Source organism: Myxine glutinosa, chromosome 4, assembly GCF_964187855.1.
Source record: "Myxine glutinosa chromosome 4, kmMyxGlut1.1, whole genome shotgun sequence".
NCBI lineage: Eukaryota > Metazoa > Chordata > Myxini > Myxiniformes > Myxinidae > Myxine > Myxine glutinosa.
In genome coordinates this window covers 52,035,536-52,179,714 of record NC_136264.1, presented here as the reverse complement: position 1 = coordinate 52,179,714, position 144,179 = coordinate 52,035,536, and the positions used below count along the sequence as shown (strand labels likewise).

The window sequence follows — 144,179 nt, the reverse complement described above, 5'->3', positions numbered from 1 at the left end:
TTTTTACGTGGCGTCCCGACCGTGCCGTCCCATTACTGCCGTAATGTCGAATCCTATAAAAAATTGAAATTTGTGCAGCCCGACTTCACGATAGCCGGACTGCGGGCTGTAGGTATCAAACTTTTCAATCAGCGTTTTCCCGTCGCAAAGATGTCCGTGTTCAAGCCAAAAAAGATCAATGCTGCACCTGTATAGCTGGTGAAAAGCTGAAGTTCATCTCAAACATCGGTCATCGGTCTGAACATCAGGCAACACTGACGCTGAACGGAAGCGGAAACACCGGAAGTGAAGCTGACCTGATAACGAGGCACTTCCGGCCGCGCCCAACATGGTGGATACGAACAGAAAATACGTGAATCTTTCCATAATGAGTTTCAAGTTTGTGAGAGGTTTAACGCCTAATGATTTGGTGAAATTATGTTTTAAACACATATGCTAAAATCACATTATGCTAAAATAATTTATTATATAATAAATGATTTTAACATGTGATTAAAACATAATATCTTTGCATCAATATATTTAGGACAATTCATATATTTAGAACAATTCATAGGTATCAATGAGATACAAATGCAACATTTCAGAACCATATTTTTGGTAAAGGTTAACATATTTTTCTTAATAGTCAAATCTGACTATTGTATATAAATATGCACATAACTTTATCAAATATGTATAGTTTGGCATGATATTTGCAGGACATCTTACTGGTATCACTGGAGTAAAATATACCAAACTACACAAACATACCCACAGTAAAAGTCAAGATAAGTCGCGTGATTTGAAAATTAACAGAGTTCAGCTTTGAGATTTTTTGTACATTTTTGTGACTGATCTGTATATAACTTTATCAATTCGTTATGGAATGGCCTAATACTTCTTGGACACTTTACTGGTATTGCTGCGATGATATATGTCAAATTTCAGAACCACAGCTTCAGTACAACTGAAGTTATCAGACATTTTCTAAGTTATACATTTTCTATTTGTCCGGCCATTTTGTTTTTGGTATAAAAAAATTAAAAAGGCCCAAATCAATGGGCATCCACCTGAAATATGTTCAGTATGGGTCATATTAACTAGCTGACATGGATGCCTGCTCCTAACATTCCGTACCCCCTGAAGTGGAATTTGAACATTTTTCCACCAGTCTAATGTGACCGTTGATCCCATAAATTTAATTCTTAATACATCAGGTCGTAGATGAGATATATGAAGTTTCAGATTTTTCTGATAAGGATTTTGATTCAACCAATTATGGCTAGAATACCACTTCACCGATCACGTCATTATTATTACCCTATATACCCCAAGGGGAGTTGATGACATATGCCAAATTCCAATTTTTTTCGTTCAGTGGTTTCGGAGAAAAGGATGTCCAATTTTTTTCTTTAATCCAATATGGCTGCCATAACATGTGACCTACGACATCAGAGTTATCAATGAAATATTCTCCATGTGGAGTTAATTTGATGCTTTACCATAATGATTCTTAAATATACGATTACTATGTTGATAATCACAGTAATGAGTGGTACACATCAATGAGAGCTGTGATATATTCCTTCCTTTTCCTACGCAGTCCTTGTGCTCAATAGAAATGCCGCAAGATAAACACAAGCAGCTGCTGGCAGACGAGCACAGCCCTGCCCGATTCCGAGTCATTGGCTCGCTGTCCAACTTCCCGGAGTTTGCCAAGCACTTCAACTGCTCTCCGGGCTCCAAGATGAACCCTGTAAACAAGTGCTACCTTTGGTGAAGGGCTATCAATGTGCTACTTGTTAATTGTACTCGTGCCACAGGCCTTCATTCTGCTCAACATTGTGTGTAGAATGTAATACTTTAGGCTAAAGAGGTTACCTGCCCTTTGTTCTTGGCTCTGCTGGTTGTATGGCCTTAAAGCCTCAATTTGGTCTCTGGGTTGGCATCCAGATTCCTTCTTTTCTTTTTTAAATTTACTTTCTTCTAATTTTTTCTCCTTCATTTGTTTAGGTTTGTGCTCGAAACGTTTGTAAATTACAATGTTGCTTGCTGACAGCAATACCAATGAGAAATTACCAGCACAACATGATTACTGTTTATTAATTTATTTTACAAATCGAGAATTTGACTGCATTTGGATACCTAACGGGTGGACCCCTAGAGACCCCCGAGACCCCTAGAGCATTCAAAAAGTTTGACATCCCAATAGTCGATACTCAGTCTCTAGATACAATACTTCAAGATATATCAACGTTTTATTAAAAATATATAATATGATACAAAATTTTTTTGTCACTTATGGATATTTATACAGTACTGGAAATTGGAAAAATCCTTGCTACATCTTGGGACCATTGTATCTTTTTCATATAAAATTTTCATCAGCCCTCGTATGAATACTCATTGGTATGGAATTGAAAGGACCAGGAATCCTATTTGCAGGCAGTCTGGTGGGGTTACATGTAATACCTTTGTGCACCTGCAACATTTTTGAGTGAACATATCTTATGGAGTCAGTTTTTCTTCTTTTTTTACTTTATTCACTTATGGGTTGTCACTAGCGTTGCTTGTAGGCAAGATTTGGTGTCCATCCCAAGTTGGCCAGAGAATGTACTTTTCGATGACTTTCACGGATGCTTTGTTTTTGTTTCCTGTATGATGGCACACCTTCATACTGTTTCTTCATGCTGTATTTCACACCTTCATGTTGCTTCCACCTCCTCTGTCTTCTTTTCCCATCCGTTCATTCCCATGCTTGTATCCAGCTGTGGACCCATTGCCCCACTATCAGTTTGCTCCCTTTTTTACTCTCTGGCACCTCCTTCCACAAGCTTCAATCTTGTATTAACTAAAACGTCAGGGATGAGGTCTCAGTTGCGCTCTTGTTAAATCAATAGTTTCATGTTCAGTAAATGATTGCTAAAGCATAATAAAGTGCCCAAGAGTATTTGGAATGTGACGTTAACAATCTCTTTGAAATAAATGAGCATCACCGCTGCATAAGCGTGTAACCGGAGATCCCAACTTCCACCCTTCCTCTAAATATGAAATATGCATTGGCCTTCGATTTCATCTTGATTGAACTATATGTAATTTATTTGCAGGTGCAGGGATTATTGATGCCTTTACTTTGTTTATTCTGTGTGTACACTGGGATGGATTTCTTGCTCGGAATTTAAGAATCGTGCAGACTTTTTCTTATTCCAAGTGTAGCAGCAAGCCTAGTTTGGGAAAGTCTACAAGTTTTATTATTATTTACAATAATTAGATGAAAGGTATGAATTGCTGTTGCTTTGATGTCAGCGTGGACACCTGAACTATTTTTTTTTTTTTTGATCAGGATGCTGGCACACCTTATTTCCTTGTTTTATTATTTTTCATCAGTGAGTTAAGACTTTCAAAGGAGCTTGCACTACATCACATAGAAACCTACTGGGTTGATGTGTTGAGAGTTCCCATCTGAGCTCTCAACCCAGGTTAAAATCCTATGTACCATATGTGTGTGTCCATTGCTTAATTTTCATTTTTCTCCACAAGGTCGAGACTCATGGAGGAGCAAGTTATATCTGGCAGTGAGACAAACATCAAGGGAATGAATGAACAGTAAAATAGGAAAAGAAGGATGAGAGGAAACACTGAAACTAGCAAGTAATATGGTTGGGTTAGGAAAGGGTAATGGGGGTAATAGAGATCATGGAACATAATTGGGGATGATAAGAGATGGCAGTGCATTACTTTCTTTGAATTCATGGAGGGAAGAGTGAGACAGAACATCCTCTGAGAGGTGGTTCCATAGCAAGGAATAAAAGAGTAAAGGTGTCCTTGAGTAGATAGGGAGGTTTGGAGGACTGGGAGCGCAGAGGCCGCAACTTCGGAGAATAGACGGTATAAAACAGAGCGACCCCCGACCGACCTGCAATGTGAAAGCAATAGACCTTGTGCTCCATTGTCATCATGGAAGATTGCAATAATGAATTTTCTTATAACTCGAAGTAGATTACACTGATATTTTGGAGTGCACATATCTTTTGGAGTCGGTTTTTCTTCTTCTTTTACTTTATTCACTTATGGGTGTCTACCGTCTACCACAGTTGTCCCCACTTATGGGTGTCTACGAATGCCTTCACCATGTATGTGATTTATGTACAAGCTCCTCCATGAAAGATGTAAACAAAGAATGGATGGCTATATGATTTCTTTGCTGTTTTTCAAATTCTACAGATAATTTTGTAGAATCTTGTGCTTTGTTTGGTATTTAAACTACACTCCAACTTGTACTCACTGCTTCGTGTTGGATATTCATCCTACGGTGAGATGCAACCAACGAGTATAAGTAGTTCTTGTTAAATATTGTGTCGAGAGATTCATTATCCTCCAGGTAGCGGTGTAAAAAGTAACGTCTTCATTTTATAGAATCGCAGAAGTAATAAGGTAATTGCTTTTTAATTTTAACAATGTTAATAACCAGGCTTGGGCACTGCACTTCTGGCCAATCCAGCTCCAAACTTTCACCATTTTGGCATCTTTTGTGGGTTTTTTGTGTTGTCGTGTGTGCACTCCTGCCCATTAGCTTGGCATTGTTTTTGTAAACAGGGTGAGTTGTTTTGGGGCTGTTATAAGTTTGTGAGCAGACCGAGAAGCAGTTTTTTATTGTTTATAAACTTGTGAAGAGAAGCCTTGAAAATGTGCATACAAGGGGTTGGCAGAGAAGTTTCTTAACTAACGTTTTAATTTGATAAGCGGTCAAATTTATCTTAAGTATTGAAAAATAATGACACTTTAACCTCTCCCCCACTGTTCTTTCTCAATACTTTCCCCACTTCCTCTTCCCATCTCCCCTCCATTTGCATTTTAAAAATTTACAGCTATGGTCTCTTAAGTTACCCTCTCATTTTTCTTTTACATATTAAACTCTGTTCACAACGCAACATGTATAATCAATCTAACCCTAATCTATCAAAATATACCCGAGTTTAGCATGAGATGTTTGGAGGAGAAATTGCAGGACAGCTGACGGATACCTGGGTGAAAGAAGAGTTGAAGTGGGAAATGTGACATGGAAACGTTTTGCACCTGGCGAATTGAAAATGGCAATATATAAATTTCACATGATCAAAAGCATAAAGAAGATTCAATGGATTCTACATTCCGTAAGTTTACCCTGAAATCAGTTCACTGGAATTTCTTCTCCGATTGGCAAACTAAAGGAAGAATAAACCCCAAAACAAATAAAGGAAGAACAAACCCCAAAGTTGACCCCTTATCAGATTAAAATGTGAGTTAAGAAACTTCTCTGCCAGCCCCTTGTATGCACATGCACCAGGTGGATGTGACGATTGTTTAATAATGTACTTCTAAGTATGCTACTTTAATGTGTGTAAACTTTTGGGATGCCGTCACATCTTGTATAAATTGCACGTCCAAAGAGTCTGTTTTGAAGTGCACTTAACTTTACTGAAAACGTTGTTTTTTGTAAAAAAAAAATTAATTAATTAATTATTATGAACCTGTGAAAGTTTAGTTAACTTGTAAGTAAAAAGTAAATTGTAATGTAACATTTATTCTTCATTGATCTGTAATTTTTTTCTTTTACACGGTTTCTAGTTTGTCTTCACTATTGCATGTCTGCATAAAGAATACAAATTGACAGCACCGTCTCACTCTGTTAAAAGTCATTTCTACTGGAAGAGCTAAACTCGGGTTGACTGGGAATGCCATGTTGTGGTTTTCTTCCAATGTTGACTCATCTTTGTATACATTGATATGAAATTCATAGTGGAGCATGTACATTAATCACATCGATGACACAAACAATAGACAAATATGTTTTCTACATGGGATTTGAACCTTGGTTCCATACATCATAAGCCAAGGGTTAAATGGGAACCCTCGCAGACCAACTTTCAAGGATCTGTGGCTTGCAGTTGCTTTCCTCGCTCTTCATTGGAATAATGCTCATCACGTGTAGTCAGTCTCACAACCTGTGTAGTGGAAATGAATGAATAATGTACTGGACAATTAGACTGGTTCAATTTCCAGCAAATGTGATTGCATGAGGCATTTTTGAGGAAAAGCAAACAAATAGGTTTTTCTTAAAGGGAATTTTGTGCTGAATATGAATATCTTGTTTGTGTTTCCCAAAATTGCCTAATTAGGTCATTAATTAAGGTCAAAGGTCAATAAGTGCAAAATTCAAGTTTTCACAGAAATTGTTTTATTTTTAATATTCAATACAGTGGCGAAAAAGATTTTCCAATATCTATCATATTAAGCCATACATTGCATGTCAAAGATTTGAATTTAATGGAAAATGTGAAAGAAAATTTCACTTCTATGGAGAATATCTCCGTAACGGTTGACCTTTCTACGGAGTGCCATGTCAGTCGATTTCCCTTTGATGTTTCATGTCAAAATGCACCAGTGAAAAGAATATATGGCATAGCATCATTGTCTAGGTTCAGGAGAATGAGACTTTGTTGTTTGTTTTGCGAAATTTGCATAATTAGCCACCAATTAGGGTCAAGGGTTAATTGGTACAAAATGCGAATTTTTATGAAATTTTCGTAAGGTCCTATTTGACGTCCCGTAGATGAATTTACAAGAATTTTCTACATATCATTCAAATGAAATGTCATATTATGTGCCGAATATTCAAATTAAATGAAAAATATGATAGGAATTCTTGATTCTATCGCCAATATCTCAATAACGGTTCAATTGCCAATATCTCAATAACAGTTCAATTTTGGTCGCATGGATTTGTCTTTTTTCCAACGTAGGCCACCAAAACTGATTTTGGTTTCCTCTCTATATATGACAACAATATATCTAACAATATATTAGAAAGGAATATGTCACCTTTTTTATATTTCTATATTTTATATTTATATTTCACCCCCTTAAACCAACACTGATGAAGTGTCAAATAACCGTATTGTGGCAATATCCTAGCATTGGCGTTATTTAGTCTTGTTTTTGCATGTTACAGTCTCCGAGTCACTGCATTTGCATGCGTCCGTACACTTCAAATCCCATTTCTTGCACGAACACCTATCGCTGGTGCAACCCTTGGTACAGCCACACTGTACAATGTCCTTGCATGCTTTTGGGATAGGGGGTAAAGATGTGAGCACCGGTGAGAGAAGACCATCAGCCAGCTTCCATCCAGCAGAGTCCATTGGGGAAGGAATTACTGGGTTTGGATTGCACGCTTCTCTCCATATGAAGCTCTGGTAATTTGCACGCTGTATATGGTGATGTGCAGCATCACTGGATGGTGGCATTGATTCTGGTGCCTGACATTTACTGAACAGCGAACATATCACATGTTCTTGTGATATCACATCTCACGAGATGATATATCATCACATTACTGAACATTTACTGAACTCACAGTTCAGTTCCCACAACTCACAGTTCAGAACTCACAGTTACTGTTCCCTCACTCACTCACATTTACTGAACAGCTTTACTGAACAGCGAACATATCACATGTTCTTGTGATATCACATCACTTGTGATATCACTCACAGTTCAGTTCCCACAGTTCCCACAACTCACAGTTCAGAACTCACAGTTACTGTTCCCTCACTCACTCACATTTACTGAACAGCTTTACTGAACAGCGAACATATCACATGTTCTTGTGATATCACATCTCACGAGATGATATATCATCTCACGTTCTTGTGATATCACATCTCATGTGATATCACATGATATCACTTGTGATATCACATCTCACGAACATATCACATGTCCCTATCACATGTACCACAATTCTTACCATGAACAGCGAACAGCGAACTTCTCACATTTTCCATTAAATTCAAATCTTTGACATACGATATATGGCTTAATATGATAGATACTCGATAAACTTTTTCGCCACTGTATTGGATATTAAAAATAAAATAATTTCTGTGAAAACTTGAATTTTGCACTTATTGACCTTTGACCTTAATTAATGACCTAATTAGGCAATTTTGGGAAACACAAACAAGATATTCATATTCAGCACGAAAATCCCTTTCAGAAAAACCTATTTGTTTGCTTTTCCTCAAAAATGCCTCATGCAGCTTAAATAAGCACATTTTTGAATTTCTTGCCTAGACTAAATGGCAGCTGATGATTTTTGGGTGGAATTATCTTTGGGAAGGTTAATTAGTCATTATGCATTGTCAGTAACTGTGTTCTTTAATTTTTTTCAGGAATGAGTTTGCACTAAACCATTATTTTGAGGTGATTTTTTTTGTATGCCATTGAGTTTCTGAAATCAAAATAAAGTCAATATTACTGCATTTTTGTCTCTGAGGCCTGGATATCATTTAGACAACATGGTGATGTAACATGAATGAAATGTTTTTTGTTTTTTTTATAGATACGTGTTGAATATTCATTCCAGATGCATCCATTTTATCATTCAATCTACGTGTTGAATATTCATTCTAGATGCATCCATTGTATCATTCAATCTACGTGTTGAATATTCTTTCTAGATGCATCCATTTTATCATTCAATTTACGTGTTGAATATTCATTCTACATGCATCCATTTTATCATTCAATCTACATGTTGAATATTCATTCTAGATGCATCCATTTTATCATTTAATCTACATTTGGAATATTCATTCTAGATGCATCCATTTTATCATTCAATCTACATGTTGAATATTCATTCTAGATGCATCCATTTTATCATTTAATCTACATTTGGAATATTCATTCTAGATGCATCCATTTTATCATTCAATCTACTTGTTGAATATTCATTCTCGATGCATCCATTTTATCATTCAATCTACATGTTGAATATTCATTCTAGATGCATCCATTTTATCATTTAATCTACATTTGGAATATTCATTCTAGATGCATCCATTTTATCATTCAATCTACGTGTTGAATATTCATTCTAGATGCATCCATTTTATCATTCAATCTACTTGTTGAATATTCATTCTCGATGCATCCATTTTATCATTCAATCTACGTGTTGAATATTCATTATATATGCATCCATTTTATCATTCAATCTACATGTTGAATATTCATTCTCGATGCATCCATTTTATCATTCAATCTACATGTTGAATATTCATTCCAGATGCACCATTTTATCATTCAATCTATGTGTTGAATATTCATTCTCGATGCATCCATTTTATCATTCAATCTACATGTTGAATATTCATTCTCGATGCATCCATTTTATCATTCAATCTACATGTTGAATATTCATTCTAGATGCATCCATTTTATCATTCAATCTACATGTTGAATATTCATTCTAGATGCATCCATTTTATCATTCAATCTACGTGTTGAATATTCATTCTAGATGCATCCATTTTATCATTCAATCTACTTGTTGAATATTCATTCTCGATGCATCCATTTTATCATTCAATCTACATGTTGAATATTCATTCTAGATGCATCCATTTTATCATTCAATCTACGTGTTGAATATTCATTCTAGATGCATCCATTTTATCATTCAATCTACGTGTTGAATATTCATTCTAGATGCATCCATTTTATCATTCAATCTACTTGTTGAATATTCATTCTCGATGCATCCATTTTATCATTCAATCTACGTGTTGAATATTCATTATATATGCATCCATTTTATCATTCAATCTACATGTTGAATATTCATTCTCGATGCATCCATTTTATCATTCAATCTACATGTTGAATATTCATTCCAGATGCACCATTTTATCATTCAATCTACGTGTTGAATATTCATTCTCGATGCATCCATTTTATCATTCAATCTACATGTTGAATATTCATTCTCGATGCATCCATTTTATCATTCAATCTACATGTTGAATATTCATTCTAGATGCATCCATTTTATCATTCAATCTACATGTTGAATATTCATTCTAGATGCATCCATTTTATCATTCAATCTACTTGTTGAATATTCATTCTCGATGCATCCATTTTATCATTCAATCTACGTGTTGAATATTCATTATATATGCATCCATTTTATCATTCAATCTACATGTTGAATATTCATTCTCGATGCATCCATTTTATCATTCAATCTACATGTTGAATATTCATTCTAGATGCACCATTTTATCATTCAATCTATGTGTTGAATATTCATTCTAGATGCATCCATTTTATCATTCAATCTACGTGTTGAATATTCATTCTAGATGCATCCATTTTATCATTTAATCTACATGTTGAATGTTCATTATATATGCATCCATTTTATCATTCAATCTTCTCCATGACCATCGATGTGTATGTATCAAAACCCATCCATTTATTTTGGGCAATTATATACTTCATTTTTCCATCAAATTTTTTTTTTGGTCATTTAACTTGCCATTCAAATCTGCTTTGATTAATTTGTGAATGAATCCTTCCTCAAGATCAGGTAATTCGTTCGTTATGCTGATACACCTGGGTTGTAATGTGCATCTTTACTGCCATTTCTTCTTTATTCCATTGCCTCATATGTTGTACACCGCTCCTTTACTATGCCATCTCCAGACGCTGCATGACGTCATCGCCGGGCACTGAAGGGGGCCCGGCGATGACGCCCTCTGAAAGGGAGTACTCAGTTTTCACTCAGGTTTCTTGCTGGCTTGCAAGTACAGTACTTTGTCAAAAAGAATGGTTTTTTTTGTTTTTTGATTAATTAATTAATTGATTAGTTACTTAATTATTATCGATTAATTAAGTACTTATAGGGGATGGCAACATAGAGAGTAACCCAGTTTTAGGATCGGCAGAGAAGATGGCTGAGAGGGAGGTTGAGGAAGCGATGGAGGAAATGAGGAGTGGGGAGGCGGGGGCCGACGGGAGTTGTGGGGGATGTGTTGAGGGCGGCGGGGGGTTGGGGTGTGGGGAGAGTGGCGGAGATCTGTAGTCTGGCGGTGGGGGTGGGCCGCATTCCGGTGGATTGGGGGCTGGGTGCCCTCGTCCCTCTATGCAGGGGGAAGGGTGACCCTCTGGAGTGTGGCTCGTACCGAGCGATGGGGTTGTTGGAGCATGGAATGAGGGTGTTGGAGGGGAGGATGGGGAGGAGGGTGAGGATCGACGAAGTGCAGTTTGGATTTGTGCCGGGGGGAGGAGCGACAGACGTGCTTTTTGTTGTGGGGCGGTTGCAGGGGGAGTGCACGGAGGGGAGGAAGAGGTTGTTTATTGGGTTTGTTGATCTGGAGAAAGCATTCGATAGGGTTCCACGCAAAGTATTGACATGGGCGATGAGGGGGTTGGGAGTGGAGGGGTGGTTGATCGGAGTGGTGATGGCGGGTGCGGGGGAACGCGCGCGGCTGTAGGGAGGAGGGACGGGAACAGTGGTGGGTTTGGGGTGGGGGTGCATCGGGGGTCGGTGCTGAGTCCACTACTGTTTGTGGCTGTGGTGGAGGTGCTGGCTCGGAGCGTGGAGGAGGGTTTGCCGTGGAAGTTGTTGTGTGCGGATGGTCTGGTGTTGATTGCGGAGAGTGTGGATGGACTGAAGGAGGGGATGGACCGGTGGGGGGAATGTGTGGAGACGGAGGATCTGGGGGGTGAATATCGGAGGGACGAGGGTGATGGCAAGTGGTGGAGCGTGTGGTGGGGTGGAAGGAGCTGGGGGGTGGCCCTGTGCTGTGTGCGGGGGGGGGGGGGGGTGGTGTCAGAGTGGACTCCATTCGATGTGCAGTGTGCGCTGAGTGGGTTCATCAAGAATGTGATGGTCTGGGAGGGTCATTGACCAGTGTGTCAGCTGCATTCGGGTGTGGGGTGTGCACGGAGGGGGCTGCGGATGGAGGGGGTGTTGAGTTGGATCTTGGAGACGGTGTGGGGCTGGAGGGTGTGAAGGCATTTTGCTGCCTCGGGGACATGCTGGGTGGAGAGGGTGGATCGGGCTCGGCGGCGGTTGCTGGAGTGGGGTGTGCATGGAGGAAGTTTCGGGAGCTGGTTGGCGTGCTGGTGGTGGGGGGGGGGTGTCGTTGGGACTGGGGGGGGGGGGTGTGCTGCATGTGTGAGAAGTGTTGTGGTTTGTGGGAGCGAGACGTGGGTGGTGAACGTGGAGCAGCGGCGAGGGTTGGAGGGGGTGGGGGTGCGGGTGGTTCGATGGATGTGCGGAGTGTCGTTGGGGGAGAGGAAGACGGATGGTGAATTGCGAGGAATGATGGGAATAGAGCCTGTGATTGATGCTGTGGGGAGGGGCAGGTTGGGATGGTTTGGTCGTGTGTTGAGGAGGGATGGGAGTGACTGGTTGAGGAGAATGATGGGGGTGAATGTGGAGGGGGGTGGAGGGCGGGGGGGACCGAGAAAGACTTGGCTAGGGATGGTGGAGGAAGAGGTGCGAGCAAGGGGGTTGACGGGGAGGGATGCAGAAGATAGGGCAGGATGGAGGGGATTGTCATGGGGACCACAAGGCTAACCCCCGCTCTAGCAGGGAAAATTGCCTTAAAATGCATGTTGTTGTTGTTGTTGTTGTAAGTACATATTTATTTTCTTTTCTCTTCTGGGCATTATCTCAGGCACCTTTTGAGTTAGGAAGCTGATATTTGGACACGACAATGACCAAGTGATTTGGCTGTAAATGGTATTTTTGATTTATTGATTAATCAATTAATCGATTAATTATTTAATTATTAGATTCATGACTTAATTAATTGTTTTTTTAAGTTACAGATTTAGATGAAATACTGGTGATTGAGGTATGCTATTAGCCAATTGATTAAAAAATTATTTTACGATCACTATTTATTGATTTTAATTACACAATTAATCAATCAATTTATTGTACACCTCTCCCTCCCAATACAATCTCTATGTGCTGCATGGCGGCATCGAAGGTGCACTGGAGTATATTTATTTATTTGGCATGGAGGCGGTGTACTTTGAATGTATCTGTTCTTGTTTTTGCTTGTTTTCTAAATTTCCCCTTGTGTTTCTACTGTTGTTTTTGTTATTTTTATATAAGCCAGTAAAGATTTGTGGTCTCCGTGCACTTGCATTCAATGTCCTTTGAATGCAAGTGATTCATTCCTCAAGTTTCAAAATAACTACTGTGATCCTGCTGAAGAAGCTTATAAAGGCCGAATCAGTGCAGGCTAAGACTAGTATTGATTCATGTGGCCCTTGCATACTCTGCCTTTTTAGTTGGTGGTCCGTGGTGAGGCCCTGTGGCCGGTCACCCTTTTATGCAAATCATTTGTGTCGGAAAACATTTCCCTTTAAATTTATATCCTATTGTTCATTCATGATCATAATTTCTGGCTTTTCACGTGTCATGTATTGCCTTTCCCATAACCAAGCTCTTTACTCTCACCCATCAACCAAAATGAATAATGGTCATTCTTAGGCTAACATCCTAAACATCTAACTTCTATTGTGAAGCCATCCCAGTGTTTGCCAAAAAACTTTCGATTTCCTTCTCCGAATGTGAAGGAAGGGGTGCCGGGGTGACTCAACTAGCAGTCGGTTTATAGTAAATGTTGTCTTACAGGGAAGAGTTTGCGTCTCCAATTTTACTTTGAAACATCCTATGAATTACCCCACACTAAAATCCATAAAATCCTTTAATAAAAATAAGAGATTATTTAAGGTGGATATAAATCTTTCACATGTAGCATTATACAGACTTGGCATTTAATATGGAATTTTTTTTTTTTCTTGACTTGGGTTTACTTTCTTAACTCAGTGTATCAATCTGGTGAGTTTATTTTACCCTTCGGTGATGTCTTTGTTGAAAGAACCATGTCACTGATTGTCTTTCGCAGCAAGAAGTCAATAACAGGATTATATCACAGGTGGCATGACAAAATGTAAGGACAGGTACATTTGACGATTGGCTTCACAATCGGGTATATAAGGGTTGTTGCGTTCTGTATTAGTGGAAAACAACTGCTGCACGTCTACAAAAGTTATTGCCGCTTCCTCTGGAGATGGTCTGTCAACTTGACAATGCTGTTTGTCATGGAGTGGTGGCTTTACGAAATTCTGGCATGAAACAGCGTGCTATTGCTCGGCAGTATGGCATCACTCAAGGTCAGGTGTCAAAGATCCTGAAACGAAATGCTCAGAGGGGTGTCCCTACTCCAATACCGAGGCCAGGACATCCACACAGAACCACAAGGAGAGATGATCGCCAGCTGCACCGGTTAGTCTGCAATGGCCGTACCAAGTCAGCTAATCGGCTTAGGGCTGAGTGGCAGCAACTGACAAATGTGCCTGTATCCAGAAGGCTAGTCAACCAACGACTGGTTCAAGCAGGCTATCGTGCCAGGCGTCCCCTGAGAAAGCCACGCCTGACCAGACAACACAGCCAGCGCCGATTGCAGTGGGCCAGAGAGCACCGTCAATGGCAGCCAGGACACTGGAATCACGTGACCTTCAGTGACGAGTCTAGATTTCTGGTCTATCGACAAGATGGCCGCGTCAGAGTGCGCAGACAAGTGCACGAAGCCCACAATGAAGATTGTATAGTGCCAAGAGTCCAAGCTGGAGGTGGTGGGGTGACCGTTTGGGTTGCTTTTCATGCAGGGGGCAAAACTGACCTGGTTGTTCTGAATGGAAACCTGAACCAGTTCAAGTACAGGGTCATTCTGGAAGAAACATTGCTTCCATTTGCTCGTACAGCCTTTCGAGGAAACTTTGTCTTCCAAGATGACAATGCACGGCCTCATCGTGCTCGCATGATCCAACACTTTCTTGCTGACCGTGGTGTAGAGCATATGGAGTGGCCTGCCATGTCCCCGGATATGAATCCGATAGAGAACTTGTGGGCAGAATTAACGCGTCAAATCGACAACTTGGACCACCAGCCGACCTCTGTGCGTGAATTGCAGCAGACTATTGTCACTGCATGGGAAGCGATTCCTGTCCAAACCTTGGCAAATCTCGTGAACAGCATGCCTCGACGTGTACGTGATCTCCTGAATGCTCGTGGGGGTTACACGAAGTACTGAACTGTAATTTTACTGTCCGTAATCCCAGTCATAATTTAGCATTTGTTTTTGTTGAAAAAATTTTTGGCTAATGTGCAAAATAAAGAGTTACTTCTGGAAAACGTACAGAAGTTTAACACAGTACTGTCCGTGAATTGAGTTCGATATCAGTTTACATCACTTTCAAGGATCAATTTATTTGCTTCGAAATGTCAAATGTGGTTTTTGTTTCTTTTAAAGGTCACATTAACAAAATCTAGAATAATTTCAACATAATTCCAATGAACTTTTGGTTCTAAGTCATCTTGAAAAGTAAGTTCACCCCCACAAAAAAAATATTCCATATTAAATGCCAAGTCTGTATATACCTATCAAGGCAAATAATCATGTTAGATGCATTATACATTTTAATAACAGCATGTATTACATAGGTTTGAATGGGAGTGTAGCTGTAAACCTTTAATCAATGATACAACAATATTTGATACAACAATGATACAACAATATATACAACATAGTTTGTTTACAAGCTTACTTTTACACACATTTTTACCCCTGAATCATATGTAAAGACACAACGGGAACTATCTTTCCTTTTGACGGCAAATAAATAGGGGCAATAACCCTGGGCACTCAGCTGGTAAAATAAGCAGTATACTACACCAACTAAATGTATTGTTGCGGTTTTGAGTTTTTGCAATAAAAGGTTAATTTCCCCCTCATAGTTAGTCACATTACAACATGTAGCCTCGTTTAAGCTCAGTTATGTCTTAGTAAGTGTAAGCATAGACCTTTCCTATGTGTAGTTTTGCGTTGAGTAGAATAATGAGAGTTAGGTCCTTCCAATGCTTTGTGCTGCCTCGATGCTTTGGCTTTGGCGCGAAATGCCACGAGGCATGCCTGGACAAGTCGAGGCAGGCCGAAGGAAGGCGGAGGAGGAGCCGACAGTAAGCGCGAGCCGCCAATCAGGGCTCGAGGGGAGTGGCTTACGACTGTGTAAAGGCGTGGTTTGGAACATTCGATGCGGGCTAAGGGCGTGGCAATAAAACTTTTTGCGCAAAGCCCCCACCTCAGTTATGGGGAGAGGCGCTTGAGAGTTGAACAAGTTCTGAGGAGAGGTGCGTTGAAACAAGTCCTAAGTTCTGAGGAAAGAGGCGCTTGAACAAGTTTGGGGAGGACCTGCGCTGTGTGATGAGCTTGAGTAGCTTTGAGGGAAGAGGAGCTTGAACAGTTGAACGCTCAGTTGAGCTTGAGGCAGAGCCTCTCTATTGAGATACGCAAGTGAAAGCGCGCCGTTGATTAATCGCACTGTGAGAAACCACCGAGCCGGGCGAGAGACGCGCATATTCGCCAGCCTGCCTTTGTTCGCGATACGAGCCGCAAGGATCCCTCCCGCCTGCCTGCTTGCCTTCATCGAGGGACGTGCTGTGACCGCGGAGGGCCACGCCGGCGAGCTGCTCCTGAACAACGGAGCCGGCGCGTTCAGCGCATGAACATTTCCTTTCTTCATTTCCCCCTGTGTGTGTGAACGGGCCCGTGTCTGGGGAATAAGCTAAGACTGTATAAGAACTGCCCTGTGTCTCTGCTTCTACCAATCATTGTAAATAATAATTATTAAACGTGTTATTTCTTTGATTCGACCGTTTCGTCCTTTCCATCTATTGACTAAGCGTGGTACGAATTATCGCTGTAATCGGGTTCCAATACCAGGTAACTGCACGGACCACGTGGTACGCCATCCGCTCGGACGTACTCAAATTACGCGTGGTTCATGCGAGACTTGATCCCCGCTTCCGCGGCAGCATGAGTACTTATGTACGTTTGAACATCGTCCCGAAACCCTGTCTCGCGTCTGACCGGAAGTGGCGACTCAAGTCTCTCGGTTGCGACGACCCAAAAAGAACAAGGGGCTTAATCTCTCCTTGGTAAGTGCACAAGGGTCGCGCGGAAACCGTAACATTTGGTGTCAGGAGTAGGATTGGACCTGGGGTGCGCTTCACGCACTTGAAATTACGAGCGACCAAAATTTAGTATTTAAGATCCAAATTATATTCGTACCATGGCTAGCCAAGGCGGTCGAATGCCGGTGGGGGTAGAAATAGAGGAAGAATTAATGACCCAGGACTCACAAGAGGGACAGTTGGTAATGGAGGAAGCTGAAGAGCGTGCGGTAGCTGGCGAATAAAATGGCGGCACCTCACATGTGGCGGTGGCAGCCGGGCCCGCTGTGCAGACCGGGCTCGACATTGGGTCATACCTGGCCCAAATTATGAAGGAAATGAAAGAAATGAGGGACGAAGCAAGGTGTAATGGGGACAAAACCACCAAGGAAATAAAAGAAATGGGGGAGAAATCAAGAAGGGAAATGAAGGACGAAATTCGGGGACTAAATGATAACATGAATAAAATAAATGAAAGAATGGACACCCGAGGGGAGACGTTAAAAAAGATGAGGGAGGAATCCAGGTGTGATATGGAAAAATTGGGGGAGGATATTGGGCGCAGGTTGAGCGAGGAGGTCACAGTGGCGCGCGACGAGGTGACGCAGTGTGAGGAACGCGTGGGGAGCGAGCTTGGGCAAGGCACGGCCAGGTTGACCAGGGATATGAAAATCGCGGCGCGGAGTGTAGAAAAGCCGACGGTCACCAAATTGGGTGAAAAAATGTTATGGGCATCAGCGGTCGTCGAAGAAATAATTGGAATTAAAGCAATAATTGAAATTGAAGAGACGGTAGACACAGAAAATAAATCGCGTGAGAAATAAATGGAGCCTGAACAAAGTCTGTATTCGCACCGTGATGCCGTGCTTGCTAACCCCAATGAAGGTTTACAGGTTCTGGCGAAGAAGCTGGGGAAGGAGGACCCCGAGGTGAGAAATAATGGCGCGAATGTGTTTGGCGCGAACGGGTTTTTGGCGCGCTTGGGACAGAGACGAAACCTGGGCGGTCGCGGAAGGTCCATTGTGCGGTGTACGAGGGCGACTGGCACGAAGTATGAGAGAGAGAGTGTGCCGAGGCGTGAGCGAGAAGAGTGTGTAACGAAAAAGTGTGCGCCAGGGTGTGCGATGGTTTGGTGTGTAACAGGAGAGTGCACACCCATGGGTGTTACAGACTGTGTGCGGGAAGAGTGTGTAATGGAGTTTGTGAAAGGTGCGAGTGCGCCTGGGTAGTGTGCACCAGAGAGTACGAGTACAGAGTACGACGGAGAATACACACCAGACTGTGTGCGGGAAAAGTGTGTGATGAAGTGTGTGAAAGGCGTGAGTGCGCCTAGGTGTGCAGGTACGAGTACGGAGTGCGAGGGAGAATGCACATCAGACTGTGTGCGGAAAGAATGTGCAGTAACGGAGTGTATGGGAGGTGCGGGGATGCCTGGGTGTGCGAGTGCGTCGCGAGTAGTGAGGACGCGGCTCATGCATCGACACAGACCGGGGGGGGGGGGGTAGCGCGTAGGGGAACGGGTAGCGTACATGAGCCCCCGGTGAGTTGTGTGCAGCAGGGACCGGTGGGGATCGGTGCCGCGGCCGTTTCACAAGGACCAACGTGCACGGTTCGTGCCAGCTCCCGCACTGTATGGTTGGTGCCGTGCCGTGGCCGCAAAGGCGACCGGCGAGGTTCAAGGGGAGGTAGGAGATTTCGGAGCCGCGCACCCTAGCGGGTGCGGTGCTCCGACCGTGGGCGGTTGGACCATCGTGCGTAGGACCGCGAGGCCCCACGCAGGGATGGGGCCCTGCACCTTGGCCCATCCATACCTCCCCATTTGGATCAAAAATGCCGGACGGACCCAACATACAGGAGACAAACCACCCGAACGGATCGCTCGGCCCTTCGAGGCCGAGCCATGACAGCGCATTTCCACACGAAGAGGCTCAAGTATAGCGGACGGATGAGTGTAGTGTACCATACGTGGAGGAATGGTAGTGTTACCATTCCTCACACGGCCGGGGCCCATGAGCATTAGTTTAGTGGGATGGCCGTGATGCGTGATAGGCACATGGGGGTGCCAGCAATGGTTACCTCCATGGGGCACCGAAGCTAGCCGAGGGAGGGCTAGGATAATGATAGGGAATTAGCAGACTGTAGGGACATGAGAATTAAGTAGTGACACTGTACCTATAGTGAGGACGTAGGTAGTTTAGATGGTTGTTAATGACGAAGGGAGTGCATAGTGTAATGGGATGACGAGGAAGCACGAGTGTTAGGGGAAAACCAGTTACCTAGGTGATGCTGTGTGAGTGAGAAATTGTGTGTTAAGACAAATGGAGTTGTGTTGAGGTGTATGGAAAAAGGTGTGTGAGCACAAAAGGTGTGTGAGACAAAAGGTGTGTGAGATAAATGGTGTGCGAATAAGTGGTGTGGAATGCTTGGTGCGAAGGAGTGAATGGGGGGAGATGGAACCCATTCACGGATGCCCGGGGTGGGTAGTGTAAAGCCAGGTAGAGGGCATAGGCAAAATTTGTATGGATATTGACACTTGTGGTGCAGGCAGTAGCAAGTAGTGCTTTGTAGGGTGCGTGAGACTGTGGAATGGCTGGGCGTGTGGCTTAATTGGTGCGTGTGGTTATTGGGGCACTCTGCCACTGGTAGTTTGTCGGCCAGGTGAGGCCGCAGGTAGGCTCTGGGAGCCAGTTAGGGTAGTTGTGAGTGGGGCCCGAGGATCCAAGGGAAGGACCCGGGTTGCCCAATGCCAAGGTGGGCATCAGGGGGTAAAGTGCCAGGAGGGGCCTTCCCCAGTTAGGGTAGTTGTGAGTGGGGCCCGAGGATCCCAGGAGAGGATCCGGGTTGCCCAATGCCAAGGTGGGCATCAGGGGGTAAAGTGCCAGGAGGGGCCTTCCCCAGTTTAGGTAGTCGCAGGAGCAGGTAAGCTCGGGTGGCGACTTCAGTGGTGGAGGTGCGCAGGTAGTTGCACCTGCTAGTAGAGCCACACGACCCAGCCCCGAAATTGTGCAAGAGCACAGTATGAAAATTCGTTGGGAGTGAGACCCAAATTTCAAGGGCACCGCAGAGTGGACAATGGGAATTCGGGTTTTTAGAACCACATAGTTTAAAGAGGCCAATTGGCAGGGTACGACCCCGGGTAGTTGAAATGAGTAAATGTCAGTAGTGTAGTTAGGATGAGAAATCCGTTTGCACCATCCACAGCCAGTCATCAAGGAGGACGAAGCTCCACACCAAGGCTCTGTGAAACTGTTTGAGTAGTGAGACGCATCATGACGTAATGAGACATTGTGTTTGTTCCATTCCTTCCTTCCTGGGAGGGATTGGGAGACGAATTTGGAGTAGAGGGGGATATGGGAGACAAGACGTCGGGACGAATTGTCAATACAAGGAGGGCTAGGGTAGTGTAAGCCGACGGTGGGGGGTACGGATGGCCAGGGACGGCCAGGGACGAGTCTGCTCTGCTCGCTCTTCCGCGCCCCTCGTGCTGCATTACCTTGTTTTGCTGTGTGCCGTTGCACCCTTTCCTCTTTGCTGGTCGTGCTGTCTCTCCCCCCACCCCAGGACCATTTTGGAGGTGGAACTGTGCAGCACCATCGACCTGTGCAGCATTCCCTGCTGCACCTTGCTACATCTGTGCAGCATTTGCTGCCATATCCTTTTGTTATAACTTTGCTGCACATGTGCCGCACTTTGCTGCCACAAACACTTTGCTGCACCACACACACTATGGACCACAAGTCTTGTGGCCTTGCACCTCTGCTGTGCAGCACCTCCCTGCAGCATCACCTTGCATCTTCGGACCACTTGTTTTGAGTGGCATGAATGTCACGCAGTCGGACCACATGAGGTTGGCCCTGCTTGGCAAAGAAATATAACAAACGCATTTTTTTTTGTGCATTTTTATTATGGTGTGCTAGGGATGAGAAGATTTGTAAGGTAGATAGCCCTGAAGATCAGGAATGGCCTGTATGCTGGTCCGGGGGCTAGCCGGTTTGATAGGCACACAGAAGAAGCAAGAAGCAAGCAGCAAGTGTTATGAATTTTTGAGTGTGTTTTTGTGATTTTGCTGTGCTTTCTCTCCCCTCCAATCTTCTCTTTCAAAAAAGGACAGGTCCTGGGTCATAGAATTGTAAATAAATTAAGTTTTCTGTGCTTGTAAATATAAAATGCTTCCCATTGATGTGTTTCTACTATGTGTTTAGTTGTGTAAATATAAAACACAACTACTATGTGTTTAGTTTGACAAATTCCGCAATTCGGTTAGTTGTGAGCGTGATTCTGTTAGATAGCTACTCAACGCAATAGGAGGGGGACATATTTAGTGTTTTAAAACTGTCGCATACACAGGTTAGAGTAAATGTTAGGGGGAACCACACCTATATGTCACATGTAAAAGTAAGGTTAATTTTGCATGTCATTCTCAAAACCGGTCGTCTCGTTTGTTGGTTTTGACTCGGGGACGAGTCTGACGAGGGAGAGGGGTAGTGTTGTGGTTGTTGAGTTTTTGCAATAAAAGGTTAATTTCCCCCTCATAGTTAGTCACACTACAACATGTAGCCTCGTTTAAGCTCAGTTATGTCTTAGTAAGTGTAAGCATAGACCTTTCCTATGTGTAGTTTTGTGTTGAGTAGAATAATGAGAGTTAGGTCCTTCCAATGCTTTATGCTGCCTCGATGCTTTGGCTTTGGTGCGAAATGCCACGAGGCAGGCCTGGACAAGTCGAGGCAGCCCGAAGGAAGGTGGAGGAGGAGCCAACAGTATGCGCGAGCCGCCAATCAGGGCTCGAGGGGAGTGGCTAACGGCTTTGGCAAAGGCGTGGTTTTGAACATTCGATGCGGGCTAAGGACGTGGCAATAAAACTTTTTGCGCAAAGCCCCCACCTCAGTTATGGGGAGAGGCGCTTGAGAGTTGAACAAGTTCTGAGGAGAGGTGCGTTGAAACAAGTCCTAAGTTCTGAGGAGAGAGGCGCTTGAACAAGTTTGGGGAGGACCTGCGCTGGGTGATGAGCTTGAGTAGCTTTGAGGGAAGAGGCGCTTGAACAGTTGAACGCTCGGTTTAGCTTGAGCAGATCCTCTCTATTGAGTTACGCGAGTGAAAGCGCGCCGTTGATTAATCGCACTGTGAAAAACTGCCGAGCTGGGCGAGAGACGCGCATATTCGCCAGCCTGCCTTTGTTCGAGATACGTGCCACAAGGATCCCTCCCGCCTGCCTGCTTGCCTTCATCGAGGGACGTGCTGTGACCGCGGAGGGCCACGCCGGCGAGCTGCTCCTGAACAACGGAGCTGGCGCGCTCAGCGCATGAACATTTCCTTTCTTCATTTCCCCCTATGAGTGTGAACGGGCCCATGTCTGGGGAATAAGCTAAGACTGTATAAGAACTGCCCTGTGTCTCTGCTTCTACCAATCATTGTAAATAATAATTATTAAACGTGTTATTTCTTTGATTCAACCGTTTCGTCCTTTCCATCTATTGACTAAGTGTGATACGAATTATCGCTCTAATCGGGTTCCAATACCAGGTAACTGCACGGACCACGTAGTACGCCATCCACTCGGACGTACTCAAATTACGTGTGGTTCATGCGAGACTTGATCCCCGCTTTCCGCGGCAGCGTGAGTACTTAGGTACGTGCGAACATCGTCCCGAAACCCTGTCTCGCGTCCGACCGGAAGTGGCGTCTCAAGTCTCTCGGTTGCGACGACCCAAAAAGAACAATGGGCTCAAACTCCCCTTGGTAAGGGCAGGAGGGTCGCGTGGAAACCGTAACAGTATTTTAAACAGTATCATGGTATTTTAAACTAATTTCAATGGTTGGTCGACGACAGGGCAGGATGTAGCATCACACTAATGTATTAATGTAATCCCAAGACTTTAAACAAAAAAATACATATTTTGGGGGGTCAAACATGGATCGACGTTGACTCCCCATAGACCCCCTTAGACCCTGATTTTCGTATTGCCGTGAACAAACTTTGGTACATCATGGGTAATGAAGGTTGTGGTCAAGTTTCATCCAAATAGTACATTACAAATAACAGTACATTACGAAATAGTACATTACATTACAAAAATAGTACATTACAAATAACAGTACATTACGAAATAGTACATTACATTACAAAAATAGTACATTTTAGGAGTTGCGGATGACGAGAAGACGAGGCCATTTCGTAGGTGTTCGAAGCCCCTTTATTCCAACAGAAATCCTCTGCACTGTAATCGCGAACGGAACTCATACAGCTTTTTATAGTGCCAAAACCCTCTTCGGAGGGCTTGGCTTCAACAACCGCACGTACGTCACGCCCACACAATCAAAAGCCCGTGCCCGTGGATTATGTCCCAATAAGGTAACGCGTGGCTTCAACAACCGCGCGCACGTCATGCTCACACAATCAAAAGCCCGTGCCCGTGGATTATGTCCCAATAAGGTAACCGCCACATGCGCCCCCCTTCCCCCCCCCCCCCCCCCCCCCCAGAATGCACTCACACGGGCTGAAATGACTGATGATCCGAGCAGGGGCTGCGAGCAGCCTGGCGGTGGGTGGGCCAACCGTGGACTTACCCGACGGGGGATGGCCGCGCCGCGTGGTTGAGTCAACCGAGGGGCTGGTCAAGGCCTCGGGGGAGGGTGCTGAGGTTCCTCGCGGGCCTCCCGAGGTTTTAGAGTAGTAGTAGTAGTTGCGCGAGTTCCAGCTTTCTAGACGCGAGCTGTAGCTGTAGTTGTAGAGTTTTCATGAGTTGTAGTATGTAGTTGCACGAAGGTGACTAGCAGCCGTGCTGCCCGGGTCAGTGCGCGCGAAGATGACGAGCAGCCGTGCCGCCCGGGTCACTACGCGTGAAGGTGACGAGCAGTGCTCGTTGGAGAAGGCTCACCGCTCTGGTCGCAGAGGAGGTGCTTGGCCGTAGTGTGCGCGAAGGCTACGAGCAGCAGCACACGTTGGAGAAGGCTCACCACTCTGGTCGCAGAGGAGGTGATTGGCCATAGTGCACGCGAAGGCTATGAGCAGCAGCGCACGTTGGAGAAGGCTCACCACTCTGGTCGCAGAGGAGGTGCTTGGCCGTAGTGCGCGCGAAGGCTCCGAGCAGCAGCGCATGTTGGAGAAGGCTCACCACTCTGGTCGCAGAGGAGGTGCTTGGCCGTAGTGCGCGCGAAGGCTATGAGCAGCAGTACTCGGCCTGTGTGCGCGAAGGGTACGAGCAGCTGCGCACGTTGGAGAAGGCGCACCACTCTGGTCGCAGAGGAGGTGCTTGGCCGTAGTGCGCCCGAAGGCTACGAGCAGTAGTACTCGGCCTGTGTGCGCGAAGGGTACGAGCAGCAGTGCGCGCGAAGGTGACGAAGCAGCCGTGCCGCCAACGTCAGTGCACGCGCAGGAGACGAGCAGCAGTGCCACCAATGTCTCGTACTTGCGTCCCTTCGGAGGATCCTGTAGAAGGCTCACCACTCTGGTCGCAGAGGAGGAGCCCAGCGCAGTGTGCGCGAAAGGTACGAGCAGCAGTGCGCGCAAAGGTGACAAAGCAGCCGTGCCGCCAACGTCAGTGCGCGCGCAGGAGACGAGCAGCAGTGCCACCCACGTCTCGTAACTGCGTTCCTTCGGAGGATCCTGGAGCAGGCTCGCCCCTCTGGTTGCAGAGGAGCCGAGCGCAGTGCGCGCAAACCAAATGGCTGCCCGTCGTTCCCAAAACTCCGGCAGTTTGATCGAAACTGCGTTTGTCATGTTCATTTGAAACCCCCGAATACGTTTGGGAGCAGCCGGGGTCACCAATGTAGGTGTCGCCATGCTCGTTGGAAGCCCCCGAAAACGTTCGCAAAACTCTGGCAGGTCGATCGAAACTGCGCTTGCTATGTTTGTTGGAAGCCCCCAAATCCATTCGGGAGCAGCCAGGGTCACCAGTTTAGGTGGCTTCCCTGGCCAGGGCACGCTTGCCGTGTTCGTTTGAAGCCCCCGAAAACGTTCAGGAGCAGCTGGGGTCACCAGTTTAGGTGGCTTCCCTGGCCAGGGCGCGCTTGCCGTGTTCGTTTGCAGCCCCCGAAAACGTTCGGGGTCACCAGTTTAGGAGTTGCGGATGACAAGAAGACGAGGCCATTTCATGGGTGTTCAAAGCCCCTTTATTCCGACAGAAATCCTCTGCACTGTAATCGCGAACGGAACTCATACAGCTTTTTATAGTGCCAAAACCCTCTTCGGAGGGCGTGGCTTCAACAACCGCGCGTACGTCACGCCCACACAATCAAAAGCCCGTACCCATGGATTATGTCCCAATAAGGTAACGCGTGGCTTCAACAACCACGCGCACGTCACGCCCACACAATCAAAAGCCCGTGCCCGTAGATTATGTCCCAATAAGGTAACCGCCACAACATTACGAAATAGTACAAATAGTGCGTGTACATTCAAAGGAAAACGCAAATTTCTATTTTGGGGCTAACCCCGAATGGGATTATTTAGGGTGACAGAGTGCTTGGGAATGGAATTATTTGGAGTAGAAGAGTGCTTGGGAATGGGATTATTTGGGGAAAAAGACTGCTTGGGAATGTGATTATTTGGGGTGGAAGAGTGCTTGAGAATGGGATTATTTGTGGTGGAAGAGTGCTTGGGAATGGGATTATTTGTGGTGGAAGAGTGCTTGAGAATGGGATTATTTGGGGAAGAAGAGTGCTTGGGAATGGGATTATTTGTGGTGGAAGAGTGCTTGAGAATTTTATTATTTGGGGAAGAAGAGTGCTTGGGAATGGGATTATTTGGGGTGGAAGAGTGCTTGGGAATATTATTATTTGGGGTAGAAGAGTGCTTGGGAATGGGATTATTTGAGGTAGAAGAGTACTTGGGAATAGGATTATTTGGGGTGGAAGAGTGCTTGGGAATGGGATTATTTGGGGTAACAGAGTGCTTGGGAATGGAATTATTTGGAGTAGAAGAGTGCTTGGGAATAGGATTATTTGGGGGTAGCAGAGTGCTTAGGAATGTGATTATTTCTGGAAGAATACTGCTTGGGAATGTGATTATTTCTGGAAGAATACTGCTTGGGAATGTGATTATTTCTGGAAGAATACTGCTTGGGAATGTGATTATTTCTGGAAGAATACTGCTTGGGAATGTGATTATTTCTGGAAGAATACTGCTTGGGAATGGGATTATTTGGGGTGAAAGAGCACTTGAAATTGCATTATTTGAGGAAGAAGACTGCTTGAGAATACGTTTATTTGGGGTAGAAGAGTGCTTGGGAAAGGGATTATTTGGAGGAAGAAGACTGCTTGGGAATGGGATTATTTGGGGTGGAAGAGTGTTTGAGAATGGGATTATTTGGGGTGGAAGAGTGCTTGAGAATGGGATTATTTGGGGTATGGAGTACTTGTGAATGGGATTATTTGGGGTAGAAGAGTGCTTGGGAATGGGATTATTTGGGGAAGAAGACTGCTTGGGAATGCGATTATTTGGGGTGGAAGAGTGCTTGGGAATGGGATTATTTGGGGGAAGAAGACTGCTTGGGAATGGGATTATTTGGGGTGGAAGGGTGCTTGGGAATGGGATTATTTGGGGTGGAAGGGTGCTTGGGAATGGAATTATTTGGGGTTGAAGAAAGAGTGCTTGGGAATGGAATTATTTGGAGTGGAAGAGTGCTTGGAAATATGATTATTTGGGGTGGAAGAGTGCTTGGGAATGGAATTATTTGGGGTGGAAGAGTGCTTGGGAATGGAATTATTTGGGCTGGAAGAGTGCTTGAAAATGGGATTATTTGGAGTGGAAGAGTGCTTGGAAATATGATTATTTGGGGTGGAAGAGTGCTTGGGAATGGAATTATTTGGGGTGGAAGAGTGCTTGGGAATGGAATTATTTGGAGTGGAAGAGTGCTTGGAAATATGATTATTTGGGGTGGAAGAGTGCTTGGGAATAGGATTATTTGGGGTAGAAGAGTGCTTGGGAATGGGATTATTTGGGGTGGAAGAGTGCTTGGGAATGTGATTATTTCTGGAAGAATACTGCTTGGGAATGGGATTATTTGGGGGTGGAAGAGTGCTTGGGAATGTGATTATTTCTGGAAGAATACTGCTTGGGAATGGGATTATTTGGGGGTGGAAGAGCACTTGAAATGGGATTATTTGAGGAAGAAGACTGCTTGAGAATGGGATTATTTTGGGTGGAAGAGTGCTTGAGAATGGGATTATTTGGGGTAGAGGAGTGCTTGGGAAAGGGATTATTTGGGGAAGAAGACTGCTTGGGAATGGGATTATTTGGGGTGGAAGAGTGCTTGAGAATGGGATTATTTCTGGAAGAATACTTCTTGAGAATGGGATTATTTGGGGAAGGGAGTACTTGGGAATGGGATTATTTGGGGTAGAAGAGTGCTTGGGAATGGGATTATTTGGGGAAGAAGACTGCTTGGGAATGGGATTATTTGGGGTGGAAGAGTGCATGAGAATGGGATTATTTGGGGTAGAGGAGTGCTTGGGAAAGGGATTATTTGGGGAAGAAGACTGCTTGGGAATGGGATTATTTGGGGTGGAAGAGTGCTTGAGAATGGGATTATTTCTGGAAGAATACTTCTTGAGAATGGGATTATTTGGGGAAGGGAGTACTTGGGAATGGGATTATTTGGGGTAGAAGAGTGCTTGGGAATGGGATTATTTGGGGAAGAAGACTGCTTGGGAATGGGATTATTTGGGGTGGAAGAGTGCATGAGAATGGGATTATTTGGGGTAAGGAGGACTTGGGAATGGGATTATTTGGGGTAGAAGAGTGCTTGTGAATGGGATTATTTGGGGAAAAAGACTGCTTGGGAATGGGATTATTTGGGGTGGAAAAGTGCTTGAGAATGGGATTATTTGTGGTGGAAGAGTGCTTGGGAATGGGATTATTTGTGGTGGAAGAGTGCTTGAGAATGGGATTATTTGGGGTAGAAGAGTGCTTTGGAATGGGATTATTTGGGGTAGAAGAGTGCTTGGGAATGGGATTATTTGGGGTAGAAGAGTGCTTGAGAATGGGATTATTTGGGGAAGAAGAGTGCTTGGGAATGGGATTATTTGGGGTCGAAGAGTGCTTGGGAATGGGATTATTTGCGCTGGAAGAGTGCTTGAGAATGGGATTATTTCTGGAAGAATACTTCTTGAGAATGGGATTATTTGGGGTAGAAGAGTGCTTGGGAATGGGATTATTTGGGGTAGAAGAGTGCTTGGAAATGGGATTATTTAGGCTGGAAGAGTGCTTGAAAATGGGATTACTGTATTTGGGGAAGAAGAGTGCTTGGGAATGGGATTATTTAGGCTGGAAGAGTGCTTGGGAATGGGATTATTTGGGGTAGAAGAGTGCTTGGGAATGGGATTATTTGGGGTAGAAGAGTGCTTGGGAATGGGATTATTTAGGCTGGAAGACTGCTTGAAAATGGGATTACTGTATTTGGGGAAGAAGAGTGCTTGGGAATGGGATTATTTGGGCTGGAAGAGTGCTTGGGAATGGGATTATTTGGGCTGGAAGAGTGCTTGGGAATGGGATTATTTGGGCTGGAAGAGTGCTTGAAAATGGGATTACTGTATTTGGGGAAGAAGAGTGCTTGGAAATGGGATTATTTGGGCTGGAAGAGTGCTTGGGAATGGGATTATTTGGGGAAGAAGAGTGCTCGGGAATGGGATTACTGTATTTGGGGAAGAAGAGTGCTTGGGAATGGGATTATTTGGGGTAGAAGAGTACTTGGGAATGGGATTATTTGGGGTAGAAGAGTGCTTGGGAATGGGATTATTTAGGCTGGAAGACTGCTTGAAAATGGGGTTTACTGTATTTGGGGAAGAAGAGTGCTTGGGAATGGGATTATTTGGGCTGGAAGAGTGCTTGGGAATGGGATTATTTGGGCTGGAAGAGTGCTTGGGAATGGGATTATTTGGGCTGGAAGAGTGCTTGAAAATGGGATTACTGTATTTGGGGAAGAAGAGTGCTTGGGAATGGGATTATTTGGGGAAGAAGCCTGCTTGGGAATGGGATTATTTGGGAAAGAAGCCTGCTTGGGAATGGGATTATTTGGGGTAGAAGAGTGCTTGGGAATGGGATTATTTGGGGTGGAAGAGTGTTTGAGAATGGGATTATTTGGGGTGGAAGAGTGCTTGAGAATGGGATTATTTGGGGTGGAAGAGTGCTTGAGAATGGGATTATTTGGGGTGGAAGAGTGCTTGAGAATGGGATTATTTGGGGTAGGGAGTACTTTTGAATGGGATTATTTGGGGGTAGAAGAGTGCTTGTGAATGGGATTATTTGGGGTAGAAGAGTGCTTGGGAATGGGATTATTTAGGCTGGAAGAGTGCTTGAAAATGGGATTACTGTATTTGGGGAAGAAGAGTGCTTGGGAATGGGATTCTTTGGGCTGGAAGAGTGCTTGGGAATGGGATTATTTGGGGGTAGAAGAGTGCTTGGGAATGGCATTACTGTATTTGGGGAAGAAGAGTGCTTGGGAATGGGATTATTTGGGCTGGAAGAGTGCTTGGGAATGGGATTATTTGGGCTGGAAGAGTGCTTGGGAATGGGATTATTTGGCCTGGAAGAGTGCTTGGGAATGGGATTATTTGGGCTGGAAGAGTGCTTGGGAATGGGATTATTTGGGCTGGAAGAGTGCTTGAAAATGGGATTACTGTATTTGGGGAAGAAGAGTGCTTGGGAATAGGATTATTTGGGCTGGAAGAGTGCTTGGGAATGGGATTATTTGGCCTGGAAGAGTGCTTGGGAATGGGATTATTTGGGCTGGAAGAGTGCTTGAAAATGGGATTATTTGGGCTGGAAGAGTGCTTGGGAATGGGATTATTTGGGCTGGAAGAGTGCTTGGGAATGGGATTATTTGGGCTGGAAGAGTGCTTGGGAATGGGATTATTTGGGCTGGAAGAGTGCTTGAAAATGGGATTACTGTATTTGGGGAAGAAGACTGCTTGGGAATGGGATTATTTGGGGAAGAAGACTGCTTGGGAATGGGATTATTTGGGGAAGAAGCCTGCTTGGGAATGGGATTATTTTGGGAAGAGATGTGTGGATGGAGGATGACCCTGGAGAAGTTGGTTCTACAGGTGAGAGAAACGAGGTCCAAATGAGTGGAGGTGAGCAGTGAGCCTGGATTTTGATTTCAACAAGAGGATTACTTGCAGACAATGGGAAACCTACATAAACATGGCAGGGACAAGAGAGGACAAAAAAATAACAAGCGAGGGAAGGAGTATGATATGCAGTACTTAGATATCCTGGTTCCTGGATATGCTTCGATAAAATATTAGATATGCGAGGGAAGGGACGACCCGCATAGTGAAGGCGTGCTCCACAATGCAGCACACGTGCTTGCGCTGCACCAACTGCATTACAATTTTACACCAAGAAAGAGCAATCAGAGATTGCGAACCTTCGCCAGGATGTATTCTCAGTGGTTTTTAAGGCTTTTGTGTTAAAACAAATATGGCGGCCGAACCACGTGACCGATGGCGTCATCATTTTATTTTATTTTTTCAATAAGTCGACATACGAACTCCAACCCAAACTCGCGACAAATCGGCCTCTGTTGTACGTCCACACTATTTCAGGCAGGAGGGCCGGCTCAATGGGCAGCTTCCTGTTTCATTTAAACGTTAAAAAAAAAAATCGAACCCGCTGTGCCACTGTGAGACAGACCTCAGTGTTCAGCGCTCCACGCTCGGTACAATCCCGTGCCGTGAGCCGGGCCAACGCGCACACTGTTATAATCCCGCGCCGTGAGCCGGGTTATAAATCCGTGCCGTGAGCCGGGCCAACGCGTGCTGGGTTATCATCCCGTGCCGTGAGCCGGGCCAACGCGCACACTGTTATAATCCCGCGCCGTGAGCCGGGTTATAAATCCGTGCCGTGAGCCGGGCCAACGCGTGCTGGGTTATCATCCCGTGCCGTGAGCCGGGCCAACGCGCGCACTGTTATAATCCCGTGTCGTGAGCCGGGCCAACGCGCGCTGGTTATCATCCAGTGCCGTGAGGCGGGCCAACGCGCGCTGGTATCATTCAGTGCCGTGAGCCGGGCTAACGCGCGCACTGTTATTAAATCCCGTGCCGTGAGCCGGGCCAACGCGCGCTGGTTATCATCCAGTACCGTGAGGCGGGCCAACGCGCGCATTGTTATAATCCCGTGCCATGAGCCGGGCCAACGCGCGCTGGTTATCATCCAGTACCGTGAGGCGGGCCAACGCGTGCTGGGTTATCATCCCGTGCCGTGAGCCGGGCCAACGCGCGCACTGTTATAATCCCGTGTCGTGAGCCGGGCCAACGCGCGCTGGTTATCATCCAGTGCCGTGAGGCGGGCCAACGCGCGCTGGTTATCATCCAGTACCGTGAGGCGGGCCAACGCGCGCATTGTTATAATCCCGTGCCATGAGCCGGGCCAACGCGCGCTGGTTATCATCCAGTACCGTGAGGCGGGCCAACGCGCGCATTGTTATAATCCCGTGCCATGAGCCGGGCCAACGCGCGCTGGTTATCATCCAGTACCGTGAGCCGGGCCAACGCGTGCTGGTTATCATCCAGTACCGTGAGGCGGGCCAACGCGCGCATTGTTATAATCCCGTGCCATGAGCCGGGCCAACGCGCACTGTTATAATCCAGTGCCGTGAGCCGGGCCAACGCGCACTGTTATAATCCAGTGCCGTGAGCCGGGCTAACGCGCGCACTGTTATAATCCCGCGCCGTGAGCTGGGCCAACGCGAGCTGGGTTATTAATCCGTGCCGTGAGCCGGGCCAACGCGCGCACTGTTTGAATCCGTGCCGTGAGCCGGGCCAACACGCGCAACGTTATAATCCGTGCCGTGAGCCGGGCCAACGCGCAATGGATTGTCATCCCGTGCCGTGAGCCGGGCCAACGCGCGCACTGAATTAAAAATTCACAAGTAGGGGCCGCTACTTCCGATAGACAACAGGTCGTGAAACTGAACAGATTTCGAGTTTTATTTGGAGCCTTCTGCAGACAGCACGGTGGTCCCCCTCGGGTTTCGTATGACTATGAGGAAGTAAACACGGAAACGAAAGACGGACTCGGCCGCCAACTGCGACACCATGTCTCTGTTCAGCCATCACTGGAAGCTCTTCGGCCAAAGAAACGACGACATGGACCAGCCGCTCACGGACTCCGACGAGACACCTGTCATGGAGGAGGTGCTTAGCAGCGACAATGAAGATTATCAGGTGAGGTGCGAAGTCTTCCGGTCTTTTTGCCTGAGCTCCACTCTCATCTGCTAAACCTTCTCCTTCCTTGGAGGTTTTCAGTGAGGATAACAATTTGCGGCTCCATGCGGTCCTCTTCGGCACGTTTCCCCATTACTTACCTATCCGGGGACCCCGTGGGATTTCCAGATACCGAGAGCACGTTTTCAATTCTGGCAAACAAACGTGAAATTTACGTCATTTAAAAGTGTTGTAGATTATTTATATTTGTTGTCTTTATATTGTTGCGGATCTCCAAAGGTCGGCCTTCCCCTTATCAAGGGGGGATTAATCCCCTTGTCCTTTATCTGACCGACGCGATCCCGGGGGCTATAATAACGTCCTTCCCGGGCAGCGTTAAATAGGGTTGTTGGTCGAATTAGTCCTATTACCTAAGTACTAACGCTGACCGGAAACGAGGAAATAACTCCCGCCCGAATCACGGATATCAGGTGGACACGCCAAGCGAAGCGAGCCGCTATTCGGGCCGTTAACAGGTACTAAACCCGATTCGAGCGGTTCTTAATCGTGCCACGCTTACCCAATTGAGGAAAAGACTGATACGGTCGAATTGAGAGGAAACCAGGAAGAACAAGGAATTTATTACACTTTGTACAAATAAGAAGAGGAAGGAAAAGAAAGAATGTACAATGAAGAGGAAGAAGCAGATACACAGGGCAGCCTTAATAACAGTCTTAACTTATTCCCTGGACACGGGCCCGTTCACTCTCAGATTCACTCACACGGGGTTTGTGGATGGTGGTGTTGAGGGTCCAAGGGTCCACAGCTCGTCCGGTCCCCGACTCGTACCGTGCAGATGGTGGAAGACGGCCGGCAGCTCTCCCCGTGGCGTAGGCGCGACGCGGACAATTATATATCGGGGGATCGGTACGTGGCGATTATATATCGTACATAATACTTGTACTGGCGCCTTTATACGTGCTCCCGGTATTGTTATGATCGATCCAAGCGCCTTTCACCAACGTCCTTCTCACGCTGCAGTCCTCTGCAATGCACGCCGCGCGCCAGTCCTTTGTAAGGCTTGTCACCGCGCGGCGCGCATCTCTCTCTCTCTCGTAACTCTCACACGAACCAAGCCTCAACTCAAACTCTGTTCAACGAGCGCTTCTCCCCTCATAACTCAACCCTGTTCAGTCCTCCCCTTATAACTCGAGCTCAATCAATCCCATTGCGTCCGTCCTCATAACTGAGGTGGGGGCCTCGCGCGAAGGGGTTATATTACCACGCCCAGCGAACCCTCTGGAATGTCCAGCCACACCCTGTCAGGCGATGTCGCCTCAGCCCTGGTTGGCTGGTGAGGGCTTACTGGCTCCGCCTTGATGCCTGCTTGACGTGGCCACACCCCCACCCTTGCGCTCCGCCCCCTTTTCGGGCCTTACCTCGTGGCTTTTGGGCTGGTTCGAGCGAGCAACTGGCAGCTAACGCTACCGGCCCAACGCATAACAAACTGCGAGGGCGATGGAGTACAGACAGGGCAACGCTTAATGGCATCGCTTGGAGGGAGGCTGCAAAATGGACGAATGGGGCCTACTCTTATTTGTTTTACACAACGCAGATGCAACTATTGGGAATGGCCTTATCCTAAACACATACTAAGAAATAACTACTGTCCTAAGGTGACCTACGTGTTGCATATGGCCTATCTATGGGGTGCAACCTTTAACCTTTAATGATGTTACCTGTGTGGGTTCTCAAAACCGCAACACTGCACCCCTCCTTTCGCCAGGCTCATCCCCGAGCCGACCCACATAGCAGTGAGGACGGCCGGCTTCGATACCTGGGTCAGGACTACCTTTTAAATTAGTGTGACACTTAGGTGTGGTTACCCTCTACTTTTAACCTACTACCCTGAGTGCGACCGTTTTAAACACGAGATATGTCCCACCTGCTGCGTTGTGTACTGCTTAACTGACTCACGCCCACAATTAACCGAAATCCGGAATTATTTTCAAACTACACATAAAACCGGTGGGGAACATGTTATTTACAAGACACTAACTAATTATTTACAAAGCTACAACCCAGGACCTGTCTTTTGTGGTAGAAAGAAGGATGTTTGAGAAGAGGAAACACCAAATGCAATGCACTGCACCAATACACCATACACCCATATGCACCAAAAATAAACAAAATGCACAAAAAGCACCATCACCAAAAATGCACAAAAACATTCCAAAATCCTGGGTGACGCCTTGTGCTTGACTGCTGGGCCGTTGTATCTTCTTGCTTCTGGCTTCATGGATCTTCGGTGTGCCATCGTTAAAGTTTACCATCTTTTTGTCCGGGCACACCAAAGATTAATTAATAAAAAAGGGCACAAATCATGTCCGCTTTTTATTTGGCCAGCAGGGCCAGCGTAGGTGGTCCGACTGCTTGGCATGTGCGCCACTTAAAACAGTGGTCCGCAAGCAAGATGCTGCTGGCAGCAATGGTCTGCTCCAGCAAAGGTGCCAGGCCACAGAACGTGTGGTCCATATGGTGTACCGGTGCAGGCAGCAGGCAGCAGGCAGCAGGGTGCAGTGCAAGAGTGCAGCCGCACAACTCAGGGCACCTGCACACTCCCCTCAACCAAACGACCATGGGTCCATGATTGGGGAGGAAGACAAAGCAGAGGTTAGCGGGGGCAAGGGCGCAAGGGTACACGTCATAACAAGGCAATGCGACATGAGGGGCGCGGGAGAGCGAGCGGAGAAAGCTCGTCCCTACTCGTATGAAACCCCCCATGTCGCCTACTCTACCCTTGCCCATCCCCGTATTTACACAATTTACAAATTCGTCTCTACCATCTCGTCTCCCATATCTTCCTCTAATCCAAATTCGTCCCCAATCCCTCCCAAGAAGGAAGGGATGGAATTACATACAATGTCTCACCCATGTCATGATGCGTCTTTCATTCCAAATCATTTGCAAAACCCGGTGTGGAGTCCTATCACCTCGGTGAGTGGATGTGGATGGTGCGAAGAGATTCTGATCCTAACTATCCTTCTAATTGACATTAACTCTTTACTCTACTCGGGGTCTTGCCCTGCCAATCCAATTGGCCTCTTTACACTATGTGGTTCTAAAAACCAATTCCCATTGACCATCCTGTGGTGCCTCCCAATTTGGGGTCTCACTCCCACATTTTTTCCATACTGTGCCTTCGCACAATTTCGGGGCTGGGTCGTGTGGCTCTACCAGCAGGTCTACCTACCTGCGCACCTCCGCCACTGAAGTCGCCACCCGAGCTTGCCTAGCTCCTGCGACTACCCTAACTTGGGGAAGGCCCTCCTGGCTCTCTCACCCCACTAATGCCCCCTCTGGCATTGGGCTACCCAGGTCTTCTCCTCGGATCCTCGGGCCCCGCTGAACTCTACTTGAACTGAACACTACCTGGCTCCCAGAGCCTACCTGCGGCCTCACCTGGCCGGCAGTCTACCAGTGGCGGAGTGCTCATTTAACCATACTCACTAACAGGCTCACACGCCCAGCCATTCCACTAACTTTTGCACCCCCTCAAAGCACTTCTTTACTACTACACGCACCACAGATGTCAATATCCAACAAATTTACCTACTCCCTCTGCCTAACTTTAAACTACCCTCCCCGGGTATTCGTGAAGGGGTCCATCTTCCCCCATCCACTCCTTCGCACCATGCACTCCACACCACTCATTCCACACTACTCACTCCACACACCATTTACTCCACACCATTTATTCCACACCACTCAGTATGCTCACTTGCACCCCATGCAAGCCAATCACTCAATACACTTACACTTGCCCACCATACTCTACTCATACACTTTCACACACACACACATCATTCTCGAGCATTGCCTCATTTGGTCACAGTCACCACCAAGAATCTCATTCACAATGCCCCTTTTGCGCCTAAAGCGCATCCTCAAGCTCACACACACAGCATAATCTAACACTCTACTCCCCTCGAATACTAGTGCTTTCCCTGTCATCCCTCTACACGAAGCACATCCCTCGTCATTATCATCCAACTAATCTCCCTACGTCCCCACTACTTGTACAATGTCTCTACTTAAATCTCAAGTCTCTTAAAGTCACTTCTAAATCCCTATCAATTATCCTAGCCCGCCCTGGCTAGTTCATACTGCCAAACCCCATAAATCTACTGCTCCTCTCCCCAACGGAGGGATGGTAGAGCTACCATCCCTCTACACCGGCTACCATCACCAACACTATCGCTATTCCAGTCCACTACTCTCGAGCCTCTCGGTGCGCCGTAATACATTTTCGTCACAGCTCGGCTTCGAAAAACCGAGCAATGCATACTGGTGGTCTGTCTCCTGTTAGTTGGGTCCGTCCGGCATTTTCGATTCTGGGGAGGAGGCATACTCGGACCGAGGTTCCAGGCGCCATCTCTGTGCGGAGCCTTTCGGTCTCCGCCACGATGACCCAACCTCCCCCGGTCGGAACACCGCGCCCGCCAGGGGGCGAAGGTCCGACCTCGCCGACCTCCCCCGGAATCATGCCGATCGCCTTGCCCGCGAAGGCGTGGCACCGACCATACAGGGCGGGGCCCGGCACGAATCGTGCATGGCGCTCCTTGCGAGAGCGCCGCAGCAATGATCCCCGCCGGTCCCCGCAGCACAGAAAGTGCACCACGCCCCGAGAGCTCGCGTCGGCTATCCGTCGGCCTGAATGCTGCCCCGGTCTGTGTCGATGCTTGGATCGCATTCTCACATCCACACGCGACCCCTTCTACCCTCACAAAACGCGGCGCTCCAACGCCTCCCATACATCCCACACATTTCGTTAATTCTGCCACCGCACGCTCTTGTGCACACTCTTTCGTTCCACACTCAGGTGCACACCACTCAGGCGCACTCATTCCTTCCACACACTCCATTACGCACTCCTCTCGTGCACATTCTTGCGCACACTCCTCCGTTACGTACTCCGTAACACTCACGGGCATGCACTCTTGCATACACCCACTCACCCGCTCCGGTGTGCATCCCCGCACACTCCAACATGCCCTGGTGTGCATCCTCGCACACTCTCTTCACCCATCTCACACTCCGTGTCACACTCCTCACACATACACTCTGTTGTGCACTCACTCTCACTTCCACACTCTGTATCACACTCGCGCTTCGGCGCACACCTTTTCCTCACACGCGCGTCATTTCCTTTCACACAGCGCACCACGGACCTTCCACAAGCGCCCGGGTGATGTCGGGATCCCAAGCGCGCGAAAAATCCTTTCGCGCCAAACACTTTCGTGCCAAACCTTTTCGCTCCATACACAGCCCGACTCACCTTTGGGATTCTTCTCTCCTGCACCAACTGCAAACTCTTTATTTGGTTAGGAAGTACGGCATCATGATGCGAACACAGACTTTGCACAATTTCCAGCTTTTCCTCCGATTTGATTTCTCCTTCTGCCGTCTCCTTAACCCCGACTTTAACTATTTATTTTATTTCAATTTCTTTTTCCTCGACGACCGCCGGTGCTAATAAAATAAAATTTTCTAATTCAGCGGCCGTCGGGTTTTCCACACTCAGTGTTGCGATTTCTATACCAGTCCACATGACTGTGCCTTGCTCAGCCTCGCTTTCCCCGCGTTCCTCAAGCCGCGCTACCCCGTCGCATACCAATGTACCTTTCCCGCTCGACCTGCGGTCTATGTTCTCCCCATATTTTTTTAAATGTGGTTTCCCAATTGCTCCCCCATTCTGTTTTCCATTCGCTCCCTATCGGCCCTCATTTCTCCCATCTCCTTACTCAATCCCCCAATTTGGCTTCCCACTCGCTCACCCTGAGCCTTCATTTCTTCCATTAGATTAGCCATTTTGTCAATACTGTCATTCTCTTTTTTAATTTCCGCCATGAATTGCGCCATGAAGGCTTGCATGTCGACCACCACCATTTGCGCAGCGGGCGCGGCCCTCGTCGCCATGTGCGAGGCGCCGCCATTTTGTTCGCCTGCAACCCCTACTGCTGCACCCTCTTCAATTTCCTCTTCCATTTCTCCCAATTGTCCCAATTCTTCCCGGGGGTCCTTTATTAATTCTAACTCCTCCTCATTTATTTCTACCCCCACCGGCATCTGACCGCCTTGGCTATCCATGGCACGATTTAATTTAGGTGTTAATAAAATTTTGGCCGCTCGTAATTTGGAGTGCGTTAGGCGCACTTCGGGTCCAATTCCACTCCCCGACACTAATTGTTGCGGCCAATATGCACAATTGGTGTCCAAAATTTGGTCTAAAAAAATTTCTACCCAGGTTCCAAATCCCCACTCCTGACTACCAATTGTTGCGGATCTCCAAACGTCGGCCTTCCCCTTATCAAGGGGGGATTAATCCCCTTGTCCTTTATCTGACGACGCGATCCCGGGAGCTATAACGTCCTTCCCGGGCAGCATTAAATAGGGTTGTTGGTCAAATTAGTCCTATTACCTAAGTACTAACGCTGACCGGAAACGAGGAAATAACTCCCACCCGAATCACAGATATCAGGTGGAAACGCCGAGCGAAGCGAGCCGCGATTCGGGCCGTTAACAGGTACTAAACCCGATTGGAGCGGTTCTTAATCGTGCCACGCTTACCCAATTGAGGAAAAGACTGATACGGTCGAATTGAGAGGAAACCAGGAAGAACAAGGAATTTATTACACTTTGTACAAATAAGAAGAGGAAGGAAAAGAAAGAATGTACAATGAAGAGGAAGAAGCAGATACACAGGGCAGCCTTAATAACAGTCTTAACTTATTCCCTGGACACGGGCCCGTTCACTCTCAGACTCACTCACACGGGGTTTCTAGATGGTGGTGTTGAGGGTCCAAGGGTCCACAGCTCGTCCGGTCCCCGACTCGTACCGTGCAGATGGTGGAAGACGGCCGGCAGCTCTCCCCGTGGCGTAGGCGCGACGCGGACAATTATATATCGGGGGATCGGTACGTGGCGATTATATATCGTACGTAATACTTGTACTGGCACCTTTATACGCGCTCCCGGTATTGTTATGATCGATCCAAGCACCTTTCACCAACGTCCTTCTCACGCTGCAGTCCTCTGCAATGCGCGCTCTGCGCCAGTCCTTTGTAAGGCTTGTCACCGCGCGTCTCTCTCTCTCTCTCGTAACTCACATGAACCAAGCCTCAACTCAAACTCTGTTCAACGAGCGCTTCTCCCCTCATAACAACTCTGTTCAGTCCTCCCCTCATAACTCGAGCTCAATCAATCCCGTTGCATCCATCCTCATAACTGAGGTGGGGGCCTCGTGCGAAGGGGTTATATTACCACGCCCAGCGAACCCTCTGGAATGTCCAGCCACACCCTGTCAGGCGATGTCGCCTCAGCCCTGGTTGGCTGGTGCGGGCTTACCGGCTCCGCCTTGATGGCTGCTTGACGTGGCCACACCCCCACCCTTGCGCTCCGCCGCCTTTTCGGGCCTTACCTCGTGGCTTTTGGGCTGGTTCGAGCGAGCCACTGGCAGCTAACGCTGCCGGCCCAACGCGTAACAAACTGCGATGGCGATGGAGTACAGACAGGGCAGCGCTTAATGGCGTCGCTTGGAGGGAGGCTGCAAAATGGACGAACGGGGCCTACTCTTATTTGTTTTACACAACGCAGATGCAACTATTGGGAATGGCCTTATCCTAAACACATACTAAGAAATAACTACCGTCCTAAGGTGACCTACGTGTTGCATATGGCTTATCTATGGGGTGCAACCTTTAACCTTTTATGATGTTACCTGTGTGGGTTCTCAAACCCGCAACAATATATTTCTCGAGATTTTGAGAAAGAGGAATCCTTACCGAGAAGGATAAATAGCAAAACAGCTGATTACCTCCATCACCGAAACTGGTACAAGGTTATGTTTTCACCCTTGTTTATCTAACTGTGAGCAGGATAACTCAAAAAGTTCTGTATGGATTTTGACAAAATTTGATGGACATGTTGGGTGTGTGCCAATGACGAATTGATTCGATTTTGGTGAAGATCCGAATCCTGATATTAGAATTTTCTAATTACCAACGCTATCGAAATTGGAATGGAGGTTATGTTTTCACTCTGTCTCTCTGTCTGTCTGTCTGTGAGCAGGATATCTCAACAAGTTTTGGATGGATTTGGACAAAATTTGATGGACATGTTGGGTGTGTGCCAATGACGAATTGATTCGATTTTGGTGAAGATGCGAATCCTGATATTAGAATTTTCTAATTACCAACGCCATCGAAATTGGAATGGAGGTTATGGTTTCACTATGTCTATCTGTCTGTCTGTCTGTGAGCAGGATATCTCAAAAAGTTCTGGATGGATTTGGACAAAATTTGATGGACATGTTGGGTGTGTGCCAATAACGAATTGATTCGATTTTGGTGAAGATCCGAATCCGGATCCAGATATTATAATTTTCTAATTACCTACGCTAGATTTGGACAAAATTTGGTTTGGTGTATACGAAGGCCGAAATGGTTAGATTTGGGGGAAGATCCCGATATGGATACTAGGATTTTAAAAAGTGGTTCTTCACAATTGAGAGATAGGTCCAAAACGTTGTGGACGAGTTATGTCAAAACTTTGTGGATCAGTTGGTCAGGTAACAAGAACAACCAGATTCGATTTTTGTTCATCTCCAAATCCAGATCTGGTCTTTATCAGTGGGATACAAAACAAACTGTTCAGCCTGGAGGAGCTGTACTCTTTACTGTGTCATTGTAATTAATAAAATAGCTCAAGGAAGAGGCAATTTATTTGTGTTGGCTGAAACAAATCAAAAATGTTGTACTTTTTTCATCACCTTTCACTCATTACATTATCATGGTGTTTACTGTCAATACATTTCAATCTCGTGAATTTTTTATTGTAAAAATCTATTTCATTCAAATTATATTTTCTAAAAATGATTGTTAATCATTCCGATGAAAAAAAGGAACCTCGTTACTAAGGGGTCTGGTAGGACACCCAGAAACACTGGATTTAATCTACAACTACAACAACTACCTTACGAGGAAGTTTATTTATGAAGTTATATATATATATATATTGTTACGGTTTCCGCGCGACCCTCCTGCCCTTACCAAGGGGAGATTAAGCCCCTTGTCCTCTTTGGGTCGTCGCAACCGTGAGACTTGAGTCGCCCCTCCCGGGCAGACGCAGGGTAGGGTTCCGGGACAATTCTCGCACGTACCGAAGTACCTACGCCACCGTGGAAGCGGGGATCAAGCCTCGCACGAACCATGTGTAATTTCAGTACGTCCGAGCGGATGACGTACCATGTGGTCCATGCAGTTACCTGGTATTGGAACCCGATTAGAGCGATAATTCGTACCACGCTAAGTCAATGATGGAAAAACACAAAAGCGGTAGAATCAAAGGAAGAACACGTTTAATTATTATTTACACTGTTATGTACAATGGTTCGGTAGAAAAGAGAGAGACACAGGGCAGGCACTTAAACAGTCTTAGCTTATCCCCAGACACGGGCCCGTTCACAATCACAGGGAGGAGATGAAGGAAGGATGGTGTTCACGCGCTGAACACGCCGGCTTGGTCGTTCAGGAACAGCTTCGCCTTGCGTGGCCCTCCCCGGTCACAGCACGTCCCTCGATGAAGGCAAGCAGGCGGCGGGAGGGATCCTTGCAGTGCGTCTCTCGAACAAAGGCAGAGCAGGCAGGCGGGAAAATATACGCGTCTCTCGCACGGCTCGGTGGTTCCTCACAGCACTATTAATCAGCGGCGCGCTTTCACTCGCGTAACTCAACAGAGGGTTTTCCTCAAGCTCAACCGAGCATTCAAACTTGTTCAAGCGCCTCTCCCTTCGAAACTCGTTTGGCTTCTTTCAGCGCACCTCTCCTCAGAACTGGTTCAACTCTCAAGCGCCTCTCCCATAACTTGTTCACTCTCAAGCGCCTCTCCCATAACTTGTTCAACACTCACAAGCGCCTCTCCCATAACTGATTCAACACTCACAAGCGCCTCTCCCATAACTTGTTCACTCTCAAGCGCCTGTCCCCATAACTTGTTCAACACTCACAAGCGCCTCCCATAACTGGGGTGGGGGCTTTGCGCAAAGGGTTTTATTGCCACGCCCTTAGTACGCATCGAATGTTCTAACCACGCCTTTTGACGCAGTGCTAAGCCACTCCCTTCGAGCCCTGATTGGCGGCTCGTGCTTACCGTCGGCTTCTCCTCCGCCTTCCTTCGGCCTGCCTCAACCTATCAGGCCTGCCTCATGTTAATTTGCACCAAAAACGACAGTATCGAGGCGGCATAAGCAATGGAAGGACCTAACTCATTATTCTACTCAACGCAAAACTAACACAGGAAAAGGACTATACTTACATTTACTAAGACATAACTGAACTATCGCGAGGCTACGTGTTGTAGTGTGACTAAACTATGAGGGGGAAATTAACCTTTATTGCAAAAACTCAAAACCGCAACAATATATATATATATACTAGCAGAAGTACCCGGCATTGCCGGGCGGGGGAGGGGAGGGGTGGGGGGAGGGGAGGGGAGGGGAACGGGGGGGGGAGGGGAGAAGAGTGGGAGGGGGAGGGGGAGAGGGGAGAAGAGGGGGGGTGGGGAGGGTGAGGGATGGGAGGGGGTGGGAGGGGTGGAAGGGGGGAGAGGGGGAGGGGAGGACGGAGGGGAGGGGGGAAGGGGGGAGGGGGGAGCGGAGGGGGAGGGGCCGGAGGGGGGAGGGGGGAGGGGGAGGGGGGAAGGGGGAAAGGGGGAGGGGGAGGGGAGTTGCATGTGTAGTTGCATGTGTAGTTTCTGAGAAGGAAGCAAACACTGATTTTGGGGGGCAACCCCCCTCATAAACTTCTAAAAGGGGGGATTTTTTAAATGTTGTGAACAAACTTTGGTACATCCCGGGTGATGAAGGTTGTGGTGAAATTTCATCGAAATAGTGTGTGTAATTTCAGAAGAAAAAGCAAATTCCTATTTTGGGGGGTCAAACCTGGATCTACTTTGACCCCCGGTAAACCTCCTTAGACCTCAATTTTGTTATACCGTGAACAAACTTTCGTCACAACACAACAATGATCATTTGTACCAAATTTGGTCGCAATCCCATCAGCGGTTTCGGAGAAGAAGTTTCAAGTGTTTACGGACTGATGATAATGGACTGATGGACTGACGGATGGACAACGCGCCATTGCATAAGCTCCCCTGAACTTCGCTCCAGGTGAGCTAATTAGAGACAGAAGAAGAGAGATGAAAACCAAAGGCACATCAAGAGATCCTGATATGTCTGATGAAAATCCTGAACACTAAACAAGAAGCTACTGCAAGAACTGAGTATGGAGAGACAGAAACTGTCATACTTTGGACACATCCTGTGTGCAGAAAACTAAAGTCTGCAGAAGTCAACCATGCTGGGTATGGTTTAGGGACGAAGAGGAAGAGGCAGATCTTGTATGTGCTGGATGAATGGGGTAAATGCTGTAACCAAGCTGTATATGCCAAAGCTTCGGAAAGCAGTGCAGAAAACGGATATTTGTAGAAATCTGATCACGAATGACACCAGAAGTCGGCCACGACTTGCTTGATAGAACTAGATAAACCTCTATATACATATATATATATATATATATATATACTGTATATATATATATATATATATATATATAACTAACCCCCGCTTTAGCAGGGAAAATGGCCTTAAAATGCATGTTGTTGTTGTTGTGTGTATATATATATATACAGACTTGGCATTTAATATGGAATATTTTTTTTTCTTGACTTGGGTTTACTTTCTGAACTCAGTATATCAAGCACCAAATTTGGCACACTAGTAGACTATCATATTATGAAAAGATCTGGATATTGGGCCATCTCAGATTCAGAGATTTGATTTTTGCAAGATTTGCAGATTTTGCAGATTTGCAAGCTGAGATTGCAACGCCAGGGACGGCCGACTCCTTCCTGCGAGCTGCCCACGTCACCCGCACAAGAAGAGCTCATCAAATCACTGCAGCGGCACTGCACATCCTGCAACACCGTGCGTATGAACGCCACTGTATGACATATGCTGATGATGCAGAAGACCTGCCTGAGTTCGAAGACTGGTTTCACCAGAGAGGAGAAGACATTCCCAACTTTCAGTACTAGTCTACTTGCCAAGCCTATAGAGCCCTCTTGTGAACCCGGTAATGTTGAGTACCCCAACGTTTTAAGTTAGAAATGTACAGTATGGGTCCCCAGCACTTAGAAACTGCCGGATGCTAATTTGCATATGTTGGGCAATTAGCAAAATTAGCATTAATAGCATTAACCCTATGAAACATAGGCCTGGGACACTGAAATTTCTGTTTCGCTCTATTGCTCCGTTTGAATGCTTCGTGTGAGCAAACTATTTGAAGGATCTGTATGAAATTTGGACATAATACACTTAGACAGATATGCTTTCCATGAGTCTTCTTATAAAAATTTCCTGCGATCAAAATTTCATGTGAAAAAAGGGATGTAAAAGCCGTGTAAAAGCCACTGCTTGACTCGCCCCCTGCCCACCCTGATACAGTGCTCAGTACCATTGCCTACTTCGACACATCACTGAGGCAGCTTGGCATGAGCCACAGTCATATCACGTTTGACATGCAGCTGTAGGTGATCGCTTGCCTGATCAAGTGGAGTGATCTGCAGCAATGGTCATCAGTGGTTCTCAGACCTGGGATGATGCATACTCTCATGTCATTCATCGGCTCAATCGGACAACTGATGAATTCAACAGGTGTGGAGGAGCTAGTTGGTGCATCATTTGGAGGCCTGAAATCCATCTTCAACGGGAAGGCCTGGCCCAAGGCTATGCGAGCCTTCCGTATGGTTGTGTCTGCTCTTCTTCATGACTTCTTAGAGGAGGGAGAGAAGACTCACGAGCAGATAACGGCATTCCTGGAGAAAGCCAGAGAGCACCCCACAGGCCGGCTATGGGTGGATTGTTTCATCACCCCTACCCTAATAGCTCACAGGTTCTGGTGAGCAGAAAGAGAGGGTGATTGGATGCTGCAACAACACTGCCTTGAAGAGATGCTGCCCTATTTCTTTGCTGCCGGTCATCACCACTATGCAAGATGGATCACTTGGCATCTGCGCGACATGCAGTACCTTGTGCACACACAGCAAGGAGATCACATCAAGATGGTCAGCAAAGCAGACAGTATTGTCACTCATGACGAGGCTGACGTCTCCCTCATCTCATACATGTTGGATGCAGCCAGTCGCGGAGCTGAAACTGTCCGCATTCTCAGCGACGACACTGATGTTTTCGTACTCATGGTCTATTGGTGCTGGAAGGTGGGTATCACATGTAACCTGCAGATGGAGAGATGGGATGGCACTATTCTCAACATCAATTCGACAGTAGAGAATCTCGGTGAGCAGTGTCGCTCCATCCTGGCTATGCATGCTCTCTCCGGATGTGACACCACCTCCTATCCCGCGGGGAAAGGGAAGGTGTCCGCACTCAAGGCCATGAGAGTAGTACCTGGTGACCTGCTTCACTTCATCGGAGAGGAGGGAGCTACTGATTTACAGATTACAGAGGCAGTGAGTGGTTTCTTCCTGGCTCTGTACAATGAGAGGGAGTCGGCATCTCTGAACGTCGCCAGATATGACATCTACCGAAAGCGCAAAACCCCCCCAGCACTGAAGACACTGCCTCCTACAGAGCGCAACGCTCTCCTCCATGGACGGCGTGCCCATCTACAGGTGATGCTTTGGAAAGCAGCAGACTGCCCTGACCCACCAGCTGTGGACATAACAGAGTTTGGATGGAATAAGAAGGAAGGCGAGAAGGGAGAGGAAGTCATCATGCCCATCCTGGATGCAAGCCCCGTTGCTCCTCCTGCCGTGTTGGAAATGATCAGCTGTAGCTGCAAAGCTGGGTTAAAGCCCTGTTTAACAGCAAAGTGCAGCTGCGTAGCTGCAGGCCTGGCCTGTACCAGCTACTGCTTCTGCAAAGGCTCTGATAGTACATGTTGCAACACACTCACACACTCACAGCAAGAAGAGCAATATGACAAGAATGTAGAGTCAGGAGAAGAAGATGAAGATGATGAGGATGAGTTTCATGATGAGGATATGCTTTATAACAGTGCAGAGTAGTAGAAGTGCAAGACGCTCTTTCTTGATGGAAGTTTTATGTTGTGTAACTAGTGCACATATTTTTCAGCTCTGATAATTTTGGGTATACTTGTGTTTTAATTTTGAGGATATTATTTACCCATAGTCATATTATTCTCGTTTGGTATGGTACTTGCCTTTGTTACCTCTAATACCTGTGAATAAAAGTGGAGCAATAGAGCGAAACAGAAATTTCAGTGTCCCAGGCCTATGTTTGATAGGGTTAATGCTATTAATGCTAATTTTGCTAATTGCCCAACATATGCAAGTTAGCATCCGGCAGTTTCTAAGTGCTGGGGACCCATACTGTACATTTCTAACTTAAAACTTTGGGGTACTCAACATTTCCGGGTTCACATTGCTGGCAAGTAGACTATACTGGGCAACTGTGCTGGAACTAGAGATGTTGGTGCTGGTCTACATGCGTTCTCTGCGGCAGGCTTCATTCACGATGTACCTTGATGCCCTGACGGAACTGGTCCCATGGTTCCATGCCTTAGACCACACACACTATGCCAGGTGGGTCCCTGTTCACCTGAGGGACACGGTTGCACTCCCAATGAAGCACCTAGATGTAGCCAGAGAATTCAGGGCTGGCAACTTCACTGTACAGAAGATGAAGAAGGTGTTCTCTTCGATCCCAATCGAATCGAAATCTTGCAAAAATCAAATCTCTGAATCTGAGATGGCCCAATATCCAGATCTTTTCACAATATGATAGTCTACTCGTGTGCCAAATTTGGTGCTTTCCTCACAAAATGCACAATTGTTATGCTAAGTTGCCCCACTATAGGTTCTTTGCTCATAATCCACACATTTGTACGAAATTGGAAAGGCAAGAAAGGTACACATTTGTAGGTAAAGCTATAAGAAGAAAGTTTGAATAGTGAGGTTGGGTTAACTGACTGCATGGACACATATGAGGTTGTTGATATGCTGGTCTATACCGACGGCCGTGGTTGTGGACCCACTGTTTGGAAAGGTTCATGGCAGAAAGGGTCCAAGCATCTATGAAGAACAGAGCCCAAATGATGATCCAGATAGTCAGAAAAGCTATCAATTACTTTCAAGTAAATATGCTTCTTACTTAATTAAGGTAAATAACTATTTTGAGTTTTGCAAATAAGATAAAGTTATATGTTGTTTTAGAATTCATATAGTAGGGGAGCTCCCAATAGAGTTCGTGACCATTTTCCCGTGATCAAGGTTTGAAGGTTGATTTTGAAAGATAAAAATATATATAAAAAAATAAGCTTGGGTATCTTTTTTTAAAATGCGGGCTAACTCGGCCAGAGGACAAAATCCAAGATGTCCGCCAAAACCGCGAAATCGGGCATATTTCCGCCTACGTGAATGCTACATATACATATTGGGTGTCCATATGTGGGTTTTTCTGGGCCCAGATCTTGCATCTTACATCAGTCAAGTGATATTGTGACTTAAAATGATATTAAATGATTAATGTTGACCAAAATCCAAGATGGCCGCTGCAAAAAAACATGTATTGTATATGTTCATAATTGTGCATACCATAGATTCATCGCTGGCGTCTAAATACAGTTTTACATGACTAGTGTTTTCATTTATAACCTTATTGTTACTATGAATGACTTTTTGAGCAGGTAACGAACCAAGATTGCTGCCTTATCTACAAGATGGTTTGATTAAGTTTCACAGGTATTTGTTCACAGGTAGTTGTTAGTATTAATTTCCAGGGAGTACCAGGGTGGACAATGGATCAAGGCATTACAGTTAAGTATATTCAACTAATAATAGTTAAAATATTAGTTAAGTCCCTTTCTTTAAGAGATAAAGATCTGTCCTGTTCAATATTTAAGTTCAGTTAAGTATTAACATCATTCATATCATGCTGTCTGATGTACGGTATGTACAGTAAGTAATAGGTTTTATTTTTCATTGCAGAGTATACCATGGCGACACCACCCATTCAAGGAAAGAAGAGAAAGAGTGAAGATGAGGACCAGCCTCCAGGACTATCAAGCTCCAGTGAGTGTATCCTCTGTCATAAGCATTGTGATGAGGAAAAGAGTAGCTTAAGCCCAGAAGCCTGGCAGCATCTCCAACAACAAGCAGAACGATGGAGAGGATTGGACAAATACGGTCAAGTCTTTGATGCAGTGCCATGGCACAATGGACCAGCTGGAATATATTTCCACAAACTGTGTAAAGTTCAACTGGCCAGTAACTATAAATTGGAGCAGGCACTAAAGCGACAAAAGAAATGTTTTGAAACAGAAATCTCTCGCAGCGATGATGTAGCTGACGAAGCACCTGGATCATCTTGCGCTCAGAGACAATCACGATCACAAACCGGTATTATACAAGACAAACATTTGTGTATTTGGTGTATGAAGGGAGAAGACCTGAAACACCCTGGACGGGACAAGTGGCACATCATGCAACAAATGGATGCATGGCATGTCTTCAAAGGTCACACAGTCCATCTGGACGACGAGAATATGCGGGATCGCATTTTGACACTGATTGATTCCACGTCAGATCCATTTGCCACAGAGATCCGCTACCATCGGTCATGTTGGACGAAATACATCAAAGTCCATGATTATAATGATCAACATTTGCACATGCACAATGTACGACTGGCAGAAGTACGTCAAATGTTTTTCAAACATGTGCGCACTGTAATTTTTGAAAGACATGAACTCTGAACACTACAGAGCCTTCTACAAGACTACACGCAAATGCTGGTGAACTTTGGCATGACTGTGAACACTGTGAAGTCTAGCACAATAAAATCTATGCTCCAAACGGAATTCAGCGACCAAATTGGTTTCCACGAAAGAGTTACAAAAAACAAGAGCTCAATGGTTTTTGACACGTCAGCTGGTGGAACATACATAGAAGCTGCTGTAAATTGCCTAGGTGCAACTGATGACCAACTCGTCTCAATTGTAGCGCAACGAATTAGAGCTGAAGCAGCAAAAGTATCGCCAATGATCTGGCCACCTCACATTGACGATTTACTCAATGAGGACGAAACAAGCAGCCTACTGAAACAGCTCATTTCCCGTCTAAAGTCTTCAAAACCTCAGCGTGACCTTGATATGGAGGATGACGACTCTGCAGTTATCGCTTTGACTGCCTTGCTCTCTTCATATATGACAGGCAAACGAACTTCATTTGGAACAAGGTTGTCTGTTATGATACACGGACTAACCAGAAGCCGGGAACTTGTCGAGTTATTGAAAAAATTCTCAATTGGGATCAGCTACAAAGACGTGCTACATCTCTATGATGCTTGGGCCAAGTACGATATTGAGCAGAACAAAGCATGTCCAGAGGAGCTTGCACTGGGTATGCCAGGGACAGCAGTAATGGACAATGATGACTTTTCTGAGGACACACTAACTGGCGCGAACACTTCACACCGTACAAATGTTATGTTTGTCCAGCCACTTGATTTGGTTCATGCTCCAGAGGAATCGGCCCCAGAATTAACAATTCCCAAGTCTAAAGAAATGAAGCATCTTTGCATCGATCAGCATAAAGTCCATCCTTACAAGACTGTCCAGCGTGGAGCTCCAAGTATGCGAACAGGTGTTGACATTACTCCTTCAGATACTAAAGTCCAGAGGCAGCGAGGACTCATTCATGCCATGGCACGTCTAGATGAGACTCATACACCACCTGCACCATGCAGTCAAACAGTTGGGGGATTTGCAGGTTTCCAGTCAACAGTTCAGCCGCATGTTGTCAAAAGCAAGCCGTATTACTTCTTGACTTTTCCAAATCCTCCTGGAAAATCTGTAGTGCACGAAATAATGTGCCGGATGGTTGATGCAGCAGGCAAAAAGAACATGCCCTTCATCCAGTTGGTAGGAGATCAACCAGTGTATGCCTTGATAGTGCAAATGAGATACGAACACCCTGATAAATTCAGTGTCGTGTTGCCTTCTATGGGCCCATTTCATATTCACATGTCTTACATTTCTGCCATGAATAAGCGTTTTCACGGGTCTGGCTTGTCTGACATCCTCGTTGCGGCAGATGTTATTGCAGAAGGGTCTGTGGACCAGGCATTACGGGGCAAACACTACAAGAGGAGCATACGATGTCTCCGATTGATGTATGAAACTCTGCTGAGAAGAATCATACAACAGTCACTACAGAATGGGGGAAGCATCTCAGATGAACTTGAAGCTCACTTGACTGTCCTGCGGAATCCTTCCTCAACAGCAGAAGAACGGCAGGAATGTTATGCACTTCTGGAAGCCAACCAAGAGGTTATTTCATTGGTGGCAGATGAGTTCAATAGAATTGAGGAGTCCGGTGGTTCAATGGCAAAGTACTGGATCACATTTATGGAGATGACTGAAATATTGATGATGAATCTGCATGCGTTGAGAATCCAGAACTGGGAACAATTCAAGTCGACATTACGTTTAATGCTACCATGGATCCAGATTTATGACAACGATAAATATGGACGGTGGTTGGTTGAGTATTGGCTGGAAATGGAATCCCTCCCAGAGGATGTAGCACAATACATGCGAGATGGCTTATTTGCTCAATCCATGTCGGGAAAGCCTTACTCATGTTTGCCATTGGATCTCTGGATCGAGATGACAATGAACAAGGGTTCAAAGATGAAAGCTGGCTGGCTCAAAATTTTGAAGAACGAAAAGATGCTGCTGTCACATTCCCGAAATGCTAACAATGTTAATAGAGTCCGATCCTCACTGCATGATCTTGCCAGCACATCAGAATCAAAACGACATCACAGTGAAAATGCTCCCACTCGCATGAAGGAAGACGAACAAGCTGTACAAGATATTAACAACTGCATCACTGAATTCGGCTGTGACCCTTTCAATGAAGAAAACAAGGTCTTGAAGTCACTACAGTCTGGAATGGTAGCTTCTGATGACCTCATTCAAGATTTTGAATCGGTCCACACCGATGGCGAGAAATGCTTGAAGGCATTCTGTGAAGACAGAATGTTCAGCAGCAACAAACCTTTCCATGCAACCATTCACAGGAATTTGAGACGGAACTTCAGCAACCCACCTTCAGTCAAGACTGGCGAGCGCATCATGAAGTCAGACGCAATGGAGAACAGAGCGATGGCAGCAGTTGTCTCACTTGCTGAAAATGACACCGAAAATTTCACCTTGTCAGAGATAATGTCGTACCGAGTCACAGATGAATGTCTGCCAATATTCAATATCAACGGCACCATGAAAAAAGTGCAAAAATCTAAGTTGGTAGAAAAATTCAAGCTACATGCGTTGGAACCAACACCAGACAAGTACACGGCGATCCTGGACATGGGATTTATATGGCGTTTGTCTACGCCATCGGTAGAAGACAGGGAAAAGGCTGATGGAATTTCCTACACCTGGGGAGACTACGCATCGAAGGTGTTCGCCGTCATTATGAGCAGACATAAATATGCATCACAAGTTGTGTTTGTCAATGACAGATATGATGTTTCCCTGACCGTCAAGGATAGCGAACGCAAGCTTCGAAAAAGCACTTCTGGATTTTCAGATGGCTCCAAGAATGTATTTTTCAAGCAGTCGGACAAATTCCCATCTGCCAAAGGATTTCAAGACTTCTTCCACAATGCAACAAACAAGCAGCACCTACAGATCTTTCTCAGAAACGAGTTCAGCGTGTTGTACCGAAACTATTCTAACACTGAATTTGTCTACTGCGTTGGGCCCACATGTGTCAATCTATCGACAGGTTTGCCTGTTACAGACATCCAGTGTGAACAGTTAGAAGCAGACACATGCATGTTCTTCATCTACTCACAAATACGTAAAGCTGGAATAGAAACACCTGTTATCATCGACGCAGAAGATACGGACGTGCTTGTATTGGCATCGTATGTTGCTCATAGAACTGAAGGGGTGCTCGCAATGAAGTACAAAAAGCAGTTCATAGATTGTACAGCTTTCTGCCCGAAGGAAATAGCAGATATCATAGTTCCTCTTCACGTCCACAGCGGCTCAGACACAACAGCAGCATTCTTTGGACATGGGAAGAAAACCATCTTCGACATATCATCCACTTCACCTGAAGCTCGAGCGTTCCTCAGTGAAGTAGGGAAACACCTACCGGTCCCTCAGCAGGTGCTTGATCATCTGACGCTGTACACCATACGGTACATATACAAGGACAAACAAAGTACCACTCTGTGTGATGCTCGGGCCAGGAAGTGGCGACAAATGAAAAGGAAATCAATACTGCAGCTTCCACCAGACAAAGAATCCCACGATTTGAAAGTCAAGAGAGTGAACTATCAAACCTACGTGTTGCTCAACTACGAAAAACCTGATGCGCCACCGTCTCCTTTATCTCATGGCTGGCATCTCGAGGAAGGCATGTGTCTTCCATTGAGGTACATTCACCCAGCACTCCCAGAAAAACTAACTCAGGCTTTGGAAAGCAGCCCAACTATGGATGATCCAGTCGAGTCTGGGTCCGAGACGGACGATTCGGACAGTGAATAACAATTTCAATCTATCCAACACAAACAAACTGTTATAACAACTATTGTCATTTTCAACCCTACCGTATATGCTACTTGTGCAATGTGTATCACTGCTTGTAAATGTAATGTCATGTCACTGTAAATATAATAAAACAAAATAGAGAAAGATAAATTCTTTCTTACTGATTGCAAATGAAAACCTTGAACATTGTGTCAAATAAAAGACGTTGCAATAGATACAATGTACAGTAGCCATAACTGCTTATCTAACGGGCGAGAGGCAGCCATCTTGGTTCGTTACCTGCTCAAAAAGTCATTCATAGTAACAGTAAGGTTATAAATGAAAACACTAGTCATGTAAAACTGTATTTAGACGCCAGCGATGAATCTATGGTATGCACAATTATGAACATATACAATACATGGTTTTTTGCAGCGGCCATCTTGGATTTTGGTCAACATTAATCATTTAATATCATTTTAAGTCACAATATCACTTGACTGATGTAAGATGCAAGATCTGGGCCCAGAAAAACCCACATATGGACACCCAATATGTATATGTAGCATTCACGTAGGCGGAAATATGCCCGATTTCGCGGTTTTGGCGGACATCTTGGATTTTGTCCTCTGGCCGAGTTAGCCCGCATTTTAAAAAAAGATACCCAAGCTTATTTTTTTATATATATTTTTATCTTTCAAAATCAACCTTCAAACCTTGATCACGGGAAAATGGTCACGAACTCTATTGGGAGCTCCCCTACTAATATAACTTAAAACATTCTTAAAATGTTAATATGATGCTTTAGGAATAGCCATTACTGTTCAATCACTTATTAGATTTGTGAGATTATTATTAGATCATTATTATTATTAGATTATTAGACAGTGATTTTTGTGAAAAGCATTTACTTATTGTAAGCAATAAGAATAAGCACAACTTTAATGTATTAAGGAGAGCGGATAGAGCGGGACATAAGGAAGGGGAGGGGGAGGAGTGGGGTTGAGGTAGGGATGAGTGCCTCAAGGGTGGGGGAGAGGAGTCGAGTGTAGAGGGGGGCGGATGGGTCGGCGGAGGGAAGCAAGTAGAGAAAGAGTGGTTTGTGTGCATGCGTGCACACAAGATTATGGTAACAGGCTAGGGTAGTAGGTCCAGCAGGTCGGCTCGGGCAGCGGTGCTGATTGATGACCAATGTGTTCCAAATTAATCAAGATGGTACTTGCTTTGCGAGGCAGGCAACAGTTCAGAAGTGAGGTTCGGCTAGGTAGTTTGAATGTGGGATAAATGGGTGAGAGGGGCCGAGGTGGTGGAGATGATTCAGAGAAGAAGGTTGGAAGTGTTGTGTGTGCAGGAGACCAGATGGAAAGGGGACAGGGCAAAGAGATTCGTATGAGGATACAAGCTGTTCCACATCGGTGGGTATGGAAGGAGTAATGTGGGAATAATAGTATTAGTATGGATCAGCAAGCAGATGATCAGAGTGGAAATATGGGAGGGACTGATAGTTATGGCGTGGGTGGTGATACAGAGGCATTGAGGGACGCACTGGAGAGGATGATGGGAATGGTTGAGCTGGAGGTGATGCTGTTCATTGCGGGAGACTTTAACTCCCATGTGGGAGTAGCGGAACCAGGTGAAGAGGAATTTGTTGGAAAATTTGGTTGGGGAACGAGGACTAGGGAGGGTTGAGTGCTGGTGGAGCTGGTGGTGAGGAGTGGGATGGCCATAGCTTTTTCTTAAGTCATGGACTATATAGTCCACATCAAAGCCAGGCCTTAAATAAAATAACTGCATTGATAGAAAAAGTGAAGAAAGAGAGAATAGTTCAAGAGTTTTTGAGGAAGTAAAACAAAATCTGCCTATTGAAAAGGGGAAGATCATAAGTATTTGAAAAGACATGAGAAGGTAAAGAGTTCCAGAGTTTGGCCATGGAGGGGAAGAAACAAACATCATAACAGCCCACACTTGAGTTGCCAATGGCCACACAATAATCATGTGATGTCGTGGCTTGTCGAGTATTCCATGGTCTTGCTAATGTGATGTCGTGACTTGTTGAGCATTCCGTGGTCTTGCTAATGGCGGAGGTACACAAGCAGCAAGTTCTTGGGAGCAGAAACCAAAGTAATATCTGTAGAAAAGAGAAAGAGAGCCAACTTTGCGGCGTAATTCGAGCAAGTCGAGTTTTGAGGTCCGATTGGGAGAGTTGATAAGCCGGATTACTTTGGATTCAATTCTGTCCAGTAATTATGTGGAGCTAGAACCGCCTCACATGTGAGAGTAGTACTCTATACATTGACGAATCAATCCTTTATATCGTTGAAGCAACTGTTGGGAGGAGAAGAATATTTGACATCTGAACAGGACTCCTAGTTTCTTCGAGGCAGACTTAGCTATTTGCATAATGTGTGGATTCCAGGATAAATTTAATGTTATGGTAATACCTAGTAGGTTTATTGTATCACCTGGTGTAATTGTGGAGCTTTCAAAGGAGATTGGAGAGATGAGAGGAGTTTTGGAGAGAGATATGGGAATTAATTGAGTTTTAGAAGTATTAACATTAACCTGATTACATTTGCCCCATTGAGAAATCTTGTCCAAGTCCGAATTTAAAGTGGTGGCTGTGATGAAACGAGATGTAGATCGAGTGAAGGAAGCTGGTTCATTCTTTCAAAAGTGGGAAAGCCACAAGATTATCTATAGGAGTGGACAGCACAGAACATACGAGGGCCAGTCAATAAGTAACCTTAAAAAAAAAAAAAAAAAAAAAATGGCGATATAAATTCGAGAATGTAATGTGTTTAGTTGTAGATGACATATGTTATATCTATGGGTAAGAGTCATGTTTTGCCTGTTTTAGATCTGGCAACATTGAGCATATGACGTCAATAGAGGAGTTCCAAGATGGCGGCTCCCTTAGGAGCATACACCATGGAGAAGCAACGTTGTGTCATCCGTTTCTTGGGAAGTGAGGGTGTGAATCTCAGTGAAATCCATCACAGAATGAAGATGCAATATGGTGACGCATGTTTATCGCTGCAGGAGGTGTACGACTGGGACAGGAAGTTTAAAGGTGGAGTGTCCAGTGTGGCAGACGCTGCTCGCTCGGGCCGGCCTCACACAGCTGACACATCAGAAATGGTTGCAGGAATTGAGCGAGTGCTAAGGGAAAACCGTCGCATTTCACTGGATGAAGTTGTCTCCAAAACATTAGCCATGGTTCAGCACACCATATCATTCACAATGTGCTGGGGTTCCGCAAAGTGTCTGCAAGGTGGGTGCTGGGACAACTCGCACCCGAACTGAAAGAACGGCTAATGGACGCATGTGAAGAACTTCTGCGACGTTACAAAACAGAAGGCGACACTTTCTTACAGTGTGTAGTGACTGGGGATGAAGGCTGGATCCACTACTTTCAGCCAGAAACGAAGAGGGCAAGCAAAGAGTGGCGCCATTCAACTTCACTGAAGCCCCAAAAATTCCGCACACAGCCGTCCGCTGGAAAAGTGATGCTGACGCTCTTCTGGGATAGCCAAGGCCCACTTGTAGAGCATTACATGCCCAGAGGGACCACAGTCACCAGTGCATCATACTGCGACCTCCTTTAAAAATCATCTGAAACCACAAATCAGATAAAAACGTCGTGGACTACACACTACCGGTGTTTTGCTGCAGCATGACAATGCTCGGCCCCATACTGCCCATGCTACAGCTGCAACAATCGAGGACCTGCATTTTGAGTGTCTTCCTCATCCACCCTACTCGCCAGACCTCACCCCTTCGGATTACCACATCTTTGGGCCACTTCAAGAGGCGTTTGGGGGAACCACTTTCCAATCCGACGAAGAGGTCCAAGAGGCGGTGCACGAATGGCTACACAAGCAGCCAAAATATTTTTTTCCTCGAGAAATCCAGGCCTTAGTAAAGTGCTGGAAAAAATATATTGAACGCAATGGAGCTTATTTTGAAAAATAACAGTTGTTACACACGTACATGCAATAAACAAGTTGTGAAAAATATTATAAGGTTACTTATTGACTGCCCTGGATTTGGTGGTGGTATTGAAGCAACAGTTGTGGATGGTTAAGGATTGTAAGGCAGTGGCAGGAGAGCATGTTACCACCCAACACAAGCCTGTGATGTTTGTGGTAAGAATGAAGAAAAGGAGCGAGGTTAAGAGCAGGGTCAGAAGGTTATTAGGTGGTGGGAGTGTAGGGGAAAATTTGTCGTAGGGTACAAGGAGAAGATGAGACCCAGGTATGAGCAACTTAGTGAAGAAGCAGAAGGTTTTGTAGGAGGAATGGAAGAAGTATTGAGAGGCAATTAAGGGAACTGCAGAAGTGTTGAGTGGAAGGATGTCAGGAAAGGGTGCATCATCGAGTGATATAAACTAGGTACAGTCACGTGAAAAAGTAAGTACACCCCATGTAAAGTTTTGACTTTTTCAACATATTTCAACATACAGCTATTTGATCTTCATTTCAACAATATTGATAGATAAAGGTGATATAATATAACAAATATCATGAAACATTTACATTTTGTAGCCCATTGTATAATTTAAATAAACATAAATGCAAATTTCGCATGTGGAAAAAGTAAGTGCACCCCTACATATATCACGACTTCAAATACCTAAAATTAGAATCAGGTGCATCAGCTCAGGTGCAAATTATTAGAACAGTGTTAGAGAGGATCTTGGAGGAACCTGTCTTATTTAAACCTCAGACATTTCGTTTGGTTTGCTCTTTGTTGTTGAAGTGTGCGGCGTCACCATGCCTAGATCAAAAGAGCTCTCTGAGGCCTTCAGAAAGAAGGTTATAGATGCCTACGAGTCTGGGAAGGGATTTAAAAAGATCTCCAAACAATTTGAAATCAATCATTCGACTGTCCGGAAGATCATCTACAAGTGGAGAAGATTCCAAACAACTGCCAACTTGTTCAGGCCAGGCCGCCCCAGCAAGTTCATCCCGAGAGCAGACCGCAAGATGCTGAAAGAAGTCTCTAAGAACCCCAGAATGTCATCACGGGACCTACAGGTAGCTCTTGCCACTGTTGATGTCAAAGTGCACGAGTCTACCATGAGAAAGAGGCTGCACAAATTTGATCTACATGGGAGGTGTGCCAGGAGGAAACCTTTGCTGTCCAGAAAGAACATCAGGGCAAGACTAAAGTTTGCCAATGAACACCTCGGCAAAGCCCAGCACTTCTGGAACAATGTGCTCTGGACAGATGAGTCAAAGGTAGAGCTATTTGGCCACAGTACCAGAATACATGTTTGGCGAAAACCAAAGACAGCATTTGACCACAAGAACCTGATACCAACTGTAAAGCACGGTGGTGGAAATATTATGGTTTGGGGCAGCTTTGCTGCATCAGGGCCTGGGCAGCTCACCATCATAGAATCCACTATGAATTCTTCATTGTACCAGAGGGTGCTTGAGGATAATGTGAGACCATCTGTCAGAAAGTTGATGCTCAACCGAAGGTGGACCTTGCAACATGACAATGACCCGAAACATACCAGTGAATCCACGAAGGAATGGGTGAAAAGAAAGAAATGGAGGGTTCTGGAATGGCCAAGTCAAAGCCCGGATCTAAATCCCATTGAGATGTTGTGGGGGGATTTGAAACGAGCTGTGCATGCAACAAACCCCTCAAACATCGCACAGCTGAAAGAATTCTGCATGGAGGAGTGGGCAAAAATTTCTCCCAGTCGATGTCAGAGACTGGTAGGCAGTTATAAGAAACGCCTACTTGAGGTTGTTTCTGCCAAAGGGGGCAATACCACCGATTAGAGCCAAGGGTGTACTTACTTTTTCGACATGTGAAATTTGCATTTATGTTTATTTAAATTATACAATGGACTACAAAATGTAAATGTTTCATGCTATTTTTTATATTATATCACCTTTATCTATCAATATTGTTGAAATGAAGATCAAATAGCTGTATGTTGAAAAAGTCAAAACTTTACATGGGGTGTACTTACTTTTTCACGTGACTGTATGATGGACGGAGGAAGTAGCGAAGGCATTTGATGAAAATAAGGGGGTTTGGAAGAGGATAGAGAAGATCAAGGATAGTAGGGGGCAGTCAGATGCGGGGTTGCTGCGCTGGTATGGGCAGAAGAATAAAGCAGCAAGGAGAGCTGTGGATAAGGTGATGAATGATATGGATGATATAGAAGTGGAGGTGTACAACAAGTTGGAAGAGAATGGTGAGAGGAAGATGATCTATAAATTGGCTTGTGATAGGGAGGAGGATAGCAAGGATGAAGGGAGGACGGTGATTAAGGATGGTGGCGGGAGACTAGTGACAAAGAGGGGGCAGTATCGAAGGTGTGAGAAGGCTATTCCAAAGAGCTGTTGAACGGGGAAGGAAGCAGTGGCGAGCTGGAGCTATCGAGTTATGTGGAGGGGAAAGTGGAGTTGGTGGAGGTCACGGAAGAGGAAGTGTGGATGGAATTGGAGTGGATGAAGAAGGGAAGAGCACCGGGTATTCATGAGGTGTGTACAGAGATTATAATTGCATCGGGAGAAGTTGGAGGAAGAGGTTGTTGAATGTATGTCGGAGAGATAGTTAAATTCCGGAAGATTGGATGACAGGGTTAATTGTGCTGATATGCAAGGGTAAGGGTAATGCTCAAGATCTGGGTAAGTACAGGGACATTGCACTCCTTAGTCATGTCATGAAGGTGATGGAGAGGGTTCTTGATGGGAGGATAAGGAAGAGTGTGGAGAGAGAGATCGGAGAAGAGGAACGGGTTTAGAAAGGGTAGCGGGATGACAGATGGGATGTTCACACTGAGACAGCTGGTGGAGAAGAGGTTGAAGGTGCAAGGTGAAATGGCATTGAGATTTGTGGACCTCGAGAAGGTCTACACCACTGTCCTGAGAGAGATGGTGAAGGTGACACTGAGATGGATGGGAGTGCCGGAGGCAGATTAGGTTGGTGGAAGGGATGGATGTACAAGGGACCGAAGGGAAGAGTTTTAGATAGTCCTGGGATGTCTGAGTATTTCAGTGTGAACATCGGTTTGAGGCAAGGAAGCGCTTTCAGCTCACTCATGTTTATCATGGTGATGGAGCTGGAAAGCAGGAAGGTAAACATGAGAGGTATTCAGGGGAGGATGTTGTTTGTGGAAAATCTGGTTGTTGTTGTGGAGAGTGGGTGGGAGATGCAGGAAGTACTTGGTGAGTGTACGGAGGTATTTGAGAAACATGGTCTGAAAATGAGCATGGAGAAGATGGAGGTGGATGTGGATCGGGCAGCAGAGAAAAGAAATGAATATCAGGTTAGAGGGGCAGGAGATTAGACAAGGAAATAGGTTTGGGTATCTGGGGGGAACAGTAAAACATTGTATAAAAACAGTACAAACAGTATACAGTAACAGGTATAAGTACAGTACACATTGTAAACAGTATAAAAACATTGCCTCAAACAGGGTACTGAAGCACGCGGTGCTACGCGCGTGACTTGCTACCAAAGAGGAAGCGGACAACGCGGTAAGTTTATAGTTCTTTATTCCAAAGAGGTCACTGTAGCACTGGCGCGCCCGGGCTGCGCGCCCGGTGTATATCCTGAGGCCACGCCTACCCCTCGGGCGTGGCCGCCGCCCACTTGGTGCGTGGAATGATGTCACCACGCCAGTGGGCTTTTGTGTCCGCCACACGCGCCCCCCCCCAGAATTCCCGCGCACCTGGAGGGCCAGTTTGCGGGGCAAACGGATGACCTGGCCGAAGCGCCCTCTGGCGACCGGCGGCGTCCGGGGTGCAGGGATGCCAGGTGGGATGCCCCCGGCTGTACCCGGGATGGGTGCCGGACCGGGGGGCGGCGTGCCTGCGGTGCTGGGCGGTGCCGGGGGTCCGCCCGCAGGGGGGCGGCCCCGACGCGGGGGCCGAGCCACCGGCGGTGGGTGGTCCACGTCGAGGTGGGCCGGCTTGAGGCAGTCTATGGAGACCCGGTCAGGAGTGCCGCCGATGTCCAATGTGAAATGTTTCACCCCGGTCTCCAGCACATGGAAAGGCCCGTCGTACGGGGGCCGCAGTGGTGTCCGGTGGGCGTCGTGCCGGACGAAGACGTACTCCGCGGTGTGAAGCTCCGGGGCGACGTGTGTAGGAGGGTGCCCGTGGTGCGCCGTCGGCACCGGAGCGAACCTCCGGGCGGTCTCCTGCAGCGCAGAACGCTCCTGTGCCGCGGACCAAGGTGCCGTGGGGTCGGGGAGGAACTCGACCTGCACCCGCAGCGGTTGTCCAAAGACCAACTCCGCCGCGGATGCGCGCAGGTCCTCCTTGGGCGCCGTCCAGAGGCCCAGCAGGACCCAGGGAAGCCTGTCGACCCAGCCGCCGTCGCGGAGGGTGGCCCGGAGCGCGGCCTTCAATGAGCGGTGGAATCGCTCGCACAGGCCGTTGGCCTGGGGGTGGTAGGCCGTGGTTTGGTGCAGCTGTACCCCGAGCCCCCGCGCGACCGCGGCCCAGAGCTCCGAGGTGAACTGGGGGCCGCGGTCGGATGAGATGTCCGAGGGGGCGCCGAACCGGGCGACCCAGGTGGCGATGAACGCCTGCGCGACGTCTGCCGCCGTAGTCTCCGCCAAAGGCACGGCCTCCGGCCACCGGGTGGTGCGGTCCACCATGGTGAGGACATGGGTGAAACCCCGCGAGGGGGGCAGAGGTCCCACCAGGTCCACGTGAACGTGGTCGAACCGACGTTCCGGCACCGTAAACGGGGCCAAGGCGGCCTGGGTGTCGGTGCACCTTGGCACGCGAGGCACGTCCTGGTCCAGCCGCGGACGGCCTTCCGGAGGCCATGCCAGACAAACTTGTCGGTGACCAACCATTGGGAGGCCCTCGTGCCCGGGTGGGACAGGACGTGGATGGCGTCAAAAACCTGGCGCTGCCAGCCTGTGGGCACGATGGGGCGAGGCCGCCCGAGGGAGGCGTCGCAAACGAGGGCCGTGCCCGCGCCGTCCAAGGGCACCTCAGTGACGAGGAGGCCCGTGACGGCGGTCCGCAGGGCCTGGACCCCGGGGTCGGCGGCCTGGTCCGCTGCCATCCGGGCATAGTCGATGCCAAGGTGGACTGCGTGGGCGATGGCCCGGGAAAGGCAATCGGCCACCGGGTTGTCCTTTCCCGCGGCGTGCCGGATGTCCGTCGTGTACTCTGACACGGCCGCGAGGTGACGCTGTTGCCGGGCCGACCACGGCTCGGCGACCTTGCCCATCGCGAAAACCAGCGGCTTGTGGTCGACGAAGGCCGTGAACGCACGGCCCTCGAGCAGATGGCGGAAGTGCCTGACCACCAGGTGAAGCCCAAGCAACTCGCGGTCGAAGCTGCTGTAACGGCGTTCGGGCATGCGAAGCTGCCGGCTGAAGAACGCCAGCGGTTGCCAAGCTCCATGCACCCATTGCTCGTACACCGCGCCCACCGCGTAGTCCGAGGCGTCGGAGGTGAGGGCGATCGGTGCATCGAGCGCCGGGTGCGCGAGCATGGTGGCGTTGGCCAAGGCGAGCTTCGTGCCCGAGAACGCCGCATCCATCTGCTCGGTCCAGGTAATGTCACCTTTGCCCGGCTTCCCTCGAAGGGCCTCGTGTAAGGGGCGCAGGAGCTGGGCGATGCGGGGCAGGAACCGATGGTAAAAGTTTACCATGCCCAGGAACTCCTGGAGCCCCTTGATCGTGCGGGGGCGTGGAAACCCCTTCACCACCTCCACCTTGGCCGGTAGGGGGACGGCCCCGTGCCTGGTGATGCGGTGCCCCAAAAAGTCGATTTCAGCGACACTGAACCGGCACTTGGCGGGGTTCACGATCAGGCCGTGCTGGCCCAGACGTTCGAAGAGCATACGGAGATGGTGAAGGTGCTCTTCGTGGGACGCGCTGGCGACGAATATGTCGTCCAGGTAGACGTACAAAAAATCCAAGCCGCGCAAGACGCTGTCCATGAGGCGCTGGAACGCCTGAGCCGCATTTTTCAAACCGAAGGGCATCCGAAGAAATTCGAAAAGCCCGAATGGCGTGATGACAACCGTCTTCGGGATGTCCTCCGGCCTGACAGGGACCTGATGGTAGCCGCGTACGAGGTCCACCTTTGAAAAGAAGGACATATTCGCCAAGCGGGCGGAAAAGTCCTGAATGTGGGGGACGGGGTAGCGGTCGGGGGTGGTGGCGTCGTTTAGGCGCCGGTAGTCCCCTCACGGTCTCCATCCCCCGCCGGGCTTGGGCACGATGTGGAGCGGGGACGCCCACGCGCTCTCGGAGCATCGCACGATGCCGAGCCGCTCCAGCGTAGCGAACTCCGCTTTAGCTACGGCGAGCTTAGTCGGCTCGAGGCGGCGTGCCCGGGCGTAGACCGGTGGCCCGGCGGTGGGGATGTGGTGTTCCACCCCGTGCTTGACGGTCCCCGCCGAGAAGGTCGGCTGCGTGAGGGCCGGGAAACCCGCGAGGAGGCGGGCGAATTCGTCCGCTGCCGGAAGCATACAGATGAACCTGGCTGGAACGGAACCGCTCAGCAAGCCGCTCGGCGAGCCGCTCAATGAGCCACTCTGTGAGCTGCTCAACGAGCCGGGCAGCGCACACGCGAGCGAGCTGAACGTCTCAGCCTGGACAAGCCTTCTGCGCTTTACATCCACCAGTAATCCATTAGCACATAAGAAGTCCGCGCCGAGCAGTCCCATGGGCATGTCGGCCAAAACGAACGACCAACGGAAAACCTGACCTCCGAACCACAGGGAGAGACAGCGTTTTCCATACGTGCGTATGGACGTACCATTGGCCGCAAGCAGCACGGGACCTCGGCCCGTGGTGTGCTTGTCGGACATACCGGCAGGAACGACACTCACCTGCACTTCCGTATCGCACAGGTAACGGCGCCCGGACAAGGTGTCCGTTATGTACAGCAGGCTGTTGCCGACGCTCACCGTTGCCACCGAGCGCCGGCTCGCCCGTTTCCCGACCTGCCGAATGAGCACGGCGGGCAACACTGCCGAGCCTCGTGGCCGAACTTGGTGTGGAAAGAACACCAGGCGGGCAGCTGCGGCGTCGGAGGCCGCGGTTTTCTTTGCGGCGGCGGCGGTGGTGGTGGGCGGGGCGTGACGGCGGACACGAGGTGCGGTGCATCGGGGAAAGCTTTGGGAGCCTCGGGGCCTCGGGAGCGGCAACCGCGCCAAGACTCGCCTGCGTGTCCAAAGCCGCGTAGTATTTGTCGGCCTCATAAGCGAGCGTACGGGGTTCCGTTAACGCGGAACCAGCCAAAGCGAGGTGGACTCGTGCTGGCAGCTGGCGTCGAAACAACGCCCGGAATAGAGCGTTCGGGGTTTCGTCGCCCATGAGCGCCAGCATATGGTCCATACGGACCGACGGTCGTGTGTCCCCGATCTCGGGGAGGTCCAAGAGGCGATCGGCCCGTGCGTCCACCGTAAGGCCGAACATGGCGAGGAGGAGACTCTTGATCGCCTCCTACCTGTCGTTGGCCGGTGGGGTCCTCAGGACTGACACGACGCGGGCGGCCGTGCTGGCCCCGAGGGAGGCGACCACGTGGCAGTAACGTGTCTCGTCCGCCGTGATGCCTCGAAGCCTGAACTGGGCTTCGGCCTGCAGGAACCAGATCTCCGCCTGAGCTTCCCAGAACTCGGGGAGCTTCATTGCTACCGCGTTGGTTGCCATGTCGGGTGGTCAGCGATGGCTGACCAGAACGTCGGAGGGTCACCAATGAAGCACGTGGTGCTATGCGCGTGACTTGCTACCAAAGAGGAAGCGGACAACGTGGTAAGTTTATAGTTCTTTATTCCAAAGAGGTCACTGTAGCACTGGCGCACTCCGGGCTGCGCGCCCGGTGTATATCCTGAGGCCACGCCTACCCCTGGGGCGTGGCCGCCGCCCACTTGGTGCGCGGAATGATGTCACCACGCCAGTGGGCTTTCGTGTCCGCCACAGTACTATGATTGTCATGGGGCCTGCAAGGCTAACCCCTGCTCTAGCACGGAAAAATGGCCTTAAAACGATCATTCATTCATTCATCTTCATCTGGGGGGAACAGTGACCGAGGGTGGTAAATCTGAGGCAGAGGTGTGGAGGAGGATTCAGGTGGGTGCGAATGCGTGGAGGAGGGTGGAGGGTGTAATGGCAGACAGAAAGATTTCAAGGAGATTGAAAGGGAAGGTTCTCATTTTGTGTGTAGCACTGGCCTACCTTTACGGCCTGGAGATGGTCGCACTGACAGACAACAACAGAGGCTACAAGTTTGCGAGAACAACTGGGTGAGGAGGATTGTGGGATGATGAGAGTGGGATGGATGAACTGAGGGAGGAAATTGGTGTGTAGATGAGCTTGATGGGGAGATTGGTAAAATGCTGGCTGAGATGGGCTGGACATTTGGTGCAGGTGGGGGAGGAGAGAATGGTAAAGAGAGCAGATAGGTTGAGGGAGCAAGGTATAGGAGGAAAAGAGGTAGACCTTGGTTGAGATGGGAGAATTGTGTGTGGAGGGATATCAGTAGGGTTGGGGTGTTTGGAGTGGGACAGGGTTGGTTGAGGACAGAGGGAAGTGGAAGAGTATCGTGGTCAAGGCAGGGCAGAAACATGGTGCCATTGGACCTCACCTCTTGTGAAGGGAAAAGGAGTAGGAGAAGAAGAATACTTGTGAAGAAGTGTGTGTGTGTGTGAACCGGACATGCTGTTTGGTCGATTGATGTGTTTAAGGGTAAGATGTGAATGCTTTAATGATATCATATTATAGAGTGTGTAAGGAAAGTTATAAATATATGATAACACATTAAATCCTATTGCAAGTAAAGTTGAGATAAGTGATGTTGCATTGATGGGTTGACTGACTGCCTGGACGCAACTGAGGTTGTGGATCCACTGATTTACCATCAATTGATGTGGATCCATGATTGAGGTTGTGGATCCGCCGTTTGGAGAGGTCCTGGGCTGAAAGGATTGAAACCTCGAGGAAGAACGGTGCCCAGCTGATGATCCATGCAGTCGGGAAACTAGTCAGTTGCTTACGGGTTAAGGTTCTTGCTTTAGGTGGAGAAACTATGTTTGAGATTTGCAATTTAAATAAAGTTGAATATGGGATGTTGTGAAATTAACATCATTTACAACAATCCTTTAAATTATTAGCGCTGAGGAAGCGCCTCTAGCGAATGACTTCCAGCCAGTGTAACGCGAATTCCTGTCACAGGAATTCTGAGATCATATAAGTGTGACGTGGCAGTTCCTGATTGGTTCGTGTTGGGGAACCCCTTCTCGCTGCCGACGTGACGTAAATTCGCGCACGCGCACTGGTGAAGCGCGAGATTCGGCCCAAGGTTCTTATTATTATTATTATTATTTTTGTATACAAGATCGAGGTTCGAACCATGATCGAGGCTCGAAATTCCATGCCCGAACCTCAGCGCAATCCAAGAGGATTCACTTGTTTAAGTTTAGGAACAACCGATACTGTACAATTAATTAAGTGAGTGTGTGTTTGTGTGTGAATGAAAGAGAGGGATAGAATTGTAAGGAACAGAAATGAAAAAACGAGGTGTGTGTGTGTGTGTGTGTGTGTGTGTGTGTGTGTGTGTGTTTCTGTGTGTGTGTCTGTGTGCAGGACGTGTCTTTTCAGCCGGAGCACGACACAGACGAAGTAAATGAATTTGAAACTGACACCATAACACCAAATGGCAGAGCTAAGATCAAGGCTGGAGCAGCAGCTGTGGGACTACTAGCACTCTGCTCACTCACTGGTATAATATTCCTCAAATTGTGGAAACAACAACCAAATCGTGAGTGCTTTTTATTTCCTACATTTCTCAATCCACTTCTTCACTGTTTCAAAATTTTTTTCAACTTTCTCCTAAAGAATGAAGAGGATCTTTCACTTATTGAGCGAAGGATCAATGGGACAACAAAATACTTCATTGAAAACTAAGTTGTAGCAGTCTTGAGAGATGTAGTTGTTGTTGACTAGTATAAGCATTCACTTCAAAGTCAAAAATAGGAATACTCATGGCACTATATGCACTTCATGTATTTGCTAAATGTATTTGTTCAAACTAGAGCAGCACTCGGTAGAGCGCATACCTCCACCAGGCTGAACAGTTTATGTTCTGTATCCCACTGATAGGCCAAAGGATCTGCAACCAGACTTGAACCACAATCTAATCAGATTGTTCGTGTCACCTACCCGACTGGTCCGTCCTTGAGAGATGTAAATGAATTAGTAAACATACAGTATTGAAGGAGCTCGGGCTCCCACGTCGATCGGAAGAATGGACGCGACAAAAAGCTGGAATTCATCCGAGTTGCTTTAATCAAACCAAACACTCAGGCACTCTGAAAAGCCCGTTTATCGGGCAGCAATATATATACCTATTATCCCGGAGCGTTTGCCCAGGAAAGGCGAGAGGGGGCGTGGCCCAGCGTCCTGGCTGCGGCCTGGCAAGTTGAGGGCGAGCCTGCCCGGGCGTCCTGGACGAGCCCGGCATGGTGGTCGCTCCGCGTCCTTGATAGGTGCAAGGCGATTGTGAAAACCCAGCGGTAGCCGCTACACACGTCCCCCCAGAATCGACTTGCACCGGCAGGGTCAATTTGAGGGGGGTCCTGATGACCCGGCCGAAGCGACCCCTGGCGGGTCGTGGGAGGGGGTCCGGTGTGGTGGTGGGCGGTCGAGTGCGGGGCACCGTGGACGGGGGGCGGCCTCGCCGCGGTGGAAGGGCCACCCGTGGTGGGTGGTCGACGTCCACGTGCGCCGGCTTGAGGCGGTCCACCGCAATCCGGTCCGACCTGCCGCCGATGTCGATGACGAACGACTTGTCGTCCCGTCGCAGCACCCGGATGGGCCCGTCGTACGGCGGCCGGAGTGGCCCCCGATGTGCGTCGTGACGCACAAAAACATACTCCGCTGTGCGAAGTGCTGGGGGGACGTAGGACTGGGGGTCACCGTGGTGGGATGTTGGCACGGGGGCAAACCGTCGGGCGGCCTCCTGGAGGTCCGAGCGCTGGTGAGCTGCGGACCAGGGACTGGTAGCGTCGGGCACGAATTCGCCCGGGACGCGTAGCGCCTGGCCATAGACAAGCTCGGCGGTGGATGCCTGGAGGTCCTCCTTGGGGGCCGTGCGGAGGCCCAAAAGGACCCACGGCAGCCGGTCGGCCCAACCGCCGTCTTGAAGGCCGGCCATGAGCGCGGCCTTCATGGAGCGGTGGAATCGCTCGCACAACCCGTTTGCTTGGGGGTGGTAGGCCGTAGTACGGTGGAGCTTGACCCCCAGGTTGCGGGCGACCACGCCCCACAGCTCGGAGGTGAACTGTGGTCCGCGGTCTGACGAGATGTCCGCCGGTGCGCCGAAGCGGGTGACCCAGGTGGCGATGAAAGCCTGCGCCACGTCGGCGGTGGTGGTGGAGACGAGGGGAACGGCCTCCGGCCACCTGGTGGTCCTGTCCACCATGGTGAGCAGGTGTGTGAACCCCCGTGACGGGGGGAGGGGGCCCACCAGATCCACGTTGACGTGGTCGAAACGTCGTTCGGGCACGGTGAAAGGTGCCAGCGGGGCCTGGGTGTGTCGGTGGACCTTGGCCCGTTGGCAGGCCGTGCAGGTGCTGGTCCAATCGCGGACGTCCCGACGAAGGCCGTGCCAGACGAATCGCGCCGACACCAGCTTCTGGGAAGCTTTCCGGCCCGGGTGGGAAAGGCCGTGGAGGGAGGCGAAGATGCGGCGTTGCCAGGTGACGGGCACAATGGGGCGAGGCTGGCCTTGGGAGACGTCGCAGAGCAGGACAGTGTCCGCGAAGGGGATGTCGGCCAGGCGGAGGCCCGTGTCCGCCGCCCGGAGGGCTTGCACCGTGGTGTCGGTGGTTTGGTCCGCCGCCATAAGCGCAAAGTCCACGCCCAGGTGGACCGCGTTCGTGCTGGCCCGGGAAAGACAGTCGGCCACGGCGTTGTTTTTGCCGGCGACGTGCCGGATGTCCGTGGTAAACTCCGACACGGCGGAGAGGTGGCGCTGTTGGCGGGCCGACCACGGCTCCGTGACCTTGGCCATGGCGTAAACCAACGGCTTGTGGTCGACGAACGCCGTGAAAGGTCGGCCCTCCAGGAGGTGGCGGAAATGGCGGACGGCCAGGTGTAGACCGAGGAGCTCCCGGTCAAACGTGCTGTATTTGAGCTCGTTCGGCCGGAGCTGCCGGCTGAAAAAAGCGAGTGGCTGCCAAACCCCGTTCACCCATTGCTCATGTACGGCGCCCACCGCGTAGTCGGAGGCATCCGTGGTGAGGGTGATGGGAGCGTTGAGCACCGGGTGAGCGAGCAGTGTTGCGTCGGCGAGGGCCCGCTTTGAGCTTTGGAAGGCCGCATCCATTGCTGTGGACCAGGCGATGTCGTGCTTGGCCGGCTTGCCCCGGAGGGCTTCGTAGAGGGGCCGCATGAGTTGAGCAGCGCGGGGCACGAAGCGGTGATAAAAATTCACCATTCCCAGGAATTCCTGCAGGGCCTTTATGGTGTGGGGACGCGGGAGCGTGGTGATGGCCTCGACCTTGGTTGGCAGCGGCACGGCCCCGTTCTTGGTGATGTGGTGGCCCAAACAATCAACGGCCGTCGTGCCGAAGTGGCATTTGGCCGGGTTGACGATGAGGCCATGTTCGCTGAGGCGCCCGAACAGTGTTCGGAGGTGGAGGAGGTGCTCGGCCCGGGACGTGCTGGCGACGAGGATGTCGTCCAGGTAAACGAAAAGGAACGGCAGGTCACGCAGCACGCCGTCCATCAAGCGCTGGAACGCCTGAGCCGCGTTCTTGAGACCAAACGGCATCCGCAAGAATTCGAATAAGCCGAACGGCGTGATGACTGCCGTTTTAGGGACGTCGGCCGCCCTGACAGGTACCTGGTGATATCCCCGTATGAGATCAATTTTCGAAAAAATGACCCGTCCCGCCAGACGGGCGGAGAAGTCTTGGATATGCGGGATCGGGTACCTGTCGGGGGTGGTAGCGTCATTGAGACGGCGGTAGTCGCCACACGGGCGCCATCCACCCCCCGGCTTTGGCACGATGTGCAGTGGCGAGGCCCACGCGCTATCGGAGCGCCGCACGATGCCGAGGTGCTCCAACGCGTCGAATTCGGCCTTCGCCACGGCGAGCTTGGCTGGGTCGAGGCGGCGGGCCCTGGCGTAGACCGGCGGGCCCGTGGTTGGTATGTGGTGCTCGATCCCATGCCGTACTGCGACGGCCGAAAACGTCGGCCGCGTGAGGGCCGGGAACTCCGTGAGCAGGCGAGCAAACTCGTTCGCCGCCGGGACGGCGCATGCCAGCTCGGTCGGCGCGGAGCTGCTCAATGTGCATACCAGGGAGCTGAAGGTTTCGGCGTTGATTAAACGACGCCGTTGGACGTCCACCAGCAGTCCGTGTGCGCAGAGGAAGTCGGCGCCTAGCAGAACCATGGGCACGTTTGCGGTTACAAACGTCCAAGCAAAGCGTTGGCCGCCGAAGCAGAGGGTGACGTTGCGCGGGCCGAAGGTGCGGATGGTCGATCCGTTGGCCGCAACCAAGGAGGGGCCGCAAACCGCGGATTGCCTGTCCTGGTCAGAGGCGGGTATGACGCTCAGTTGGGCGCCGGTGTCGCACAGGAAGCGCCGTCCGGACGCTTTATCCGTGATGAACAATAAGTTGCCCGTGTGGCTGGCGCTCATGGCTGGTAATGAACGCCGGCCCGGCCGTTTCCCGGCCTGCCGAAGGTGCACAGGGGTCGGCATGTCCGGGCCTTCTGTCCGAACCTGGCATGATAGTAACACCACGCTTGGTCAGGTGGAGGCCCCGGTCGTCGTGCTGGAGGTGGTCGGCTCGGTGTAGCGGCCGCCAATTGCGTCGGCAGTTCGGTCGTCGACCGTGCCGGGTGCTCGGGCGCCATGGGTGTTGCGTCGGACGGCGGTGGGTCCCATGTCGCCGCTGCGATGCGCTGTCCTGCGGCGGAGATCTTGTCGGCTTCTCTGGCAAGGGCCCGAGGATCTGTGATCGTCGTGCTTGCCAGGGCGAGGCGTACCGGGTTCGGCAGCTGACGGAGGAACAGCTCCTGGAACAGGAATGCCGGAGAGTGCTCGCCGAGCAGTGAAAGCATGTCGTCCATTCGCTCGGAAGGGCGCGTGTCGCCGAGCTCGGGCAGGTCGAGCAGGCGCCGTGCGCGCTCCGCCGATGGGAGGGCGAAAGCGTCGAGGAGAAGCTTCTTAATCGCGCCGTATTTGTCAGCGGCTGGCGGGCTCTCGAGGAGGCTCAGGGCGCGGGCCACGGTAGCCGAACCGAGCGCTGCTACCACATGGTGGAAGCGGGTGTCGTCGGCCGTGATGCCTCGCAGGGCGAACAGGGAATCCGCCTGTGCGAACCAAACCGCCGCGTGAGCCTCCCAGAAGGTAGGCAGTTTAAGGGCGACTGCCGTGTCCATGTCGGTAGGTCACCAATGAAGGAGCTGGGGCTCCCACGTCGATCGGAAGAATGGACGCGACAAAAAGCTGGAATTCATCCGAGTTGCTTTAATCAAACCAAACACTCAGGCACTCTGAAAAGCCCGTTTATCGGGCAGCAATATATATACCTATTATCCCGGAGCGTTTGCCCAGGAAAGGCGAGAGGGGGCGTGGCCCAGCGTCCTGGCTGCGGCCTGGCAAGTTGAGGGCGAGCCTGCCCGGGCATGCCCGGGCGTCCCGACCGAGGCCTGGCAAGTTGAGCGCGGGCCTGCCCGGGCGTCCTGGACGAGCCCGGCATGGTGATCGCTCCGCGTCCTTGATAGGTGCAAGGCGATTGTGAAAACCCAGCGGTAGCCGCTACAGTATATTGTTTCTGGTCCGCATCTCTCAATGGTGGAGAATCACTTAAAACTATAGTATCCAGATCCAGACATTCGCCAAAATCTTACTATAATTCACCAAATGTCCGTCCGTCCATCTGTCTGTCTGTCTGTCCGTCCGTTCCCAGGTACCGCAAAAACGGCTGAACCGATCGCAACGATATTTTGGGTGGGTAATCCTGGGACCTCCTGGAGTAAAATAGGCTATATTGTTTTCCCAATTTCAGCTTTGGTCTCCAGCATTTCCAGGTTTGGACTCGCTCCCGCCGCCTTACGTTATTGTCTTGGGTACCGCAAAAACGGCTGAACCGATCGCAACGATATTGTGGGTGGGTTATCCTGGGACCACCTGGAGTGAAATAGGCTATTTAGTTTTCCCAATTTCAGCTTTGGTCTCCAGCATTTTCAGGTTTGGACTCCTGCATAACGTTATTGTCGCATAACGTACCGCAAAAACGGCTGAACCAATCGCAACGATACACCTCCATGTCCGTGGGATTCCCACAGGTGACCCCACTAGTTGAATCAATTCGTCCTTGTCACACACCTAACCTGTCCACAAAGTTTCATCCGAATCCGTCCATAACGTTTTGAGATATCCTGCTTACAGACAGGCAGACAGACAAACAGGGATGAAACATAACCACCATGCACCTTTACTGGCGGAATTAATAATACATTTGTGATAATTTGGGAGCTCGTTGACCAATATTTTGGAAAAGAGGTGTGAAGCGAGGAAAGGTGAGTGCAGTACAGGTGGAAATGTTGTAAGGGGGAGGGAGGGAAGAGAAGAGTTTGGGAAGGATTTGGGAGGGGGGGGGGGGTGCTATTCGGACCACAAGAAAATATAATTTGGCAAAAAATTATATCTAGATGTTATTTAAAAAAGTTATCTACATGACCCAACACAACGGTTTTACATAGCCCCATAAAATGTATTCCAACAGGTGCAAGTCAGGTAAACAAGGTAGTCAAGCAATTGGTCCACGTCTATCGATCCACCTGTCTTGGGAGAGATCATTCAAGAACCGTCACACATCCGAGGTGTAGTTGCAGTTGCAGGAGCCTCGTGTTGCTGGTAAAAGGTGATAGGTGAAAGATTTAATCGTCACAGTTCAGGACCCAAATGCGGTAATTGTGGTTGCTGACTTTACCACTGATATAGAAGTTGCTTCAGTTAAAAATGTTCAACTTGTCAAGAAAGCCAGAGGGGTTGTGGATTTAACAACAACAATAACAACATTATCAACAACATTAACTATATCAAAACTTTATGAATTGTGCTTTCACGTGCCATTTACATTTTGTTACCACCACCACTGAAGGTGGAGGTTATGTTTTCACCCGTTCTGTCTGTCTTTGTCTGTCTGTCTGTGAACAACATATCTCAAAAAGTTGTCGATGGATTCAGACGAAATTTGGCAGATGTAGCGTATGTGAACAGGATAAAATGATTAGATTTTGGTGAAGATTCGGATCCGGCTACTAGAAATTTTAAAGTGAATCTTCACCATTGGGAGATCGGGCCAAAAACGATACATAGCAGGACATCTCAAAAAGTTATGGACGGATTTGGACGAAACTTGGTGCAGAGGTTGGGTGTGTGACAAGACCGAATTGATTCGATTTTGGTGAAGATCTGAATATGAATTCGGATATGATAATTATTTAATTTTTTAAGGGAGTCTTCACCATTGGGAGATAGGTCAAAAATGATACATAGCAGGACATCTCAAAAGGTTATGGATGGATTTAGACGAAAACTTGGTGGAGAGGTTGGGTATGTGACAAGACCGAATTGATTCGATTTTGGTGAAGATCTGAATATGGATTCGGATAGAATTTTTTTTTTTTTGAGTAATTCTTCACCATTAAGAGATCGGGTGAAAAGGTGAAAGGTGATCACCTGAAAGGTGATCAGGTGAAAAGCGATATATAACATGATATTTTAAAAAGGTTCTGGACGTGTTATGACTAAACCTGGTGGGTGAGTTGGTTTGGTCACAAGAACAAGCGATTCGATTTTGGTTCAGGTCCGAATCCAGGTCCGAATTTTGTATCCTATCAGTGGGATACCAAACATAAACTGTTCAGCCTGGCGGAGGTATGAGCTCTACTGAGTGGCGTTCTAGTTTCTATCATGTGTCCATCAAAAGTTGTTTTCTTTGTATACAAGATCGATGCTCGTGTAAGAGCTAACATTAATCACATAAAAACAAACGAACACATAAAACATAAGATAAAGGGAGCGGGAGACAAGATGGGGAGAGAGAGGGACACACACAAGTACAACAGTAGAGAACAGGGACATCGGGAGATCTGTGGGAGGGAAGGCGGGGGCATGGGAAGGGGGGAGGGTGGGATAATTATAACAGTTCCAAAGTTGCACAAGTACCTTATGGACAACATGGGTATATTTCACTGTTCTTCATGCATCTCACTTTTAATTTTGATCTGATGCTCAGAGAGACCGATGCCAATGTTGAAAACTTGCCAGACGGAGATTTGTCGGCAGTCCGCCGCAGCCATCCTGGAGAACATGGATACAACAGCTGATCCCTGTGAAGACTTTTATCAATATGCTTGTGGTGGTTGGCTAAGGGAAAACCCCTTGCCTGCAGAGAAGGAGAAATTGGACATCTGGGACAACGTTGCTTTGCACAACTTGGAGTTGGTCAAAGATGTGTTAGGTTGGTACAGGAAGGGGTCTTTTGTACTCTTTTGTGCGGTGTGTTCGGTAATTGTGTGGTAGTTGTTGATGATATTCATTCTTGTCAAAGTCGAGCAAAGTAAACATTGTGAGAGTAGTTGATGCATGGATTGGTCTAGCTTCAAAGATAGTAGCAGCAGCAGAAACAGTAGATGGGTTCAACCTCAAATTAAATGGGTACCTACAGCAGATGCATTTGGGATATAGAGAGGCACCTCAGATCTGTATGACATGCTCTCGTCAAAAAGTGAATGTGCTGTTGGTTCATTCCTCACCCAACAACCACCCTCTTCCACTCCCCAACCCACTCCCACACCCTCATGAAATTGTGCAGATGAAGTGATAGATTGCATGAATTAATGTGCTGTTCACAGAATACAGGCATGATGGGCCAAATGGCCTTCTCCTGTATCAAAGTTATCTGTAGCCTTGTATAGAACCTTCTCCTGTATCAAAGTTATCTGTATCCTTGTATAGAACCTTCTCCTGTATCAAAGTTATCTGTATCCTTGTATAGAACCACCTTTAGAGACCATTTTTCCCCGTAGAGTTGGGGTTGGCCTTTTTCGGGCACCGTGGTCCCCTTTTTTTGAAGCAATGTTTTATGGCCGGATGCCCTTCCTGCCGCCAACCCTGTTAGTCGCCTCTTTTGACACACAGGGAATTACCAGTGAACTGGTACTCAATTTGCCGACCTCGGAAGGATGACAGGCTTAGTCAACGCCCCTGGTGTTAATTCAGCGATCGACCGGGATTCAAACCCAGGATCCTAGGATGCCAAGCCGGCACCCTAACCGCTATGCCAACTTGTCTTCAACAAAGGGATGTCAAAAATCTTTCTCCCACCCATAAAGGAAGAATGGTCAAACACCATTGAAATTCGGCACAGATGTTAATACTTTTCTATCTACGAGGTTTCCAGTGAGTGTCCCACATTTTTATCAGCAGTGGATTGAATTCCTGATCCTATTGAAATAGACGTCACATATTTGGCTCTGAAACTTTTTGAAAAGAGTAAAACTTTTGTCTTCCAAATATGGTTATAAGTTGTACTAGTTGTGTTGTTTGCCAGACTTCAGGAGCTGCTGTGATTATTTTGGGTGTTCTTTGGCAAAGTGTAAGATTGTAAGTTAAACAAAAGTACAAGTTGTGGAGACATTCTCAAGTAAAGTACTAATTTGCTAAAAGTGTAATTTGTGACCTGTTTGAGTCATTCTCGATGAAGAATTGTGCATTCGGAAAAACATAACAGGAATTGATACGATAGGATATTATTGTATCTTCTTTTATCATTTGCATAAATGTGCTAACAGGACGGCCTGGATGTACACACAAACAACAACAACAACATGCATTTTAAAGCCATTTTCCCTGCTAGAGCGGATAGAGCATTTTAAGGCTAGCCTTGCGGTCCCCATGACAGTCTTCTCTATTTTCCCCTATTTTCTGCATCTCTCCTTGTTAACCCCCTTGCCCACATTTCTCCTTCCACCATCTTTAGCCAAGTCTTTCTCGGTCTACCCCGTGCTATACTTCCCTCTACATTCATTTCCATCACTCTTCTCAACCAGTCACTTTCATCATTCCTCAACACATGACCAAACCATCTCAACCTGTTCCTCTTCACAGCATCAATCACAGGCTCTATTCCCATCATCTTTCGCAATTCATCATTTGTCTTCCTCTCTCTCAACGATACTCCACACATCCACCAAACCATTCGCATTTCCACCCTTTCCAGCCTTCGTTGCTGCTCTACATTCATGACCCATGTCTCGCTCCCATAAATCATAACACTTCTCACACATGCAGCATACATCTTTCCCTTCAGCTTCAATGACACTCCCCTCCTCATCAGCACACCACTCAGTTCCCGAAACTTCTTCCATGCACATCTCACTCCAGCAACCGTTGCCGAGTCTGATCCACCTTCTCCATTCAGCATGTCTCCGAGGTAGCAAAATGTTTCACACCTTCCAGCTTCACGCCGTCTCCAAGATCCAACTCAACATTTCCTCCATCTGCAGCTCCCTCTGTGCACACCTTACATTTGAATGTAGCTGCCACACTGGTTAATGACCCTCTCAGACCACTACATTTTTGATGAACCCACTCAGCGCACATTGTACATTGAATGGAGTTCACTCCGTCACCCTTCCTGCACACAGCACATGGCCACTTCCCAGTTCTTTCTACCTCACCACATGTTTTACCACTTACCATCACCTTCGTCTTCCCTATATTCACCTTCAGACCTTTTGTCTCCATACATTCCCTCCACTTGTTCATCTTTTCCTTCAGTCCATCCATACTTTCTGCAATCAACACCAGATCATCTGCATACAACACCAGATCATCTGCATACAACAACTCCCACGGTAAACCCTCCTTTTCGGTCTGAGCCAGCACCTCCATCACAACTACAAATAGTAGTGGACCTAGTACCGACCCCTGATGCACTCCCACCTTCACCTCAAACTCACCACTGTTGCCGTCCTTCGTCCTTACAGCTGTGCGCGCTCTTTTGTACATTGCCATCACTACTCTGATAAACCATTCCTCCACTTCTAACTTCCTCAATGCCCATGTCAATACTTAGCGTGGAACCCTATTGAATGCTTTCTCCAAATCAACAAACCCAAGAAACAACTTCTTCCTCTTCTCCATGTACTTCTCCTGCAACTGCCTCACAATGAAAAGCACGTCTGTCGTTCCTCTTCCTGGCATAAATCCAAACTGCATTTCGTCGATCTTCACCTTCTTCCTTATCCTCCTCTCCAACACCCTTTCCAATACCTTCATTCCATGCTCCAATAACTTTATCGCTCGGTACGAGCCACACTCCAGAGGGTCACCTTTCCCCTTGTATAGAGGGACGAGGGTACTCAGTTCCCAAGCCACTGGAATGCCGCCTTCTTTCACCACCAGATTACAGATCTCTGTCATTTTCTTCACACCCCAACTTCCTGCTGCCTTCAACATATCTCCCACAACTCCCGTCGGCCCTCCCGCTTTTCTACTCTTCATTGCTTTTATCGCTTCCTCAACTTCCTTCTGAGTTATCTTCTCTGTCGGTCCTAAAACTGGGTTACTCTCTATGTTGCCATCCCATTCATTCTCTGTATTCAACAGCATTTCCATATTTCTTTTCCATCTTCCTTTAATACCATCTGGGTCCACAACGATTTGTCCCACTTCATCCTTCAAGCAACTCACCCCCATCATATCACACCTCTCTTTCGCTATCTGCTTTGCAATCCTGAATACCGCTCTCTGACCCTCTTCCGAATCCAAGCGTTCTCCGAACATTTTCCTACATGCCTCCTGTGCCTTTGCTACCTCTTTCTTTGCAGCCTTCTTGGCTGCCTTATAACTTTCATGCTCTGCTTTTTCTGCTGCTGTACCCTTCGCCTTGTGCCACTCCTTGAACTTCTTCCTCTTCTCGTCAAGCCTCTTTCCAACTTCATCATCCCACCACCATGTTTCCGAGTGCCTCGGTGGTCCTTTTGTCCATCCACATACCTCACCAACGGCTCCCAACAGACTATTTTTCATTGACATCCAACCACGTTCAAGCTCAACCACATCATCCTCTACCCTACTCAGCCTCTCTTTTAATGCCTCCCTTACTGTCACCTCTTTCAACCTCCGCACCTTCATTCTCGGTTGGTACTTCACCCGCCGAGCTCTCCTCGCACCTTTCACCCTTATGTCGCAGACAACCAAGTGGTGCTGTGAAACAGCCTCCTCCCCCGGGTTCACCTTTGTGTCCCGGAGGTGCCCCCTATCTCGCCTACGCACCATCAGGTAGTCAACGGTTGTCGTAGACCCACCTGACGTGTATGTAACAAGCTTATTATCCCCTTTCTGGAACTGAGTATTACAAATCAACAAATCAGCTCCATCAGAAAACTCCAAAATCCTTTCACCTTCTCCATTTCTCACACCATATCCGTAACCCCCATGAACTCCCTCAAAACCATCCATACTCCTTCCCACATGTCCATTTAGGTCTCCTCCTACCACAACAACTTCCTCATCTTTCACGTTTTCCATCAGCTTCTCTATCGCTCACCAGAACTTGTCCTTCTCTTCATCGCTCCGACCAACCTGCGGAGCATATCCCGAGATGACGTTAATGGATGACCTGGATGTACACACATTCACCTCTAAGCTGTCCAGCCTGGGTTTGAATCCTGACACAGCTATAACCTGTCATCCTGGTGTTTCACAGGCAAGGTGATTCATCAATGTGTGTGCCATCCCCCGGATGGACGTTAAACGGGCGTCCCGTCTGCCAGCAATTGTTGGTGGATGTTAAAGATCAAATGGTGCCCTTAGCGAGGAGTAGGCGAGCCATCACCAGCACCCTCGCTAAATTCCAAATTCCTGCCCTAACCAGCAGAGGGCATTGCATCGGCGGTCCGCTCATAAATTTGTGCACAATAAAGAGAGTTGCTTGGCCATGACGAACCTGCCATTCCGGATTGGCCCAATGAGCCGAAGGATACTTCGTTTTAAAATAATGGCACCGAATCCCACTGATTCCTATTCGACCCATCTACGATTTTATGTTCTGATTAACTATGCACTATCGAGTCCCACGTTCCCCAATATCTACAAAACAGGTTCACATTAACAGAGGATTTATTTACAAAGAATGGGGAGGGGAGTAGGGAACAGCGCACACTCACAAACTGATTCAAAACAGTAATGATGAATTAAAATATATATCTAGGGACCACGACAAGCTTTATTATCTATTATCCACAACAGCGAGGGTTGGTCCAGGGTGCGAGTGGGGTTGAACAGGAACGAGATCCAGGGCAAAAAAGAGAAGAGATAGGCTGGGGCTTCCACTCGCCCCAGCCTTTTATATCTCCCACTCAAGAGAGGTGCTTCAACTCCCTTACCATGTGCTCATTTACTATCCTGTGGGAAGAGTCGCCCCTACATTTTCAGGGCCAATGGTCCCCTCCTCCCCCTGTTTTCAGCTTTCAAGCAAGCCATGTGTAAGCACGGGTCGCCACGTGGAGGCACGGGTCACCACGTGGAGGCACGGGTCATAATGTGGAGGCACGGGTCACCACATGGAGGCAGGGGTCGCCAAGTGCAGGCATGGGTCACCACGTGGAGGAACAGGTCATAATGTGGAGGCACGGGTCATAATGTGGAGGCACGGGTCATAATGTGGAGGCATGGGTCATAATGTGAAGGCACGGGTCATAATGTGGAGGCACGGGTCATAATGTGGAGGCACGGGTCATAATGTGCAGGCACGAGTCCTAATGTGGAGGCACGGGCCATAATGTGGAGGCACTGGCCATAATGTGGAGGCACGGGTCATAATGTGGAGGCACGGGTCATAATGTGGAGGCACGGGTCATAATGTGCAGGCACGGGTCATAATGTGCAGGCACGAGTCCTAATGTGGAGGCACGGGCCATAATGTGGAGGCACGGGCCATAATGTGGAGGCACGGGCCATAATGTGGAGGCACGGGTCATAATGTGGAGGCACGGGTCATAATGTGGAGGCACGGGTCATAATGTGGAGGCACGGGTCACCACGTGGAGGTACGGGTCAGAATGCGGAGACGGGTCATAATGCAGAGACACTGGTCATAATGCAGAGGGACGGGTTACAATGCAGAGACACGGGTCATAATGCAGAGACACGGGTCATAATGCAGAGACACGGGTCATAATGCAGAGACACGGGTCATAATGCAGAGACACGGGTCATAATGTGGAGGCACGGGTCGCCATGTGGAGACACAGGTCATAATGTGGAGGCACGGGTCATAATGTGGAGGGACGGGTCGCCACATGGCGGCATGGGTCATAATGCAGAGACACGGGTCATAATGTGGAGGCACGGGTCATAATGTGGAGGCAAGGGTCGCCACGTAGAGACACCGGTCATAATGTGGAGGCACGGGTCCTGAAAAGCTTCGCTACTTGATTTGAACCTATTATGATGGGACGTCAGACTCTTTATGATCCAAATGCTTCCTCGGTGACTGGTTCTACATCATATGGCAGGACTTTGTGCATTTGCTTAAATGCTCTTCAGTATTTTGTATGAAATTCTGATGTTGGTCTTGGATGACTATAACAGTGTGTAGATGGATGAAGTTTTCATGAAGGACGTGGCCTTTCCAAATGAGTTATATCCTATTATCTGACTTTGTAACCTTATTTGATAGCACAAATAAATCATTATAACCACATTACAGCTGCAACCTCACTCAAGGTGTAGCTAATAATGAGATAATCCTAGTTCAGTGTGAACGACACAATGGCTTCTCCTGAATAGGACATTTGTGGGATACACTTCTGGTTTTATGAATATACTCAGAGTAACTGATTTCTTCACATTTTTTTTCAAATATAAGTTCAGGTATGAGGTTCAGGCTGTACTTTACGGCCACTTGGATGTCAGGATGTCTCGGCTATGCTGCTGCCTCAACTCCTGAGGTGGAAATAGTTTTATGCGTCACTGCTCATTGTTTGCTATAATTACCGTAGTGTCTGTAATAGCTATTTTGACATTATTTCTTAACAACCTTCAAACATGATAATATTCTGGTGACAAATTAATTAACACCCAGATATTTCCTTAGACTCTTTTGTCTTTCAGCACATTTTCTGAAACAACTTTACAATTTGATCTTATTAATTTACTTCTTTACCCAATGTTCATTTATTTCTGTCTGGCTATTTGAATTTTGTTTCCTAAATCGAAGTTATTTTTTGCAGAAAATGAGAAGTTCGATGAGAACAAAGCAAAGGGACAAGCTCAGAAGATGTACCAGGCTTGCATGGATGAGAACAACGTGGAAAAACAAGGCGCACAGCCGATGCAGGATCTTATCTCGCAGGTATTGTGTGGCTCGGCTGCAATCTGGTCTTGCTCTTCCCAATTCCCCCAATAAAAATTTCTGTAAGCTCACCATACACTGAGGCAATTTGTCCCACTGCATCCTGGGTGATTAATTTCAATGTCACAGCAAGTTTGCTCAAGAGTCACCTCAGGTTTACTTCCAATCCAAATGCAGCCAATCGGAGCCAGGGACAGTGGTGACTGAGTCAACCAATGGGCGTTCAGAACACTAATGACGTCATGACTGAAGAACCAATCGGTGTCGCGGTTACTTAGACATGCTTATAAATGCACTGGTTCTCATCTCTTCCTGTCTCTTTGCTGTGAATCGCCTTGAAGAGTGCAGCACGAAAAGCTTCGGGGTTATTGTCATGATGTCGTGTTTGTTTTCTTGTATATTAAAATTCCAGAATTATTTTTGAAAACAATAGCTAGGCCATCATTTTCAGCTCATAAATGTTGATTTATTGCTGTAGGTAAGGTTACTTCATCAGTTAATTCATCCCACTCCTCATGTGTGTGTTTAGCTCGGTGGTTGGATCAACGAGGACTCTACGCCAGGAGAAAGTCTGGAAGAGTTGATGGCAAATGTTACTCATCAATTTTTAAACCCTGCCTTTTTCACTCTAAAAATCCAACAACAAGACAGCTTGGAACACGTCAAGGTGAATATATCTATATTTGGCACGGATAAAGGCTTCCATCATTTTGGTAAGAAAATGTATTTTTAAATTGCTGTATTTCTCTTTTAAAGTCCATCCACATGTAATATTACATACATTCAAAAAATGATAATTTAGGGTTTTAGGCCTTTCTCTTCTCCCCTTAGCCTCTACCTCGCCCCTTGCTTGTTTCTTTCCCCCCGCCCCCTCCTCACCCTCCTCCTACTCCCCACGTCCACCCTTGCTGTCTCATTCCCTTATTCTCCCTTTTCTCGTCTATTCTGTCCCTTTCCCATCATGCATTGCTCAAGATTATTCCCCTCACCCAAAATATAACCCTTGAGTATGCAACAGGTAGGAGGTTACATCTTGTGCAATAACATTTTTTTTTTATTAATGTTCCAACATAACCTTCTTTTTTTTACATCTTGTAGTTGCAGTTTCCAGCTCACTCATCATTATCTGCATTGGATTATTATTCAAATGATACAGAACACAACAGGAAGGTGAGAAAATCAATGATTTTTATCAGTTTTGCTTTTTTATGTTTTCAGAGGTAGGTTTGTTTTTTTAGATCCAGGTTTGCCTCTCTTCTGTCCTGAGTTTAGGTTTTATTAATTTTATCCTCGGGTTAAGTTTACTAACCCCTTGTCTTTTTAAAGCCTTGTATTCCTTATTTTCATACTCAAATATTGACTGTTGAAGTATGCATAGTGTGTACAAAAGCAAGGGTGTGATGCCCGCCCCTCGGAGGCACGCCTAGCGTCAGTACTTGTTCGAGAGATGCCACGTGGTCAGTCTCAGACCCAATCAGATTTATTATATTACGGAGACGGCAAACAGCACTTGGCACACGATGGACACCATGCATCCCACACGGCACATGCGCCCTCTATCAGCACATCGGTAAATGTCAGTACAACAACCAACCCACACTGGCTGTGGGTCCTGTTCTGTATTAATGCTACAATTGTAAATTAAATTTAAATAAAAAAATATTCAATTAAATTTTAACTTAAAAAAATAAAATTACAATTAAAGAAAAATTTGATTTTTAAATATTACTAGTACCCGACTGCAAAGCCGCAATGAGCCGGCGAAGCCAAAGCCTCTTGCCACTATTTTACCCATCACGATGGCATCAGTGGGTTAGGTAGTTGGTTGTAGGTAGGTGTAGTAGGTGCCGTACCTGGTAAGACTTGGTAAAAGAGAAGAGCAGACAGTCCTCCCCAATACCTACATACAATAAATGTCACAAGAAGCTTAAGGAAGTAACTATACGATGTGCTAGCTTAAGGCCTATTTTAAGAAATTTTAACTGGGCTTAATATACGTTTTCACAGTATGTGTGTAGTCTTCTAACTTCAGTCGCTGTCAGGACTGGTTCTCTCCGGGCACTGCGGCTTCCTCCACCAGAAGAAGTTAGCTTGCAGTAAGATCAGTGCCGACAGATCAGACGATAGCGCCGTTTCAACGGCAATGTGTGACTGTCGTTAATCAAACCGTGTCGATGGCGCTGATTGGCTGACCTAAGCTGATCGCTGATTGGTCAGCTCACTAAATTTCGCAAATTCAGACCTAAAATGACACCATTTGCATTCTGGATGAGATTAAAATTGATAAAATTTACTTCTTGATTAATTCGGTGAATTCCGTCTCAACTTCGGATATTTCCGACCGTGAAAAACTATACCCTACGGCCGCGAGATTTCTAAAAAAATAATTCTTCGTCAATTTTAGAATATTTGACGCCGTTTTCAGCCTCCGAAACGCGTACTAAGCTTTTTTGAAGTATTTTTTCAAATGCTCGAATCTCATTGGTTCCGGTGTTTGGTGACGATTTTCGTTGAAGATAACGTGGTTGGTCTTAAAGTATTTTAATTACAAATTAGAGGTGCATAAGATTGTGAATCAAACAAAGACGGGTGAAACAAACTCCTATTGAACTTTTTCACAATATGTGATGCATACTTCCGCATCCGGAAGATGGCGGCCTCCATTGAGTGATTTGGTTTTTGAAATATTTTTTCAAATGCTCGAATCTCATTGGTTCCGGTGTTTGGTGACGATTTTCGTTTAAGATAACCAGGCCCGTGCGGGCCGAGGTTGGTCTTAAAGTATTTTAATTACAAATTAGAGGTGCATAAGATTGTGAATCAAACAAAGACGGGTGAAACAAACTCCTGTGGAACTTTTTCAAATTTGTTATGCATACTTCCGTATCCACAAGATGGCGGCCTCCATTGAGCAATTTGGTGCGTCAAAGCTTCGAAATTCTCAAGCCAAGGGATCCAGCATAATCTGTTTTTTCAACATAATACGTACGCGTTCATTGACAACACCGGCTTCGCCGGCTATAAAATCCATTCTGTTCTTGTTTTATTAAGACAATGTGACCACGTTTCTCAGTTTTCAAAGAAAATAATCCTCATGTGGACTCGTATACCTCTGGTGGTTGGCTTTATGAAGTGGAAGTACAATCTTTGGAATAGGGATTGAAATGACATTTCACATTGTACTGTAATGGACAAAATGAGCAAATGTATCATGTAGTCGGACAAATGAGCGAAGCCACAAACGATTAATCTATTCAAATATCATCACATGTATGACATTTCAACTGTCATTCCCTATTGTTCACATGGAATCAGTTCAATTCCCATCGTCCCATCAACCTGCATATGTTTTAATTGGTCAGTGGGATTTGTATTGATGTCTCTCATATTAATATGATCACAGCAGTTGTAACCATATGTTAAACATGCTTCAACAGGTACTTTCTGCCTATCTGGAATACATGGTTCGTGTGAGCAAACTGCTCGGCGTGGAAGAGAAAACAGCACGACCTCGCATGCAGGCTGTGCTTGAGCTGGAAAAAGACCTTGCACAGTTGGCAAAAAAAGATTTAGATTTCCTCAATGAGAGCACTTTCTCTATTGTGGAGCTGCAAGTAAGAACGTTTCCCTTCGCTGTGATTAATAGATCTAGGTACTTCTGTTTTATTCGTCACGAGCACGTAACCCGGTTCCACCGGGCTGTTGTATGGGAATTTGTTCCCAATCGAATGTGGAATATTTAGGGAGTTTGCTGGGCATGTTCTTTAACAGCATAATTGTCACTAATTATTACGATTGCTTAAGTATCTCAGTAAAGTTAGATAGTTAGTTAGTCTCGGTAAAGTAAGTCGAAGAAAAGCTAATTATACGTTGGATGGAACTGACTGAATCAGTGCTTATATTATTTTTTGCTTCTGGTAACTGTTCATACCAGCGACTCTGAACCTACATACCACCTTTGTGCAAAACAAAAATGCACATAAATCAAAAATGCACATATCAATATTTCTGGACCTCCCTATGCACTGGCTGGATCCAAGAGCTTTTAAATAAGGAATTATCCAGCATTACACATGCTGTTGTTATGATGTTTACCCCATTCAGACACAAACAGGCAACTTGAATATATATATGGTCTACATCCGGGGTCTAGCAGGCACGTAAGACATCGGCCATTATAAAGCTCGCAGTGTTAGTGTGAGAATCTCCGAGGATATCCCGGAGACTCAATAGCTCAGTGGGCTGTCACCGCGTAAGTGATGAGTTCCTGGGTTCGATTCCCGGGTTGAGTCAGAATTCTTTCACACGAGCCCCACGCAGGAATTTACATCGTGTTTCTTAAATTATATATATATATATATATATATGTGTGTGTGTGTATATATATATTTTTAAGTGTATTATCTTACTCTGTCTGCCTGCCTGGCAGCCCTGATGAACCCAGGCAACAGGGAAGAATGGGGAAGATTTGGCCCCCAACTTGCATTGCGGGTTACAACCAGCGCGAAGAGGCATGCCCGATAGTTGTAATGTAACTTGTTAAATGAGGTGGTGTAAAAGCCACTGCATCAATGGCAGGCAGAAAACTTCTGAATTTTTTTCTACAACCTTAAAAAAATTCTTATTCAATTTCACTTGAACACCAACGCTGTTAGTCACCTCTTGCAACACAAGGAATTACCAGTGAACTGGGACTCAATTTGCCAACCTCAGAAGGATGACAGGCTGAGTCCACCCCACTGGCGTTAATTCAGTGATTGACTGGGATTCAAGCCCAGGATCCTAGGATCCCAAGTCGGCACCCCAACCGCTAAGCCAACACCAGGCTCTCCTTCCCTTCCATTCTACCAGTGATATTTCTTACCCCCTTTAACCTTAGCTTACCCAATCCCCTTCCTAGCAGGTTACTGTTTCCTCCCCTCCACTCCCACATCTTTTCCTGTTTGTTTATTCTGTTACTTGTTGCATCTACTTATAGCCCCACGACGCCAATTTCAGTATGATTCTTTACCTTCTGTCACCTCATCACTCAATATTGTATGGAAAATAACCAAAAAAATAAAAGAGGTTTTTAGTGAGTTGTTTAAGTAATTTCGCACAAACTCTTTTTTCTCTTCTTTTGCAGAATCTCGCCCCTTTCTTCAACTGGTCGGAATTTCTTTTTGCTGTTTTCACACAACATATTGCTGATCACCATGTTGATCATAACAAAGTCATTCTTTCTTCTCCGATGTACTTTGAAGAGGTTTCTATCATGTTGACCAAAACCAAAAAAAGGTAAGCAAAACATTATTTGTGTTCTGATAATTCTCTGCCAAATTTAAGATGCTGAGTGGAAGTAGACAAAAACGTGCCTTTATCTGTCTTTCCATAATCAAAGACAACTGTCTATCTCCAGGTGAATTGCTAAACGTACGGTTGTCTGAACGGAAACCAAACCTCAAGGAAGAGCTAATTGGCAGATGATGGAAGGTTATAATTTGGACATAAGGGGGGCAGGGAATATATTGCATGGGATACGTGTGAGGTTATGACCCGTGAATGACCGGAGGGAAGGTAAGGGTTGGAGGTCTTGGAGTAAGTGATTCAACTGGTGGTAAAGGTGGGGACGAAGAGGAGGAAGGGGTTATTGGAGTGGAAACTTGAACAGAAATCTTGAACCAGGGGAGGTTCACAAGGTGCTTGGTGGTTAGGATAGCTCAGTTATTTATTCATTCATATGCAGCCTGCGGCTGCTTGGCTGCATCATTTTTTTCTGGGCTGCAGCTGTGCCGCTGATGCAATGCCCCTGTTACCATGCCCCTTTTACCATGCTAACTGGCACTAATTTTGCCGACCTCGGAAGGATGACAGGCTGAGTCGACCCACCTGGTCTTAATTCAATGGCATGACAGGTACTTGAACTCAAGACCCTAGGATCTTAAGCCAGCCTTAACCTTAACTGTTAAGCCATCACCAGACTTAACTTAACTTAACTTAACTTAACTGTTAAGCCCAGTTATTACTGTGCTCATCATAGAGTTATATCTAGTCTAAGGTCTATCCCTGACAAAAAACACCTGCTACTTTGACGAAGTACCAGAAAGAAGAAAGGAGCTCTGTATATCAGAGTACACCGGCTTTTCGACATGGGGAGTAATATGTGCCATCTTGTCTGAATTCCAGTTGTGGTTGTTAACGATCTCACGGTTTCTTTTGAAATAAAGTATGACCTTTTGGCTTCTGTTGAGTAAACTGTGATGGGCATTTATAAACGTCTCATTCATTGCGGACAGCACCATAAAGAACTACGTCATTTGGACTGCAGTACACAATATGCTCCCAATGATGGACAACAGATTTTGCAGTGCCAAGTCAAAGCTTGAAGTGATTGTGCATGGAGCTAACAAGGTAAAAAAAACAAAAACTGAACGAATCCAAAAATGTCGCACAACAAACTACTTGGTGTTTGAATTTTTGCTTTCACTGCAGTTGTAAAATGCTGTCCGGTTATGAGAGAGAGATCTCTTGCAGACTGTGAACAAGCCACGCTGGCAAGTATGCATGGAGCACGTGTACAAGCACATGCCCATGGCATTGTCTGCCATCTTTGTGGAGAGTCCATCGGCCTATGATGAGGACTCCATTCAAACGGAGGTATGGAACCGGAAGTGTTTCCCTGAACACAGTAACGCTCCTGTTGTGGCTGAACGTACTCCACACAATCCTTTGTGCGTGAAGGACCCGAAGATGAGAAAGGAGCGTCGGTTTGTTTTTCTCATGCAATTCAGTCTTGCCTAAAGCTCGCGTGTTGGTTTAAAATGTGTACTTGCCATGTATGTTGAGTGTGTCCAAAGAGCAACCGTGCAACCTCAAACTTAAGCTACGTTTTGAATGTCATGTCAATTTATCACAGTTCTTCTTCTTCTTGTTTGTCTGCCTCCTTCAATCCTGAAGATCTGTGCAGAACAACCCAGCTGGTTGTTTGGCTCTGCTCTATCCTTTTAAATCATGTACCATATTAGTCTTTGGTACAACTCGGCAGGGGTCGAACCCGCTGACCTCCCGGACATAGAGCGGACACTGGTGATTACACTATTGATTCTGGTTCTATCTTGCACAGAACTGGGGTTCGAGTCTGGTTCATGTATCTTACACAGAACATCTAGTTTAGGATACCATGACCAATTCTAGTGTGTGATGTAGATAGTGTAATAGACGAACCAAAAGAAGTGAAATTTGTTCAGTCGTTTTGACCATCATATACAAGATATCCTGGTGTTGGCTTAGCGGTTAGGGTGCCGGCTTGGGATCCTAGGATCCTGGGTTCGAATCCCGGTCGATCGCTGAATTAATGCCAGGGGGGTTGACTCAGCCTGTCATCCTTCCGAGGTTGGCAAATTGAGTACCAGCTCGCTGGTAATTCCCTGCGTGTCGTAAAAGGCAACCAACAGAGTTGGTGGCAGGAAGGGCATCCGGCCATAAAGCATTGCTTCAAAAAAAGGGACCACGGTGCCCAAAAAAGGCCAACCCCTGCTCTGTGTGGTCATCATACCAGAAATCATCCAAAGTGGGCCCTGTTTGATTGGACATCACCATATAAACAACCACCATGGGCCCAGTGGCCTTTCTTCGCTTGGTCTAGTCATTTTACCCCTCTTTCATTTGTTCATGTTCCTTTTCTCTAATTCTTTCAGATTCAGCAGATGATTGATGAGATTACCAAAATCTTTGTGAAAGGCTTGGACTCGCTCAGCTGGATTGACAAGGACACTAAAGAATCAATTGCTCATAAGGTACAGTTGGAAATTATATTCTTCATTCTTTCTACTTGCAAGAGCAACCTTGCACAGATGAACCAACCAGACTTCAGTCAGTTGGTTCATTTCTGCCCTTTTACCTCCAAATTCGTTGATATCACAATTTAATATAATTTAATTTTAAAAATTCCTCGGCTGATGTCATACCATGCAGCCAAGGATTTTGGGGGTGTTTTTTGTTTTATTTACTTGATTTTTTATTTATTTATTGAAGAACAGATAAAAATTACCTTAAATGGTAGTAGATCCATCTTGACTAAAAGGAAAAAACTGACTTCCAGGCCTTACTTTTCATAGGAGCAAAAGAGAGGACGAAGGGTAAGGCCCAAAACGTCAGTTTTTACTTTTATTCAAGGCGAATCGACCACCATATGAGGTCATTTTTATCTGTTCTTACTTCCTTTGCCAACCATGCAAATCGCTATTCGTACGCTGAAATTAGTGATTATATTCCGACTTATTTATGTATTTGTATGCTTGTGAACTTGATTATTTATTTGTACTAGTACACCCGCAGACCCCGGGAGGGGCAGGAAGGGTCATTTCTCTTTGGGGTATGTAGATAACAGTCGATCTATGGTCGGATCTCAAGAACATTGGGTGTGTGTTCATTTACCAAGTTTCTTGTGGATAGATCGCCAAGTGGTTTAAGCATTTGAGCAAGCACTCCATTCAGAACTGTTAAGGAATGGCTGGCTTGGCAATCACTAGCTAGCTGCTTGGTAAAGGAGCACAACCCGAGCTACTCCCTTTCAGTTTCGTATGAAACAGCAGGAGCGAGTTTAAAAAGTTCGCTATGAAAAATGCCACGGTAGCGGCAGATAGGGCCATGTTATTAACCCAACACTTGTGGGTTATATAGAGTACAGTAGATGTTCACTCAGTTCTGTAAGTAAACCTTACTTCACGGATGTCGGGATTCCTCCAAATTTCTTCATTTAGTGTCATAAAGAGCATTAGCGACTGTTTAAAAAGCTAAGCATACGTGTTTGTGGTTTATAATATGTTTTACTTCCTATTGCTCCCATGGAAACGCCATTATAACTATAGGCTATTTATAGCTATAGGCATTATAACTACAGGCTATACATGTTATCACTGCAGGAAAAACGCCTTGGGGAGGTGGGACATTATTAGTATTAATATTGTTTTGTAGTAACATTAACAATATGCGATTATCATGAATTTTGTTGTTAAAAGCGTCTTTGGAAAAACGCCACGATAAATCTTCTTCTTTGAACAAACGCCACGATAAAGCTAACTTAATAGGGCTATACACCTCAACACTTAACCCCATTGACGGCAATGTCGGAGGAAAACCCACGCGGGAGAGAAAAACCCCTTGGGGAGGGGGGGCAAATGTATGCGCTACAACCTTAATTATGTAACCCTCATTATGTAATCCTGTCAAGTTTGGTTGAGATTGGATAAGTAAGGACGGAATGTATTGGCGTCAAAAATTCATCAGACAGATGGACAAGACACAAATGGAATATTTTAGTATGATGTTTAGAAAATAAATTTCCACTTTTTTCCTTCATTCCTTATTGGCATATTTGAACTTCGTTGTAACAATATTTTTCCCAAACACAATATCCCATTTTCATTGCATATGGTTTCTTTCTCTGTTCTTTGTTTTGGAAAAGTTAAACTCATAATGAAACTTTTAGGGTTGTTGCAAAATGTATTGACAGGTGTTTTTGGGTTTTTTAATTGTCACTGTGGATAATGTTTCAGTTACCCCATTTTGCAGCCAACAATTAGTTGTTGGATGCGAGTAATTAAATTATTGTAGTTAGGAAGAAAGGAAAGTTGGAGACATGAAGGACCGACAGTCACGTGAAAATGTAAGTACACCCCATGTAAAGTTTTGACTTTTTCAACATACAGACTTGGCATTTAATGTGGAATTATTTTTTTTCTTGACTTGGGTTTACTTTCTTAACTTGGTATATCAATCTGGTGAGTTTCTTTTACACTTTGGTGATTTATTTGTTAAAAGAACCATGTCACTGATTGTCTGTCGCAGCAAGAAGTCAACAACAGGATTATATCACAGGTGGCGTGGCAAAATGTACGGACAGGTGCATTTGACTATTGGCTTCACAGTCGGGTATACAAGGGTTGTTGCATTCTGTATTAGTGGAAAACAACTGCTGCACGTCTCTAAAAGTTATTGCCCCTTCCTCTGAAGATGGTCCGTCAACTCGACAATGCTGTTTGTCATGGAGTGGTGGCTTTACGAAATTACGGCATGAAAGAGCGTGCTATTGCTCGGCAGTATGGCATCACTCAAGGTCAGGTGTCAAAGATCCTGAAACGAAATGCTCAGAGGGGTGTCCCTACTCCAATACCGAGGCCAGGACGTCCCCGCAGAACCACAAGGAGGGATGATCGCCAGCTGCACCGGTTAGTCCGCAATGGCCATACCAAGTCAGCGAATCGGCTTTGGGCTGAGTGGCAGCAACTGACAAATGTGCCTGTATCCAGAAGGTTAGTCAACCAACGACTGGTTCAAGCAGGCTATCGTGCCTGGCGTCCCCTGAGAAAGCCACGCCTGACCAGACAACACCGCCAGCGCCGATTGCAGTGGGCCAGAGAGCACCGTCAATGGCAGCCAGGACACTGGAATCACGTGATCTTCAGTGACGAGTCTAGATTTCTGGTCTATCGTCAAGATGGCCCCGTCCGAGTGCGCAGACAAGTGCATGAAGCCTACAACAAAGATTGTATAGTGCCAAGAGTCCAAGCTGGAGGTGGTGGGGTGACCGTTTGGGCTGCTTTTCAGGCAGGGGGCAAAACTGACCTGGTTGTTCTGAATGGAAACCTGAACCAGTTCAAGTACAGGGCCATTCTGGAAGAAACATTGATTCCATTTGCTCGTGCAGCCTTTCGAGGAAACTTTGTCTTCCAAGATGACAATGCACGGCCTCATCGTGCTCGCATGATCCAACACTTTCTTGCTGACCGTGGTGTAGAGCATATGGAGTGGCCTGCCATGTCCCCGGATATGAATCCGATAGAGAACTTGTGGGCAGAATTAACGCGTCAAATCGACCACTTGGACCAGCAGCCGACCTCTGTGCGTGAATTGCAGCAGGCTATTGTCACTGCATGGCAAGCGATTCCTGTCCAAACCTTGGCAAATCTCGTGAACAGCATGCCTCAACGTGTACGTGCTCTCCTGAATGCTCGTGGGGGTTACACGAAGTACTGAACTGGAATTTTACTGTCCATAATCCCAGTCGTAATTTAACTTTTGTTTTTGTTAAAAAAAATTTGGCTAATGTGCAAAATAAAGAGATACTTCTGGAAAACGTACAGAAGTTTAACAGTACTGTCCATGAATTGAGTTCGATATCAGTTTACATCACTTTCAAGGATCAATTTATTTGTTTCGAAATGTCAAATGTGGTTTTTGTTTCTTTTAAAGGTCACATTAACAAAATCTAGAATAATTTCAACATAATTCCAATGAACTTTTGGTTCTAAGACATGTTGAAAAGTAAGTTCACCCCCACAAAAACAATGTTCTATATTAAATGCCAAGTCTGTATTTCAACATCCAGCTATTTGATCTTCATTTCAACAATATTGATAGATAAAGGTGATATAATATAACAAATATCATGAAACATTTACATTTTGTAGTCCATTGTATAATTTAAATAAACATTAATGCAAATTTCGCATGTGGAAAAAGTAAGTACACCCCTACATTTATCACTACTTCAAATACCTAAAATTAGAATCAGGTGCACCAGCTCAGGTGCAAATGATTAGAACTTCGTTAGAGAGGATCTTGGAGGAACCTGTCTTATTTAAACCTCAGACATTTAGTTTGATTTGCTCGTTGTTGTTGAAGTGTGCGGCGTCACCATGTCTCGATCAAAAGAGCTCTCTGAGGCCTTCAGAAAGAAGGTTATAGATGGCTATGAGTCTGGGAAGGGATTTAAAAAGATCTCCAACAATTTGAAATCAATAATTCGACTGTCCGGACAAGTGGAGAAGATTCCAAACAACTGCTAACTTGTTCAGGCCAGGCCGCCCCAGCAAGTTCAGCCCGAGAGCAGACCGCAAGATGCTGAAAGAAGTCTCTAAGAACCCCAGAATGTCATCACAGGACCTACAGGTAGCTCTTGCCACTGTTGATGTCAAAGTGCACGAGTCTACCATTAGAAAGAGGCTGCACAAATTTGATCTACATGGGAAGTGTGCCAGGAGGAAACCTTTGCTGTCCAGAAAGAACATCAGGGAAAGACTAAAGTTTGCCAATGACCACCGAGGCAAAGCCCAGCACTTCTGGAACAATGTGCTCTGGACAGATGAGTCTAAGGTAGAGCTATTTGGCCACAGTACCATAAGACATGTTTGGCAAAAACCAAAGACAGCATTTGACCACAAGAACCTGATACCAACTGTAAAGCATGGTGGTGGAAATATTATGGTTTGGGGCAGCTTTGCTGCGTCAGGGCCTCGTTAGCTCACCATCATCGAATCCACTACGAATTCTTCATTGTACCAGAGGGTGCTTGAGGATAATGTGAGGCCATCTGACAGAGAGTTGAAGCTCAACCGAAGGTGGACCTTGCAACATGACAATGACCCTAAACATACCAATAAATCCACCAAGGAATGGCTGAAAAGAAAGAAAGAAATGGAGGGTTCTGGAATGGCCAAGTCAAAGCCCTGGTCTAAATCCCATCGAGATGTTGTGGGGGGGATTTGAAACTAGCTGTGCATGCAAGAAACCCATCAAACATCGCACAGCTGAAAGAATTCTGCATGGAGGAGTGGGCAAAAATTTCCCCCAGTCGATGTCAGAGACTGGTAGACAGTTATAAGAAACGCCTACTTGAGGTTGTTTCTGCCAAAGGGGGAAATACGACCTATTAGAGCCAAGGGTGTACTTACTTTTTCCACATGCGAAATTTGCATTTATGTTTATTTAAATTATACAATGGACTACAAAATGTAAATGTTTCATGATATTTGTTATATTATATCACCTTTATCTGTCAATATTGTTGAAATGAAGATCAAATAGCTGTATGTTGAAATATGTTGAAAAAGTCATTACTTTACATGGGGTGTACTTCCTTTTTCACGTGACTGTATGTATGAACACGTCATGGTTTATTACCTCCACCACCAAAGGTGGATGGAGGTTATGTTTTCACCCCTGTCTGTCCGTTTGTTTGTGCATTTGTCTGTCCGTTTGTGAACAAAATATCTCAAAAAGTTGTGGACGGATTCGGACGAGATTTGGCAGAGATGTAGCGTATGTGACGAGGACAAAATGATTCGGATCTGGCCACTAGAATGTTTCAAGTGATTCTTCCCCATTGGGAGATCAGGCCAAAAACAATACATAGCAGGATATCTCAAAAAATTGTGGACGGATTTTGGACAAAACTTTGTGGACCGGTTGGGTGTCTGACAAGGACGATTCGATTCGATTTTGGTGAAGATTTGCGCCTTTGGGCTTCTGGAAAAGCGCTATACAAAATAAATGAATTATTATTATTATTAAGATCCGGATCCGGCTAGTATAATTGTTTAAGTGATTCTTCACCATTGAGTGGTATGGCCAACCAGGCGGAGGTATGCTCTCCACTGAATGCCGTTTTGTTTATTTAAGTGTTTATTTGGTCCTCTTCATATTGTCATGGACTATTCCTCACATACTTTGTAATAAAAATGAATGCCTCGTTAATCACTACGGCATACAAGTGTTGTTTCCCACGCGTACAAAGAAACAACGGGGGTTAAGCAATATTGGTTCATATCCGCCCATCCGTCTGTGTGTCTACAAATTTCGGTTTATAATCGAGGAACAACTTATTTAAATTGAATGTTACATTTCGACCACGAATCGGAACATGAATTGGAGAAAATTCTGCAGTTTAGCAGTACTTTGGCTCTGAATTCATCCAAATCACACATGCGCAGAGATGAGTGAGATCATATTTTACCTTGTCTGCCTGCCTAGCAGTCAAACAAAATCGAAAATCATTCCAAACAGGAAACTTTTTTAGAGGACGTTATAAAGGACACAAACAATAGGGATGAATAACTAATTTAACATGTTAATTAGGGTGGTGTACAATTAACGAAGACGGTGTCATCAGCGTTAAAACGGTGGTAAATTCTGGAATTAATTGATTTACTAGGACGTGCCCGCACGTACGTGCTTGCCCGTACGTGCTTGCCCGTACATGCGTGCAAAAAAACATGCGTGCAAACAACAACAACAAAAAACAACTTTGAAACCACGTGGCAGTAACGACCACAGAACCCCCCCCCCCCCCTCTATTTACATGAAATGGATTGGTCCATTCGCAAAGCCAGTAACGACCACAGAACCCCCCCCCCCCCTCTATTTACATGAAATGGTTTGGTCCATTCGCAAAGCCAAAGCGAACGGCTTGCGAGTACGGTGACCATACCTTGGGAACCACTTGTCCGATTAATTTCAAACCTTGAAAAGGCACATCCTCGGGTCCCCAGCAATATACCTGGCAAGTTTCAAGTATATCGGACCGGTAGTTGTCGAGAAACAGCGGTCACAGACAAACACACACACACACACACAGACACACACACATACACACAGAGATTACTGGAATTATAGATAGATACGACTTTTTCCTTCTTTATTTTAATTAAATTGAATTACATATTTGAACACGAGAACACAAATTGCCTTCTTTGTACTTCCAAGAACCTCCAGTTTTGCAGTACTTGGACATGTTAAATAGGGTGGTGTATAACACTGGTATATAAGATTGTTTCAATAGCCTGAAACTTCTGGAAATTTTAAACAATCTTCAAAATCATTATTTTATTAAAATTGAAGTATATACTTGACACTGATGAGGTAACGTGTTCTATGAACTCTGTAGTTTGTAATGAAACGTGTTTGTAAAAAAAAAAGAAAAAAAAAGAACAGTTTGAGAAAGAGGAAGCTCACTTAATCTTGCTTGACACACACACACACACACACACACACACACACACACACACACACACACACACACACACACACACACACACACACGAAGGTGGATACTTTGAGACCCGATAGGGCTCCGTTCCGCCTTCTGAAACCCGCAAATGGAGATAACAACCAACGAGAGAGAGAGAGAGAGACTGTTTCTTCCTTTTATTACAAGAGTACAAAAAATCAGTTATGTTCAGTCATAAAGAAACAAAACACAATAAAGATGGTCTCAAGGAAAAATTATTATCAAATCATCATCATCAAGTGTGCATATGACATCATTAAAAACCCACTTTTCTTTAAAACATGTTAAATTCTTGTTCATTTTAAAAAACCGGTACTCTAGCTTTAGTCTTGCATTTACAAGAGCCTTAAAGGTGAGCAGTACATCATATGACGAGTCGGAAGCGTTTCCCATTTTTTTCTTCCTGGATTTATAAATTGCAAACTTGGCCTGGCCAATTAAAAAATTCATTAAAACCACATTTCTAAGGGAAGACGGTCCTAAAACACCATAAATAAAAACATTGTGATTGAAGAGGGAACCAAGCTTCACAAAGCGTTCCTGAAGGAATGTAAAAAGAGGTTGCAATCGTTCACACTCAAGGTATATATGCGGTAGGGTTTCAATGGATGCACAGAAAGGGCATAGATTAGAGTTAGCAGTAGAAAACCGGTTCAGTAAAACATTATAAGGTAAAATCCAGTGTACAAGTTTCCATTGAATATCTCCAACATACTTTGGAGTAGGCAAGAGATAAAAACTTCGCCAATTGGGGCAATTGGGGGGTATTGGGGGTAAAACATCCCGCCATCGAAGCCTCGGGTGCTCAGAAAATGTTTTTGCGTATAAAATTTTAACGTACGCGTTGTACAAAGTTTTCTTTGGAAAGGCGGGAAGGGATAATGCAGTATCATCAAGGCTGTTCAGGCCAGGGGACAGATTAAGTGGCGGGCTGAAGACTAGGAGTTTGGGGAAGTCACCCGCTGTTTCCTCAGGGGAAGGGCCAAGTTCCTCGCAGGTATTACGATACGTTGTGGATATCCCTTGAAGGAACCGAGAGATGATCCTGACAGATTTTATTCCGGTTTTTTGTGCCACAGCGGCAGCACTCAGCCGGCAGCTCCCAGACTCTGTCATGAGGTCTTTCACTCGCAGCAGCTTGGCATCAACAAAACGTTGAACGAGTCCCCTATTATTCAAGCTGTTTTCCAGGAAGGGGTTGTAGCATAGGGGCTCATTCAACAACATTTCCATGTTGTATGTTGCCATTTCACGGGGAAAGGACAGGGCTTGCCAGGCATTCATCACCCCTTGGTAAAAGGTGGGCAGCAAGGATGAATCGATTTGATGAGGGTTCATCAAGAAAAGTTCTCGGTCGTAACCCAGCTTGCATGTAAGTTGCAATATGCAGTTAGCCAGAGGCCTCCAGAGTAGGGTTTCATCTCCATATACAAGTTGGCGCACGATATGAAGCCGGAAGACCATAATCCGGCTGCGGATATCAATAAGACCTTGGCCACCTTCAGTGAGTGGTAAGTATGCCACGGGGGGTTGGAGCCAGTGTTTCCCGCTCCAGAAAAAGTCGACAATGCTCTTTTGCAGTGTAATAAGAAGGCTCCCGGGCGGTTGTAGGCATATCATCTTATGCCATAGCATAGAGGCGACAAGATCGTTAATGACGAGAGTTCTTCCGCGGTACAAAAGTTGAGAAAGAAGTCCTTTCCAGCGGCCCAGTTTTGCCATTACCTTGTCCGGTAATCCCACCCAGTTCTGCTGCTCAAAGGTGTTGTCTCCTAGGAAAATACCGAGGTATTTAATGCCACTTTTCTGCCAGTTCACTCCTCCTGGTAGGATAATTGGCGGGCAATCTCCAGGTCCTATCCAAAGGGCTTCACTCTTCTTCCAGTTTACCTGGCCTGAACAAGCCTGACAATATGTCTTTAGTGCCTGAGCCACCGCAGTGACGTCAGCACTATTTTTTATATAAATACAGACATCATCTGCATAGGCAGAAACTTTTAGCGGTGTGGTAAGAATTGATCCAGTGAAGCCAGAAATGTGCGTACGTAATTGGAGCAGAAGAGGTTCGATGGCAAGAGAGTATAAAAGTCCAGATAGCGGGCAACCTTGCCGTACTCCCCGTTGTACAGCAATGGGGCTACACAATACTTGATTAATTTTAAGAACACTGGATATATTACAATACAAAAGTTTAACGTACGAGATAAAAATAGGTCCAAACCCAAAATTCTCTAAAACTCTAAAAAGGTACATGTGGTCAATACAGTCAAAGGCTTTTCCTTGGTCAATGAAAAACAGACCAACATTCATATTAAAGTTGTTACAAAACCGAATGGTATCACGGATAAGAAAGATATTATTAAAAATAGTACGTCCAGGAATACAAAAGGATTGATGTTCTCCTATTAGTACATTCATAAAAGGTTTCATTCGATTAGACAAGGCTTTGGCTAAAATTTTATAATCCGTACATAAAACAGAAATAGGACGCCAGTTCTCTATAAGTTGAGTGTCCGCTTTCTTAGGAATTAAGGTGGTGACTGCTCTCCGGCAACTCCACGGCAGTTGTCCATCCTCTAAACATTCATTCAATACCCGCAGTAGGTGAGGTCCAATGGCGTCCCAGAAAAACTGGAAAAATTCACTAGTCAGCCCATCCAGTCCAGGGGCTTTATCAGGTTCCAAGGCCTTCAAGGCAGCGGTGAGCTCAGGTAACCTAAGAGGATCCTCCAACTGCTGCTTCTGATCCTCCGCCAATGTTGGAAGGTTAGAAACAAGTTCCGATATTGCATCCTGGTTAATGTCATGCCGCATAAACCGTTGTTTAAAATGTTTCCGGGCACATTCCCTGATTCTGCCATCTTCATAAAGGAGTTCCCCATCATGGAGCAAGCGTGTAATCATTGACGAAGAGGCCCCCCTTTTAAGGCTGAAGAAGAATTTGGTTGGAGCATCAAGGTCGTGTATGTACCTCATCTTCAGGCGCAATAAAGCATTTTGTGCTCGCCTTTCAGATATGGAATTCAGTAAGGCCGTTTTTCCATGGATTTGTTGCCTCATTCCCTGGTAGCTCACACTTGCAGTTCCCTGAAGCTGTTCCTGTAATTCCAGGATTTCATCTTCAAGTAAGGTTGTGGTTTTTCTTTCCTCTTGAACACCATACGCACGATATTGTTGGCAGAACAGTCTGATGTGCGTTTTGGCATTATCCCACCATTGTCTGAGGTTTGAGAAATTCCCTTGGGAGGCAACCAGAATATTCCAAATTTCCAGAAAAATGTCCTTAAAGGTACTATCATCAAGTAAGTTGTTATTAAATTTCCAAAAAGCACTCTTGTGTTTCGGGCAGGGGGCAGAAATTTTGAGAAATGTTGCGCTGTGGTCCGAGAATCCTGATGGGCAAATATTGGATGACAGAACGAGGCGTTCAAGTGGAGGATTAATATAAAACTTGTCCAAGCGAGCAAGTACAATATTACCCTGAATACATCGACACCATGTGTATTGCCTGATTGATGGGTGCTGTACCCGCCATATATCTGTCAAATTCATTTGTTTTAAAAATTTGGTGAGAGGGATTGTGGAGGCAGGATGGGGCTCTGCACTGTTCCTGTCTAGTTGGGGTTGGAGGGTGCAGTTAAAATCTCCACCAATACAAACATGATTGTCTTGGTTTTTTAGGGCGTTTTGGCTGTCGAGGGACGTTAGGTGTGTCCCAAGGTCATTAAAAAAAACTCGCCGAGCTACAGGCGTACTTGGGGCATAGATATTAAAAATAGTATAGAATTTTCCACAGTAGTGGAATTCTAGGGATGCTAGGGATCCCTTGTGTATTTCGTCGAATTTAAGCGATGAAGGCGAAAAGGAGGGGCTAAGAATTATTGCGACACCGCCTTTGCGGGAGTCACCGTTACTAAAGAAGGACAGGCCGGGGAAGAGCCTACACCACTCTGCGACACAGCAGTCGTTGGCATGGGTCTCTTGTAAGAGGGCAATGTCAACTTTCTTCTGTAATAAAAAATCCCTTACTTGAACTTTACGGACAGAGCTACATCCTCCGTTAATATTCAAGCTACAAATGGAAAAACTCATTACAGCTACAAGGAGGAGTGACCACCACTCAATTTTTTGATAGCAGTTCATTCTTAGCTTTTTGCAACCACTTCTTTAAACGGTGACGTTGGGAGGAATTGAAATTAAAAACGTGGGGCTGTTTTACCATCAGTCTAGCGGAATGTATAAAATCAGGTAGCTCCGGAAAAAAGGTTTCTATAACAACATTCATTTTTCGGAATGTGTCCTTAAGAAACCTTTTTATCTCGGAGGGAGGGATTGGAGGGGTTTCTTCTTCCTTAAGGCTACCACATTCACTAACAGAGTCATCTATATCAGATGGCTCAGATGGTGTGTCACACTGGTTTTCATCATTTATCTCCTCACCGTCATCACATCCCTCCACGTTATCGGATGGGGCATAGTCCATAGAGGGAGGGGATGGGGAGGCAGAGAAATGAGCCATCTTCAGGGGAGGGGGGGGGGGGGGGGGGAGGGGAGGGGTACTAATTTTTGCGGTTCAACCATATCAGTTTCTAGGTCAGTAGACAAGGGCGAGGATTCATCCACATCTATGTCCTCCAATACCGAGAAACGATTTTCTGTGACGAGGGACAAATCTAGGGCAGAGAGGAGGGGCTGTCGGTTTTCAGTTGTAGGTTTTTTAAAGAGATGACCGTTTTCATCTGTTGTTTGCAGATGTCTTTTTCCTTTTGGGCAGACTAATTGAAACTCGTCCTGGTTAGTGGGAAGAGATTGCAAGGGTTTGGGGGGGGGAGGGGGGGGAGGGAGGACGTGATCATCGGGAGGGGATTTCCATCGGCTACCACGGCGAGAGAGGTAGGATCGGTTATAGCAGGCAACAAGCTGTGATTGGACGATGTCGCCTGGGGGGTGAGATCTATCGTTAACAGGAGATGGCTGCAATTAGATCCTTCAGTAGAGGGAGGGGCCCCTGTTTCAAGGGGGGGGGGAAGGGGGTAGGGCGGGGGCGTTTGGATCGGTGGTAAGAGGGCCTGGGTCGGTGGTGGACAGATCTGGATCAGTGGTGGTAAGGCTTGGGTCGATGGCGGGAAGGCCCGGGTCGGTGGTGGGAGGGCCTGGTTCGGCAGCGGGAAGGCTTGGTTCGGTGGTGGGAGGGCCCGGCTCGGTGGTGGTAAGGCTTGGGTCGGCGGTGGAAGGGTCCGGATCGGTGGTGGGGAGGTGGGGGGGTTGCTTACCCCCGGCTCGGAGGGGAGGCTGTACTTGTGGAGAATTCTCTTTTCGGGGGCAGTCATGCTTAACATGCCCAAATTGTCCGCAGCCAAAACACCCAGCGATCACCCTGTGCTCTCCGGCTCTCTCTCCCGTCTCAACGCACATGGGAATCACCAGGAAGACTCCACGAACAGGCACAAGGACACAGAGGGGGGAAACGGGGGGGGGGGGGGGGACGGAGCAACAACACAGAGCACCCACAGGCCTCCACAAGCAGACGCCATGACAGTACAACCAGCATACAAACGGCCAGCAGGTGGCGACAGAGAGAGAGAGAGAGAGAGAGAGAGAGAGAGAAAGAAAAAGTAAGTAGTAAGTATGTATGGTGTTGGATGAATGCCCTGGCTCTGTGATCTGCCAATGAAAAAAAAAAAAAAACTTTGTCATTAATTTCCCTTTTTCAGAGCGGCTATGTGCTTTGAAAGTTTTCTCTCAGCATTTCAACATATAATCTATTTTAAAAAGTTTTGAACTTAAAAATGCAATGTGGCTTGTTGATTAATAACAAATGTTCGTTGCATTTGGTCTTGTATTACAATTTCTGTGTTGCTTCCAAACTAGCTGACTAGATGCCTTAAGGGCCTCTTGCTAGATAACCATGCACGTTTGTTTACTTGTTACGTGTATGAATTGGCTCACTTATACGACTGCTCTCACTGAGTGAATGAATGAATGATCGTTTTAAGGCCATTTTCCCCGCGAGAGCGGGGGTTAGCCTTGCGGGCCCCATGACAATCATGGTTCCCTGTTTGAGGCAATGTTTTTATGGCCGGATGCCCTTCCTGACGCCAACCCTTGGTCACGCTCTTACGATGCACAGGGATACGGTGTACCTATTCTAAGCCGGGGTACACACCGGGATAACTCATCCCAGCAAGCTGGTACTCAAATTGCCGACCTCGGAAGGATGACGGGCTGAGTCAACCCCCCTGGTGTTAATTCAGCGATCGACCGGGATTCGAACCCAGGATCCTAGGATCCCAAGCCGGCACCCTAACCGCTAAGCCAACACCAGGCTCGTTTAATTTAATTTAAATTTAAACATCTAATTTAAACATTATGCCCCTCTTAATAGATCCTAAAATCATATTTGCTGCATCCCATTCCTGCTACCTGACACTGAAGTGACTCTGATTATCCCTTTCTGATACTGCATTCTTAAATCTCTGTCCTGATTTACAGCTGTCCATATTTTACCTTTTAAAAATAATGACCCCCTGTCATTTTATACAATTCTCATTTATCTTTCACTTATTTTCATTAATTTGAAAATGAGTGGTGTGTGGCGTGCTGATGAGGAGGGGAGTGTCGTTGAAGCTGAAGGGAAAGGTGTATGCTGCATGTGTGAGAAGTGTTATGATTTATGGGAGCGAGACATGGGTAATGAACGTAGAGCAGCAACGAAGGCTGGAAAGGGTGGAAATGCGAATGGTTCGATGGATGTGTGGAGTATCGTTGAGAGAGAGGAAGACAAATGATGAATTGCGAAAGATGATGGGAATAGAGCCTGTGATGGATGCTGTGAAGAGGAACAGGTTGAGATGGTTTGGTCATGTGTTGAGGAAGGATGAAAGTGACTGGTTGAGAAGAGTGAAGGAAATGAATGTAGAAAGAAGAAATGCGGGCAAGGGGGTTAACAAGGAGAGATGCAGAAAATAGGGCAAAATGGAGAAGATTGTCATGGGGACCGCAAGGCTAACCCCCGCTCTAGCAGAGAAAATGGCCTTAAAATGCATGTTGTCGTTATTTTCATTAATTTCCATTTGCTATTAACACAAAAAAAAATTTGACATCAAAACAAGTGATGCCAAGATGAATATATGAAACAACATTTTGTCTGTTGTGTTACTGTTATTGTGCTTTTATTCTTCCTTCCTAGGCCAACAGTATCCAATCAGTAATCGGATACCAGGATGAAATACGAGACAGAGTGGATGACTTGTATGATATGGTAAGGAAAATGAATGTCTGTCTTCCGCTGGTGTCACTACTTGCAAGAAATAGAAAAAGAAGAGAAAGTAAATAATGAAAGTGTGAAACACTAGGAAATAGAATGAGCCATTTGTTTCCATCTTCCAGTTGTCATTGGACACAATTGTAGAATTGTAATCTGAAGGAAGCATCTACATTGGATTAATCAATAATCGTAACAATACTCAGGTTCAGACGTGAGGATCTCGAGTCTAGATAATGAAGGTTCTGGAGATTATGCCACAATATGGTTGATGACTCGTAGGAAACTCGCATATTTGCTCGGGATATGACCTCACATTAATATCCGTTGTCATTCCGCCCGGCGATAATCCGATGTTCACGCTGCCAAAGCTGCCGTGCCCATGGAAACAGCTTATCGAGTTGATGGAGCCTGCAAGGAACCCTACTGCTCCATCTCGAATTTCCTCATAGGCATTCCACACATTATCGCTTCAGGCTGTCCACCAAGTCCATTGGTGAATCCATGGAGTGGATGGCCTCCAACGATAGCAGCAACAACGGTGAACCTCCTGGTGCTTATCTTCTGTGCAAACACAGCATCGTGGTCTGCAATCTTAACCCACAATGCATTGTGGCTTGCAGGGGATACTAGGCTAGAGTGATGGTCAGTGAGTGGTAGGTCTCAGGTGTTCAATTACAGGGCCATAAAAGGTGACAAAAGAGATTATGTGGTTATACTTGCTGATTTCTTTTCTTTCTTTTTTTACATTAATATAAAGAATCATTTCTACCTTCGATACATCCCAACGCTGCCCCGTTGGCCTCTCACCCCTTTGTCCTCATCCTTATCTGGACCAATAATCCCAGATGAGGCAGTTGTGTGTTTTATCTCCAGTGGACTTGAATCTGAATGAAATAGCTGTGTCAGTTCAGATAAAATAAATTGGAAACAGTCCCTGATGTTGTCGTTTTCACCCCTCAGCCCGATTTGGGCTGAGGGGTATTGTCGTCACGGGTGTCGTCCGGGAGTCCGGGCGTCCGTCAACTTTTAGTTTCCGTCAATTTCAAGGAGAACGGCTTGTCCGATTAAATCCGTTTTGCCATGTGTGTTGGGGTTGAATAGAGGAAGGTTCCTTTCGAAAATGGGCGCGCTGCGATTTTCAATATGGCCGCCACGGCAGCCATCCGGGCGTCCGTCAACTTTTGGTTTCCGTCAATTTCGAGCAGAACGGCTTGTCCGATTAAATCCATTTTTGCAGTGTGTGTTGGGGTTGAGTAGTGGAAAGTTCCTTTCTAAAATGGGCGCGCTGCGATTTTCAATATGGCCGCCACAGTAGCCATCTTGAAATTGGTTTCCGTCGATTTCGAGCAGAACGGCTTGTCCGATTAAATCCATTTTTTCAGTGTGTTTTGGGGTTGAGTAGAGGAAGGTTCATGGATGCGCTGCGATTTTCTATATGGCCGCCACAGTAGCCATCTTGAAATTGGTTTCCATCAATTTCGAGCAGAACAGCTTGTCCGATTAAATCCATTTTTGCAGTGTGTTTTGGGGTTGAGTAGAGGAAGGTTCATGGATGCGCTGCGATTTTCTATATGGCCGCCACAGTAGCCATCTTGAAATTGGTTTCCATCAATTTCGAGCAGAACAGCTTGTCCGATTAAATCCATTTTTGCAGTGTGTGTTGGGGTTGAGTAGTGGAAGGTTCCTTTCGAAAATGGGCGCGCTGCGATTTTCAATATGGCCGCCACGGCAGCCATCTTGAAATTGGTTTCTGTCAATTTCGAGCAGAATGGCTTGTCCGATTAAATTCATTTTTGCAGTGTGTGTTGGGGTTGGGTAGAGGAAAGTTCCTTTCGAAAATGGGCGCGCTGCGATTTTCAATATGGCCGCCACAGTAGCCATCTTGAAATTGGTTTCCGTCAATTTCGAGCAGAACGGCTTGTCCGATTAAATCCATTTTTGCAGTGTGTTTTGGGGTTGAGTAGAGGAAGGTTCATGGATGCGCTGCGATTTTCTATATGGCCGCCACAGTAGCCATCTTGAAATTGGTTTCCATCAATTTCGAGCAGAACAGCTTGTCCGATTAAATCCATTTTTGCAGTGTGTGTTGGGGTTGAGTAGAGGAAGGTTCATGGGCGCGCTGCGATTTTCAATATGGCCGCCACGGCAGCCATCTTGAAATTGGTTTCCGTCAATTTCGAGCAGAATGGCTTGTCCAATTAAATCCATTTTTGCATTATGTGTTGGGGTTGAGTAGAGGAAGGTTCCTTTCGAAAATGGGCGCGCTGCGATTTTCAATATGCCCGCCACGGCAGCCATCTTGAAATTGGTTTCCGTCAATTTCAAGCAGAATGGCTTGTCCGATTAAATTCATTTTTGCAGTGTGTGTTGGGGTTGTGTCGAGGAAGGTTCCTTTCGAAAATGGGCGCGCTGCGATTTTCAATATGGCCGCCACGGTAGCCATCTTGAAATTGGTTTCCGTCAATTTCGAGCAGAACGGCTTGTCCGATTAAATCCATCTTTGCAGTGTGTGTTGGGGTTGAGTAGAGGAAGGTTTATGGGTGCGCTGCGATTTTCAATATGGCCGCCACGGCAGCCATCTTGAAATAGGTTTCCGTCAATTTCAAGCAGAACGGCTTGTCCGATTAAATCCATTTTGCAGTGTGTGTTGGGGTTGAGTAGAGGAAGGTTCCTTTCGAAAATGGGCACGCTGCGATTTCCAATATGGCCGCCACGGCAGCCATCTTGAAATTGGTTTCCACCATGCATGGGCTGAGGGGTTACGCCTGCTTTGCGGTGCTATTTATTTCATTTGCAAGCATTTTTTATGAAACCATAATCATGTGCATTCGTGGTCAAAAACATTTTAAACTTTAAAAATGTTTTCCTATGAATCGGGAACTGCCATGGACTTATCCCCCTTTTTCCCCAATGAAACAATGCCCTGACTTTCGCGGTGTCGCCATTCGTGGTGTCACAATTCACGGCGTCGCCATTTGTGGCCTTTTTCATGAAACAGGAACCGCCGGGAATCTATCCCCTTCTTCATTGAAATTGAATCATTGAAACAATGCCCCAACATTTGTGGTGCAAATTCGAAATTTACGGATTTTCCTCGACATTTGTGGGATTTTCCATGAATCAGGGATCACCGGGAATCTATCCCCTTTTTGTCCCCGTCGCACAGCGGAGCGAAAGGGGGACTATGGCTTTCCCCTCCGTCCGTGTGTCCATCCGTCCGTGCGTGCGTGCGGGCGTGCGTGCGTGCGTAAGCGAAGGACCGCATTCGAATTTGGTGTGTGGGTGCAACCCCCGTCAAAATCCAAGATGGCCGCCGCCATGGATGTCTGATGCCATGTATGTCTGAACCTTGTAACCTGCATATCTTGAAAAATAAGCGAAGTACCAACTTCTAATCTGGTGTGTGGGTGTATCTAGGCATAAGGAAGAACGCTATTGAAAATTGGGTCGGCACGTCAAAATCCAAGATGGCCGCCGCCATGTATGTCTGAACCTTGTGAGATGAATATCTTGAAAAATAAGCGAAGTACCAACTTCTAATTTGGTGTGTGGGTGTATCTCGTCATAAGGACGAACGCTATTGAAAATTGGGTCGCCACGTCAAAATCCAAGATGGCCGCCACCATATATATGTCTGAAATTTGTGAGCGAAATATCTCAAAAAATAAGTGAAGTACCAACGTCTAATCTGGTGTGTGGGTGTATCTAGGCACAAGGAAGAAAGCTGTTTAAAATTGGGTCGCCACGTCAAAAGCCAAGATGGCCACCGCCATGTATGTCTGAAACTTGTGAGATGAATATCTTGAAAAATAAGCGATGTACCAACTTCTAATTTGGTGTGTGGGTGTATCTCGGCATAAGGAAGAACGCTGTTGAAAATTGGGTCGCCACGTCAAAATCCAAGATGGCCGCCAACATATTGTAACGGTTTTGAGAAGTGTAACGGTTTTTTTGAGAAGGTAACGGTTTTTGAGAAGTGTAACAATTTTGGAGGAAGTGTAACGAATGTAAAAAGTATGGTTTTGTTATGTGTAACATCCTCGTAATGTAAATAATGGTCGCAGCCGTCCTCCTAGTTAATTCCATGAAACTTACACGCAGGCCACGATATATCTTTTTAAATAGTGTATTTCCTTATTCTATGTAGGCTAAATATGTGTTTCCCACAAGATTGACTTTGCATTGTATCAAACAAAATAAGCGTAGGCCCTTCCAATTTCCCCAATCATCTCCGCTCTCCAAAGTTCCTTTCAAAAGGGTGCGAGTGGTGTTCAATCCCGCAAGCCGCCATTGCCCATGTGCTAATCTCGGAGAAGAAAGGCGTGTCTCCACCTCGTCATAGAGGGGAGGAGTGAGCCAACCCCACTTGGCCAATCAGCACCGCGGTGAGCGACCCGGTAGGCGTGCCCTCGCAGCCGGCGGCTTGATTCCGCCCGGGGTAATAAAAGCGACTGTAAGGGACTGCTTCACGAGATGACCTGGGAGATGAGCGAAGAGGCGACACCAAGAGGAGCGGTGAGATGCGAAACGCTCCAAGCCAAAGAGGAGAGGTACTCGGAAAGGAAACCAGCTTTGGAGAGACGCGCTGAAAGGAGGGAGACGGCTCCACCAGAAGGAGAGGAGCAGGTGTGCCCGAGCCAGCGCGTGACGTCTACAGCATCGGCAGCGGATACGCGACGAAGGGTTTTCCCGCCAAAAACCGCGAGGAATTGAGAGCTGCTGCCTCCGACCCCGCCTCCCTCTCCAGCAATCCACCTCAAGCCCTACCTGCCTGCAATATCCCCCGTGTAAGTGTGAACGTCGTCTGTCCTACTCGTTGTCTTGGGGTTAAGTAAATTGAATAGAATAAGCTAACGATGCACTGTGTGACTGCTTTTTTCCATCCATTGCTTGTAAATAATTTTGGTCGCTCTTCTTTTTGCTTGTGTGTGTATAATAAATCTGTTCTTCCTCCGTACTCTGTCTTCTTCTCTTTTCCTTCTCTTTCGGTCGCTTTAGAGGTTTCCCGATTGAATATCTGTGGGGCGATCTGGTCAACGTCGGGTGGAATCGGGCTAATCGGGGAGTAACTGTTCGGACGCGGTAATACCAACCGCTCGGTAAAATAACATCAAAACCGCGTCTGTAACAATATATATGTCTGAACCTTGTGAGCGAAATATCTTGAAAAATAAGCGAAGTACCAACTTCTAATCTGGTGTGTGGGTGTATCTCGGCATAAGGACGAAGGCTATTGAAAATTGGGTCGCCACGTCAAAATCCAAGATGGCCACCGCCATGTATGTCTGAACCTTGTGAGATGAATATCTTGAAAAATAAGCGAAGTACCAACTTCTAATCTGGTGTGTGGGTGTATCTAGGCATAAGGAAGAACGCTATTGAAAATTGGGTCGCCATGTCAAAATCCAAGATGGCCGCCGCCATATATATGTCTGAAACTTGTGAGCGAAATATCTCAAACAATAGGCGAAGTACCAACGTCTAATCTGGTGTGTGGGTGTATCTATTGGGTCACCACGTCAAAATCCAAGATGGCCACCGCGATGTATGTCCGAAACTTGTGAGATGAATATCTTGAAAAATAAGCGAAGTACCAACTTCTAATTTGGTGTGTGGGTGTAGCTCGCCATAAGGAAGAACGCTATTGAAAATTGGGTCGCCACGTCAAAATCCAAGATGGCCGCCACCATATATATGTCTGAACCTTGTGAGCGAAATTTCTTGAAAAATAAGCGAAGTACCAACTTCTAATCTGGTGTGTGGGTGTATCTCGGCATAAGGAAGAACGCTATTGAAAATTGGGTCGCCACGTCAAAATCCAAGATGGCCGCCGCCATGTATGTCCGAACCTTGTGAGATGAATATCTTGAAAAATAAGCGAAGTACCAACTTCTAATTTGGTATGTGGGTGTATCTCGCCATACGGAAGAACGCTATTGAAAATTAGGTCGCCACGTCAAAATCCAAGATGGCCGCCACCATATATATGTCTGAACCTTGGGAGCGAAATATCTCGAAAAATAAGCGAAGTACCAACTTCTAATCTGGTGTGTGGGTGTATCTAGGCACACGGAAGAACGCTGTTTAAAATTGGGTCGCCACGTCGAAATCCAAGATGGCCGCTGCCATGTATGTCTGAATCTTGTGAGATGAATATCTTGAAAGATAAGGGAAGTACCAACTTCTAATTTGGTGTGTGGGTGTATCTCGGCATAAGGAAGACCGCTATTGTAAATTGGGTCGCCACGTCAAAATCCAAGATGGCCGCCACCATATATATGTCTGAACCTTGTGAGCGAAATATCTTGAAAAATAAGCGAAGTACCTTCTGGTGTGTGGGTGTATCTAGGCATAAGGAAGAACGCTATTGAAAATTGGGTCGCCAAGTCAAAATCCAAGATGGCCGCCTCCATGTATGTCTGACCCTTGTGAGCAAAATATCATATCATAGCATGTTTTCTGCGTGTTCCACTTTGTCAACTCACATCACTTCCCCGACGGGGGACCTAGGCGTAACGCTTGTCTCCATTGAAACAACTTGCAGCGGTACCCACCCTACGGGCGGGGCTTCAATTGGGAGGCCCAAATGAAAAAGGCAAAATATCAGAAATTGAAGGCTTTTTTTATTTTATACGATTTATATAAACATCCGTTAAATCATATCACCTGCAAATCATCAAAATCTATACAGTATTTGTAGAATTTCAATAAAAGCCACATCACTGTTCATATTGGTAAATATTATTCCATCGTGTTTCAAATCGTGATATCAACTGTACGCCTTTCTTTAGGAAAAAAAAGAAGAAGATTTTGTACCTCTTTTTCAGCTTAGAACTTCAGGATAGACGACATTGCTGATAAAAGTTCCTTTTCTCTCTTTGAAGTTCTTGGCAAACATTTTTATATTGTCGCTGCTGCCAACATGACTCATGGCGACATAAAGCTGTCCATGGCTGAAGAAATCTGTCTTTAGGTAGATGCCTACCTTTTCCAATGTCTGGCCTTGAGCCTTGTTACTGGTCATTGCAAGCCCGATACGTGTTTTCTTCATTGTACTACCAAACAACCAAGTCAACAGTTAAAAGGATTTTGAGCCGAAAGGTTTACGGCCTCGGCAAGATCGATGGAGACAGCGATCTGTTGGCTTATACACCGCCCAAATAGCTATGTGGAATTCTCTCATCTAGAGATTAAACCCATGTTGTTTGAACTTTGGCCAAGGTCATTATTTACTTTTAATGATGTTTATATACGAATCAAAAAAGATAATTGGTTTTGGGTTGTCCTTTCCGCATATCTCGTGGGATTGTGAGTTGGAGAGACGACCGTGATGGCGGGGAGGGGGTTGGCATTCTCTCAAACAGGGATTCAACCCATGTTCTTATAAAAGGTTTTTGTCAGGGTTCACCAAGTCCGATCGGTGCAGCCGATCGGTGTAGCCATTTGTGCGGCACCCGAGAAAATAACGTTATGTGGGAGTGCAAACCTGAAAATGCTGGAGGCCAAAGCTGCAATTGGAAAAACAATATAGCCTATTTTACTCCAGGAGATCCCAGGATTACCCACCCACAATATCGTTGCGATCGGTTCAGCCGTTTTTGCGGTACCTTCGAACGGACGGACAGACAGACAGACGGACGGATGGACATTTGGTGAATTATAGTAAGATGCCCCAATATTTGTGGTGCAAATTCGACATTTACGGATTTTCCTCGACATTTGTGGGTTTTTCCATGAATCCGGAACCGTTGGGAACCTATCCCCTTTTCTCCATTGAAACAATGCCCCAACATTTGTGGCATTTTCCAGGAATGTATCCCCCCACAAATGTTGGGGTCCGACTATACTGTATATGATATGTAGATGGCCTCCAATCATTAGGCTAAATGTGCACTAACTTTGTGGTTACATACAACTTTTGAGCTTTGTGGTCTATGGCTAATTTGAAATGTGCCTTCCCCTCCACCTCCCTCTCCCCGATCCACCCTTCCACTCTGCCACACACACACACACACACACCCCACACCCTATTCATGATGTCCCAGTTCAAACCAAATGCAGACTTCTTCAAGTGCATGATGAATTTCTACGAAGCAAAAACGCACAGAGACCTGCATCATCTTGTCGTTGGGTTTCATTCGTGGGGGTGAGTGTCATTTTCGTTTTCCTTACAAGAGTGAGGCTCATGGAAGAGCAAGGTTAAATGACAGTTGTGTAGCAGATGGTGACAGTTGAAGTTACTGCAAATGATAAACAGAAATTGGGATGGATAATTACAAGTTGATCCATGTTAGAAGAAATAGAGGTTTAGATAAAGTCGGCGTCATTGGACATGTACCACACATCGAAACATTAGGTGTTTTCAAAGTGGTAAACGCAGCCACAAGAGGTAAACTATTTTGGTAGAAGATCTGGATCCTGATGCAATATTTTTTTTTTAGTGATTCTTCACCATTGAAAGATGCTGCCAAAAACGATACATAGCATAGTATTTCGAAAAGTTGTGGACGGATTATGACAAAACTTGAGGGATGAGTTCAGTAGATGACAAGAACAAGCTGATTAGATTTTTGTTAAGGCCCAGATGCAGATCGGGCCTATCAGTGGGATACAAAACGTAAACTGTTCAGTCTGGCCGAGGTATGTGCCCCACCGAGTGCCGTTCTAGTTAAATTGTTTAACAATCCATTGCAGTGCTTCATCTGTCAGAAAATGAGAGGAATCAAATCATTGCATACATTCACGAAGCTATATTATATCTTGCTATGTTATAACTATTGTATCTTGTTGCAATTCCATATTATATACAGTATATGGAATTTAGGAAGCTATATTCCATTAGCCATATTGCAAGGCTCTTTACTGTGAAAAGATGAACTGTTTATGATCTCAGAAGTCCTTATCAAGGCACTGGACCACCAAGAGATATGCGAAGAAGTGGATGTCCCAGGATAACAACTCCCGCTCAGGACCGATACATTCGCACAATCCATTTAAAGCAATTAGTTTCAAACTGCCCAGAGCATTGCAAGCACACTCCCTGAACCTCTCACGATGCAGGGATCTGTGCTCGGCATCCTGTTCAACATCTAAAACCTGCACCGCGACACATCCAAGCCTGCTTGAAGTGGTCGAATCAGCACGTCGGATGGACACGCAGGCAACGGGCAATTATTATGTTCAGTCATGACTCCAGGTTTCTCCTTGAAAGGCACGATTGCCATGTACGGATCGAAAGAAGATGCAATGCGTGATATGGTTCGGTCTTTGTCCAGGGAGCCACTAATTTTTTTTATGGTGGTATTGCTGAAAATTTGAGCAACAACTTGATCCATATCCATGGCAATCTGACTTTAGATAATTGCATTAATGAGATCTTGCAGCAACATGTGTTGCCTGCCCTTCAAGAAGGGTAACCAAGTTACCCTTAAACCACCTGGTCCAACCTGATTCAACCTAATTTTAAAGGTCATGACCAAATTATAGACGTTTTAACATGCTTCACCATAACACGACGAAGGTTTTATCTGATCAAAACGAAATTGCCCTCTCTCGACAGCCTAATGTGTTTATTGTACATCATACCCTTCTGAGTTAAAGGTCAGGATCAAATGGTGGTCTGAAAAAAAAAAAAAGCGTTTATTATTATTATTTTTTGTCATAGCTCAATTTTGCCAATGCGGAATCTCAAAGACCACTTGGTCTGCAAGGTGTTCTTTTGCATCATATTCATGTACCTGCACTGGAGTTGGGCACCTGATATTTGATTAGTTTCCTTGACCTGCTTTTTTCTGATTGCGACATAACATAAAAAACACCTTTTTCATCATAACTTGAATATTTTCCCTCCGATTTTCACTATGTTGAGTTTGACGGATAGACTGTAGATGGGGACACAGTTTCTTAATTTACACTCTATCCCTAAATGTTGAAGATCAAGGTCATATGGCGATCTGAAAAAAATATGGCCATCATTGGATCGCGGATGCTGGGGGAGGTTTTCTCTTGGAGATCGCTCTGTGATCGCACATCTCTAGTTTTTAGTGATAATACAATAACATTCTAAAACCAAAAGTGTTTCACTTTAATATCAAATGAAGGTCTTAATTATTTAATGGGTTGTTTTTAAGAAGTGAATATAAAGTCGTTTTTTAAAAATGTTGGTGGTCTTTCAGTGTGAAACAATATATGACAATTGCATGGACTGCTCCAATGATGCAAACATCTGCCATATCATTCAGGCCATGGTTTGTTTTGTTTACCTTCAGGCAAATGACTGTGATTTGTTACATTTTGCAGGATATCTAATCCACCACAAACGGTCAATGCTTTCTATCTCACCGGTGGCCTTAACACCATGTTTGTCCCTGTGGGAATTCTACAAAAGCCCTTTTTCAGCAAAAACTACAGCAGGTGTGTGCATCGACTTAATTAATAGCTTTCAGTTCTCGGTTTATTGTTGAGATCTTGAGGTCAGCACACATCGACCGGGATTTAACTTGAAATGATACTTAATTGCCGGCATGATATCATCTGTCTGGCATGGGAACGGGAAGGTTTTTGCTAGATTTCTGACAAAATGATGGAATTGGCATTTGTTTATTTAGCATTAGCTTATCATGCTGTGACCACACAGATACAAATCCCCCAAAGAAATATTGCTTTGTCTTGGTATCGCTTAAAAAGTGCAGTGTGTTCCAGGCAATTTATTTTTAAAATTACTTTACAAAATTGATTTTTTGCCAAACTGAAGTCCATAAAATTGTTGCAATTCCAATTGCAACAATTTTATGGATTTCAGTTGTAGAACTTACTTTTCTGCTTGTGTTTCCCATTTTCGCATCCTTTTCGCTTTCTAATGGTAGATGTTGAAATTGTGAGTATTTTGAATCCAAAGCAGCACTTGACATTACAGACCGGTTTAAAGTGCCCCACTCAGTGGGTTGTTCACTGCCATTTGGGCCAGGGGTTTGGCAGGTTCAATGAATCAGCACCAACTATGAACACACTTTCCAAACTTTGTGTTGCAATTCAACATCGTTTACCGTGTCCACCGTGTAAGCCTTGGGCCAAACCCGTGTGCACTTAGGAGGCAAGTGCAGTTCTTGAAGAATTTTTCGAAAATCAACAAAAAGTCAGTCTCGCGGCAACTTTTCAGCAAAACATGTTGACGAACTCATTTCAAAGGATTTTGAAAGAAGTACAGCTTCATTTGTCCCAAGCTCTGATGAAATGTGATACATTGAGCTTTCTTGACTTCCCATGGTGCATGAGAAGAGTTATAAAAGACGGACACATTGAATGAACTTCTCGGCTTTTAAATCACTTCATAGTGTACAAATAACTCCTAAATCCTGGTCTTGATTCATCGAAATTCTTTTACATTTGCATTAGACTTTTTGGGGCTTTTTCACCCCTCAACCCAATGGGCTAAGGGGTATTGTCGTCCGGGCGGGCGGGCGTCCGGGCGTCCGTCAACTTTTGGTTTCTGTCACTTTCAAGAAGAACGGCTTGTCCGATTAAATCAGTTTTTGCAGTGTGTGTTGGGGTTGAGTAAAGGAAGGTTCCTTTCGAAAATGGGCGCGCTGCAATTTTCAATATGGCCGCCATGGTAGCCATTTTTAAATTGGTTTCCGTCAATTTCGAGCAGAACGGCTTGTCCGATTAAATCCATGTTTGCAGTGTGTGTTGGGGTTGAGTAGAGGAATGTTCCTTTCGAAAATGGGCGCGCTGCGATTTTCAATATGGCCGCCACGGCAGCCATCTTGAAATTGGTTTCCTTCAATTTCGAGCAGAACGGCTTGTCCGATTAAATTCATTTTTGCAGTGTTTGTTGAGGTTGAGTAGAGTAAGGTGCCTTTCGAAAATGGGCGTGCTGCGATTTTCAAGATGGCCGCCACGGTAGCCATCTTGAAATTGGTTTCCGTCAATTTCGAGCAGAACGGCTTGTCCGATTAAATCCATGTTTGCAGTGTGTGTTGGGGTTGAGTAGAGGAAGGTGCCTTTCGAAAATGGGTGCGCTGCGATTTTCAATATGGCCGCCACGGCTTCCTTTTACCATGCATGGGCTAAGGGGTTATGCCCGCTTGGCGGTGCTATTTATTATATACATCATCGAGGCTCATGGAAGAGCTGGTACACTGAATGGCTCAGGATGGAACGAACAAAAATAGGCATGCATGGGGTGGACAAGTTGAACACAGGGGAAGCATGTGGTGCACAAGATGGATAAAGAAGGAAACTCCAAGATGGGAAAACTGGAAAATTGGAAAGAGGAGCGATTTGGGTGGGGTTACAAGGGTAGAAAAAATTATCTATTTATTAAAGTAGCAGCTGTTTTTTGTCTGTCCATCCGTCCATCATGCCACGTCATTACGTCTATGATGTCATCATGGCATACGATGGCTGACTCCCCTGACCACCATTTTAATTTATATGCTGTACAGGCCGAACACGTCGAAGCGGTCAAACTTGTCATATATCACAATCTGCATGCTCTATCTTGACGTTTTTCCTTCAATGTGAAACACAAACAAACAGATTGATAAAATGACCATCAAATATCGAAAGCATAGGTGTTACGGCTCTTCCAACAATACGGTACGTATAGGCCTTAGGCTTCATGCCTTCATGCCTCACCTTCAGGCCGCTTCGGACAAATTAAGCTCAGGTTTCTTAATACAGTAGTATCGTTTAGTAATAATAATATTATTAACGTGAACAATAATATATATATATCGTATATATAACCATAACACTTCAATCCCAATGTCATGACTGCAAAGTTGATGGATTGAAGCGTTGTATGGTTCATGAATCCATGATAAGCGATGTACGATACTGATAACCACGAGAGTAAGGAATTAGCCTCGGTTTCTTGAGAGTAATATCATTTTCGTAAAAATAATAACGTAACGTTAATATTAGTAAATCTAATCGTAACACTAATCCCTTCGTAGTGACTGCAGTTACTGGAGCTTAAAATGTCATATATCACAATCGCCATTCTCTACCTTTGCGTTTTTCATTCAGTATGAAACACAAACAAACCGATTGTTAAAATCATATCGAAAGCATACGCGTCATGGGTCTTCCAACGACATAGTACGTAGAGGCCAATAATATACTGTACTAACTAACGTTGATTATTAAAGCGGTGTGTTATTTCAGAACTCACGATGTCATCTCCCATGGCAAAGAAGGACTTTTATCGTTGAAGATAATAAATCGTACCGCAATGATTTATTAATACTATACTAATTAGCCAATTAGCTTTGAGTACCAGTTCACTGGTAATTCCCTGTGTGTCGTAAAAAGGCGACAAACAGGGTTGGCGGCAGGAAGGGCATCCGGCCGTAAAACATTGCTTCAAAAAGGGGACCAAAAAAACAACAACAACCACGGTCCCCGAAAAAGGCCAACCCCCGCTTGCGGGGAAAAATGGCCTCTGAAGGTGTTTTATTTATTTATTTATTTTTTATACTAATTGCCTATACACTGCCCAAACAAAGGGGGGGTTTTCCGTGGAACTCTGTTCAAGAGGTCCCTGCCTGTGGTTTTAAATTGGGGATGATCTGAGATGGTGGTGAGCAGCTATCTTGAAGACCTGAAAGGAAGAATGATATTGAAGAGGATGTGGAAGTTGATACCACAGGTGGGGAAAAAGAGGAACAAATAAGTGGAGATGAGCAGTGATCTTAGAATTAGCTAGTTTCACCAGAAGGAGGTTCATGGTGGACCGTGTGAGCCCTGCAGAAACCTGGGGGAGACAAAGCAAAGCAAAGAGCAGATGTATTTGATGAATAAACAGTTGTATCCTATGTGAACACTCGAGAATTATAACTTCTTATTTATTTTGCCTTCCATGTGATAGACATACAATTGGACTCCACCAGTCTTGACATTGTAGAAAATAATACAGACTATGTTGGATTTCTCCAAGCTGCAGTAAGATGTTTGAGTCATTATTCTACTGATTCCTCAACCAATCAGCTTGGATGATACAATTCCCATTTCAGGCATTCTGTATGCTTTCTTATATTTTATGTATTCTACCAGTTTGCATTTTCAGAAAACAATTGTTTTCATTTTCAGAAAACAGTTGTATACTGTAGAAAACGCTCATCAACAGTGCAGAGTGGCAGGACTTGCCGGGGTTGATACATGATTCTCTGTGCATGTGTTGGGCCTTTGTGCAAACTTGTGTAGCACTTTCACGAAGCTGTCTTTCTGTACAGCTTTAGCAACATGCCGTTGCCACCTTTTATTTTAAAAAAATAAAAATAAAAAAAAACTAGCAGGGATACCCAGCGTTGCCCGGTGCTGTTCTCATCGTGTTGGCATTTTGAAGAAATTAATTTGGGGTTTTTTTCTATTTTTTTGTGGGTGCCTAAAACACTTCCCTACACCCACTAAGTAATGGGGTCAGGAATCATGTAATATTACCTTTCACACAGCTACAAAGGCGTAGGCACTCCAGGGCGATTAAAAAATACAAAAACATCGAACTTTAATTCTTCAAATTTTCAAAAATAAAATATATATTTGCCTAAAACACTCGCCAGCACTCACTGATGAACCTCTGAAAGTTTACCGAAGAGCTGTTCAGCCATTGTATTGAATCAAGTGATGTTGACCAGCCTCATAAAGATCTCCAATAATGTACCTTATGTTGCTTCCAACGAATATGTCTCACATATAAATAGAAGTTGTTATGGAGTTTGCTTGGTTGATTTTTCTTCTCTTAGTGCATTGAACTGGGGAGGAATCGGTACAGTTCTGGGCCACGAGCTCTGCCATGGCTTTGATAACAACGGTAGGTCCTCTTTTTCCTTCTCCAAACCCATGTCTTAGCTGTTCTTACATCATGTACTTCTGCTGAATCTGGTATAAATAATGTGTCCATCAAATGAGTTTCTCAATTTTAGAGAAACCCTTTGCTGGATTACAGTGAGTTTTACCAGCTTTGTTTACTTTTACCAAATCCCATAATATTTCACTCGGACAGATTATTGTTATATATTCAATGGATGTGCTGGTTTTAATCACTTTGTTTGTTTGAGATCAAAGTTATCCGTAATTTTATTGTTTTTTCCTGAAAATTGATACGACTTCAAAAATTATAAAATGCTTCGAATTATGTTATAAAAGAGCTTGCTTAGGGAACTTTCCTCATACAATGGAGGCTTGAATGTCCCAAGGTGCTGTGTTTTGGGCCTAGTCTTGTTCCGCATCTACATAAATGACCTCTCTGATTCTCTGCAAAACCCTCGCTCTTCCTTTCTGCAGATTATTCTACATTGTGTTGTGCAGTTCCCCATTTCAATGACAGTCAGGCAGCTGCATCTTCTTCTTCTTCTTTTCTTCTTCTTCTCTAATAGCCACAATTGTTCCCACATGCAGCAGCTGCATAAGTCTCTGCTAACCTATAAATGATTACTTGTTACTTCGATAAATATACGTGACATGCTTTTCCATCCTGACTGTGTCACCTGTCATTCCGGAATTATTGTCATATGAACCTACTTATCAATTTCCATGGTTAGCCACCGAAAGACGTTCAGTCTCTTACACATCATCTGCCATCTGCTTGGAAATCAGCCAACATTACACAAAAAATGTGCAAAAACAGATCCTTGCAACTACAAACCAATCAGCTTGCTCCCAATAATCAGCAAGGTCATGGAATCAATCATCGCTTCTGACATCAAATCCTTCCTCTTCTCCAATGGCTTGATCTCGGATCATCAATTTGGATTCAGACCAGGTCATTCTACTCTGGACATGCTGCTTCTGCTGTCTGAACAATGGATGGAGGTCCTCAATGCCAAACAGGAAATTAGAGCTGTCTCCCTCGACATATCACGTGCCTTCGATACGGTCTGGCACCCCGCTCTACTCGCCAAACTCTCCTCGTATGGTATCCATGGAAACCTCCATACATGACTTGCAGACTTCCTCTCTGGTCGCAGTCAACGTGTGGCCCTGAATGAAATTCTCTCATCTCCCCGTCCTATCCAGGCTGGAGTTCATCAAGTTAATGATTTCTCCGACTCTCTGGAAAATTCTCTCCATCTCTTTGCTGATTACTCCACTCTCTGCCGCTCCATATCTCAACCCTCAGATCAGCAGTCTGCAGCCTCCTCTGCAGACCTGGACAAAATCACAGACTGGTCAAACAAGTGGAACATGTCTTTCAATCCTGACAAATCTCACACTCTTACAATGTCTCTCCGAAAGGACCGACTGGGCAACCCTCCCATCTACTTTCTCAACAATCCTCTCCAAGAAGTTCTGTCGCTCAAGCTTTGGGTCTCACTATCTGCCATGATCTTTCTTGGGAAAACCACATTTCCAAGCTGGCCTCCAAAGCCAGTCGCCGACTGGGCATCCTCCGTCGTGCAAAGTCCTTTCTGGGCACTTTTGAGTTCCTCACCACATACAAGGCTTTCATCCGCAGCTCAATGGAATACCGCTCTCCCCTCTGGGCTGGCGCTCCTGCCTCACACCTAGCTCGGCTTCACGCGGTTGAAACCAAACATTCAGAATCATTGGACTCTCCCACGATGAAACTGATTCTGAAGGCCTATCACTCACTCACCGCAGGCAGGTAGGTGGTCTTTCTGTCTTCTACCGACTTCTCTCCGGCCTTGCTCCCCCTGCCCTGTCTGTGCTCTGCCCCCCAAATATTCCTGTAGGATGCACAAGATCTGCCAGCCATCCTCTGCTGGTGAAACTGTCCAAATCAAGACTCTCTGCTCACCTTTACTCCTTCATTCCTCTTTTCTCCCGCCTCTGCAACAAACTCCCACACTCTTCAAACCCTCTCCTCCCTCCAGGTCTTTAAAACGGCTGTTCACCACCATCTCTCATCTTCCCCCATCCAAAACCTTGATCTTTTCTACCCCCCATTAAAACACCCCAAATCCACCTCTTTCAATCTCCAACTTCTTTCCTGAAATTCCTAGTAGTGTTCATTTGCTTTATACCATGTATACCCCTCCCTCCTACCCCAGCCCTCTCCCTTCCACAGATCTACTGATGTCCCTGTTCTCTACTGTTGTGCTTGTGTGCTTCCCTATCCCTCCCCCTCGTCTCCCGCTCCCTTCATTGTATGTTGTATGTGTCTGTGCATGTTTTCATGTTTAATGTGTTAGGTCATACACGAGCCTTAACTCTGTTCACAAAAAAAAAAAATGGTCAAAGGTCATGTGACCTTTAGCTGGAAGTAGCAGATTTACGTTGCCGTGATAACTTTTGAACTTCCGAAGGGATTCTGGCCAAACTGTACTACAGTTTGTACCAGGAATATGGACTGTACTACAAAGATGAACTGATTTGATTTTGGGTTCAAAAGGTCAAAAGACATGTCCTTTGAACATCATTTTGCAGACCACAACTCAAGTTAGAAGCACCTGATGTTGACTCTCTTCTACTTATCTGGCTTTATTTTTCTCTTTTTCCAACTTTCTCTCTCTCTCTCTCTCTCTCCCTCTTTCTGTCTTTCTCTCACACTCTCTCGCTCCATTTGTCTCCCTCCCTCTCTCTCTCTCTCTTTCAAAGGACCTTTAATTTTTCATGTGACCTTTAATTAACATCAAACATAACAGTGCGTTTACGTCTAACATGGGCAGAGGCATTTCTATTGACGCATTCACGTCAAATTGTACTTTATAGTTTTTCTAGCTCTTGAGGCCTCACAGCAAAAGTGTGTATCCAAGATCAAATCTTAAAATGCTGGCTTGCTTACTTTCCTCTTATTGCTTGAGATCCTTCTTTGTATCACTCCTCCTTTTTTCTTAAATCCACTCTTGCAGGAAGAAGATTTGATGTGATTGGCCACCAAGCAGATTGGACATTGAATGCTCAACATGAGTTTGTACAACGTGCCCAATGTCTGGCTCTGCAGTACAGTAATTATAGCGTGAACGGAGAAAATATCAATGGAAATATGACACTCCCAGATAACATTGCTGACAATGGTGGAATTCACATTGCGTTCCGTGTGAGTATTGTCCTGATTTTGTATTGTACACCGCACCTTTCCTATGCCATCTCGAGGTGCTGCATAACGTTATTGCCGGGCACCGAAGGGGCTCGGCAATGACACACGCTGAAAGGGAGTACTCAGTTTTCACTGTGGTTGTTTTCTTGCTTTCTTGTTTTCTTGGTTGTCCGGGTGATATCTCAGCCATCCTTTGAGCTAGGAAGCTGAAATTTCGGCACAATAGTGAGCAAGTCCTTTGTCAAAAACAGTATTTTTATCTTGCCAAAACGAAGTTTTTGCAAGATGTATTAGTCAGCTTGTATGTTTGTTTGTTTTTTTGTTTTTTTGTTTGTGGTTAATCATTTTTTTTCACGTTTAGATCACTCTGTAGACCACAGTTATTATTGGAAACTCCTGTAACTTCGCATATCAGAGTCCTATAGAGATACCCTTCAGCACACAAAATTTTGAAGGTCAAGGTCAAAGGTCAAGGTCACTTTGTGGTCAATCATGGAGGTCGACGAAACACTAATTTTTTGAGTAACTTTGATCGGATCGTCTCCAAACTTCATGGGAATCTAGTATATGGTCCGGCGCTCAGCTGATTAGTTTTTGGTGGCGATCGGCCTTGACCTTCATGGTTAGCGCTGGAGGTCGAAAATTATTGACCCCAAGGTCAAATTTTGAAATCGTAGGTACCATATCGAGTAATACCTCATATGAATGCCCTTGATGAGTGCTTCCCAGATCTGTAAACAGTTTGACGCTATGACGTCATTTGATGACGTCATGACGAAAAAACGGAATTTTCACATTTTGGCAAGATACGGTTCACCCTGTGGGTGACATAATTTATTTGTTTTTTGATTAATCAATTAATTGATGAGTTATTTAATTATTAGCGATTAATTAAGTACTTATACATTTCCTTTCTCTTCTGGCCATTATCTCAGGCACCTTTTGAGTTAGGAAGCTGATATTTGGACATGACAATGACCAAGTGATTTGGCTGCAAAGGCTATTTTTGATTTATTAATTAATCAATTGATCGATTAATTATTTAATTATTCGATTAGTGACTAAAAATTAAAAAAATTTAGTTACATATTCTGATGAAATGGTGGTGATTTATGTGTTCTCTGACCGAATTGATTAATTATTTAATTATTCGATTAGTGACTAAAAATTGTTTTTTTTTGTTACATATTCTGATGAAATGGTGGTGATTTATGTGTTATATTAACGAATTGATTGATGATTTCATTTTTTTATGATTATTATTTATTTATTTTCATTATTAATGAATTACTTATTTTCTTTCTCATTTGGGCAATATCACAGGCACCTTTTGGGCTAGGAAGCTAATATTTGGACATGACAGTGACCAAGTGATGTGGCTACAAAGGATATTTTTGATTTATTGATTAATCACTTAATTGATTCATTATTTATTGATTAATCAATTGATTTTTTTAATTTTATTAATGCCTTATTTAATTAAATTTTTAAAAGATACATCTCCGGATGAAGCACTAGTGGTTTAGTTATGCTATTAGCCAATTGATTAAGAAAATATTTTATGATAATCTTTTCTTGATTTTAATTATGCAATTAATCAATCAATTATTGTGCACCTCTCCCTCCAAATACAGTCTCTATGAACTGCACGGTGGTATTGCTGGGCGACAGGGACGCCCCAGCAATGCCGCGCTGTAGGATATTTAATTACAGACTTGGCATTTAATATGGCATATTTTTTTTTTCTTGACTTGGGTTTACTTTCTTAACTCAGTATATCAATCTGGTGAGTTTCTTTTACACTTTGGTAATTTATTTGTTAAAAGAACCTTGTCACTGATTGTCTGTCGCAGCAAGAAGTCAACAATAGGATTATATCACAGGTGGCGTGGCAAAATGTACGGACAGGTGCATTTGACGATTGGCTTCACAGTCGGGTATACAAGGGTTGTTGCGTTCTGTATTAGTGGAAAACAACTGCTGCACTTCTCCAAAAGTTATTGCCGCTTCCTCTGGAGATGGTCCGTCAACTCGACAATGCTGTTTGTCATGGAGTGGTGGCTTTACGAAATTACGGCATGAAAGAGCGTGCTATTGCTTGGCAGTATGGCATCACTCAAGGTCAGGTGTCAAAGATCCTGAAACGAAATGCTCAGAGGGGTGTCCCTACTCCAATACCGAGGCCAGTACGTCCCCGCAGAACCACAAGGAGGGATGATCGCCAGCTGCACCGGTTAGTCCACAATGGCCGTACCAAGTCAGCTAATCGGCTTAGGGCTGAGTGGCAGCAACTGACAAATGTGCCTGTATCGAGAAGGCTAGTCAACCAACGACTGGTTCAAGCAGGCTATCGCGCCAGGCATCCCCTGAGAAAGCCACGCCTGACCAGACAACACCGCCAGCGCCGATTGCAGTGGGCCAGAGAGCACCGCCAATGGCAGCCAGGACACTGGAATCACGTGATCTTCAGTGACGAGTCTAGATTTCTGGTCTATCTTCAAGATGGCCGCGTCCGAGTGCGCAGACAAGTGCATGAAGCCTACAACAAAGATTATATAGTGCCAAGAGTCCAAGCTGGAGGTGGTGGGGTGACCGTTTGGGCTGCTTTTCATGCAGGGGGCAAAACTGACCTGGTTGTTCTGAATGGAAAGCTGAACAAGTTCAAGTACAGACCCATTCTGGAAGAAACATTGCTTCCATTTGCTCGTGCAGCCTTTCGAGGAAACTTTGTCTTCCAAGATGACAATGCACGGCCTCATCGTGCTCGCATGATCCAACACTTTCTTGCTGACCGTGGTGTAGAGCATATGGAGTGGCCTGCCATGTCCCCGGATATGAATCCGATAGAGAACTTGTGGGCAGAATTAATGCGCTAAATCGACCACTTGGACCAGCAGCCGACCTCTGTGCGTGAATTGCAGCAGGCTATTGTCACTGCATGGCAAGCGATTCCTGTCCAAACCTTGGCAAATCTCGTGAACAGCATGCCTCAACGTGTACGTGCTCTCCTGAATGCTCGTGGGGGTTACACGAAGTACTGAACTGTAATTTTACTGCCCGTAATCCCAGTCGTAATTTAACTTTTGTTTTTGTTAAAAACATTTTTGGCTAATGTGCAAAATAAAGAGATACTTCTGGAAAACGTACAGAAGTTTAACACAGTACTGTCCATGAATTGAGTTCGATATCAGTTTACATCACTCTCAAGGATCAATTTATTTGTTTCGAAATGTCAAATGTGGTTTTTGTTTTTTTTAAAGGTCACATTAACAAAATCTAGAATAATTTCAACATAATTCCAATGAACTTTTGGTTCTAAGACATCTTGAAAAGTAAGTTCACCCCCACAAAAAAATATATTCCATATTAAATGCCAAGTCTGTATTTGGCATGGGGGCGGTGTACTTTGAATGCATCTGTACTTGTTGTTTATATTTGTTTGGTTGCATGCATAATAGTGCTGATCGAGCCTCATGTACATAGGCATCAAGAGACTTAAGGAAAATGTTTTGTCATTTTGTCTTGTCAATTTTGCTCACGCACGTGACTAGGAACAAGCAAAAACATCCCACTTGTCTTTTTGATTACGAACGTGGAAACTCTAACGCCCATGCCGAAGTGTATGCAACAACTGCCAACCCTGTCCTGAACCCCTTGAACTCACACCAATGAAGTGAAACAGCAAGACTAACTATTTAATCACCAAGCCACTCCAGAACCTGTTAACTTACCATGAATATGTTTTAGCAGTTACAGAATCGCTGGGCTAGTCACCTGATCATTGAAACGAACTTGGCTACAAATATAAAAATTATTGATAATAATCTCAACTTGCTTTGCATAAACACGATGAACATCTTGATTACTTCAGGGCAATGTGGCTGGCTCTTTCAACAACTGAGTATGTGAATCTGCACAAAACAGTATCACAGTTGCAGACATTGATGTACCAGAAAATATGGTACCAGCATCAGTCACGAATGGCAATGGAAAATTAAGAAGCTACAATCTTGTGAGCTGTGACGATCCACATGGAGAAAACCATCAACATCAACAAACCGGACTTGGTTAGTAAGCATAAGAAGAACAAACAGTGCTTCGTGATAGATGTAGCTGATGTCCGATCAGACAAGATCGAACCCTGCAATGAAAGACTGCCAAAGTACGAATACCTACATGTTTAAATACAGCGGAAGTGGGACATGTAGACTGTCATGGTACTAGTAGCTGTCAATGCAGTGGGTGGTGAAGACTGATATGCAGAAACAAGTTTAGACAATCCAACATGTGACATTAAACTATCTGAACTGTTGAAGATACTTATTTTAGGTACTGCACATATTCTGCACAAAAGACTGGGTTGGTGAAGACTTATTTTAGGTACTGCACATATTCTGCACAAAAGTCTGCATCCGACATAACTGTGGCACTGCATTAATACCCATAAACTGATAGACTATGGCTTAGGCTTGTGTTTATGGAACCACTTAACCGAGCATATTGTTACTTATAATAATTATATTATGACTAGGAAAGAACCCAGTTAATTCCCCCAGAATTATATGGAATGACTTGTGATACCCCCTCCCACCAGTCGTGGCGCTATATGATACACATTTACATGGAATTTACGTCCTTCCCCAAGTCCTAAACCCCCAGCAATATTAATTTGATTTTTACCACCTAAGACCTTCCCATTTGTAGAATCAGTCGAGGGTTTCTAGAAGCATCTCCACCTTTTCAGCTAAAAAATACAGACTCCAGGAGTAGTTGGGTGTGACTGGATATGGTGGGTACAGAGAGAGAGGGGTTGGGGACACAAGATCTGGAAGCAAACACAGAATCGAGGCATTCGACCTTTTCACGAGTGGAGTCAGCTCTGTTGCCATTTTAAGTGAGGGAACGGATGGAGGGTGGAGCATACTCCAGAGACAGACTGAGCAAGAAAATTAACAAGGGTTCTTTGCTAATGAGTACAATAAAGGAACTTTATAAACTATCTACTATAAATGGATGAGGTGTGTGTTTGTGTGTGTCACTGGGATTATTGATCAAGCCACTGTGTCGTAGTGGTGAAGGTGAAAGTTGTGTGTCAGTTGTCAGCACAAAATAAATGAGTTAAATAACTTGTATTATGGTTATTAAATTAATATTTATAATAAATTAAATATTAATTAAATAAAATTATTATAATTAATCTATCTATCTATAATTCCAGTAATCTCTGTCTGTACGTTTGTACGTTTGTCTGTCTGTGACCGCTGTTTCTCGACAACCACGGGTCCGATATACTTTTAACTTGCCAGGTATATTGCTGGGGACCCGAGGATGTGCCTTTTCAAGGTTTCATATTAATCGGACAATTACTTACCGAGCTATGTCCAAAAAACGATTCATCCAATCAGAGAGCAGCGAACGATCGCGTGTGCCGAACGTGGCGGGCACACTCTGCCTCGGATGGCACATTTGAGAGCGTATTCATTTATTTCACGTTTGCAAACTATGTTGGCGTTAAACTATGTTTTACAACTAATAAAAACGAATTTGCGATTCATTCGCTTTCCTGCGCGTTTGTGCACGCGATGGCGATTTCTTTACCAAACTCCGGAAGCCGTTCGCTTTGGACCAAACCATTGCATGTAAATAGAGGGGGGGAATTGTCACCACTCGCAAGCCGTTCGCTTTGGACCAAACCATTTCATGTAAATAGAGGGGGGGGATATAATTTTAGATATAGATATAGTACGGGCATGCCCTAGTATATATAAAACACAGTTTGTGTGTGTGTGTGTGTGTGTGTGTGTGTGTGTGTGTGTGTGTGTGTGTGTGTGTGTGTGTGTGTGTAATGTTACCGATAGACTCCTAAACGGAGAGGCTCACGAACTTGATATTTGGCACAAACATAGCCATTGAGCCTGGTATGAACATGGTCGACCTAAAAATTTATTTCATAATATTTTTTAACCATATTTTTACCTCAGCGCATTTCAGCGAGGAATAGTATGACCGGAATGGCAGAGCAGCGCGCTGATTCGCTCAGAGCGATCACGTGATGTTCCAACTTTGCCGCCATAATCTTACAGTTATGCGTTCGCACGTAATTCAGTTTTTTCACATTTCAGCGAGGAACATTGCCATTCACACCACATAGGTTTTTTTTTCTTTCATCTTTAGATCCATATTTTTAGCCATAATGTAGCGAACGTAGCGTAACGTAGCCTAGCTAACGTAGCGTTAGCATAACGTAGCGATCCTTGCTCAGGATCTTCGTCAGGTTCGCGAGCGAGTTAGCCAAAACGTAAAAGTGAAAATATATCGAATTTTTTATTCATATTTACCTCAGCGCATTTCAGCGAGGAACATTATACACGGAATCTCAGCTGGTCGCAGAGCAGCGCGCTGATTCGCTCAGAGCGATCACGTGATGTTCCAACTTTGCCGCCATAATCTTACAGTTATGCGTTCGCACGTAATTCAGTTTTTTCACATTTCAGCGAGGAACATTGCCATTCACACCACATAGGTTTTTTTTCACTTTCATCTGATATTTGTGATTTATTTCAAACAAACTGTATTTCCCATCTACACGGCCATGTATTCCTATTAACGTTATGTAAAGTACATAAATTGTGTGGATTACATCATTTGTGGATGTGATCAATTGCCAGTAACCATCTTTTTTTTTCTTTTTTTTCTTTTTTTTTCTTTTTTTTTCTTCTTTTTTTGTATACAATATCGAGGCTCGTGAAAGAGCGAACATTAATCACATGAACACACAGAAAGACAAACCGACACATAAAACATATAACATAGGGAGCGGTAGACAAGATGGGGAGAGAAGGGGAGAGAGGGGGAAGGACACAAACACAACATTTGAGAGCAGGGACCGAGAGACATGGAGACATCGAGAGATCTGAGAGAGGGCGAGGGCTTTGGGGGGGGGGGATCTATATCTATATCCCTCCCCTCCCCTTCCCTCCTCCCCCTCCCTCCTGCTCCCCCTCCCCCTCCCTTCCCCCCCTCCCCTCCCTTCCCCCTCCACCCTACCCTCTCCACTTCCCCCCTCCCCTTTCCCCTCCCCTCCCTTCCCCTCCCCCTCCCTTTCCCCCTACCCCTTCCTTTCTGCCCTACCCCTTCCCCATCCCCCTCCCCCCTCCCCTCCCTTTCCCCCATGCTCCTCCCTTTCCCCCCTCCCCTCCCTTTCCCCCATGCTCCTCCCTTTCCCCCCTACCCCTTCCTTTCTGCCCTACCCCTTCCCCACCCCCTCCCCATTCCCCCTCCCCCTCACCCACCCCTCCCCTCCCCCTCACCCACCCCTCCCCTCCCCTCCCCCTCCCTTCCCCCATGCTCCTCCCTTTCCCCCTACCCCTTCCTTTCTGCCCTACCCCTTCCCTACCCCCCTCCCCCCTCCCCCTCCCCCTCCCCCCTCCTCCCTCCCCCTGCCCCCCACTCCTCTCCCCCTCCACTCCTCTCCCCCTCCCCCCTCTTCTCCCCTCCCCCCTCTTCTCCCCTCCCCCCTCTTCTCCCCTCCCCTCTCCTCCCCCTCGTTATCCTCCCCCCTCCCTCTCCCCCCTCCCCTCCCTCCCTCCCCCTCCACTCCTCTCCCCCTCCCATCCCTCCCCCTCCCCCCTCTTCTCCCCTCCCCCCTCTTCTCCCCTCCCCCCTCTTCTCCCCTCCCCTCCCCCCTCTTCTCCCCTCCCCTCCCCTCCCCCCTCTTCTCCCCTCCCCTCCCCTCCCCCCTCTTCTCCCCTCCCCTCCCCTCCCCCTCGTTCCCCTCCCACCCTCCCCCTCCCCCCCTTCCCCATCCCCCCTCCCCCCCTTCCCCATCCCCCCTCCCCCCCTTCCCCATCCCCCCTCCTCCCCCTCCCCCCTTCCCCATCCCCCCTCCTCCCCCTCCCCCTCCCCCCCCCTTCCCCATCCCCCCCTCTTCTCCCCTCTCCCCCTCCCCCCCCCTTCCCCATCCCCCCCTCTTCTCCCCTCTCCCCCTCCCCCCCCTTCCCCATCCCCCCCTCTTCTCCCCTCTCCCCCTCCCCCCCTTCCCCATCCCCCCCTCCCCCCCCTTCCCCATCCCCCCCTCTTCTCCCCTCTCCCCCTCCCCCTCTTCTCCCCTCTCCCCCTCCCCCTCCCCCCTCTTTTCCCCTCTCCCTCCCCCTCCCCCCTCTTCTCCCCCCTCCCCCCTCTTCTCCCCCCTCCCCCCTCTTCTCCCCCCTCCCCCCTCTTCTCCCCCTCCCCCCCTCTTCTCCCCCCTCCCCCTCCCCCCTCTTCTCCCCCTCCCCCCTCTTCTCCCCCCCCTCCCCCTTCCCCTCTTCTCCCCTCCCACCCTCTTCTCCCCTCCCCCCTCCCCTCCCCCCTCCCCTCCCCCCTCCCCTCCCCCCTCCCCTCCCCCACCCGGCAATGCCGGGTACTTCTGCTAGTAATAAATAATAATTAAATAATTAATTATATAAAATAAATAATTAAAAATTAATTAAACATTAATACTATTAATATTAATAATTTAAATAAATAATTAAAAAATAAAGAACAAACAAATCAGTGCTTGAATAAATTACACCACCATGTAGATTGGAAATGCTCATGCTAAAACAAAAACGCTTTTTGTGTCTATTGATTACATACGTCTATTAATTAATTATGTACAATTGAAATTTACCTTTTAAGTCCTTAGACTGCTGAGACCCCTTCGACCATTGAAGACCCTTTAAGACCCTGAAGATCCTTCACACCCCAAAGACCCCTAAAGAACCAGAGGACCCAAAAGTTCCCAAGGATACATAAGGCCCCGAGGACCCCAAAGACCCAGATGTAAAAGTCCCTAAGGAACCAAAATACCCAGTAGACTCAAAAGACCCAGTAGACACAAAAGACGCATTAGACCCAAAAGTCCCTGATGACCCAAAAGACCCAGATAACCCAAAGGACCCAAAATAATCTGAAGACCCAAAATAACCAAAAGTCCTCGAGCACCCAAAAGACTCAGAGGACCCAAAAGACCCCTAAGTCTAGCAAGCAGGTATGCCACCAGGTGGTGAAGACCAATGAAAGTTTGGTCCAATTGACCAACAGGCCCCAACAGGAAAAAAAAAGAAAAAAAAAAGCAAAGACATTTGTTTAATGTATCTTACCATATCAGAGCGTCCGCTATGAGTCTGGGAGGTTGGTGGTTCAAACCCTGGCCGAGTCATACCGAAGACTTAAAAAATGGTACGTGCTACTTCCTTGCTTGATGTTCAGCATTTAAAAGGAAAGAACACGGACGATCAATGCTAGGAAGGCAATGGTAAACCTGCACCCAGTATAATCCTTGCCAGGAAACTGATTAGGCAGCATCAGCACTCTGTAAAGAGTATTATACAACGACAATTAATCAATTAACAAGAAAGAGCAATCAGAGATTGCAGACCCTCGCCAAGATGTGTTTTTAGTGGTTTAAGGCTTTTGTGTTGAAACAAATATGGTGGCCAAACCACTTGACTGATGACGTCATCATTTTTTTTTTTTTTTCCACCAATAATTCATCCATAGCTCACTCTCCAGCTCAAGAAATTTCATCTTGATCAGATGCCGTTTTGTACTTGTCGAATCATGACGTCATAATGGAGGCACCTATGACATCACCATTAACACATGTTGTTCTCCATGGAGAGTTCTTTACAATGAGCCATGTCTTAATTTTTTTTTCTACGCAGCACTTTCTGAGATATAGAGGTGCAAAGTTTTTTTGTTTTTCTAAGATGGCGCCCATACCACGTGACCTATGACATCATTATAATTCAAACTTCTACAGGAGGAGGTGCACCTATCTTGAAAATTTCCTGTCAATCGGATCATATTTATTCATTGTGGACAAACAGACAGACAAACAGACAGACAGACAAACAAATGGACTCAGATGCAATACCCTGTCCTCTGGCGAGGGTAAAATGTGTAAATTAATCAATGAAAAATGACTTTATTATCTCCACCACCGAAAGTGGGTGGATGTTATGTTTTCACCTCTGTCTGTCTGTCTGGTACTTGCAAAATTGAAGATTTTTCAAGTATATTGGTTGGTCTCGTCCGTTATTTTGTCTGTCTGTCTTTGTCTGTTTGCATGTCAATCGTCTATAAGTCACAATTTCAAACCAATTTTCATGAAACTTCACCAAATGGTAGAGTTGGTCATAAGAAGCCTATTGATCTTGATGTCAAATCTCTAAATTTATCATTTTTCATCCGATTGATTTGAAAGTTGAACATCATTTGCATTTTGAATCACGGAATTGGGAAACCAGCTATCTTTAAGGTCGAATAAAGGTCAACTCAAGGTCAAACTTCTAAAATCATCAATTTGCATCTGAAAAATTGTCCATTTTCATCCTATTAACCTGAAAGTTAAACAGCAATTGCATAGTGCATCACTGAATGGGGGAAGCAACTATTTTTGAGGTCAAAAGGTCAAAGGTCAACTCAAGGTCAAACGTCTAAAATCAATTTTCATCTGAAAAAAATCAATTTGTCATCCGATTGAACAAAGCTTTGATTAAGATGGTCGATTTAAACCTTAATGAAATGGATAATTTGATGAATCCATGGCAACTCTTTTTTGGGGGGTGGATTTTGCAAGTATCGTGCTCTGCATGACGTCTTGTTTGTTTGTTTGTCTGCTTGTAAACAGGATATCTCTCTCACAAGGTTGTGGACGGATTTGGAAGATATTTAGTGGAGAGATTGGGCATGTCACATGGAAGAAATGATTAGATTGTGGTGAAGATCCGATTCCGGATCAGAGAATTTTTAAAAGTGATTCTTCACCATTCAGTGATATGGCTAAAACCAATATATAGGCACGATATTTACCTCCGCCACCAAAGGTGGAAGGAGGTTATGTTTTCACCCCTGTCTGTCTGTCTGTTTGTGAACAAAATATTTCAAAAAGTTGTGGACAGATTTGGACGAAATTTGGCAGAGATGTAGCGGATGTGACAAGGACGAAAGAATTAGATTTTGGTGAAGATCCGGTTTCAGATCCGGCTACTAGAGATTCGGATTCTTCACCATCGGGAAATAGGGCCAAAAACGATACGTGACAAGATATCTCAAAAGGTTGTGGACGGATTTGGACGAAACTTGGTGGACCGGTTTGGTGTCTGACAAGGATGATTCGATTTTGGTGAAGATCTGAATATAGATTCGGATATGATAATTATTTAATTTTTAAAGTGATTCTTCACTATTAGGAGATAGGGCTTTGCTTCTTGCTTTCCCCTCTACCCCAACCTACCTCAATTCAAGAGGAATGTCAATAGATTCCTCCTTTCTGTTTAATATCTATACTTTTCTTTCCTTTGTGTAGCCCCCACCTCGAGTGGCCTTGTAGGCTTTATGGCGGATAAAATCCCATTTAAAAAAAGGAAAAAAAGGACCATAAACGATACATAGCAGGATATCTCAAAAAGTTATGGATGGATTTGGACGAAACGTGTTGGACAGGTTGTGTGTGTGACAAGGAAGAATCGATGAAATTTTGGTGAAGAATGTTTCTACATTATATAAATTCTGTATTGTGATTTTCTGGGCTACTCTGAGATACAAAACGTAAACTGTTCACCAGGTGGAGGTATGCTCTCTACTGAGTGTCGTTCTAGTTCAAAAAGTTATGGATGGATTCAGACGAACCGGATACGAGAATTTTTTTAATGCTCTAATAAACGATATACTGTATAACATGATATTTCAAAAAGTTGTCGACTAATTATGACAAAACCACACCTCTGTGCCGCTCTAGTTTTTATGCATTGGTTTGAGTAAATGAAATGTAAATACAACCATATGGTTAAAAATTAGTTGTATTTATGTATCTTATTAAAGAGTGAATGTGATGCACATTTGAACCCTCAGTTGTCGAGTGTTTGATAACTTGAGCCGGGTGCTCATTAATCAGGCAACCGATGTCTCGTCACATCCAATGTCAGGTCTGAACTTTGGGTGGAGGTAAGAGGTGGGTGTCCGTGGGGAGAAGGGGAAAATAAAGGATATTCTGCCAACATTGAAACTACTTGGATTTGCCAGCTGTAGAGCATTCCCACTCCTCGCTTACAGTGCCCATTTTCACACCACATGGGTTAAATGTCAAAAGCCACATGAGTTCACATCTGTAACTGCTGCCATTATCTGATGGAAGATCATGGGTGGAAGAATCATGATCCTCAGCTGACAATTCATCCAGACAAATTTGTGAAGAGGCCAAAATGTTGTTGTTTTTTTTGCTTAATATTGCGACCCAGTGAATTTATTGGATGAATGCAGCTTGCAAGTTTTTGTGGCTGCGGAATAGTAAAAAGTGTAAAAGGCAGCAGGTTCAAAGAGCAGATGAAAAATTTAAAGGCTCCCAACAGTCGGCCCTATGCCGAAGATCTCTTTCCTAGCTCGAAAACGTTTTTTAAAAATCAAATAGGTGTGAAGTCACAGTGATGCCTCACATTGGCTCAATTTGATTTTTAACAGGTTAGCATGAGAGCTCTTAACATCCATTGACCAGGCTTGTTGATTTCCAGGCTTACCAGACCCTGAGCACCACTGCAAAAGATAAGGTGCTGCCCCTGTTGGGCATCAGCAACCAGCAGGTCTTCTTTGTGCAGTTTGCACAGGTAAGGGAATTTCACACAACAATCGCATATATTTTAACATGATCACAACCTGTTCTATTTCACCCAAAATGGCCTACATGTGGAAACGCTGGAATTCACCCTAACCTGTTGATGCATATGAAACAACCACATCTGAGTATGTGTTACTTTTGGTTAGGTGGAAATGATGAGGTGCATTTAAGTCTCATTTAAGAGAATAAAGAAAGCAAAGAACCTGTGAACTAATGATAGTCTGGGTAGGTAGCCGGGCTTGTTTCATACTTTAGTTGAAGATAGTATGACATGGGTTAGGATACCAGTTAGTAGTTAGCAAATAAATAATGCAAGTATAATTTTTTTGACTTCAGGCATGGACAGCCAGTTCGTGAATGGCTTGAGTAAAAAAAAAAAAAAAAAAAACGGCGAATGGCAAACGATGAACCAATAAATTCCACATTGTTGTGCCACCTTCAGTCAAACGTCAGGCATTGACAGCACGTTCTCTATATTTTCATTCCAAACAGCATCATTCATCATTACAATCACAAATTAATATTATATTATTAATCGGTCAAAATATAATGTTAAATCACGATTGTATTGAGATATTATCAAACCAGCGAACCGTCATCATCTGTTCACTTCCAGATTCGGGAGCAAGGCCCGAATCAATTCTTCAATTGAGATATTATCTTCCATAGAAGAGATCACCTCAAGACAATAATAGACAAATTAGGACAAAAATGTCAGCTTCCATTCCACAGCGTAAAAGGACAAGTCTGTTGAGAAGAATTCCCAGTGTCGATCACATTTCAATATCATAATTGTATTGAGGAATTTCTGAAACCTCCTACCTACCTTACGACACCCGCTGGAACCCCAAAACGTTCCACAGAAGGTTATTATATTTCCTTTTCGTAAAATATGCAACTGTAATGGTTACAAAACGCATCCCTCTATCATGTGACCAGATCCACAGCTCTGATTGGTGTATGTTTGTAGGGACATACATACAGACAGACAAACGCTGTTCTGGACGGCATTGACCTATGGGGAACGTTTGTCAACATTTATCGATAAAAATTGAATCCTGCCAAGTCTAAATACAACTGGTCTATACAAGAGACCTCCTCAAGACAAAAATAGACAAATTAGGACAAAAATGTCAGTTTCCATTCCACAGCACAAAAGGACAAGTTTGTTGAGAAGAATACTTGAGAAGAATTTGTTTTGCTGTTGTTGAGGGAAAAGTTTTATTTGTGGAAGTTATTTTTCTATACTTACAAATTGCACTTGAGTGCCTATGCCAATTTTACTTGAAGCCATTAAGAGTGAACCACTGTTGCTTTATCTTTCTCTCTCTCCGTCTCCCTCTCCCTCTCTCCATGCTCTCTCATTGAAATCACTGGTTTAATGACATTTTTTGTGTTTTCACATTCTTTGTGTAATGACATTCAGAGAAGATCTTCCTCATCGACCTATTGACTGACATCATATGTAAACCGGGAAAAAAAGTTTAAACCACCAGTTTAAAAGTTGCAAAAGTTTCACAATCAAATCGGGCTTGTGCCGGTAATTTACATTGTTATAAACTTCCTGGGAAATCCTATTTATTTATTTTTGTTTTTTTTGATACATTCTATTTTATGTTGCCTCAAGCTTTGTTTACCTTATTCCCCTCCATTCTTTTATATTTGAGAGCAGCCCCATTTGCACTGTGTATGCCTTGTTCTTGTTTTCACTTTTGATCTTATTCATTTAACACCAAAAAAAAATAAAAAGGCCAAAGTCGCCGGTGCTGTATGAGATTCAGGAAGACTTGTTTTTGAATCTGTGCTTGTTCCATTACAGATGTGGTGCTCCGTTCAGACACCAGAACAAATAAAAACCAGTTTGCTGTTGGAAGAGCACAGCCCCTCCCGCTTCCGCGTCATTGGCTCACTGTCCAATTCCCACGAATTTGCTGAACATTTCCACTGCCCAGTAGGCTCCACGATGAACCCAAAGAATAAGTGCTCCATCTGGTGACTTTCCTGTTTCCAACTTCCTATAGTTGCGTAGGGAGTCTATGCTTTCTCTCCCAGCCCCACCATAACTGACTCTAATCTTTATTTGCGATGTTAATGTTATGGAAACATGAGCTGTTTATAATGCTTGTACCTTAAATTGGTGTGTTAAGCCGCTGTCACACCTTGACGTTTTAGCCAGCGTATGCCGACGTATGAAAAATTTGGCGAATACGCTGGCACACGTCGAATACGTTATGGGTAAGTTTTGTATACGTTAGGAGCACGCTGGCTTACGTCGTAGTACGCCGAGCTCGTCGACAAATTTTGTGCATGCACAAAATTTGTCGACGTATGCCAGCGTATGACTCACACCAGCATTCAATTTTGATACGTCGGCATACGCTGGCTAAATCGTCAAGGTGTGACAGGGGCTTGTTTACACCAGGTTATTTTTAGTGGTACATCAATGTAGTGTATATCAATGAATTATATAGGTCTGGGTTAAAAGTCTTTCTCAGAATGAAATGTCAGGTTATAGTTGCATACATGAGCATACATGAATGATAGCCCTTAGGAGAGACAAGCAATACGATTGCACCATGTATTGTCATTTAATCGTCAACTTTCTCCATATCTGGACAGTGACGAATTCAAAGAATTCATTACATTGCCTGAAAAATCCACACTGCTGTATAATTATTCCAAATTATCTTTGAAATGCTATGTTTTGTAAATAATGTAATTGTAGTAGATTCTGGAACCTTTGCCTTAAGAATGACTCGAAGTTCAATCAAAATAAAAGAAACCAGCCACACACTTAGTAATTCTGATTTAGTGTGACGATGCACTCGAACATTATTTTGTATTATTCTTACAGTTTTTTAGAAGTTTTTTTAAAAATTCTTACAAGATTGAAGTTAAAGAATCGGGAAAGGTGGTGGAGAGCAAGGTAAAAATGCCAGGAACTGAGAGTGGACCAACATTTGAACACAGCGAGGTAATGGACGAATGAACAGGAAAAGAGGAGAACGAGTAGGGGAGTAAGCATGAACATGCAATTAAGAGGGTTGTTTTAGGTCGAGTCTAATGGGAGCAGAAAAGATTGTAGGTAAGGATGGATGATAACATGATATGGTAGTGCACTGCCTGCTTGAAGCCCTGGAGGGAAGCGTGCGATCACACAGCCCAAGGAAGGTGGTTCGATGACTTCGAAAAGCGAAGAACGAAAGAGCTGAGGTGTCTATTTAGCCTGGATTTTGGGAGATTAACCAGGAGGGGATTGTTGGGAGTGTTGGAGGGCTGAGACAACAGACAAAGCTAGACCGAAGAAGATATGGTAAAAACAGATTGACCACCAACCAACCTGTCTGCAATGTGACAGAAACGGACCTTGTGATTTAGCGTCATCCCATGCGATGTCTATATTGTTGACAGCTTTACATTCCACACAATATATGAGAATCCGATGTTATGACAGGGTGCCAGCCCATAGGAGAGACCAGGACTCCATCGAGCTGCAGACAAAGGCCTTGTAGGTGAAGAGCCGTCATTATTTTTCAAGAAAAGACTTGGAATGATGGAAGGTGCCCGAATATGCTGTTGGCATGGAAGCCATCTTTGCAATATGGTTGGCCCCAGTTTTTCCCCAAATGAAAACTTTTTGTGGAGCTACTTGAAGAAGTATGAAACCTTGAAATACAAAAATGATTGCTTGTAAAATACATTAGACAGCAACTATTTCCCGATTACTTTACAAATGCACTTTCATTTAGCTGTAAAAGAGACAGATGTATCCACAAGAAAAGATTCAATTGTGTTATTTGTAAGCTGTGTCATAAGGTTCTGGGGTTGTGACAGCTTACAAAATTCATCGAAATGTAATTGTATCGGTGAATGAATGAATGAAAATATGAATGAAAATATGAAAACATTCATTCATATCGGTACTTAACAATAATTCTCTTTTGTTGTTTGCATGATTTAAATAATGTCCATTTTAATGACCGAATGTGAAATTTCTTTTGGTGGGTTTTTGTTGATGTTTTTAATTTTTTCTCTAAAAAAAATTGTCCAATCTACATGAGGTTTATGCTTTGGTAATTGCATAAGGTGTATTTTAATTACTCTTTAAAAACTGGAATATTTTTCCCATTGTTGATTAAATATATATCTTGTTGTTCTGTTTGTGGTTGACCTCATTATTGTATGACACTTACATTTTCATGCAGAGTATAAAGTAATTGTATAAAAAAAGGTTTTTACTTTACCTAGTATTAATTTTACTTGCACTCTATAATTTAATTTCTTAAAAGGTGTTCTCCATGTTCTATTATTACTCCCGCCAGGGAGTAATGCATTCGATCGTGTCCGTCCGTGTGTGTTCGTGTGTTTGTGAATAAGATATCTGGAAAAGTTCTGAACGAATTTGGATGAAAGTTGGTTGGATGATTGCCCTTGGGATAAGGAAGAATTGATTAGATTTTGGTGAAGCTCAGGATATTATTCCGGATCCAGGAATTTTTTGAAGGATTTTTTTACCATTGGAAGACAGATTCCAACTTGACCCATGGCGGGAGTATGCGCTCTACTGAGTGGCGTTCTAGTTTTACAATTACTTCACTACTACAACCATTATTACGTTACGCATTTTCTGCTTCCTGAGTTGCTGCGTTATGCATCATTATTCCTAATCATCCGTTGGTTCCTTTAGTATTTTACGCCGCGTGTGTGAAGTGAAAAGCAGGGTTAAGCAATTGGTTCACTTTGTCTGCCTGTCTATCTTCGTGTCTACAAACAGCTTGATTTCATTTGAATGGTGTATTTTGAACGCAAATCTGAACATGCATCAGAAAATGAATCAGTAGTTTAACAGTACTTTGGCTTTGATTGGAAAAATCGACCCAATCGCACCTGTGCAGAGAGGAGTGAGATGATTTTTTTTTTTTTTTTTACTCTGTCTTACCTGTCTGGCAGTGAAACAAAATTGAAAATCATTCCAAACAGGAAACCTAATGCTTATAAGGATGTCATAAAGGACACAAACGACAGGCACAAATAACTAATGTAATGTGTTAAAGAAGGTGGTGAAAAAAAACCCACTGCATCAATGGCGGTACACTTCCAAAAAAACGGGCACTAAACCCCCGTTAAATCACCCCAAATCCACCTCTTTCAATCTCCAACTTCTTTCCTGAAATTCCTAGTCGTGTTCATTTGCTTTATACAACGCACCCATCCCCTTCCTCCCACCCTCCTCCCCCCCCTCACCACCGGCCCTCTCTCTTCCACAGAACTACCGATGTCCCTGTTCTCTGCTGTTGTTGTGATTGTATGTTTTCCTCTGTCTCCCCCCCTGTTGTCTCTCGCTCCCTTTTATTTATTGTATGTTTTATGGGTCCGTGCATTTTTCGTCTGTAATGTGTTAGCTCTTACACGAGCCTCGACTCTGTATACAAAAAAAGAAAACCTCTACAATCTTCAAAATCTCTTTTATTCCAATTGAATTATATACTTGAACATTGTCGAACACAAATCGGTTTATTGGCACTTTCAAAAAACTTAAATTTAGCACTACTTGGACAAAATATTATGGCATTTTACATCATCTCGACCAATCAAATTTGCTACTCGCCCATGTCCTTGTTTCTCAAGACAGCATGGGGTGAGGTGTTCCATTAACTCTTTAGTTACTTTGGCTTTGGGTTTCTGTTTTTTATGGACCGAGTTGGTGCAATTGTTTTCATTTAAAATTTACGTTTTGTTGACTTAGAAAGCATGTGATCGAGTACCAAGAGCAGTTGTTGAATGGGCTTTCAGAAGGCAACTCGTGCCTGAACAAATGGTAAAAGTAGTCATAGGAACATGTTTAAAAATAAAGAGTTATGGTGAAGACCAATTTGGATGCACTGAAACGTTTGAGATCAGTGGGATTAAACCAGCAATTACTTTTAAGTCCTCTACTGTTTGTGATAGTGATGGAGGAATTGACAAAGAATGAAAAGTTGTGATTCCCTTTTGTGTTATTACTTATTACACACTGATGACCTCGGCTTTGCTGAATGGAAAATAAGCAAAATAGATCGTTAAAAAATTGAAAATTGCAACAGAGAATAAAGGTTTATGCATCAACATTAATAAAATGAAGGTTCGAATAAGTTTTTAGCGTGGAAGAAATAACATTCGGTTTTATTAAACTACAATGGTAAAAGCTCTCAAAACCCTTGCCAGGAAGCCCCTGGCAAGGGTTTTGAACCCGTTGAACCAAAGTTAAAGGTATTCACATATTACGAAACACAAGGCAAAATGATATCACTACACTACTCTTTCTCCTAGTGCATTAATAAAATGGAAGGTACAAACAAAATACAATATGTAGTCAGGTTCACTATCTCTCTATAATGCAAGCAATCTCTGTGTGTCTGTGTGTATGTCTGTGACCGCTGTTTCTCGACAACCACTGGTCCGATCTAAGTGAAACTTGCCAGGTATATTTCTGGGGACCTGAGGATGTGCCTTTTCAAGGTTTGCTATTAATCGGACAAGTGGTTACCAAGTTATGGCCATTTATTTAGCAAACACATACGTTTTGTACGTGAACGAAGGAACAGCGAAGGACGAGAGCGAAGACCGAAGGAACGATGAAAGTTTAAATTTTGCTTTGCACGTACGGTCAAGCTACAGCGAAGGAACCGCGTGTGTTTGTTGTTTCTGCCCCGCGGTTTGAAAAATTGAATAATTGGCCATTAAAACTAATTTGCGATTAATCGTAACTGCGATATGCGAACTTCCAGACAGTGCGGCCTTATTTTTGGTACGTACGTCAACGTACGTATGTCCACGTACTTACCTCCCCACATGTACAGGCACGCACTAGTGTTAACAAATATAATTTCGTTCAAAATTTTGGGAGATTAGCAAACCTGTACATTTTTGGAATCATCAGAGCATGGAAAATCCAAAAATCAATGTTGGCATTTGCACAGACACCTGCATGGCCGCCATTTTGGATTTTCAAAATGGCCACCATAAAATACATATTTTGCACTATCTCGGCTTCTAGTCAACCTAGAAACTTAATTAAATATGCTAATCCTATGTTTTCTGGGTCAAGGAATCCAATAAAGGCCTCAAAATAGTGCTCAGAGTTATAGAAAAGCAACAAACAAAGGATATTGAAAACCATTGTCTTTATATTTGTGATATAACGGTATTACATAATACATGATATTGCAAGTCCTTTGAAGTTATAGGTATGGGTTTATAAAGCAAGAAATCAGCCTTGTTAGTATCAGATTGAACTATAAGTCCTATACACAGGATCTACTAGGTCTATACCGTTCAGGAATATGCTTTTACAAATCTTCATCACTGTCCCGAGTGTCATCTGGAAAGTCCTAAAAGTGAAGCAAATGTTAGGATTAGAAGTCTAATGACCCCACCAATGGTTTTCTTGACCCAGAAAACATAGGATTGGCATATTTAAATAAGATTCTAGGTTGACTAGAAGCTGAGATAGCACAAATTATGTATTTTATGGCGGCCATTTTGAAAATCCAAAATGGCGGCCATGCAGGTGTCTACGCAAATGCCAACATTAATTATTGGATTCCTCATGCTCTGAATATTCCAAAAATGTATAGTTTTGCTAATCTCCAAAAATTTTGAACGAAAAAAACATAGTGAACCTGACTAATGGTATAGGAGAAGAGTTGCAGACTGTCCATGTAAAAAAACAAAAATAACGCACAACAAAGAGAAATGGTCAACAAGAAAAATATACTCATAAATATCATGCTGGAAAGTGTACATGACACCCAGATGTTATGAAAGTGTACATGACACCCCCCACTCTTCAACACACAGTATGCCAATCCAGAAATGCAATGCAAATTCAAAACAGGGGAATAAATGCAAATGCTTTACTCAAAATCAAGAAAAAAAAAACCGTATATCACCAAGGAATAGATAAATCATAAGGAAATGAAATCCCGCTGATATGCAGCCGCAAAGATCAAGTAATGAAAGGACAGACAGGCGCCAAGACAAAACAGACAAGACAATTAAACAACCCACCCGGTATCCCTAGCTAAACCCAAAGGGGAGGGAGGGAAGCAAAATAACAAAGAAATATTCGCCAGGATAAAGATAATAAAAGGTAAAATAAAACCGGGAGAGGAGGAGGAGGGAAATTCAGGCCTGTTTCAGGTGGTGTTCTGGCTGCCTCGCCCCAGCCACGTGTCCCGAGGGTGGAGCCTCCCCTCCACCCTTCTCTTTCTCAGTGGGTGTCCTCAAACTCCACAAACGACTTGCCCAGAGCAGTTTCTGCAAAACCATGAAGCCGCATGTTGCCTCCGGTCGGCTCAGACGGTACTTGACAAGGAGAGAACGTTTCGGCTCCCTTTCCCACTTTTCCTCATGATCCCACGACGTCCACGTGCACCGAGAAAAACCCTCCTCCACCCCAATCTCTCCTGCACCGACTGTTTTGAGAGCCCTCAGAGAGATTAATCAAATCCTCAAAAAGCTCACACAGGCCGAGTTCCTCATCAAACTTGGACCGTATGAGTTGCGTTCGTTTTCGCCTTTCTCCACGGACCAGACCCACTCTTCTTTCTTTTTCTTCCCAGAGGTTCTTTCTCTATTCAATTATGTAGACCTCCGGTGGGAGGGAGAAGGTCGATAAGGAAGATCTTTGTTTTTTAACAGAAGAATCAAAATAAAGTCGAAAGGGAAGGAAGAAAGAAAAGAGCAAATCTGGTTTCACAGCTGGCCCGGAATTTCACATAAGATACACCCCAAACGATCACAGCATCTCGACTTCTCGTCATTGCAAGCCCAGCCCCACGAGTGTACCATCATTAAACAATCCACCCCACGAGTGTAACACAGAGCAAGTGGTATATGACGGTAAGGGTATTGCAGTAGGTTTTTTGACCCGTTGGCCTGTGGAGGGGTCATTTCTGGTGCTGGGTCAAGAAAAGCTGGCTTCAAGTGATCGATGGAGACTGTATCACAACCAACGTTAATACTGAGTATGAAGGTCTTATCGGAGCATTGCAGAACTTTGTAAGGTCTGTCATAGGGTTGCTTCCAGGGTTTCTGGACCATGTCATGCCATATGAATACATGGGTGCACTAGAATGCCTGGGGAATAAAAACCAGGCATGATGAAGGTGTACGTGTTGGTGTCGCCCAGAGGCCCTGCATGGGCACACAAAGTTGGTTGGCATAGTTGGTAGCATTGGGGCAAGGTGTCATCTGACACTGGGAATAATTCTCCGAGGAGACGAAGTGGTGCACCATACACTAGCTCTGCAGTGGAACATCCAAAGTCGACTTTTACAACAGCTCACTTACCAAGCAGGTCGAATGTCCATCCAGTGCATGGAGTTGTCATGCACTTTCAGGGAAGACTTGGCATTGGAAACGCTCCACCATACCACTCAATGCTGGATGATACGCGGTAGTTTGCACACGATCGGTACACAGGAGTTGAATCAGCTCACAAAATAGAGCTGATTTGAACTGGCTACCCCAATCCATTGTGATGGTTGATGGAACACCAAAATGTGCGATCCAGGTTTGAACAAAGGCCCTGGCAAAGGTGGGTGCAGTGATGTCAGCTATTAGTGTAGCCTCCGGCCAAAGGGTGAAATGGTCATCACAAGTCAGTAAATAGTGGTGCCCATTAGAAGGTGGTAGGGGACTGACAAGATCCACATGAACCAGTCGAAATGCTTATCTGGTGTTGAAAAGCTACCGAGGCTACCCTATCATCAGGCATGTTGCTGCCTCTGACTTCGGATGAATCAGGAGTGAGGTGTTGGCCAGTGTCTTTAATGGTGTGGAAGGTTGATAAGGTTTGCTCCAACCATCGGAACACTTCAGAGAGCTTACCAGTTGGGAATAACTTCACACGGGAATAACTTACCAGTTGTGAATTTGGCGTGGAATGGCTGCAATGTTGCGGCTGCAATTGGAATAAATCGATGGTAAAAGTTGATGAGGTCAAACAACTCTCGCAGTTTATGTTGAGACGACAGTAATGGTAAATCCCAAATAATCTGCACCTTCTCCTCGAGTGGATGGATGCCTGAGCATTTACCATGGTGGCTGAGAAAATTCAACACTGAATATGCAATCCCGAATAAGCACTTTGTGGGATTGATGATGATGCCTAAGTCCTGCAAAAGAATGAAGAGGAGACATAGGTGTTCCTGATGTTTTTCTGTGGTTGCACTGGCGATTAGAATATCATCTATATACACGTGGCAGAAGTGACATCTCTGGAGCACCTGATCAATAAAACATTGAAATGTTTTTGCATGGGACGAATGGCACCCAAAGGAATTTGAACAAGCCGAAAGGCATGATGACTGCTGTCTTTGGGGTGTCATCTGGATTCATGGGAATTTGAGGATATGCACAAACG

At 45.5% G+C, this 144,179-nt stretch overlaps 2 protein-coding genes across 3 annotated transcripts in view; both read left to right on the top strand.

The window, feature by feature from the left end:
- LOC137425844 (endothelin-converting enzyme 1) overlaps window positions 1-3,001 on the top strand; it is a 73,676-nt gene extending 70,675 nt beyond the window's left edge. The window contains exon 18 of the mRNA XM_068114570.2: window positions 1,586-3,001. Coding sequence (XP_067970671.2) covers window positions 1,586-1,762 — 177 coding nt within the window. The 3' untranslated portion in view covers window positions 1,763-3,001. The remainder of the gene's footprint in view (window positions 1-1,585) is intronic.
- A 28,689-nt stretch (window positions 3,002-31,690) lies between these two features.
- On the top strand, window positions 31,691-137,926 carry LOC137425845 (endothelin-converting enzyme 1). 2 transcript variants are annotated; one of them, XR_013623056.1, is made up of 19 exons: window positions 31,730-32,014; window positions 66,227-66,401; window positions 73,906-74,130; window positions 80,912-81,033; window positions 81,563-81,700; window positions 82,132-82,203; window positions 84,471-84,647; window positions 86,159-86,310; window positions 87,309-87,423; window positions 87,547-87,669; window positions 88,710-88,808; window positions 103,050-103,121; window positions 111,173-111,273; window positions 113,427-113,540; window positions 117,875-117,942; window positions 120,944-121,131; window positions 133,668-133,760; window positions 135,591-135,908; window positions 136,168-137,926. XR_013623056.1 is itself a non-coding variant. In XM_078775699.1 (18 exons), exons 1-18 carry the CDS (start codon window positions 31,886-31,888, stop codon window positions 135,765-135,767), a joined length of 2,340 nt encoding a protein of 779 aa, XP_078631825.1. In that variant the 5' UTR covers window positions 31,691-31,885; the 3' UTR covers window positions 135,768-137,926. The 2 variants fall into 2 exon arrangements, 1 of the variants encoding a protein (XP_078631825.1); XM_078775699.1 differs by having other exon boundaries at window positions 31,691-32,014; window positions 135,591-137,926.
- The last annotated feature ends 6,253 nt before the right edge of the window (window positions 137,927-144,179 follow it).

Coding starts and splice junctions, on each gene's coding strand:
- LOC137425845 (XM_078775699.1), top strand. CDS start 31,886: ATGTCTCTGTTCAGCCATCACTGGAAGCTCTTCGGCCAAAGAAACGAC. Junction 111,274..113,426: donor GTTGGGTTTCATTCGTGGGG/GTGAGTGTCATT, acceptor TACATTTTGCAG/GATATCTAATCCACCACAAA. Junction 133,761..135,590: donor TCTTTGTGCAGTTTGCACAG/GTAAGGGAATTT, acceptor GTTCCATTACAG/ATGTGGTGCTCCGTTCAGAC.